Below are 144179 nucleotides of genomic sequence, written 5' to 3' on the forward strand. Positions count from 1 at the left end.
CTCATGCCATTGTGTTTGTTGATCCATATCAGAACACTGGCAAGGCTCCACACTTTGCTGGAATTTAGATTAATACCTTGATATGCCTTTAGTTATTCTCTTGATTTATGACATTTCATTTGGTTTTTGTACAACTTTTAAATTTCATTATCTAGTTGTCTAATCATCATTAACTTTTTTCTTGCAGTCTTTCTTGGCCATGTTTATTGTCCTAATTTAATTTTTTAAAAATTAACCTACACTCAATATTTTTAGGTCTTAATTTTTACTCTCATTCTACAATCCAAACTATTTGTATGTTTATAACATTCTGTGAGATGTTTTATTTTTATACATTATAAACTTTTTATCTTCCAGCATTCTTTATATTGTATTAATCTATTTCTATTTTTTACAAATAAATTTTTATTTTTTGATTCCAGTTCTTTCATTTTTAAATCACATATTACTTCTTTAAATACGCTTTTATTATTTGTACCTATTTCTCAGTTTTCATCCCTTTTTACTATCTGCTTTCCATTTGTTAATTTACTTCAACTTTCCATATTTATTTTTTCTCCCAATGTTTTAAATAAATTGTTTTATGATAGTCACAGTGATTATGGCCATGCGTTAGGCATATGGATAAAGTCCACACCACAAGTCAGGGAACTGGGAAGCCTCCTCAGACTCAGCTGTCCATGCAGCTACTGCTCTAAATCTCTAAACGGATATCCTATCCTTTCAAGGAATGGTTTCCACAAGTCCTTGTAATAACCAGCCCTTAACAATAACAGGCTTTTTCTCATAGAGAAAATTATTCCCTCGACGTAGATGTTTTATCATTGGATGCTATACATCTATTTCCTTATATAATGAGCTTTTGTTTTTATTTGTTTAATGTCTGTTCTATGACATACATAAATATTAGACTTGGAGAAATGTGTTAACAGCCTGTTTTGATTAAGACACTGATGTCTGGATACAGAGGGATCAGGTGGCACTGATCCTCCTAGTAGATGTTCATGGCAGGAAGCACAGGAAAGTGCTACCATTTCAACATTTGCTACCTGCTAATGTATTTATTAGCAAGTTGGTCCTCCTTTTTCTTGGGTCCATGGGAAAATTTTCTTGGTGCGTGACTCATCTCCCTCCCTTCATTTTGATGGTCTAGGGGAACCTGGATAGACAGGAGGTTATCCTGATAAGCATTTCTATAGGTCATTGGTGTACCTATTCAGTGGCTTCCATAACTTTTCAGAAACTTTCTGTGGGCCTAGACCAATGGAGAAAGATAGAATCTAAGAAAAGGGGAAATATTTGATTCATTCTGTATATTGCCTGAAATAGGGAGACACAGATGGACCTCTCCCTGTTTTTTTTTAATTATTATTATTTTTGCTTTTTCTCTATAGGTAAAGAATAAGGTACTTTCGAAATTGAAAATATGGTTACTCTGAGAATAAATTAGAAAGATTCAACATGTAAAAAGTAGGTTTAGCCTTTTCAAGAGATGACATAAGAATTCAATAAAACTAATCCTGAGTATAAGCTCAAGGATGCAAGACTGAAAAGTGATTGTAAATGAAGAAGCTCTTATCGTGGTCAATTTTTTTCTCTGTCTGAATTAAGAAATGTGCTCATGAAAGGAAATTTTTCTAAAAAGCATCTACAAAAAAGAGAAAAGAGAAAACCGGCATGATATTGCCAGCATCTTTTCAGGGGTGCCTTGTCCCATAGACATTCTACATGGCATATATATATATATATATATATATATATATATATATATATATATATATATATGGTGAAAGTGTACCATTGGGTATCATGGTTTAATGAAGCATTAACAGCATCCAAGTTTAATGAAACATTAACAGCATCCAGTGAAACCCCGGTATTCTCATTATTTACAGGCCTGTGGTCAATTTCATCATTTGTGAAATGGGAAAAATAACAGTATCTAATGTATACTGTGAGGTTTAAATAATGTAATGTAAGTATGTCTCCTACAACATAATAAGTGCTCAATAAATAGAAGGTATCTTTAGTATTATATACTATCAAACTTAGGATTTGTAACTGCTGTTACAAGTATTACAAGATTCTTGTAGACATACATAAAGTAAGTGTAGTATTTTAGAGCCTTTGTTAAATAAGCAGTGACATTATAAAATATTTTTTTGTCTTATAATTCTAAGAAAATGTGTTGATTTTTGCCTGAGGCTATTGTCCAATTAAATACAATTCATAAGTAATCAGTTTGTTTTAAAATCTGGGGTGCAGCTTGTTCAATATGCCAGGAGCCCTTCTATCAAAGCACATTAATTACAAACTGCTGTGTTAGTCAGCTTGGGCTACCTAAAGAAAATGTAGACTGAGTACCTTAAACAGACATTTATTTTCTCAGAGTTAAAGACACTGGAAAGTCCAAAATCAAGGTCTGACAGTGTTCAGCTTCTGGTGACAACTGTCTTTCTGGCTTGCAGACAGCTGCCTTCTAAGGCCACAGTCCTATCAGATCAATACCTCACTCTTATGACCTCGTTTAACCTTAATTATGTCCTAAAGACCCTATCTTTAATACAGTCACATTACGTGTTAGGGCTTTAACATATAAATTTTGCAGGGACAGTTCATAGCAACTGTCTAGTCCAATTTAAAAGAATTGTCATCATACTTTGAAGAATATGCAGCATGCTTTCAGAGTACTCAAGTGAGCAGAAGTCCAGGAATAATACATAAGGCAATTTTTTTTCCTTAATGAAAATAGTTAGATCCTTATATTAACATGAGAACACATTCAGTTCCATAGACCAAGATCTTTGTTTTCCAACTATGAAAAGAAACAGATTAGTGGAGAAGGGCTATCTGCTATGTTGGGATGTTTACTATTAGGTATCTACTTAAGACATTTATTAGGAAAGTTTCTTCATTTTTAAATAATAGTTGTAGTAAGCCCAATTTGCTTACATATATTATCCCCCAAGGCAGGCAACCAGGAAGATGAGTTAAATATATTTCATCATAGAAGGATGATGATAATCCTTTATTAAGTAATCTTATCTCCATTTTAGTTGGGAGCTTTATGCCTAAAATGAGATGTGTGCATTGAAGTTAGGTTTTCATTTGGTCACTGAATATGCAAAACTGCATGTTAAATTCCTTGGTTTTTTGCTGATCAATGTTAGTCACCACAGGTAACCTCTTATGTGGTAATCCTTACGTATCTACAGAGAAGCCAATATAAATTTTTGCCTCACCTATAATGTAGTCATTTCACGTTCATGGAGCAATCTATCAAGTCATAAAATCAAATATACAGTCAATATGAGATACTCTGTAAGAAAATGTACATAACATATATAAAACATGTATGAAATCTGTGGACAAAAAGTAAGAAGAAATCCTTGTAAGAAATCCAGGCCTTTCTAGTATTACTGTCTATGTAAGAGAAGGTTTTGTATTAATAGAAAAGAGGAAGGGTTTAATAATAAAACAGAATTTCCATAGAATTAGAGAACAATCATGCTCATGTTACCTGTAAATTCTGAGGTTTCTAAGAAAAAAACATTAATGTTCCAAATAGTTAGGATCAGTATTTTCATAGGATGAGAGATGAGTTGTTACCACAAGTAAGGAATGACACTTCAGATCAGCTAAATACATTATCAAAGTGAAGCACTAATCACACAGGAAATACCTTTTCCTTCAGGTCTGAGCAGCAGTGCTGGGTTTTGACCTTCTATCTGACGGTCCCTAGATTGTTATAAAGATTAGCTCAAAGGCTAACCGATATTTTTAGTTTCACATACACAGACACTTAAAAATAAAACTTGTAAAAGAACAATCATTTTTTCTGGGACCGTCGTTCATTGTTATCACGTGATTTATGTTTTTCCTTTATATATTCTTACTTCAATCATACTGTATTTATAATACTTTGCTCTTATTTTTTTAAACATTTGGAAAAGAGTTCATAATAATAATTTTTCTTAAATAATGACCAAGGTTATGATCATTTGTGGAATTTTATAGATCGGTCCACATCTTATTTACACTCTATGCATCAAGGGATGGCTGACCATGAGAGTAAAATAACGTAATTTTGCACTGGGTGTTATTTTTGGTTACAGTTACACAGCCATTTTTTAAAAATATTAAAAACTTAACTCTTTTAGAACACAATACTAACTTACTTTTTTTAATAAGTGGAAAATAAGCAAAACTGACACACTATTTAGATCTCGATTTAGAAGCAGTTTTGGTGACTTGAAAAGTAATTTGCCAAGCTACAGATGTCTAGTACAATTGGATCTTTATATATTAAAAAGCATATAAAGCTATATACCCCACCAGTTTTTCTGGAAGTCAGTAGAATATCCCAGAGTCAATCATATAGCACAGCTTGAACTAATAATGGACACTTAGGATTATCAGACTAAGCAACTCATTTGGGACTGAAACAAGCAGTTCCTAACTCTAGTCTCCTGGGCCGTCATTCAAATATATTATTATTCAAATAACTAATGAGACAGGAAGAACTCGAACCATAATTGACTTGCATCCTCTTGGGAAGTCAGCTCTGAGAGTAGATCTAAATAAATTCCCCAAGTGTACTGTAGAAAGAAAATAATGTAATTAATTGGCTAGTCATGCGCAAAGCACTGTGGCTGAAACAACTGCCCAATTCCTCCTTTATCAACTGCTAGATTCCAACCTCTCTAGAAAACATTAAAACCTACCTCCACATATTCTGTAATAAATATGTGATTTAAAACATGAAATGTGATTTAGAGAAATATGTACATTATATTTTTCCAAAGAATATGGTGCAAAGAAAACAAAAGCACCTATAGATGGTACAGTACAGTTCTAGATGTCACAGAAGTTCCATTATATTAAATATATATTTATATTACTATAAACAATCATTACTACTATATAACGTGCTCTGTTCTAAAATCTAATTTATTTATTTTTTTAATTGTAAAATTTTAAACATGGCTAAAACTATTTATTGCCAAATGCTAATAAAATAAGAATAAAAATATTTTATATATATATATATATATATAACACAACTATCAGAAAGAGGGAAGAAACGGCAACAATAGAGATGAGAAATTTCAACACATCTTGGAAGATTGAAAGCATGCAGATAAGTGGGAAACTGACATTTTAGAGCAGAGATAGCTAAAACCTGGGCCCCTTTAGAGGAACGTCCTGGCAAAAAGGGTGTAATTTTTTCATAGATCCTAGCAGTGCATATTGAAAAAGGTAATGTGAGATATGGAGTAGATAAAAGGAGATTTACTGAAATTCTACATTAATGTAGTCTCCAGATCTGGTCTTCAAATGACTACATTCCTCCAATGACCCCCAAAGACCCAAAGGTTCCATTGTACAGAATAATTGAATCAGAGTTTCTCGACTAGTGTAGGAGAAATAGGAGAGTAACAAGAGGTAAGAGGCTAAAATTAGGGGAACTAATTCAATGGTGAAACCGTTAAGGGCCCCATTCCTAGACCATTTCTAGTATGAGCTCCAGCAAAGTGGACACTACCTGAAACTGTTCTATAGGCAGGAGGTCATAGATTCTTCTCTAGGAAAATGGAATGGCCCCAGAAAATGTGATATATGAATATAGGGATTAGGTGGTACCCAAATAAAAACATTATCTAACTGGAAGCCCAGAAGTCAGCAAACACTACTATGCGCATGTAGCTTCAAATTCACTCAAATATAAACAGACAGCCAAGGGTCAGCAGGACAATGAAGTATGCTTCCAACCTGGGGGAAAAAAAAAAAAAAAAAGGACCAAACTGAAAAAGCAGAAGAAAAGAAATTGAGGAAGCCAGACAGGATATAAAAATTCCAAAATTAATATCCTCAGAAAAGGAACATAGAATAATATACGAAGGCAAAAAAATGAAGACATAGTAAAAAGGCAGAAAAGAACAGGAAAAAGCTGTTGCAAATTAGTAAGATAGCAGATATTTTAAAAATTCAACAAAAAGTTCTGACAAATATAGGGAAAATCTCCCTATACACAAGCACACAGATGGAAAACCACCACCACCACCAAAAAAAAAAAAAGACAAAGCAACATATCATTGGAGAAAAACTGGTAAGAAAATTAGAGGATCATTCCAGGTGGGCCAACGTCCAACTAAAAAGAGTTTCAGAAAGAGAGAAGGGAAGAAATTATTATTCTCCAGAATTGAAAGATTTATGTTCTGGATACTATTGCCAACAAAATACCCTAGCATTTAGCTGCTTTAAATAACCGTTTAATCATGCTCATAGCTTCAGGGATTATGAGTTTCGACAGGAACAGGGAGAATGGCCTGTCTCTTTTCCACAGTTCCTGGACCCTCTCCTGGGGAACACCTGATGGCTTGGGGTGACTGAACGGTGGTGTGCTGGAATCATTTGGAGCCACTTTCATGCATATATCTGGCGACTGGTGCTGGCTTAACACCTGTGACCTCAGCTGAGTCCATATGAACTACATCTGGCCTCTCCAGGTGGAGAGGCCTCACACACAATGGAAGTAACAAGGTAATGAGATTTCTTACCTGGTGGCTTAAGCCACCAGTCTGAGTGCTTCAGCATGAAATACAGAAGATCCATCACCTTTTGTGGCATAACCTTGGAAGGTCACACATCATTTCCAATGCAGCTATTGGTTATAAACAAGTGACTAAACCTAGCCCATATTCACGCAGATGAGACACAGAGCCCTACCTCTCTCCCGGAGGTGTGTCAAAGATTTGCAGATAAAACTGCCCCATGCTTGAATGTCAGAATAAAGGCCTTGCATAAGGAATATAAAATTTCCTACACCAAAGCACTGATAGTAAAATTTCAAAACATTTAATATTTATATATATTTCAGAAGTTTCTGCAAGGGGAAAAATAACCAAATATAAAAGTGGCGTGGGAATTCTCAAGGTTTATACTAGAATCTACAATAATATATCAATGCCTCCAAATTTCTAAAGACTCAATTTTTGACAAAGAAGAGAAGAATATTAAATAAGGAAAAATAATCTTTTCAACAAAAGGCGGCAGGACAATGAAATACCCACAACCAAAAGAATAAAGGGGTCTCTCTCCTTCACATCATATGTAAAAAATTAACTTAAAAAGGGTCAAATGTCCAAATATAAGAATGCTTCTTGCATCTTCAAAACTCTTAGAAGAAAACATAGGTATAAAGCTTTGTGAATTTGGACTCCCTCTTGTGAGAGCACTGGAATCACAACTAACTGCTGAACAATAATCAACAGCAAGACACTGAAACTCAGCAAAAAAGATACCCCACATTCAAAAACAAAGCAAACACCACAGTGAGATGGTAGGAGGAGTGCAATAACAATAAAATCAAATCCCGTAACTACTGGGTGGGTGACTCACAAACTGGAGAACACTTATACCACAGAAGTCCACCCACTGGAGTAAAGGTTCTGAGCTCCACGTCAGGTTTCCCAACCTGGAGGTCAGGCAACAGGAGGAGGAATTCCTAGAGAATCAAACTTTAAAGGCTAGCAGTATTCGATTCCAGGACTTGGAGAGGACTGGGGTAAACAGAGACTCCACTCTTGGAGGACACACACAAAGTGGTATGCACACTGGGACCCAGGGGAAGGAACAGTGACCCAATAGGAGACTGAACCAGACCTACATGCTAGTGTTGGAGGATCTCCTGCAAAGACAGAGGGTGGCTGTGGCTCACCATGAGGACAAGGACACTGGCAGCAGAAGTTCTGGAAAGTAGTCCTTGGCCTGAGCCCTCTCAGAGTCTGCCATTAGCCCCAGCAAAGAGCCGGGTAGGCTCCAGTGTTGTGTCGCCTTAAGCCAAACAACCAACAGGGAGGGAACCCAGCCCCAACCATAAGCAGACAAGCAGAATAAGTTTTATTGAGCTCTGCCCACCAGAGCAACACCCAGATCTACCTACCACCAGTCCCTCCCATCAGGAAACTAGCACAAGCCTCTTAGATAGCATCTTCAACCAGAGGGCAGACAGCAGAAGCAAGAAGAACTACAATCTTGCAGCCTGTGGACAAAAACCACATTCCCAGAAAGATAGACAAGATGAAGAGGCAGAGGGCTATGTACCAGAGGAAGGAACAAGATAGAAGCCCAGAAAAACAACTAGATGAAGTGGAGATAGGCAAGCTTCAGAAAAAAAAAATTCAGAATAATGATAGTGAAGATGATCCAGGACCTTGGAAAAAGAATGGAGGCAAATATTGAGAAGATGCAAGAAATGTTTAACAAAGTCCTAGAAGAATTAAAAAACACCTAGAAGAATTAAAGAACAAACAAACAGATGAACAATACAACACCTGAAATGAAAAAGACACTAGAAGGAATCAATAGCAGAATAACTGAGGTAGAAGAAAGGGTAAGTGACCTGGAAGACAGAAAGGTGGAATTCACTGCCATGGAACAGCATGAAGAAAAAAGAATGACAAGAAATGAAGACAGCCTAAGAGATCTCTGGGACAACATTAAACACAAGAACATTCACATTACAGGGGTCCTAGAAGGAGAAGAGAGAGAGAAAGGACCCAAGAAAATATTTCCCTTGTTAGTGAAGTCAAAAACTTCCCTAACATGGGAAAGGAAACAGCCACCCAAGTCCAGGAAGCAAAGAGAGTCCCAGGCAGGATAAACCCAAGGAGACACATGCTGACACACATAGCAATCAAACTAACAAAAATTAAAGACAAAGAAAAATTATTGAAAGCAGCAAGGGAAAAACATCAAATAACACAGAAGGGACTCCCATAAAGTTAACAGCTGATTTCTCAGCTGAAACTGCACGCCAGAAGGGAGTGGCATGATATATTTATGATGAAAGGGAAGATGAAAGGGAAGAACCTACAACCAAGATTACTCTACCTGGCAAGGATCTCATTCAGATGTGATGGAGAAATCAAAAGCTTTACAGACAAGCAAAAGCTAAGACAAATCAGCACCACCAAACCACCTCTACAACAAATGCTAAAGGAAGCTCTCTACACAGGAAACACAAGAGAAGAAAAGAACCTACAAAAACAAACCCAAAACAATTAAGAAAATGGTCATAGGAACATACATATCAATAATTACCTTAAACGTGAATGGATTAAATGTTCCAACCAAAAGACACAGACTCGCTGAATAGTTACAAAAACAAGACCCATATATATGCTGTCTACAAGAGACCCACTTCAGACCTAAGGACACATACAGACTGAAAGTGAGGTAATGGAAAAAGATGTTCCATGCAAATGGACACAGAAAGAAAGCTGGAGTACCAATACTCATATCAGATAAAATAGACTTTAAAATAAAGAATGTTACAAGAGACAAGGAAGGATAATGATACATAATGATCAAGGGATCAATCTAAGTAGAAGATATAACAATTATAAATATATATGCACCCAACAAAGGAGCACCTCAATACATAAGGCAACTGCTAACAGCGGTTATAAGAGAGGAAATCGAGAGTAACACAGTAATAGTGGAGGACTCTAACACCTCACTTACACCAATGGACAGATCATCCAAAGAGAAAATTAATAGGGAAACACAAGCTTTAAATGACACAATAGACCAGATAGACAACTGATATTTATAGGACATTCCATCCAAAAATAGCAGATTACACTTTCTTCGCAAGTGCACACGGAACATTCTCCAGGGTAGATCACATCTTGGGTCACAAATCAAGCCTCAGTAAATTTAAGAAAATTGAAATCATATCAAGTATCTTTTCTGACCACAACGCTATGAGATTAGAAATCAATTACAGGGAGAAAAACGTAAAAAAAAACACATGGTGGCTAAACAATATGTTACTGAATAACCAAGAGATAACTTAAGAAATCAAAGAGGAAATCAAAAACCACCTAGGGACAAATTGCAATGAAAACACAATGATCCAAAACCTATGGGATGCAGCAAAAGCAGTTCTAAGAGGGAAGTTTATAGCAATACAAGCCTACCTCAAGAAACAAGAAACATCTCAAACAATCTAACCTTACACCTAAAGAACTAGAGAAAGAAGAACAAACAAAACCCAAAGTTAGCAGAAGGAAAAAAATCATAAAGATCAGAGCAGAAATAAATGAAAGAGAAACAAAGAAAACAACAGCAAAGATCAATAAAAGTAAAAGCTAGTTCTTTGAGAAGATAAACAAAATTGATAAACTTTTAGCCAGACTCACCAAGGAAAAGAGGCAGAGGACTCAAATCAGTAAAATTAGAAATGAAAAAGAGAAGGTACAACAGACACGGCAGAAATACAAAGCGTCCTAAGAGACTACTACAAGCAACCCTATGCCAATAAAATGGACAACCTGGAAGAAATGGACAAATCCTTAGAAAGGTATAATCTTCCAAGACTGAACCAGGAAGAAATAGAAAATATGAACAGACCACTCACAAGTAATGAAATTCAAACTGTGATTAAAAAATCTTCCAACAAACAGAAGTCCGGGACCAGAGGCTTCACAGGTGAATTCCATCAAACATTTAGAGAAGAGCTAATACCCATCCTTTTCAAACTCTTCCAAAAATTGCAGAGGAAGGAACACTCCCAAACTCATTCTATGAGGCCACCATCACCCTGATTCCAAAACCAGACAAAGATAGTACAAAAAAATGAAAATTACAAACCAATATCACTGATGACTATAGATGTAAAAAATCCTCAACAAAATACTAGCAAAGGCAGAAACAAACAACACATGAAAAGGATCATACGCCATGATCAACTGGGATTTATCCCAGGGATGCAAGCATTGTTCAATATATTCAAATCAATCAACATGATACACCATATTAACAAACTGAAGAATAAAAACCACATGACCATCTCAATAGTTGCAGAAAAAGCTTTTGACACAATTCAACACCCATTTATGATAAAAAGTCTCCAGAAAGTGGGCATAGAGGGAAGCTACCTCAACATAATAAAGGCCATATATGACAAACCCACAGCAAACATCACTCTCAATGGTGAAAAACTGAAAGCATTTCCTCTAAGATCAAGAAAAAGACAAGGATGTCCAGTCTCACCACTATTATTCAACATAATTTTGGAAGTCCTAGCCATGGCAATCAGAGAAGAAAAAGAAATAAAAGGAATACAAATTGGAGAAGAAATAAAACTGTCACTGTTTGCAGATGACATGATACTATACATAGAGAATCCTAAAGATCCCAGAAAAGTACTATAGGTAATCAATGAATTTGGTAAAGTTGCAGGATACAAAATTAATAAACAGAAATCTCTTGCATTTCTATATACTAATGATGAAAAATCTGAAAGAAATTAAGGAAACACTCGCATTTACCACTGCAACACAAAGAATAAAATACCTAGGAATAAACCTACCTAGGGAGACAAAAGACCTGTATGAAGAAAACTATAAGACACTGATCAAAGAAATTAATGATGATACAAACAGATGGTGAGATATACCATGTTCTTGGATTCAAAGAATCAACACTGTGAAAATAACTATACTACACAAAGCAATCTACATTCAATGCAATCCCTATCAAATTACCAGTGGCTTTTTTTTTTTTTTTTTTTTACAGAACTAGAAGTAAGAATCTTAAAATTTGTATGGAGACACAAAAGACTCCGAATAGCCAAAGAAGTCATGAAGGAAAAAAACAGAGCTCAAGGAATCAGACTCCCTGACTTCAGACTATACTACAAAGCTACAATAATCAAGACAATATGGTATTGGCAGAAAAGCAGTAACATAGGTCAATGGAAAAGGATAGAAAGCCCAAAGGTAAACCCACACACCTATGGTCAACTAATCTATGACAAAGGAGGCAAGGATATCCAGTGGAGAAAAGACAGTCTCTTCAATAAGTGGTGCTGGGAAAATTGGACAGCTACTTGTAAAAGAATGATATTAAAACATTCCCTAACACCATACACAAAAATAAACTCAAAATGGATTCGAGACCTAAATGTAAGACTGGACACTTTAAAACTCTTAGAGGAAAACATAGGAAGAACACTCTTTGACATAAATCACAGCAAGATCTTTTTTGATCCACCTCCTAGAGTAATGGGAATAAAAACAAAAATAAACAAATGGGACCTAATGAAACTTAAAAGCTTTTGCAAAGCAAACTACAAACAATACAAAAAGACAACCTCGGAATGGGAGAAAATATTTGCAAACGAATCAACAGCCAAAGGATTAATCTCCAAAATATATAAACAGCTCATGCAGCTCAATATTAAAACAAAAAACCCAATCCAAAAATGGCAGAAGACCTAAATAGACGTTTCTCCAAAGAAGACATACAGATGGCCAAGAAGCATATGAAAAGCTGCTCACCATCACTAATTATTAGAGAAATGCAAATCAAAACTACAATGAGGTATCACCTCACACCAGTTAGAATGGGCATCATCAGAAAATCTACAAACAACAAATGCTGGAGAGGGTGTGGAGAAAAGGAAACCCTCTTGCACTGTTGCTGGGAATGAAAATTGATACAGCCACTATGGAGAACAGTATGGAGGTTCCTTAAAAAACTAAAAATAGAATTACCATATGACCCAGCAATCCCACTAATGGGCATACACCCAGAGAAAACCGTAATTCAAAAAGACACATGCACCCCAATGTTCACTGAAGCCCTATTTACAATAGCCAGGGCATGGAAGCAACCTAAATGACCACTGACTGACGAATGGATAAAGAAGATGTGGTACATATATACAATGGAATATTACTCAGCCATAAAAAGGAACGAATTTGGGTCATTTGTAGAGATGTGGATGGATCTAGAGACTGTCATACAGAGTGAAAGTAAGTCAGAAAGAGAAAAACAAATATCATATATTAACACATATATGTGGAAGGAACCTAGAAAAATGGTACAGATGAACCGGTTTGCAAGGCAGAAATAGTGACACAGATGTAGGGAGCAAGCGTATGGGCACCAACGTGGGAAAGTGGCAGGGGTGTGTGTGTGTGTGATGAATTGGGAGACTGGGATTGACATATATATACTAATATGTATAAAATGGTTAACTAACAAGAACCTGCTGTATAAAAAAATAAATAAAATTTCAAAAAACATCTTTGTGCACTTGGATTAGGCAGTGCTTTCTTAAAATGGCACCTACAGCACAAGCAACAAAATAAGAAGTAAAATGTACTTCATCAAAATTGAACACTTTTGTGCATCAAAAGAAACTATCAAGAAAGTCAAAAGACAAATCAGAAAATGAAAGAAAATATCCGTACATCACATATATGACATGGGTCTCGTATCAAGTATATATAAAGTTCTTATAACCCAACAAGACAAATAATTTAATTTTTAAATAAGCAAAGGAATTGAATAGCTATCTATTTGAAGAAGATCTAGAAATAGTCAATACACACACACACAAAGTTATCATTGTCATTATAGAAACACAAATCAAAATTACATTAAGATTCCACTTTTCATACAATAGTATGGATATAATCAAAACAACAGATAATAACATGCATTAGCAATGATGTGGAGAAACAGGAACCCTTATACACTGTTGATAGGAATGTAATATAGTGCAGTCATTGTGAAAAACAGCTTTGTGATTCCTTAAAAAGTTCAACATAGATTTCCATATGACCCAGCAGTGCCATTCCCAAGAGAACTGAAAATATATTCTCACGCAGAAACTTCAACATGAATGTTCATAGCACCATTTTTTCATAATAGCCATAAAGTATACAGAAACAACTCAGATTTCATCAACTGTTGAACAGGTAAACAATGTGTGGTATATTCATACAGTGGAATGATACTTAGCTCTAAAAAGGAATGAAGTATTGATACAGGTGACAACGTGGATGAACCTCTAAAACATGCTAAGCTAAAGAAGCCAGACTCAAAACGTTACATATTGCATGATTCCATTTTTATGTAATATCTAGAATAGGGAAATCCACAGAGACAGAAAGTGGATGAGCGGTTGCCAGGGGCTGGGGATTGCAGGGGTTAACTGCTTAATGAGTATGGGATGGGGGGGTGGGTGGGTAATGCAAATGTCCTGAAATTAGATAATGGTGATGGTTTCATCTTGTGATAGATTGTGAATAGACTAGAACCCCCAGATTGTACACTTTAAATTGGTGAATTTTGTGGTATGTGAATTATATCTTAATATGTACATGTGTTTTAAGATTAAACTTTTTATTTTATCTCCACCTGTATCATCTCATTAGTTGCCTCAAGAAAATGATACTTGATGGTGAGGACCAGGGCAGGGCTATTGTTCATTATAAGCTTTTGAGTGTTATGAATTTTAAAATTATATACATACTTGTTATTTTAACTTTCATGAAATTTTTCACTATAATTGTTTTTCATTATAATCATTATGATTTTAAAACTAAATGGTTGTTTGATTTTTTTACATAATCTTTTGATATATAGTCCAAAATATTACTAATTTTGCAAAGTACATCATTTTATTTAATACGAGCAATTAGAGAGTTCTCCAGTCTGTGTAAACAACATTTCAATGAGCCTGAAATTTAGCTATGAAGTATTTTCTATACAAGTTTTATTATTTTGTAGTTCCAATGATATATCTAAGTATATACTGATTTACCATGTAGAGGACGAAACCATTAGTTGTGGGCACTCAGAATGCCTGAATGTACCATCTACTGTCCATTTAAACCAGCAATGAACAGATTTTTTTTTTCCTGAGGCCATGCAAGAGCTCTACCCTAATCCAAGAATTTCTTATAGACACTAAGAAGTAGATCCTTTCAAATGTTCAACAACCCTAGCTCTGATTACTGTGCTTCATTCCATCTGATATAATAGAATTATCAAGGAAAACATCTGTACTTTATATATCCAAAGAATTGTTGGTATAGCAAGGAAGCAAGTAAACTGGATAATCACAGAAACCCAACTGTGAAACCCAAAGTAACTGCTTTCCAGGGGACAGAGATAATATTGACTATAGAATCTTACAGATCATTTGTTGGCATGCCTCACTTGTATTTAGTTGTTCAACAGTCATATTACTTTGTTAACTAACATCAGTAATTTTATATTTGCTTTCAGCCCATTTACTACCTGTTTGGTTTTGTCATCATGACTGGTGTTTTTTTCAGGACAAAACTTGGCTTCAGGCTAAGATAACATGCATCTGGCTTTTTTCTTATTTCAGCTTTAGTGAACTCTCTCACAAAGAATCTCACAGAATCCATCTGTTCATCTATAGAGGCTAGACACTGACCCTAGTGCCTAACTTGAGACCAAGTGTACGTGTTCACATCCAGGACTTTTAGACAATACACGGTATGATAGAAAAGGAATAAAAATGGTATACATACACAGCAATATGAACAATAGGAAAGGGGGATTCAGCAGATGAGAGTTTACAACAAAGATACAGAGGAAAAGGTGTTAGCCTGATGAAGCAGAGGAGGAAACCTCCACCTAAAACGCTCTAAGTGGAATCTGCAATTGGAGAGAGGCTGTAAAGTGGAGCTCCAGAGAAACCCAGAACCCAAAGCGTAAGTTGAAGAAGGGCCAGAGTGAGGGCTAGGGCATTAAAAATTGAACTAACTGGAATCTCTAAGGAAGCCCCTTTCCTCCAATAATATTCAATACATTACCTACAGTCACATGTTTTAGGTCTAAATAAAAAGCAACAGGAATCTCTCTTTAAAAAAAGAAGTGTCTGGGAAGAACCAAGGAAACTTAAGTGGAGGTTAGCACTGTAGGGTGAAACTCCTGATGGTGCATTTAGTGATACACCATCAGAACTTCTGGCTCTGTGCCATTCACTCCAAAGTGAAGTTGTTAGTAATCCCCAAGTACTTTCCAGAGCTCCCAGCCACACTTTTCATTGTCAGATATGGCTAACAACCAAAGGTTATATGACATTTGAAAAAAAGCTTTGATATGAAAGAGTAGACAAACAGGAAAAGCAGGAAAAATGATTTTTGAGGAACCATATAATTTAAAAATAAAAGGATTAAATATTCTGATAACATCCTCGTATGTGTGTGAATATATTACATTCATCAGCTACAAATAAAAATCTACGACAACTAGAATAATAGTGAGGTTTTGTAACTTAAATATATATTTGTAGAAATTTTTTTAAAGACAGGACAAACCAATGAAGAGAATCTTTCAGAACACAGAATGAAAAAGCAGAGAGAAAAAACGAAATACAAGAAGGAGCAGAAAACAAATCCAACAAGACTAGGAACAAATTAGTGAAAATTCAAACAACTGGGAATGGCAGATATGGAAGGAAAGAAATTACCAAAGAAATAATTCAATAAAAATTTCTAGTACTGAAGAGAGCCATGGGTCTTCAGTAAGAAAGGGTCCATGAGTGCTGAATGAATAATGACCCACATCTACGTATATAAGTTAGAAATTTTATAACAGAAGGAACCAAGTCTTTATCCCATGTCTCTTAATTTTTTGATAGTACTCCAACTTTGCACATTTTCTTAAAAACTGCTTCTGTACCATGAATCAGTTTATGAGCTTATATGGCAGACTCTGAGCTCTTTCATGTCAGGACCTTGGTCTACGATCTGTCCCTGGACTCCCCTGAGGTCATGTTCCAAGTGTGTCACATGTCAGGTCGCTCCAGTCACTCCAGCCTCCATCCCGCCTAACTGAACACTGATATGTGCATACTGCCCATTAGTGAATTTTCCTCCTTGCTCCACTTACGATTCCCTATCTCTTCTTATGACTTTTTCCAAGATAGCCTTAGATTACCTATTGAGTGGAAAGAGAAAATATTTTTGTGTTTCTAGAGAGTTGGGGCCTTTTGCATGTATTTTGCTAAAACTTGGGATCCTGAGCTAAGAGTAAGACTTGGGAAGTTAGTTGACAACTGTAGAGATGCTGAGAGAACTCCAGAGATACTGATCTAACTCTAAGGGTACATATTTGCATTTCAATGGAAAATGAGGCCTAGAACCTTGGAGACATCTTTAGTCATAAAATCCAGAGTCACTGGATCTTATCTGGCCTTCAGAGAGATGTATTTACATTCCAAAAGATTAGAGTGAGAACACAGAATCCTTTTCATCCATCTCCAAGAAGCAAAAAAATTTTTTTCTCCTTTTGGGAGGGTATGAGGAGGCAGTTGCCTCTTTCTCCTGTACATAAAGAGAGAAAATTCATTTTTCTCTGTTTCTCTCCTATGATACAAATTTTTAAATTTCACTTATAGGACATAATACCTAACTTTTATCTCGTTGCCTATGGATAAAAATTAGAGTGTGGAGAACTACACAATCATTATTTTTAAGTGAACAATGATAACTTATCTTTGATCCAGAAGATATCATGTGCACATTTAGAATTAATAAAGATGAATATTTAAAAACCCAACGTTTATCCTGCCCTTACTCACGCCTCACCATCAGTCCTCACAACAGTCCCCGAGGTCAAAAATCAAAACTCTCAAATGTTAGCTTTTGAAGGAGCGAAATGGATACCATTTTTCTATTTATGATTAGAGCACAAAACATTTAATAATAACGTGAAATAATAAAGTAATGAATTTTTCCCTCACTTAACAAAAGGTAGATAATATTAACCTATTTAGAGTAATTTATTTATAAATAGCATTGAATTAAACATAAAGGAATGGCTACAACTAGATAATAACATTTCCAGCTGGATTTAGGCTACATTCAAGACTGAAATAAGCTGAATATTTTAAAGGATATTTTCTATCACACTTATCTGCCTCTCTAAGAATTATCTACCATGGAGAAATAAAATATAAATATCATTTTCTATCTTGAACCAAGACTTACTTTAGCTTTTGTATTGGGGCTGGGTGATTAGGATTTAGACTCTGTACTTTTTAATAAAGTTTCATTTTAATTTCATTAAGCTTTATATCCCTATTGTGAACATGTATATGATGGAATTCTTCCTACATTATTACTCTACATCAACCATATATATACACCAGCAAAAGTTTTGAATGATTGATGTCATTTTGAGCTTGATATTTTTCCATTCCCTTTGGTCTGTGTTTATAGAAAACAAATATTTACAGTTGAAGTCTCTGAGATCAAATCAGTACTGATGTTAAGTTTTTCACAGGGGTAAACCTATACCAGAAAATTTCCTGAATCAATCTTTAGTTTGGCGTCCCAATACTTGTAGATTCATTCAAATTGTTCCAAGGACCTCACTTCTCCAGTTCAACAGTAATTCCTTGGTCTCTTTGTCTTTCCACCACAACTATCCTGATAATCCCATCTCTGGAGGAATCTAACCATCTCCTCCTCCACTCCAAATATCAGGCTGCCAGGGAGAATCAGATGCAACAAAGCATCATTACCAATAAATATCTTTTTTTTGAATCAGTCCATAAACTGTCCAGAATTCTATTTTTTGACTCTAAGTCACCCCAAATCCCTTTTTCTGAAAGCAGTTATTCACCATTTTGAGTACTATCTGCAAGTCTTTTTTCCTTACTCCAAAAACCTTCATCTAATAGTTGATTTTACAAGATAATCTTTCAAAAAAACTTTCCCCCTTCTCTCATACTTTTTATATTCAGCCATCCCTATTTTTCCACCTTCAAATTTTAATGGGAGAGGTGCCTCCTATTTTCCAAGGTTAGCTCTTTCATTTGTGATCTTGATTCACCTCTTCCACCTCCTCAGGATTTGCTCCAAGTATCTTCTTTGCCTTTTGCAACTACATACAACTCTCCTTTTAAGACAAAAAGTATTTGCTGCTCTTGTATCCTAAATCTACCCTAGGTCCCTATCAAATAATTTCTATCTTTCTCTTGAACTTCTTTGAAGACTAGCAACTTTCCCATGTAGTGTTAAATGCACAGCAATCTGTCTTTGTAGGCCAAAGGCAAGGTCAATAGTAACATCCCAATTGCCTAAATAATAGCTAAACGTCTGTTTAATCCTCTTTGACGTTTTACGTTTTAGGTCAATCCATTCTTCACTCATGACTACCAAGGAACTATTTCCTTCCGGTGCTCATGCTGCCCATATGGCTTCTGGTTTCTTCTAAGTACCCTTCACCTATTACATTTCTGGTCCTTCCCATGTTTTCCTTGAATAATTGCATCAAACTCAGCTCTAATAGCACCTGCGAATCAATATTCCTCAACTCGTTATCTCCATCTCTCTCCTTGGCTCACGTTTTAGTAGAGATGGAGTAACTTCTCTGTAGAAACTCACCCTTCTTAGAGATTTAACTTCCACAAGAAATCAATTCTACAATATATAACTGTTTGCCGCAACCTATGACTGCTCTTAGCTGGCAACTAGAAAAGTAGCAGTACCCTAAGTACTAACCAGGGACAAAAAAAATATATACCACCGTTTAATATTTTTTCAATATTAAATATTTGCTCAGTTGAGCAAAACAATATTTATAGGGTATTTCCCAAAGGATGTGTGGTATTCCTATAGATGCTCAAAAATGTAACCTCGGATTATGTCAGACCATTAAGGATTCTGACAGATTCCTGAATTGTTTGTTATTGACCCTCTTCCCAAAGTTACATTTAGGGAGCCATCTTTGGCATAATCGGTTGGTCTGTATTGAGAGATAGTGTAAGAAACAGTTCCAAGATTCTTATCGCAGTATTTACTAAAAAAAAATGTTGAGAAAGAGAAATATATGGTTTTAAGAATTGGGACAGAGTGATGTCAGCATCATGGTGGTGTGAGTTGTTCCTTTTTGCTCACTCCTTTGACTTACTGTGCAATCAGTTGGGCATCCATAACCAGAAACAAAAAAAAGTACCTCTGCGCAACATACACCAGGACACCTGAGCAATACATCCATCTGTGCACTTGAAACTGGTGGATTGGACCTCAGAGGTCACTGTGAAATGAGGGGAGTGGTGGTAGGTCTAGCAGTGGGCCGCCACAACCCTCTGGCAGAAGTGAAGGGTGAAACAGGTGAGTGGGTGTTGACCAGCTCCTAGTGCTACAGCTGGAAAGGCCCGTTGTTTTTTTTTTTGTGGAGAGAATGGCAGTGACTGGGGGAGGGAAAGGAAAGGGAAGAAGGCAGACAAATATCTGAAGGAAAGCATTTCCTGATGTCTGCCCTGGGATTCTGGCAAAAGAACCACCCACAAACCTCTGAGACCCCCCATCTCAAGGATTCCACTACCAGGCCATGATACACCCCAAACCCCAAGTGCTAAGCACACACCTCCCCCACTCTGCTGCCACTCTTTTCCTCTATTTTTTCTTTTTTCCCTCTACCAGTTTCTTTGTTTTGTTTTGTTTTGTTTTAAATGCACAAGTTCCCAAGCTTAGTAACCAGTCAGCTCCAGTAAGAGAAACCAAAGACTTGGTGCTATAGTGCCACCTTCTGGGAAGAAAGGACGGCTCCTAATTATCAATCTGTTGAATTGTTAGAATCAAAGCCTTACCTAAACAAGGTATTTGCTACTTCAAATGTGGCAACAGAGGTGCTTTCCATCAAACACTATGAAAAAACATTGTAATACAGTATCACAAAAAGGAAATGACAATTTTTCAGCAACTGAACCCAAAGACATGGAATATTGCTATCTACCTGATAAGGAATTCAAAATAGCTGTTATGAAGAAATTTAATGAGTTACAAGAAAACCCAGAAAGGCGATATCATAATTTCGGGAATAAAATTAACAAACAGAAAGAGTGCTTTACCAAAGAGATTGAAATCTAAAACAGAACCAGACAAATTCTGGAGCTGAAGAACTCAAATGACATGAAGAATGCATTCAAAAACACTGCAGAGTGAGCAGGTCCGATGGAAGAGAGAATAAGTGAGCTCAATACAAATACAGAATACAAATACAGAAACGACTCAAGTGGAAGAGGAGAGAGAACTAAGATTTTTAAAAAGTGAAGAAACCCTACAAGAACCATCAGACTGCATTAGGAAAGCCAAGATTAATGGATAAAACAGAAGGAGAAGAGAGCAGGAAGTGTATTTAAAGAAATACTAGCTGAGAACTTCCCAAACCTGGGATAAGAACTAGATACACAAGTCCATGAAGCTAATAGAGCACCTTATTATCTCAACAGAAAAAGAACTTCTCCAAGACACATTATATTAAAAGTGTCAGAAGTCAAAGGTAAATGTAAAGGCAACCAGAGAAAAAAAGACAATATGCTACAAAGGAACCTCAATTAGGCTAGTAGATTTTTCAGCAGAAACTCTATAGGTCAAGAGAGAATAGAATGACATATTCAAAATATTGACAGATAAAAACTTCCAGCCAAGAAGACCATCCAGCAAAGTTATCCTTCAGATATAAAGAAGAAATAAAGGCTTTTCTAGAGAAACAAAAGCTGAGAGAGTTCACCACCACTAAACCTGCTCACAAGAAACGTTGAGAGGAGCTCTTCAAGCTGAAAGGAAAAGACAAAAGTACACAAAACTCTGATTAAGGTGATAAATAGACAGAATTAGAAAACTGACCCTTTTCTGAATAGTATATTAAACCCTTCATTATAGCATAAATATTAAAGAAAAAGAGCACTAAAAATAACTAGAGCTACTACAACTTGGTAATGAAATCACAGCATAAAAAGATAATTGGTGACATCAAAAATATAAAAGGGGAAGAGTAAAAGGATAAAACCTTTATAGGTGAGTGAAGATGAATTGCTATCATCATGAAAAGGACTATTTACCTGTGAAATGTTTTATGTAAGCCTCATGGTAACCATAAAGCAAACAATGTAGAATAGAGACATGAAACATAAAAAATGGGAGGTCGTGCAAATCACCATAGAAAATCACCAACTTATACAAAGATAGAGGGAAGGAGAAAGAAACAATGGAGAGAAAATTAACCTCAAGGCAGAAGATAAAATGGCAGTAGTAAATCCTTACATATCAGTAATCACCCTAAATGTAAATGGGTTGAACTCATTAATTGAAAGTTACAGAGAGGCTGGAGGAATAAAAAAAAGAAGACTCAACTACATGCTGTCTACAGAAGACTCATTTCATCTCTAAAGACACACACAGGCTCCAAGTGAAAGGATGGAAGATGATATTCTAAGCAAATAGAAAACAAAAGAAGGTAGGTATGGCCATTTTTATAACAGACAAAATATATTTCATGCCAATAAGAGTAACAAGAGACAGAGAAGATCATTATATAATGATAAAAGGGTCCATACATTAAGAAGATATAACAATTTTAAATACATATGCTCCCAACACCCAAGCACCAAAATATATTAAGCAAATACTAAATAATCTTAAAGAAATAGACAACAATAATAGTAGAGAATTTCAATACCCTACTATCAGCAGTAAATAGATCATCTAGACAGAAAATCAATAAGGAAAAATTGGAATTGAACCACACTTTAGAACAAATGAACTTAGATATATACAGAACATTCCACCCAACAGCAGCAGAACACACATTCTTCTCAAGTGCACATGGAACTTTCTCCAGGACAGATCATATATTAGGCCACAAAACAAGTCTTATATTTAAGAAGACTGAAAACATATCAAGCATCTTTTTTCTGACCACAATGGTGTGAAACTAGAAATCAATTAAAAGAAGAAAACTAGAAAAATCACAACTATGTGGATATTCGACAACATGCTACTGAACACCAAATAGATCAACAAAGAAATTAAAAGAGAAATTTAAAAATACCCTGTGACAAATGAAAATGGAAATACAACATACAGAAATCAGTTACATTCCTTTACACTAAGGGTGAAACATCTGAAAAAGAATTAAAGAAAACTATCCCATTCACAATAGCATCAAAAACAATAAAATACTTAGGAATAAATTTAACCAAGGAAGTGAAAGATCTGTACAATGAAAAATACAAGACTTTGCTGAATGAAACCAAAAAACATACAAACAAATGGAAAGGCTTTCTGTGTTCATGGATCAAGAAATTAATATTCTTAAAATGGTTTTGATTTTTAAAAAATGGCTTTGGGTAGTATGGCCATCTACAGATTCAACACAATCCCCATCAAAATATTAAAGGCTTCCATCACAGAAACAGAAGAAACAATCCTAATATTAGTGAGGAACCACAAAAGACCCCAAATAGTCAAAGCAATCCTGAGGAGAAAAACAAAAGCCAGAGATATCACACTTATGGATTTCAAACTATGCTATAAAGCCGTAGTAATAAAAACAGTACAGTACTGGCACTAAAATAAACACACCGATTAATAACAGACTTAGATCCCAGAATTAGATTCTGGCATACATATTCAACTAATATTTGAAAAAGGGAACCAAGAACACCCAATGGGGAAAAAGACAGTCTCTTCAACAAATCGTGCTGGGAAAACTGGAGAAACACATGTGGAACAATGAAATTGGACCCCCATCTCACACCATTCACAAAAATTAATTCAAAATGGATCCAAGACTTAAACATAAGACCTGATACCATTAAACTTTTGGAATAAAAATAGGGAAGAAGCTCTTTGATATTGTCTTGGCAAAGATTATTTTTTTTTCCAAACATCTTTATTGGAGTATAATTGCTTTACAATGGTGTGTTAGTTTCTTCTTTATAACAAAGTGAGTCAGCTATACGTATACATATATCCCCCTATCTCCTCCCTCTTGCCTCTCCCTCCCACCCTCCCTATCCCACCCCTCTAGGTGGACACAAAGCACCAAGCTGATCTCCCTGTACTATGTAGCTGCTTCCCACTAGCTATCTATTTTACATTTGGTAGTGTATATATGTCCATTTGGCAATGATTTTTTGGACATAGCACCAGAAGCACAAACAACAAAAACAAAATTCAACCAATGGGACTACATCAAACTCAAATGTTTCTGCACAGCAAAGGAAACCATCAACAAAATGAAAATACAACCTACAGAATGGGAGAAAATCTTTGCAAACCATATATTGGAAAAGGAGTTTATATCCACAATATAGAAAGGACTTACTCAACTTAACAACCACCACCACCGAAAAACAATCTGATTAAACAATGGGCAGAAAAACTAAAAAGACACTTTTCCAAAGAGGAGATCAAAATGGCCAACAGGCACATGAAAAGATGTTGAACATCAATAATTATCAGGTAAAAGCAAATAAGAACCACAAGAAGATATCACCTCACACCTGTTAGGTCGGCTATCACCAAGAAGAGAAGAGCTAACAGTTGTTGGCAAGGATGTGATGAAAGGGAACCTGTATATATTGTTGGTAGGAATATAAATTGGTCCAACTGCTATAGAAAATTAGATGAGGGTTCTTCAAAAAATTATAACCAGATCTACTATACAATCCAGCAATTTGACTTCTAGGTATGTACCCAAAGGAAGAGAAAACAGGATTTTGACAAGATATATGTGCTTCCATGTTTATTGCAGCATTATTCTAAACAGTCAAGATATGAAAACAACCCAAACACACATCAATGGATGAATGGGTAAAAAAGATGTGGTACATATACACAAGGGAATATTATTCAGCCATGAGGAAAGATATCCTGCCCTTTGCAACAAGAGTAGGTGGACCTTAAGCAAAATGCTTAGCAAAATAAGTCAGACAAAGACAAGTACTACATGCTATCACTTATATGTGCAAGCTAAAAAAGTTAAACCTGTGGAAAAAAGAGTAAAATGGTGATTACCAGGGGACGGGAGGTGGAGTAAGACTGATGGTGTTTAAGGGTACAAAGTTATAGTAAGTAGTAAATAAACCATAGAGATCTAATGCACAGTATAATGTATAAAGGCAAAATTGTACTATAATTATGTAATGCAATAAATATAGCTACATCATATTTTAAAATATATAAATGTATTAACACATAGTACACCTTAATCTTTTACATTTTATATCAAATTTATTCAATAAAAAAGGAAAAATGTAAAATACCTCATTAATAATTTTATATTGATTACATGTTGATTTTTGATTGAATAAACATTTCAAAAAGAATGGGGAAAAATTATATCATCACAGATTACACAAACTACTAAGAAAAATTTATGATTTTTTCATAAACCTCAGAAGTCTAGTCTATATAATATAGTTACCAAGTTTACATTTTTCATCTAAATTTCCCATTAAACATATTCTCCACTCAGTGTCTCTGGTTAATGTACAAAATTAATATCTAAAGAATTATGAATATAGTTTTAAACATTCTATCATATGAGCTTATTAAATCACTTATGTTTCTATCACAGAGGAAATCTGTAAATTCACTCAGCATATCAGTAAACAGTAGAGACTGTTAAAACATTATGCTCCATCAAAATGATCCAAAGCAGAGCAGGTTTCATCAGGATTCCTTTTTCATTTAATGAATACATTTGCATTCAGATTTGTAATGTCTTCATTAGAAGACTGGAAATAAATTACTAATAAAATATTTTCAAGCAAACATGAAAAATGCAGAATGACTGGAGGCAATGTTACAGAGTAGAAAGCACACTGCCATGGAAGTTACTAAACATGAATGGAATCTAGTCTTAATTTTGCTACTGATTAGCTGGAAAAGTTGTTTCACCCAAGTTTTAGAGTTTTAATTTATCTGTAAAAAAGACTTTAAAGGCAAAAAGATTATCTCTAAGGTGCAACTAACATTTCATAATTTGGCCTAGTTTTATCATTCTCAATCATTGCCTACCTTTGCAGCCAAATCCAAATGTAACTGCTTTGGTTATTAAGCCCACTTTATTAGAAAATGATGCCACTCTTGAAAGGACTACCAAGAGCAATGGGCATGTCTTCTTTACAAAACATACATCGAAAGTACAACCTTATGATTCACTAGACAACTAGGGGAAATACAATGGTTACATTTTTGAGCTATCAGAATGAGTGAGTGAATGAATGAGATGTCTCTTTTCTGACTTTCTCTGACTTTTAATGCTCATTAATAACTCCTATTAATGTTCATTCCATGAATATCTGATGTAAGAAAGACAGAAACTTTCAATTATCCCAGTTGGTAAATTTAGTACCAACTTCATGTCATTTTTATCAAAAAATTATGGTATTATGATAATATTAGTTAGTACATATTAATTATAAAAGTTTCAGCCAATATATGAAAAAAGAAGAAAAGTTAAGATCACAACTGCCTATCAAGAGATTACAACCACTAATATTTTAGTGACTTGCCAGAAAGGTAGTTTTGGGTAGTGGTTAACAGCACCTCCTTAGAGCCAAGTTGTTTGCTGAATCCCAACTCTAAAAAAATGCTATTTCAGCCTCTTTCTTTTGTGATTTAGTGTCTGCGATATATAATATTTATATATTTATACATGTATTTTTACAAATTTCAGAATGACATCATTATTACACTTCATATTTAATGCTGAGACTTTCCCCCGAAACTATTAAAATCAGTCATTTAATCACAGTTTTTAAAAAAATATACATATATTATGAAACATTCTCCATTCAATGTCTTCAGTTAAAGGGTTTAAATACTGTATAGTATTTGTAACTTATGTATTAACAATTCCACTATTGAGTATTTAGGTTGGCTTTAGTATTTTACAATCACAAGTAATTCTTTTATTAATAGAATAGACTTGCTTCAGTCCTTTATGAATTAAGATTTATAACTATTTGCTACTCAGTATAATCTGGAAAATATTTGTTGATCATATTCTCCATATTTATCTATATAAAAAATTCTAAAAAATACTCAAAATTTTGAAACACTAAAACATTCACAAGTTCCCATGCAAGCAATATCAAATTTTATAATGACATAGTTTGAGGAGAGAAGATTCATAGATTCTCAAATGTCTCCTTAGCATTTAATCACATTCTTGCATATGCATTACCATTTATAATTCACTGATGCTTTAAAAAATTGGATCCCAACTAGATAGGTAAAATGTTTAATGCTTCCTTTTTTACACTAGTTAATCCTGATCATAGTTATTACTTCAGCGAGGGAAGAAAGAAACCTATGTGGGTCATTAGACCTATCATGTCATGTTAGTCAATTTTTTATTCTTCTGTAATCTTTTATTTAAATATTAGTTTATGTTATATACAGTTCTCACATATGTCAACCCCTTTATCCAGAATACCATTTCTTATCCACATCTCTACCCACCATATTTAATTAGTAAAATGTCTATTGCCTTCATTCAAGATTCAGCTCCTTTTTTTTGTCCTATTCTGTACAGCCTTTCTTCATCCTTATTCTCAAGAATTTGTCATTCTTTCTGATTGCACCTTGCCTTTCAAATATCTGTCATATTGTTCTTTTCATGCTGCATAAACTCTCTCACACTCTTCTGTAATATCTGAGCTCCTATAAAGGCAGGATTCATTTTGAATCATTACCTGTATTGTCCAAAGACTTAGTACCTTATCATCTTTGTATACTTAGCACTAAGCCAGAAGTTGTGCTGGGTGCTAACCATGAAAGAACAAATCAACAGATATTCTGAAGGCATTTAATTAAGGAGCATATTTAAAATGTCTTGTGTCCTTTTAATTTCAAGTTCTAAAGGAAAAAGTTACTACACAGAATATTATTTAAGATGTAGTTGTTTCCTTTTCTATTTTACAGGCATAGTTCTCAAAAATACATTAAGAAAGGAACATAAAATGATGATTGGTAAACTTGCAAGAATGGTATTTTTATAAATTCATCCTTGGCACAGAGAAAATTGTGATCACAACCTGTCACCATCCTAAACATCATCTTTACGGTTGTGAACAAAATATATTTGGTGCGGAATAATTTTAGAAAGAAAAAACCACCCTGATTTCTCAAAAGGGAATGGAAAATTCCCTGTGCTATCACCAACATATCAAGGTTATCCATAGAAATGTTCTAAGATGTATTGTACGTGCTAGAGCTATTTTTATTTGTAAGTTACCACAGTAATAACTACACACAGTATAAATTCAAAAAGACCTTCTAAACACAAATTCAAACTTAGAAGAAGCCTAAAAAATACCAAAGGAGGGCTTCCCTGGTGGCGCAGTGGTTGAGAGTCTGCCTGCCGATGCGGGGGACACTGGTTCGTGCCCCGGTCCGGGAGGATCCCACATGCCGCGGAGCGGCTGGGCCCATGAGCCATGGACGCTGAGCCTGCGCGTCCGGAGCGTGTGCTTCGCAATGGGAGAGGCCACAGCAGTGATAGGCTCACGTACCGCAAAAAAAAAAAAAAAAAAAATACTAAAGGAAAACAAACTTGATTAACTTGAATATTTATATCCCTGGTGAATACTTCTTTTAATTATACTTTAGTAATGCCACGTACTTAAAAAGAAACAAAAAATGGTCATGCAAAAGTCCATAGGAAGGTAAAGGTAAATGTGGAGGAGATGGTGTCCCTTCTCATTCTACCCACATACATTGCTTGGCCTCTGCCCAGCAGATTTCTCCTCCGTTTCTGTCAAGATTCTTTTGATAATTAATAATGCTGGACCCCTGTATAATGTCTTCTCTTTGGTAGGGACTTTTGGAAGAGGTGTCATCAAGATCTAAAAGAACTGCATCTTTTTTTTTTTTTTTTCTGGTACGCGGGTCTCTCACTGTTGTGGCCTCTCCCGTTGCGGAGCACAGGCTCCGGACGCGCAGGCTCAGCGGCCATGGCGGATCTTCCCGGACGGGGGCACGAACCCGTGTCCCCCGCATCGGCAGGCAGACTCTCAACCACTGCGCCACCAGGGAAGCCCAGAACTGCAGCTTTAATGGCAAAATTTCAATGTGAGTTTGGCAGTAGTAGGTGGTGAGAGCTATCAGAGAGGGCCTCATTCTTACCTTCAGTCACATTCTGCGGCTCCCTATACACTTAGACTACATCATAAATTGACTCTTTGTGGAAAAATTGCTCTCTCTCAAACAATATTCTCTTTCTGCTGAATACTATTTCCTTCTCTTTTTTGAGCTGGCTGGAACCAGGGATAGAAAGAAGCAAGTAGCATGGGGGAAATGTAACAATATTATAGTTTTGTACTGGTATATTTTTATGAATTCTTTAATTAACAATATATTTATTGATCAACAAAATAACTTCTAGTGCAAGCGGAGTATGTGTTGTTATCATCCCAATTTTCAAGTAAATCTATTGATTCACTAAAATCATTCAGTGAAATCAATTAACAGAACTAGGCCTGGAATCCCAATAGTTTGTTTTGTAATTCTACAACCTTATTCTAACAAAAGAGAAAAAACTCAGAGCCTTCAAAAAGAACAGCAAATAAAACTTCAGTTAATACTGAAAATGTTCTTATCTATGATGAAAAAGCCCTCTTACACACACAGCTGCAAAGGCTTAAAAAATAAGCCACATAGGATGAACCCCAGTCTAAGAGGAAGAACTTCCCAGTGTTAAAGTCCTCTTTGATAGGCACGAGACAGTAGTGGTTCCTGATAACCAGTCATGTTTTAATGATAGTCCTGAACCCAGAGTCAAGGTCTTAAAAGAGGTTAACAAGTAGGTTTGACCCTGAACCTAGGGAGAAGCGACCTTTTGTTTAACTACATAGCCTGGGGATTATCTTACATTATTTCCACTGTAACACTATAACAATGTCAATGTATGTTCTTTCCCATCCCCCTTTCCCCTGCTACACTCAATTCCTGCTACATGACATTCTTTGCATGATTAGGAAGGCATACTATAAATTGGACTTCGGTTTGTGAGCATTTGGCCCTTCGCTTCTGTAATCTAACAGTTATTTGTCTTCAACTGCACTGATAACTACACCTTGCTTTTACAATTTGCATTCAGTTTTACTTGTCCATTCTTAAACACATTAACCAAAATTAATGTATTCTAAAGCCACCTAGAAATCCCTTCACATTCTAAAAATGTACTAAGTTGAACAGAGGTGAAAAATAACTTAGAGCCTGTTGAAAGAAAAAGCTTCATTCCAAAACAATACCATTTATAGGATTCAACACAATAAGACATTTGTGTATAAATAATTTAATATGTCATAAATTTTGACTGAAGAATTCATTGAAGAATATATACCATTTTTTCCCATGTGTAATGCCCTGAAATGCATGCCAGTTTCAGTAACGGCAAACTGCTCCGTGAGAGGCAATGTATATTCATATGTGTGCATGAAGAATTAATACAGCTTCATAGACAGCAAGAACGTCAGCATTTTCAACCACCAGATGGCAGAAACAAAGCTACAGAACTTCAGAATCTGAAGATTCAGATTATAACCAGAAAAATATAACAGCTGTCCCCATCTTGATTTTTTCAGTTGAATAGAGACACATTGGTGCAAAATTCTGCTGCGTGTTAGGTGGAGAAATTTTGATTAACAACTTTCCATTTGAATGGGCTGCCAACTCGTTACATTTTTCCATCAGTTAGATTATGGAGGCTTTTAAAAGAATCATTTTTAAAGACAAGCTACAACCAGATCTGGACTATAAAAGAATTATCCATTCCATCAGCATCTCCCTCTAGGAGCCATTCTAAATCAATCCCACCTGTTTCCAACCATGCACTCTCCTTGTTCCACTTTCTCAACCACCTGTCCTCATTTTTCCAAAATTGATCAGTTGTCTGTGTATCTGCACTGCTCTGGATGGTTGGGTTTGCTTACGTCATTCGACTACACATGCCAGTATGTTTTCTTGTGATTTCCAATACTGACAATATGGGTTTTAAATTTGATTTGTTGCAGTAATTTTTATGTATTAGGTAGGTGTAATAACCACAAAAATAATAATAAAGAGGAAATGTCACTCTAACGTATATAAACAAACATTCTAAGAATCTGGAATTCTCACTCCAGTGGTATAAATCATGATATTTCAATATTTCCATTACCTTCTACAAGAGATACTATGAAAGAGATACCTAGTTGATCAAATTAAATGGCTTCTATGAGTTCCAATAATTTGTTCTTCCTTAGATTAGCTAGAATTTTAAATATCTTCAATGTAACATTTTATTAACATAAGTTAACAGTAGCAATATGTGTAGTGTTTACTGGGTACTAGAAAGTGTTCCAAGCATCATTTTAGGACACTAAGCCATATATAAGATACATAACTTTCTTCCAATTCCGTAAGTAATGTGTAGCTGAGTCTCGATTTATACCCAAGTAGTCAGATTCTCCAGTTTCTGCCCTTAACCATTGTTCGATTCACCTGAACTACACTATTAAAAATTCAGTGTTTATCTGTACCTTTATTCAAATACTTATTGAATGACAATTTGGTACTAAGGAATGAATGTTCATAGAAAAATTTTAAAATGGACCCCATCATGAAAGATGTACAGCCTGGTGGAGAATTTAGACATATGATTAGTAAGGACAATAAGGCTTTATGGGTGTCATGACAGTTGTATATAAGAACAAAAAAAGAATGGATACATTTTCCATAAGGTACTTTGTCCAGGTGTCTTCTGACAGGGGACGAGAAGGAAGTGTTTTAAGACAAGGGAGAAAAAGCATACACAAGTGCAGAAGTACCAAAGAGTCACACGTGTAAGTAGTTCATTATTCTAGGAACTTACGTTTAAAAACTGTGGACAGTTTTTAGAGGGTCAGGAAGAGGCCTTAGCAGTCGGTTCTGCAGGACAGCCTAAGGAGAACGCATTTTACCACATATACATTGGAGAGCTTCCACAGGAATTTTTTTTTTAATGTCTATAGTCTCATTTATTTTCTTTATTTTTTTAACATCTTTATTGGAGTATAATTGCTTCACAATAGTGTGTTAGTTTCTGCTGTATAACAAAGTGAATCAGCTATACATATACATATATCCCCGTATCTCCTCCCTCTTGCATCTCCCTCCCACCCTCCCTATCCCATCCCTCTAGGTGGTCACGAAGCACGGAGCTGATCTCCCTGTGCTATGCGGCTGCTTCCCACTAGCTATCTATTTTACATTTGGTAGTGTGTATATAAGTCCATGCCACTCTCTCACTTCGTCCCAGCTTACACTTCCCCTTCCCCGTGTCCTCAAGTCCAATCTCTACATCTGCGTCTTTATTCCTGTCCTGCCCCTAGGTTCTTCATCACTTTTTTTTTTTAGATTCCATATATATATGTGTTAGCATACGGTATTTGTTTTTCTCTTTCTGACTTACTTCACTCTGTAGGACAGACTCTAGGTCCACCCGCCTCACTACAAATAACTCAGTTTCGTTTCGTTTTACGGCTGAGTAATATTCGATACAGCCACTACGGAGAACAGTATGGAGGTTCCTTAAAAAACTACAAATAAAACTACCATATGACCCAGCAATCCCACTACTGGGCATATAACCTGAGAAAACCATAATTCAAAACGAGTCATGTACCACAATGTTCACTGCAGCTCTATTTACAATAGCCAGGACATGGAAGCAACCTAAGTGTCCATCGAGAGATGAATGCATAAAGAAGATGTGGCACAGGTATACAATGGAATATTACTCAGCCATAAAAAGAAAGGAAATTGAGTTATTTGTAGTGAGGTGCATGGACCTAGTGTCTGTCATACAGGCTTCCAAAGGATTTTAAGGAAGGGAGTCAGAAGACCAAAAAGTGCTCTAGGAAATCATCCTGGTGGCAGAGTGAGGATAGATTCAAGTGACATAAGGCAGGAGATAATCAGACCACAGAGGAGACTACTGCAATAGTGAATCACAGAATGATGAGGACAGTTGCAAATGAAATAAAGAGTGAAAAACTGAGCTTGAAGCTGTGTGGATATGCCATTTACTAATGGGCCGAAGGGATACAGTCTGGAGCAGAGGAGGTAGGAATCTAGTGCACCAGATATAAACAAGCTTGTCTACCTGGACTAGAGGGAACATGGTGAGGACGGTAACAGGTTATATTTGTTCCTTAGCTGATCACCTCGATTTTCTGTACATAGTGATGTGGGAAGTCACAGGTCATCTCTAAAGAGAGAAGATTATAACCATGCAGGGAGACAAGTTGAGGCAACAGTGAGACTTTTTAACAACTGCTATGGAGAATAAAAACGTGAACGGACCAGAGACATGTAAAATGATGTCCACTTCTGACAGGGAGTTTAGGGATGAAGTAGAGAAAGGCACAGAGGAAACTAAGGGTGAAGAACCAGGGTGAAGAACTATTATAGAAGAAATACAAGTGTAGTGTATCACATTACTCAGCTGTGAATCATCATCAGCCATAACAGATACTAAATCTTGATCTAAAGATTAACTTATTAAATAACTATACCTATATTCACAGGAGAGTAAGGAGATAGACTATAAGTGGGGAGATGGGGATAAGTGAATTATAAAGATAAGTCTTCCTCTGTAAGAAGTTAATAGCAAGTACCTAAAACTGAAGAGTCAAGAAAATATATATATGTATATCTATACATGTTATTTATAAATTTGGGGGCAAATTCTAAAAGAAATAGCTGAGAACTACAAGTGTTGCCTCCAGGGCATGTGATGGGGCTTGGTGTTTTTGGAGACTAGATTTTTCTAATAAGCTTTGCAGAAAAATTTACATTTTTAAAGTTTATCCATATCACTTCAATAAAAACATGAATTAAATTTAAAATATTTCTTTGAAAAGAAATCAAGTAGTAGTTTGGAAGCCATCTTAGGGATTTAGGAGATGCCACCTCTGTTTTGAGACCCTGTGGCACACGGAATATGGGTAGTGTTCTCCACAAGCTGCGCATCTAAGGAGCTGGTGCGATCACGAGAAAAGAGTTTTGCTTAACGTGAGGAGGTATTAAGTGCTTGAGGATGTAGCAAAGAAGTCTGTTCAAAAAAATGTTAGGTTTCCAGAGTGTAAAATGAGAGAAAAATCTGTAAGACTCACACAATATATATAAAATATGATATATATAATCCTCCTAATGAGGATTAAGAACAGTTATAAGAAATAGTAGATTAATAAAAATTAACAGACCAATGGGATTTTTAGGCAAATGAATGATTGATGGGGGGAAAAAAAATCAACATCTTGGCACAGTTGAGAGACTATATTTGATGTTGACCTTTGAAACATTAACTTCTAAGCCTAGTGACTTCCCTACCCATGATTTGAAAGTTAGATGCTGACTAAAGACAAAAGAAGAAAAAATTATTAAATACACACACACACACACACACAAACTGGATTTCTTACCTTAGAAGGTGATGGTGTTAACAGAACAGCCCAGAAGGCTGCTGAACAATTTAGAACAGTTCCTGAACCCTTCTGTCCTAAGGCATACATACAAGTTGACAATTTCACTAATAAAAATCATGCCTTGAAGCCAGAAAAATACATGCAAACATTTCTAGGATCACACTTATCCAGCAAAACAAACAGACAAACAAAACACCTCATAGTAAGCAAGGCAGAGCATAGAGGTGAGGGTCAGGAGTGAAGTGGAATTGCTTTGCCTCTAGGCTATCATTAATTTGCTGGGTTAAGTCAAGCAGAGCGCTCCAATGAAACATACACATTCATTTGTTGGTAGTGGTTTTTTTTCTTCTTCTTCTGACCTTCACATAATTCATTCAAGAAAGAATACCTCAAAAACAGGTCAGCTCCAATCCACAGTTGGGAAGACATAAATATTTAACATTTACTAATGTTTGACTAGGAGATAGAAATAGTAGATAGCATTTTGAAGAATTTACACCTGTTGTAACTGTTGGACTTTAGACTTCACCTTTTCCTTGATCTCACTTTATTTAGGGATTTAAGAATCCTAAGACCGCGCTTCCCCAGTGGCACAGTGGTTGAGAGTCTGCCTGCCGATGCAGGGGACATGGGTTCGTGCCCCGGTCTGAGAAGATCCCACATGTCGTGGAGCAGCTGGGCCCATGAGCCATGGCCGCTGAGCCTGCGCATCCTGAGCCTGTGCTCCGCAACGGGAGAGGCCACAACAGTGAGAGGCCCACGTAATCTACTGAACCATTAGCTGCTGGAAACTTCATGAGAAACAAAATCTGACTTGATAGCTTTAAAAACTTTATGCTGCGGTTTGGAAACTTACAGAAATATTTTCAACTGAGTAAATTCCTTCTCTCTCCTCCATTCTGTGCATTCTAAAGAACTTCTAGTTCCCTAAGTGTGACATGGTGACAAGTCCCATCCTCACCTTGTTCTCCTGGATGAAATCTCCTAATTTTTCCAGACTAAGCTTATCTACTTTGAATTTCCTCTCAGATTAATGATAAATTACCAATCAAAAGTAGTGGCTATCTCAAATTTTCCTCAGCCATGGAAGATAAAATCATTCCCTGTTTCCTCGCATAATTGTAGCCTGAGGTTTTTCATTGATTCATACTTCAGCTACATTGGTTCTCTGAAAGCAGCAGGCTTAAGGATTACCTGGAGGACTGGCTAACACACACAGATCTCTGAGCCCCATGCACAGGGTTCCTGATTCAGTAGATCTGGAGTGGGACCCAAGATTTGGCATTTCTAACATGTTACAGTTAGGGACCACATTGTACATCTCTCATGTTTTAGATCTCTTTCTATTACAGGTCTTCATCCACATGTCTGAAGCACCTTCTAAGTGCAATCATATTTAATGCCCATGTTGCACTTGACAGAGGCTGAGAGATTAAGTAATAAACCCAAGGTCACAGACACATGGGAGGCATAATCCAAATTCAAACTAAATTCAGAAGTTATCCTAGGTAAATAATCTGCTTTTGACAGGCATATCGTTAAATAGCAAGACATTTCTACTTAAAAAAAAAAAAAAAAGGCTGATACAGGAGAAGAGAAAACATTAATGTTTCCTTCTCCACTCCTCTCATCTGTGCTCCTCAGTCCAAGCTACAGATAACTAGCATTGCCTTCTCAGATTAATAAAATTTTATCAGCTCAGAAGTAGCTAAGAAATAATTGTTCAGAAACTTCCAGGAATGTGAAAATACTATGTTTTTTGATCTAAAATTCCTCTTGCAAGGCAGCAAACTGCTTGAAGAAAAAGTGAAAGCAGACAGGAGTTAGTATTTAATTCCAGCTAACAACAGTTTCTACTTCTCTGTATAATTAAGCCAAAGAGGACTTGAAGTCAAGGTTCTTTACAATGAGTCTAATTCACCTGTTGATAGTCAGGAATTAAACATTTCAATTACTGTTTTATAGGCAAGCAAACAAGAAAAAGCAGACTTCCCCAGGAGAGTACAATAGGTCAGGAGCAGGTTAGAAAAACAGTTCTCTGATTTCCCTTACTTGAGCTAGTGAATTAAACATTGTGAGCAGATTGGAGCATTACTGAAGAAAACCTAAAATGCTAATAGTCTACTCTGCCTATTTCTGGAAAAAAAATTCTTGTGTCAGGTAGAAATTCATTCTAAATTCCATTTTACTGTCAAGTATACTGACTGAACTTAATGAACATCTTTCTGGGAAGTTAAGTGGGGCAATGATGACACACACAGAAAAAAACAATAAACACCATCATTTTGAAGAGGGCTTTGAATGTCAAGGTCAGAACTTGAAGGCACCTAGTTGAAGATGTTTTAACAAGATCAAAATGTTGCCAGGCTGTATTGGTAAAAGGCTGATTTTCCAGTATGTAGCTTACATTTGGGATGTCTGTGTAAGTAACAGAAATAAGATTCAAATATGCCTTTCATGTTAATAGAGATATTAGGGATTGAAAAGGAGAAATAGACAGGAAGGCATTGTGTATCTTTCGACTTCTTATCTGAAGGTGATGAGGTGGTCGCTTGTCCGGGAGCTGTCCATTAATGCAGAGCATATGTCTTTTTCATCATTGTATCTTCAGTGTCTAGATGAGTATCTTTATCTACACACTCCTGAACTACGGGTTGTACATGGTGATTTCCCTCCAAAAGTACAGAATGGAAAGGGGGCAAAATAAGGTAACTTTACTGTGGTGGAGTATCTGGATAAATACTACTTCAGCCAAGTTATCAAGGTCAATATCAACAGTCATAAATCATGTAGCTAGTAACTACCCTTTATATGATGTGATAAAACTGATGCTTTACCTCTATGGTCTTCCTTCCTAAAATCCATAATCCCAGTCTAATCATGGGAAAGAACAGACAAATCTCAATTGAGGAATGTTCTATAAAATACTTGTACAGTAAGTAATCCTCCTAACAGTCAAGGTTATCAAAAACAAGAAAGTCTGGAACACATACAGATGGCCAAAAAAGCAAATGAAAAGGTGCTCAACATCACTAATTATTAGAGAAATTCAAATCAAAACTACAATAAGGTATCACCTCACAACAGTCAGAATGGCCATCATCAAAAAATCTACAAACAATAAAGGCTGGAGAGGGTGTGGAGAAAAGGGAACATGCCTACAATGTTGGTGGGAATGTAAATTGGTACAACCACCATGGAGAACAGTAGTGAGGTTGCTTAAAAAACTAGACAGAACTACCATATGACCCAGCAATCCCATTCTTGGGCATATACCCAAAGAAAACCGTAATTCAAAAAGAGTCATGTACCACAATGTTCATTGCAGCACTATTTACAATAGTCAGGACATGGAAGCAACCTAAGTGTCCATCAACAGAGGAATGGATAAAGAAAATGTAGTATATACACAGAATGGAATATTACTCAGCCATAAAAAAGAATGAAATAATGCCTTTTGCAGCAACATGGATGGACCCAGAGATTGTCATACTAAGTAAAGTAAGTCAGACAGAGAAAGAGAAATGTCATATGATACTACTTACATGTGGAATCTAAAAAGCAATGATACAAAGGAACTTATTTAGAAAACAGAAATAGAGTCACGTAGAAAACACACTTATGGTTACCAGGGGATAAGGTGGGAGGGGAGGGGTAAATTGGGAGATTGGGACTGACATATACACACTTCTTTATATAAAATAGATAACTAATAAGAACCTGCTGTATAGCACAGGGAACTCTACTCAGTACTCTTTAATGGCCTATGTGGGAAAAGAATCTAAAAAGAAAAAGAAAAAGAGCAGCTAGATGTATATGTACACCTGAAACAAACACAATATTGTAAATCAACTATACTCTAATTAAAAAAAATTTTAAAAGAAAGTTTGAGAAATTATCACAGCAAAAAAGGAGCCTGAAGAGATAAGATGACTAAATGTAATGTGGTATCCTGCATGGGATCCTGGAACAGAAAAGGACATTAGGTAAAAACTAATGAAATCTGAATTATGGACTTGAGTTAATATTACTGTATCAGTATCAGTTCACTAATTGTAAACATGTGCCACACCAAAATAACATGTTAATAATAAAGGAAATTGTGGAGTTAGGGTGGGGTATATGCAAAGTCTCTGTACTACCTACTGCCTGCTTGATTACTTTTAGAATAGCTTCAGGCTTTGAAAACAAAGTCTATTAATTTAAAAATGTAATTTTTCAAAGATGTTACTTACAATATCATTGAAAACGTAAAGTTCATAGTAAAAATTTAACAAAGATTATCAGATCTTTATAGATACATAATCTACTGGAAGACCTAAATATAGAAAACATACTATGAACAATGAATCAAGAGTCTCAGTATTGTATGGATATCAATTCTTCACAGACTGATCAGTAGTTTGATCAATGTCAGTTAACATTCCAAACTATTATTTTTCTGGAATTTGTAAAGCTAAATGAAAAACATATATGGAAATACCAAGATCCAAGAATACATAAGACACTCTTGAGGAAGACAAAAATGTGGGAAGAATTACCTTACCAAATGTCAAGAAGTATTAGAAAGTTACAGTAATTAAAACAATGTGATATTGGTTACAGGATAAACCAGTTGGACAGCACTCTCATCCCCTTTGCCTACCCCCAACCAAAAGCTCATACATACCTGGAAATTTGATTTATGATAGAATTAAATTTATTATATGTCAGTGGAGAAGGAAAGACTTTAATAAAGGGTACTGGGACTATTGTTTAACGTTATGAAATTATGGCATTGAAATCTCCCTCACATCATATACGAAAAAGTTAGTTGTGTAAAATTTAAAGGTCAAATATAATCTATAAAACTTTTAACAGATAATATAGAAGTTATCTTCATGTCGTCAGTTAGGGAAGCATATCTTAGGACAGAAAGTTACATCCGCAAAAGGAAATGATTAATAAAGTCGTATGGTATCAAAGATACCATAGAGAAAATAAAACACAACCCAGAAACTGGGAGAAGATGGGATAGTAACCAAAATATATAAAGAAATCCTGCAAGTCTATTAAAAACAGACACAACTCAATAGAAAAAGTGGCAAAAAAGGAACGTAAAGGCATGTAACAGAAGATTCATCAGAAACAGCAAATAAACACGAAACTATGCTCAACCTCAAAATTAAATCAGGGAAATAAAAATTAAAACCATGAAATAAATTTTCATACCCACAAAAATGGGCAAATATAAAAGCCTGACCATGTCAAATGTAAGATACGAAACAAATGAAGCATTTATAAAGTGATGACATTGGTGCCAAGTGCTTCAATCATTTTGGGAAAAAAATTGACATTCTGTAACAGAGCTAAACATGTAATCCAATAATTCAGCAAGTGAGTATTTCCCTTAAAGAACTGTAGCAAATGTACACTTGAACAAAAGTACTCATAATAAGACTGAATATCTATGGGAACAATCTAAATGTACATTAGCAAAGGCAATCAATAAATTGTGACATGTTCATGTTACATTGAGACAACAGTAAGCATGACTGTATTACATCCTTAAACAACACTAAGAATGAATTTCTGGAACATAATATCTAATACAATTTAGAGACAAATCATAAAGACAGTTCTGTGCAGTGTAATTCCTATTTCGACCTATGAAAACATTAAACATTTTGTTTTGACATACAAAGATATACAGTAAAAGTCCAAAGAAAAGCAAAGTTAACCACAAAATGTACTATTTAACTTCATCTAAGCAGAGAGAAAAGGGAATGGAATTCAGGACGATTACAAAGCAGATTCCAAAGGGAATGATTACCATTTTTCTTAAACCAAGAGTCGACAGGGTGTGCATTTGGATCATCATTCCTTATACCTTATACATATTGTATATATATTTTTAGTTTACTTCATAATTACAAACATTATCTTAAAGCATAAAGCAATACGTCACAACCCCCCAACAGTTGAAACAGTCATTTCTACATAACAACTATGAAACATCTCAGAGTAACCTTAAGAAATTGGATTATTTCTCTACGTTTGCCCATTTTTCTAGGAACATGATAGGAACACAAGAAGAAAAATACTAAAACTCAACTGTTGAAAATCTGAATGATTTCTGCTGTATTTCTGAGCCCTAGGATGGTAAGCAAGACCAAAGAACTTGGGAGGGTATGAGAGGAGTGTAGAGTAAGGATGAGTTTTAGCAGGCATTTCTGACAAGGTTTGTTGTCACAGACAGTACTCATACACATCGCTTGATCAACTGAAATGCTCTGCAAATTGCTGTTTTGATTGTTTTTCTTACTAGCTAATTAAGATTAAACCTTTATTAATTAGAAAGTCCTCTTTGCTTTTAAAAGAGGTCTAAAGATAGCAGAAGTTGTTGAAACTAGAAATTTAAGATGATCAACAAGGGCCAGTACAGATGTGTCCCAAGCTCTCATGTAGAAACTAATACAGATCTTGGGAGCTCAAATCTCCTTAGTGTTGTTCTATTTTTCTACCTCTCATTTTGCTGTGGTTACACTGAATCTGAATCTGCTCTTCAGGAACAGAGATGGTACTGTCAAAAGCTCCTGCTCACTTGACATGTAAGACCATGACTGGGCCTTATGGTAAAGCTTCAAAGCATATTGTGATGACTGACCAAAGACAGATATGTCTGCCTTTCGGAGGAAAGTGCACTGACTGGTATATCTTGGAAGATATTTTAACAATGGCAAAAATAAAAGGATTGCCTGCTGTATAAAAGGTTAATGGGGGACTTCCCTGGTGGCGCAGTGGTTAAGAATCTGCCTGCCAGTGCAGGGGGCATGGGTTCCAGCCCTGGTCCACGAAGATCCCACATGCTGCGGAGCAACTAAGCCCTTGTGCCACAACTACTGAGCCCATGCGCCACAACTACTAAAGCCCGCGCGCCTAGAGCCCATGCTCCACAACAAGAGAAGCCACCGCAATGAGAAGCCCACGCACCGCAACACAGAGTAGCCCCCGCTCGCTGCAACTAGAGAAAGCCCGCACTCAGCAACAAAGACGCAACGCAGCCAAAAATAAATTTACAAAAAAGGTTAATGGTACTTGCTAGGACCAGTAAATAATGGAAGAGCTATGGCTTCCCAAAAAGAAAGCTGCAATTTCAATTCGGCATGACAGTAAATAATTACTATTGTAAACACATCATTCTTTAAGAGTCTCTCATGCTGTTCTACCGAGAGCACTTAGAGCTGAATGCTGAACTGTATAAATGTTCCAGAGACCTTACTGTCATCAGTGAGGCATAGGGTAAAAGCTGAGGTATATCAACAGGCAGAAACTAGTAAAGATCATTATAGATTTTAGCTTGAGCTTTTATTTTAATGCATGGTTCTTTGGATTTCAAAAGAAATTTAAGGTATTTTATGGGTCCTTTGTCATGATTTATGATTCATGTAATGGTTGCTCTAGTTGAACCTACTGACTTGGCAAGAATTTAGCATTATTATGAGTTTGCAGCAGCCTAAGAAGTGATTGCTCATGTCTTAGAAGTGGTGTATTATGGAACAAGTGAGTGTATTTTTAGAACAAAATGCTGCATTTCAATGTCATTTGAAAATCCAGCTTATAAAACCAAAAAGCTGAAAGTTGAAGGAAAATATCATGTTGAATTTCTTAGAGGAATATGGAAAATAAATTATAAAATTCATATTATTGACAGTAATATGCCTTGTTCTTGTCACAAGTAATACACTTACTAGCATCACCTTAATTTATGACAGCAATCTCAAGCAAACATAATTTACTCAGAATCTGGTCTAACATCTAAGATAGAAGCATAAAAGTTTATTCCTAGTCAACACCCATCACACTGAAATCACCGGAACTCATACAGTTCCCATTCTTTTAAAATAACCCCTGGAGTTCTTTATATAGGAAATTCTCTACTTTTGTTCACAGATATTACTGAGTTGGGAGTTAAGAGTCTCAAAATCTTGTTTCAAATCTGCACCATTTGGGGAAGTCACTTTGCCTCCCTTGGTCTGCTTCAGTTTTCTGATCTGTAAACTGGAAAGAATGAATTTATTCTTCCCAAACTGCCTCACATCAGCACCAGCAGGAACTCAAGAATTTCTTAAACACCCAGATCCTCAGGCTTCAATCAGTGTGAGCTAAGTCCTAGAGATCTGCATTCTTTTTAATTATCTCCCCAGGTGAGATAAACAAGCCTGTAAATTAATAAGCTACATGATTTCAACGGTTCTTTTTGACTCTGGTTCAAAAGATACAGACTTGTTGGTAGAGGTTTCAATTCAGAGTTCACTCATGTTAGAATTGTAAAAGATTTTGACTGCAATTAAATTAACCTTAACTCTGAAGCTATGCAGAAGACAATGCTTTGAGTATCCAGAAATATCCAGTTCTATGAGACGATTCAAGGTTATTAGTATTATGTACTGTAGACATACGCGTAGGGCCAATTAATAGATTGCTTTTTAAAAGATTTAATCCACATGTGAACGAAAAAGAAAACCACGTTTTACATAATTCTTACAGAATCAGTCTCATTTTGTAAAGACAAAATTTTATTGAGATATGGGTTTCTACAATTTTTTTTTAAAACATCAGGTTCTCAATGACCATCTAGTTTTTAATCCAAGTGGCTTTCCCATGCCCCAGCCCACCACAACACCTACAAACTAGCTGCAAAACTTATCTTCAGAGTTTTAAACTGACCAATTTTCTGTATGGAGTTATTTGGCATAAATATACCAATAGAATATCGGAAACTGTCTAAGAAGGCAATTTGAGAGTAACCAGTAAGCCCTTCTTACTGATGAAACTGATGATAATTAGGCCATTGAGCCAACTGTCTATTGAGATGGGTCCTAGTTGCATTATTAAGAGCAACTTTCGAATTCACAATGGCCAGGGCATAGTTATTGAATTCTTCTAAAAGCAGCATCCCATTATTCCCATACAGGCTTACATCAGAGAGATTTCAGGTTTTGTTCCAGACCACTGCAACAAAGTTAATATTCCAAAAAGCAAATATTGCAAGAAAGTGGATATTGCAAGAAAGTGAGTTAGATGAGTATTTTGGTTTCCCAACGTGTATAAAAGTTCTGTTTACACTATACTATCGAGTATTAAGTGTACAATAGTATTGTGTTAAAAAGCAATGTACCTTCCTTAAATACTCTATTGCTAAATAATGCTAACCATCATCTGACCCTTCAGCACATCGTAGTAGTAATAAAGATCACTGGTATCACAGATCACTAACAAATATAGTAATGAAAAAGTGTGAAATATTCCGAGAGTTACCAAAATGTGACATTTAGACACAAAATGAGCAAATGCTGTTGGAAAAATGGCTCCAGTAGACTTGCTCCACATGAGGTTGCCAGAAACCTTCAATTTGTAAAACAAAAACAAACAAACAAAAAACAACAAAACAGTATCTGCAAAGGGCAATACAGTGAAACACAGTAAAATGAGGTATACCTGTACACTTTATAGGAACGTTTGAACATAACTTTCACATCATCAAGATTAGTCTGCCAGGATAGTGTCCGCAAACCCTAGCTCCTACTGGACTTTTAGACGTGGATCACCCATCCGTAATGATGGGAGTCCGCATCAAAGTACTGCCAGAGGCTGGCATCAGCATCTGCACAGGCAGAGGCCAATGGAAACAGCAGAGCTGCATCATTCCTGACTTATTTGTTCACAGGGCAGCAGAGCAGGGGTAATGCTGTATGGGAAGCCTACTTTTTCTTCACATAAAATGTTGTCCTAAGGATCCAGATTTAAAGCTTGTTTAAAAACAAAGAAGCCAGCAAGATTTGAAATAACAGTAAATCTTTACCTTTGTTATTTACCTTGCTGATTTTTTGTTCTCCGTAAAACTTTAATAAATACGCTTTGTAACTTTATTTAGACTTAAACACTCCTTGTATAGTGTATAAAAGGGAATGGATCTTATCTGGGACCACAATCTAATTGAGAAGTGGTATCTCCAGGACATAACATGTTGGTGGCAGTAGTGACTCTGAGACACCCTGAAGGGAGGGTGAAACTGTAGAAGCATCAGACTGGATGCCTTTCTGGAGATCCTCAGTATGGTACTAAGACCTTGGAAATTCTGTGTGTTGCTTTAACAAGAAACATAATTATTTAAGAAATAATTATTTTAAGAAGTGAGAGAAACTACCCAAGAGCTTTAGCAGAAAAGTTAAAAACAAAGGAAATACAAAAGGAAACAGAATGATACAGTGGATTTGAATTTTAGGAAGATGACCCTGGAGGCAGTGTGAAGAATGAACTGGAGAAAGGTGAAAATTGAAGGCTGGAGACTGTGATGAAATTTACTCTTTCACTAAACCAGTGATGGTAGGGGTGGAAGGAATAAACTGGCGGGATTTTAAAGGACTTCACAGTCATTGCTAAACCAAATATATCTGGGACACAGAAGAGTCTTTTCTAAGCTTCTAGTTTCGGGAAATGAATACACGGTGGTGCAACTGACTAGTAGAAAAATGCTGAAGGAACAGAAAGGGATTTTGGTGAGATTATCAGTTTGTATTAAAGGAAAGTTTGAATTGCCTATAGCACATCCCGATGGAAACATTTAACCGTCAGTTACACATGTGGTCAGTTTTACATGTGGTATCTCTTTACCAGAGAGATCTGGGGTGGAAACAGATTTGGGAGTCATAAGCCTATGTTGACCACTAAATTTACCTATTTAACTAAGAAAAACATGGACTGTAAAGAGTCTGCTAGAATTGACAACGGTAATTATTGACAATGATGACCGGAGACCTTGGTAAAAGATATACCCACTTAACAGTTGGGGGAATATTGAGTCTTAGGCTGGAGAGTAAATTTCAAGTGAGGAATCAAACAGAGGGCATCCTTTTAGAAAACTGGATTGAAAAAGTGACAGAAAGACAGGATCAAACGGGGTTGATATAAGGATCATATATATATTAATAGGCTGAAGCGAAAGAGTAGAGAAAGCATGTTTTAAGACAGAAAAGGAGTGAAATATGAAACAATATCTAAGATGAGTTAGGAAGGAAGGGCATTCAAACTCTGAAGAATACATTAGTCTTGGACAGGAGGAGAGAGATCTTTTTCAGTGAAAAGACAAGAATAGAAACAGATGCCAGCAAATTCATTTGAAGATGCGGAGACAAAAGGTTTGAAATAGTACATGATTCTTTTAAAATAAAATTATAATTTGGATTATCAAAATAATACATATCATTGTGAGATACTAAACATTTGAAAAGAAAATATTAAGAATTCTTATGCACATAAAAATCAACGCTTCCCCTTCTCTCCTCCTGTAAGTAGGTCCACGTTGCTACCTTCTATCATAATTCATGCACTGAGAAAGTTCACAAATATTAATTACGCTTTAGGTCTCAGCTCAGTCCTTTCTTCCTTTAATCCTGATCCCTTTACTCTAACTCTCCCATGTTTTTCAGATAGTCATCATCTTCACTGATTTTTTACATTTTCCCAAACACGGTCAAAAATATCTCTTTCTTTCACCACACTTAAGTTACATGAAACAAAAGGCACATTCCACTCATCTTCAGAATTCCGCAACACAAATACAGAGCTTTAAACGTTGTAAATCAGCACGGCCCAACAGAACATTCTGTCATGATGGAAATGTTTATTTCTCTGCACTATCTAATATAGTAACCACTTGCTACTGTGGCTATGAAGTACTTGAAATGGGAAACTATAGAATTGGATTCTTAATTTTAATTGAATATGGATAGGGGCTACTTACTTAATAGCACACTGCAGGCAATTATTATAGTGGTTAAATGATTTTTTTTTTTAGCTGTCTTATTGTGTGGTTGATTTTTATTCTTTTTCTTTCTTGAAAAAAAAAAAAAAAAGATTCCCCAAGGCTGAAAGTAGATTAGAGGGAACAAATTGGAGGAGAGATGACTAGGAATGAGAACAAGTTTAATCACAAAAAGAACTGAAAAAAGCCTCAGCTTTAAAGAGTATGTGGTCAAATAATCCTCATCTCTCAACTGATGTTCACTATAACGATCCCGAATCATCCAAGCAATGCATGTGCCAGGATCCTTGTATAAGCTCGATCAAACTTAATGTTCAGAATTTCAGGAGATATAACATTATCCTTATATCTCAATTTTAAAAGTTTCAAAAACTTAAGCAACTTAAAAAAAAGCTACTAAGTGATAAAACTAGAATTCTAACTCCAGTCAACTTCAAAGCTCATGAGCTTTAATATGATGTCTATTGCCTAAATTGTCTTCATCACACTCTCTAGTCTTAGGAACTCACACACACACACACACAAAATATGTTAGAAAAAAATTCTCACTAAAGATATTTTAAAACCTAAAGCAACCTAAAGCAAATCACTGTAGTGTATAAAAGGATAAATCTCCAGCTAATTAAAAAATATTTGTTTTCCAATTGACTCATGGTCTAGTGAGTCTGGATAGATACCATATTCACTTTAGTAAGTCAGTACTGATGTGGTAAACTATGCAAACCCTGAATATATGTCATACAAAAAATTTTTGAATATATCTTTTCTCAAATAAATTTACTACCTTTCAGTCTTAAGAAAAAAAATCAATGGATTACAGAGATAAGAAATTCTTTTCCATTACCTCCAAAGAATAAACTTATAAAACTTACTCTTACCTTTTTGTTTGTTGTAGATGTGTGGTATACTCCTATTCTCCTTCACGACAAACTTCTCTAAAATTCCTTCAGTTGTTTAGGTCCAAGTGATATTATATATATTTTATATGTATATTTTCACAGCATTCTTAATCTTTAAAGAAATGCATTGAAACTCTACTTTCAATGTCTCCTAAAACTCAAAGAAACATGACGTCTTTAAGACGTGGTGCCTATGGTCAAAAGGATACACTTACTGCATCCCAATGTCTATAAATAAACTATGGTTTCTTAAAAGGCCCACAAAATAAGAACTAATAACCAATGACATTTCTTAATTAAAGGTTATATTTGTTAGGAATGGAAGCTAACTATTTACTGATTTAAGTAATTTTCAAATATATTACCTTATAATTTATTTTATACTAGAATTCTTAGTTGCCTTTCTTATTCTTCTTACTTTCATTCCATATTTCCTTCTAAATTATAATCATGTATTCTATTCTGGATGAAATACTCTCATTTTCGTCTAAAATGCAGCTGGTAAACAAAAGCATGTAAGACTACACCTAAGAGGGAAGCCACATCTCTTTCATCTGTGACTTTTCTTTTCAAGTTATCCTTGGCTTACTAAACTGTGGGCTGTTGTGGCTGTTACTGTCTCAGCTAAACATAGACCCTAATTTAGGTAATCATAGGATAAAACCCAAACTGATGTACGGTTTCAAATAAAATACTGATACCCCTTCATATAGACCAGGGTGGCAGAGACACACTGTATTTAACATTCAACTAGGCGTCTTCAGTGGTGGACTCTGTTATTTCAGATGTCAGTGTAATCATAGCCAGAGAGAAGCAAAACAGGAGGAGAACAACAAAAACTTCTGCTTTTGCATTCCCTTCAGCAAAAATGCCTTATTAGGGGGAACAAAGAGAAAAAAAACCCTTTTACTAAATGCATCAATATGATCAAGAATGTGTGACAAGTATTTCATCTAAGAGAATGTTGCAGAATTTAGCATTCTTTATCTCAACCCAACAGGTTTGATTCAATTCAGTTACTGAATCTTTTCTTCGGATAAAAGGTTTGTGTAAATGACTATCATAAAGTACGTTGTATATAGGCCTCATTCTTGCCTCAGTGACAGAGAAGCAAAGAAAATAGCAAAAGAATCTCACACACCATGAGCTTGAAGCAATTGTTTTCAGATGGAAAAATCCCTAGATGATTGCCCACATTTCCTGATAACTCCACACTGCCAAACCACACGATAATTAGGAGTAAATGTCAGATAAAAATAGAGTTTACACAGGCTTTATCGTTGCAATTATAAATGCAGTATTTTCATAGTAAGTTTACACTAAAGGACTGAACATTAAGGCATTGGGTGTAATTCCAAATAAGTCACTAACCAATCAGTCAAAAACTAACATTTATCTCTACAAAATAGGCTCTTCTGGCTCACTAGCTCTTGAGCCTCCAGGTAATCTTATACTGAATCATTAGCAATCACTACGTGCTCATAATGGCCCTGAGGAATACACAAATGTGAAATCAAGGAAACTCAGCACAGCATTAGGAACCGTAGGTGCTCTAAAACACAAATGCGCGGAGGATGGTGGAGGGGTCCCGTCCAGAAGCCCTTTGCCTGCTGGTGCACCAATCTCTCAGCTGCTCTGAGAATTGGCTGTCAACGCCTCACAGCTGCCACTTCCTTGGAAAACAGCCCTCCATCAAAGACGGACTGGCACAGGGTAAAAAAGCCCGCCCCCTTGCTTCAAGGATGAACTAACTATGGTGCAGCTTGTGCTCTTGAGAGTCTCCCTGCAATCACAGTGCAGTAAGACTCCAGGGGCGAGCCCATCCTTGCTCAGCCTTTTTCCTTTGCTCTTCCTTGCTTTTCTCACTCCTGTGGACTTGAGATTACTTTCCAAATAAATCACATTAACTAAATCCCCATCTCATGCTCTGCTTCCAAGAAACGCTCACTTAGGATACACAGGTACCATTAAAACTTTAAATTAGCCATGTTTTTTAAAAGAGCAGCAAATAGAAGAGATGGAATAAAGAATGGAAAAAGAATTCTATTACCAAGATTTCTGAGTGAAGCTACAACACTGAGCAGAAACCGCAATTTCAACTCAGCACTTATTTTCTATGTGTTTGACAATCTGTTTCTTTATCTTTAAAATAGAAATTATATCTCACTATCCAACATATAGCTGCAGTGTTGTATTTAGATAGTGGAAGAGTTGGAAAAAAATATTATTTCCCCTTTCCTCTCTGAGTTTTCTAACAGAAAAAACAAACCATACAAACAAAAAGACCTTTCTAAACAGGTCTACCAATTTGTTGAAATTTCTTTTCCTTTTCTTTTTCCTTCTTCTCAGCATTGAAATATAAAAAATTCATTTTTTAAAAATATAAATGAATCTCAAAAATATAACTGCCAGTGTTTTAAACCAATAGTATACTCAAAACACTTTTATTGGGCCATTCCATGATTGTCTGTGTTTAAATTGAACATTCAAAGTCAGGGACCTTTGTTTCCTAGTGTCCTTCTCAGTGACTGGCACATGGTCAGCATAAACTAAGTATCTGCTGGTTCAATGGAGAGTTTACTTAAAGCATCAGAACCATATAGGAGAGGCAATATTCATAACAGTTAAGGCTCTAGTCCCTGAAGTGTGACAGAAGCTTAAATCTTACATCTCTTAATAGCTATGTAAACTTGTTGCCTAATTTCTTGAAATCTCATTTAACTAATCTTTAAAAATCAATGTAATATTATTCATCTCATAGGCTCTACAGGAATCCAATGAGAGTACGTATTTAGCAAGGTAAATGCTAATATATGTTAGCTAGTTAGTAGAAAGAGTGGTATTATAGTATGAAATTTAGACCCTGTTTATAAATCTATGGGCAAGTGTTATTAATAAAGTCATGGTCAATTAACACATTTTAAATAGCATACGTATTATTGTTACTGTTTCTATTATTATAATAGTTATGGGTTGAGACAGAAAATTTTCCTAAGAATTTCCCAAGAACAGTCCATGGTAAATTGTTAGTCAATAAAAGGATAGCCGAGAGCCAGTATTAATAAAATCTCGTCTGATTATCAAAGAAACATAAAGAAGATCCAGTATTAAGAAAAAAACCAGTTCCTAAGTGAAGAACTTGACCGAAGGACAGATCATACATTTGACCGATATAGGAAGAAATATCTGTCGCTTTTAAACATTGTGCTCTGTGCAGGTGTTTAACCATACTACCGTGTTCTTTTCAATGGAGAATTTACCTCATGTCTTTCGTTCAAATGAAAAATTGTTATTATTACAAAGCAACCTTTTTTAAATGACAATTTCTTAAATATCTCTAAAGAGAACTGACACGGGAAAGACAAGTTTCACACTTGGATATAAAAAAACTGATCATTCATGTTTTAAAGTATAAGGTGTATGGTTGAGGCTGAAATACAGCACTGGCAAATAATAATGATAAAAATTGTAGTGAACTAATGAAATGAAGTAAGCAGGACAAAGAACCAAACCAGCCCCTGCCAACTCCCCACCCCCTCCTCCACACACAAAACACCAGTACCTGGAAAGGTAGGCCGGACCACTGAAAATAGAAGCAGCTATTACCATTGCAAGATCATCAGGTATAATTTAGGCGTTCTTCATAAAATTTCTTGGCCATTTTAAAATGGATGTTACATGTCTACCCCTTTGGATTTCCTATTTCCGTCTTGTACATACTTATTTAACCCAAAAGCTACAATTATACTCACCTTAACTACCTATATAAAGATCTTCATTTAGACCTATTTTAATGTCATAGTTTATTAGAGTGGAAATCTTAAGAAATGAACAAATGTTCTGTATCTTATGTAAAAAATCATTGTTAAATTTCTCAATGAAATTCAATTTTCTTCATAAAATAATTTCCTTTTAGATATTATTAGCCACAAACTATCTTATTCTCCTGATGAATTAAATGTTCCCTTTTATCGAAGAACACACTACATAACCCATCACACCAAAAAAAGTACTATGATAAAAGGGAAAAAGTTTTGGCTTTGTAATGAGATAGCTTCATATTCTGATACATATAGCAATGTGACCTCTCTGAATCTCAGTTTCCTAAAAGTTCAAGTGGGCAAACTCTATAAGGTTTCAAGGTCTATGAATAATCCTCTGTAGCCCATGGACATTCTGGGCCTGAGGTTCTGAAAAGAACTGAAAGAAGATGAATACAAAAATCAATGTAGGCTGTTGGACTCCCAAGATTCTACAGGCAGAAAACAGGCTGATAAAAGTAGTCAGCAGCAAACATGTTTGAAAGAATAAACTATATTTGAGGCTGCAACATAGCAATGACAAAAAAAAAATAGATACTACAGTGGACAATTACTCAGCTAAATGAAAGAATGAAATACCTATACAACATCAGTGAATCTCTAGCACATTGTCAGACAGGCTGCTTTAAAACCCCCAAACCCACAGCTTCCCCTGGATACAGCCCTGCCCACTCAATAGCCCAAGACCAGGCCCTACACACAAGTGTACAGGCACTAGATCTGGGACACCCAGGGCCCTGCAGCCAGAGACCATGGGACCCAGCTCCATCCATAAGTGAGTAGGGACCATCCCCAGAATACCTGGCCCCACCTACCACTGAGCGATTTGTAGCCTCAGGACCAGCCTCACCCACAAGTGGGCAGTTAGCAGCCCCAGAGAAACCATAGCCTTGCAGCCTGCAGACCCAGCCCGTCCACCAGCAGGCTAGCACTAGCCTTGGTATCAGCTGGGCCCCAGCCACGCCCACTACCATGGCTGGCACTCGCCTCAGGACTTGGTTTCATCCAACAATAGGCAGACACTAGCCCCGGGATATCCTGGACCCCAAGTCTACTTGCCAGTGACCAAAAACTAGCCCTGGGTGGCCCCCTGGGGTTCTGCTGCCAGGCATCACATAGCCTGGCCACACCAAGAAGAGGCCAGCAGCCTCTGCACAAGGCAGGGCCAGGCAGACCAGTGTACAGGCACTAGATCTGGGACGAGCCAAGCCTACCAGACCACCCACAGTAGTCAGCCTACCACAACAAAAGGACCCAAGCAGTCCACATAGGGAGCATTCCTAAAATGCATAGTTCTAGTGACCAAAGAGAAATGGATGCACAGGACATCTCCTGCATAAGGCCATTTCTCCAAGGTCAAAAAATGTAGACTATGTACCAGATACATAGAAGTAAAAAGAGCAATTAGGCAAAATGAGGAGACAGAGAAACATGTTCCAGATGAAAGAACAAGATAAAACTCCAGAAGAATTAAGTGAAGTGGAGATAGCCAATCAAGTTCAAGGTAATGACTGTACGATGATCAAAGTGTTCAGGAGAATAGACGAACAGAGCAAGAAGTTAGAAATTTTTCACAAAGAGACAGAAAACAAAGAAAAACGCAACAGATGAGGAATACAAGAGCTGAAATGAAAAAATACTCTAGAAGGCATCAACAGTAGACTAGATGATACAGAGGAACACATCAGTGAACTGGAAGACAGAGTAGTAGAAATCACTGAAGGTGAACATAAGAAAAAAGAAAAAAAAGGAATGAAGACAATTTAAGGGACCTCCGGGACAATGTCAAATGTACAAACATTCACATTATACGGGTCCCAGAAGGAAGAAAAAGAAAGAAAAAGGGGCAGAGAATATATATGAAGATGTAATAGCTGAAAACTTCCATAACCTGTGAAAGGAAACAGACATCCAAGTCCAAGAAGCATAGAGTCCCAAACATGATCAACCCAAAGAGGACCACACAGAGACATATTGTAATTGAAATGACAAGCATTAAAGATAAAGAGAGACTATTATAAACAGCAAGGAAAAAGCAACAAGTTTCATACAAGGCAATACCCATAAGGCTAATCAGGTGACTTTACAGCAAAAATTCTGCAGTCATCTATGATGACTATGAAAATTCTGAATCACTATGTTGTACACTTGAAACTAATATTATAAATCAATGATACCTCAATTTATAAAACTGTAATAGGAAGGTCAACTCCTCACAATTTTTTTTTCTGGGGCGTGTAAGGAGCATGATGAAATGCAGCAGTAATTCAAGGATCAGGGCCTCTTCCAGCTTAAAGTTCCATTTTCCTTTAGGACACTCAGAAGATGCACAGAAGCAAATCATGGAAAATTTCCTACCTTCTTTAATAATCTTGCCCAGGAAATGGCACATATACACATATACCTTCTATTGCATTTATTGGATGAGGTGGTCAAAGTAGCCTCATCTAGAAGCAAGGGAGCTGGGAGATTTAGTCTAGTTCTCTGCCAGATAATGGTGAACATTAAAATTTCCTAACTATAGAAACCTAAAGTGTAGCAGATATATCCAGTAAAGAAAAGACTTGAGAAATTACAGGAGAGACAGAGACAAACAGATGAAAAGACAGAGCAAGAGAGAAAGAGAGACATCATTTATAGAGCATTACATAGAGGACATGGGTTGAAGTGAGAGCAAGTGTAAAAATGGGGAACGCTCCACTTAGATAAGTCTACCCAAAGTAATAATATAATTTTCAAGAATATTCTTTACATCACTCCTGGGTAGATGGTTGATGAGGGGAAACGGTTTTGTTTATCTTTCTGGTTTGTTTTTTGTGGAATGTTGGAAAATTTAATCATCCTGCCTCATGATTTGAGATGAAAATAAACTGCTTGTAAGGCAGGGGCCAGTGGAAACCACAGACCCATATCCCTGTAGCCTTTTGACATTTTTCCCTCAACAACATGTTCTCTTCTATCAAGTTATAAGATTTATAAGAACAAGGACAAGACAGTTATGCTTAAAATACAGAAGAAAAAATTCATATTCAAACTGCTGCTGTCCTGTCCCACCAGAAGTTATTTATACCAATTATTTATACTAACTGATATGAACAACAGAGTAAACAAGCTATTAGAAAGAGCAATCTCTGCAGATTTCCTTTAGCATCTCAGAAACATGAGAATTTACGGGGTCCTTCTGGACCACATCAAATTGTTGTTTTTTTAGGTACAAAGGTCAAGTATCATTCCTTTCATATGATGCAAAAGAAGAACTACATAGAGTAAGTTGCTTATGCACACGAAACGCTAATAAAACAGAATGGACCCTGGAAAAGTGTGGCTGGCATGTACATCTCCCTAAGACTTTTCTGTGCTAGTTTATCCTATGATCAAAGCTAAACCAAGGTTGAATGGACAGCTGCACATCAATCTAACAAGAACAAGCACATAATGGATGGTCTCTTTATATCCCTGAAGACTTTTGGGTGAGCTAGAGTAGGATTTTACCCTCATCTAGTCCCTTGGAAAGTATTTTTGTACAAATATTAAGTTCATCATAATTCAAATTCGCTTCTTTTAAAAGTATTCCCTTAGTCAATCTGAACTAACTTTAACACTATAACTGTAGTGAGGAAATTGGTTTAATATTTATAAAAATGTTTATTTATTTCATCAGAATCCCTTTTCATGATTATTTACTTGCCTTCCTAACGCAGTCAAGTCTACTATTTACCCTTGGCCTATATCCTGCAAAGTCATTCTTTCCTAAGTCATATGGCCAAATGACGTATTTTAAGATATTTATAATAGTTGTATTAAATTTTAAAATGCTCTTTTGAGTCAGAGTACCACAAGAAACCAATATTACTAGCATCTGGTGAAATTTAACACATTGCTCTCACTTGGTCTTGTATTATTCTGTTTCTGCTCCCTTCACTTGGCTTAAAAACATTCAAATACATTTTAGAATAACAGGACCTACATTTCAGGGCAAAATGACATATAATTAACTCTTATGTTCTGTTCCCTTTCCCAGAGCACGTAACAGTGATCTGAACTGGGGAATCAGAATAAAAGGAAGGACTTGAGAGTGGGGTTCTAATAGAAAGCTTTCAGAAAAAAATTCAAGCCATTAAATGGAATTTTTTTTAAATGGCTTCTTTCTTGCCATCACAGGGTGGCTTTACAGTTCTCCCAAGCCTCAAAGCCTACCAAGATTTACTCTATTCCAATTCAAGTAGCACTCATTCTTTATCAAAAAAAAAGCGAAGAGAAGCACAAAAATGCTTAGCAAACTTGCATGCGATCTGTTTGCTGCTCTGAAAGGAAAGTAAATATTTGTAGCATTATAAAGCATGCTACAGAATCCTGTAACCAAAACAAGAGTCTGAATGGCATCTTTTTTCCAACTACATAAACAGCTGGCTCTTAGATGGAAGTTTGGCTGAAATACTTTACCTTCCTAGACACCATGTTTACTTTGACTGATGCAAGGAATTTTTACAGTATGCAATAACATCTGCTACCAAGCTATGTGGAATGCATCTACTCCAATCGCTCTTCCAATAAGGGAACAGGGTACTTTTTAAAAAACAGTAGAAAAACACAATTTTGAAAAATTATACGATTTTTGGACATAATGGTATCCTTCATAAGAAGAGCAGAACAGGCTAGTGAACTAATTATTGACATATAGTTGTTGGTTAGAAAGCTAAGAGTTAGTGACTTAGTTAAAAGAGTTTCTGGATATCAAGAACAAAGATGGAAATACTTTAAGTCAAAATTGGTTCATAATTTTTGTCTTATTAACATTTATTAATGTCAATGCTATAAAATGTTTGCTTTAGTGAGCCTGAACGAAGCAAGGCTTCGTTCTTTATGCTTCTTCAGTCCCACATGGGTATTTAATGAGATTTGACCTCAAATTGCAATTACTTCATGAAGAGTTTGTCTTCTTTTTCCAGTAGCCTTCTCTCTTTTTTTGGCCATGTGTTTAATGCTTTTATGTTCTGTAGGTGCTCCCTGGACCTACAGCTGCAGTGCTGAGGGTTCCATTCCTGCCCATCATATCCCAATAATTTCTGAACTCATTCTGATTTCTCAAACATGGTTCTTAGCCTTCCATTCAACAACTGTATCTGACCAATAAATTTATATGCTTTAACCAAGTCCAGGATTGGAAGTTGAGAGAGAAAGTAACTAGAAAACATGGCTGGAGATAGAGAATTTGAGGGCTTATAATCATACTAGCAGTGAGAAAGAAGGAGGAGGAAAAGGTAAGATGAAGGAGATTATGGAGAAATTGGACAGGATCTCGTTATGGACAAAATTATCTGTATCAAAGAAAACTGAATGAAATTATTATTTCCTTTACACAAATAATTCCCAAAGGACTAGGAAACTAATGTCCTAAAAGAAAAAGTTGAGCAAGTCTTTGTCAGTTTGTTTGTATACAGATCCAAATTTGAATATTTTTCTAATTACAAAAATTATTAAATAAAATCTGTGCCCTTACAAGGAAATTTGAGCTCAAAGATATGACTTTAGGTCATATTCCAGTATACTTTCTCTTCAGTTGGGTCAAATATACTGTTAAACCCATGCATTGATTTCTTAGTCTCATCCTCACATTCTTTAGTTCTTGAATTTTCATTTGGTTCTTTAATAGAATCAAATAAATACGGCAACTTAGTTTTATTACATTTGGTAACTATTTCACAGCATTTACACAGGTCAAACTTTTACTGTGACTTTCATGCCTTCATAGGGTTCACTAAAAGCTCTGGAACTCGGGGAATGTAGGGTCAGTAGAAACCCAGAGGAGGCTCCCTCAGGGGTGAAAAGTACTGGGCAGTTGTAGTTTGGGAATCAAAGAGGCCGCAAGTTTGATAATGAAGAGAGTAATCAAAAAGTCCAAGTATCATTGTAGACCACCTGTCACTAGGAAAAATTGGGGCGCGTTTGTAGGCAGAGGGTAAAGAGGCTGAAAAGTCGACATTGGTGCCCCTTAAAAGACGCTCAGGTTGAAGATAGGTCAATCTACCATGGAAATCCAGACGTTATGAAAGGATGTGAAAGAAAGCAATCCAAAATTGATAATTGAGTGGAATGATGCCAGAACAACCGGATCTTCATGTTGTGCTTCCTTTTCTGAACACCCTGAGAGAGTTCTCTTACATGTCCCCAAAGCAGGTGATCTGAGATCTCCAAGACATCTCATTAATGAGGACCAGACCATCATATGTTAATCACTGGATAAAAACATAGAATTGAGCACTGGTTTTCACCCTCTGGTTTCTGGTAAATTCTATACAAGTCACGTACCCACTTTATGTTCAAGTGTTATCTCTTACAAGGACACAAGGATAATAAAGGCAAAGCACTTTGAAAAAAAGAAGTCAACATTGGCAAAGCCAGCTAAAAATTTCAAGTCCAAATATCTTCATAAATTGCCCCACGGAGTTAAGTCCAGTGAGTATGAAACAGAATCAAGGATTCCAAAGTACTATCCCTATCGTAAGCATATTACAATTTTGGTCATTTATCACATGCTAATTGAGACACCAGCATTTTTCTCCGTGACTTCAGCATGTTACAGTTTATCGTCCATAAAGAAAAAGATCCTTTTAGAAGTAAATAATATCATGTGGCATCTTGGCTCAAAAGCATTAACTTCCCATCACAAGTATAATGAAATCTGAACACTTCATTAGAGCCTACAGTGATCCTCCGTAGCATCGCTCTTGCCTGCTTCCACAACGTGGCATCTCATTCAATCTGCTCTCTCTCTCCATGAGCATCTATTTCTGTCTTAGAACCTGGGTCCTGTTGGTCTTTCAGCCTCAAAAGCTTTCCCCCAGATGGAGATGTGGTTTGATCCTTCAGGAGAGGCCTTCTCTGACCACCTCATTTAAAATAACTTCCATCCCTACCCTTGCTCCCACAGTCACTCTCTAAACCTTTACCCTGATTTTATTTTTCTTCATAGTACTTATCTCCACCAGAACTTGTGTTTTATCTGTGGATTTCTTTCTTCCCTACTAAGATCTGTATGAGCAGGAAAGTTGTTGCATCTACTGCCTTCTCCTAGAGGCATAAAAGACTGATTAAAAAATGAAAGTATTCTATATTCTCTATATATGTATGTAAATATTTGGTGAATTAGTAAATAAATGAGAAAATGAGATACATGAACTTGATCCAGTTCAAGGAAGGAGAGCTGGAGGACCCTGGCCAGATACTACCGACTCTATACGAGCTAAATTCAGTGCACTGAAGGGAAGCAAGAGTGAAAGCAAGCCCCACAGTTGTCACCGAGCCATAGAATCATGACTTCATTCCAATTCCTAGAGAGGTGTTGGAGCCAAGGTTACAGACACACTTGCTTTGTGAGTCAAGCTTCTTAAGGCCCAGGGGCAGGCTTGGGCCTCCAGGCCATCAGGGTGAGCTGGGCGTTAGGGTAGTGGGAAATATTAATAAATTTAGCTGTGAGGAAATGCTGACAGTGGAAGCAGATGCGCAAGGAGAAGCCTTTGTTAAAGAAGCAGATTCTTGCTGATTTTCCCAGCATTATCCTTTCCCTTCTCATCAGTATTCTAGAGGTTTTCAGAATTTCCTTAATGAGAAAGAAGCCCTTCCAATAGTTCTGTCATTCCTGGAGAGCAGCACACATCCGAAGGAGAATAGACTATTGTGTTCCGGAAATAGTTGTGCTACACAAGAAACTGGTGAAACCACAGGCTGGGGCTGCATAGTGAATCCAATCAGTTGAAGGGAAGCATAGTCTCTTTATTCACATTAACAGGGGAAATGGTTGAAAAATCCTATTATTCAAAACATACACATAATTAATGTTTCAGCCTACATTTATCTCCAGTTTTTATTTTATTTTTTTTCTAGTCTCAAGAGGTGAGAATGGTTATGTATCATACAAGGGTACAATTTCTGTCTTTAAGAAATCACATTAGTTGTACAACTGCTGGAAATGATCCACAGTAAGAAGACACTATCATATGCAAAGCCAGCTTTACAAAAAAAGTTAGATACCTGCTTACAAATCATATCCAACTCCAAGCTGTGTCGTAAAACTAGTCGAGCCTAACTCACTAAAGTGCACACCCATTAATGAACGCAGTGAACTTTAAGATGCTTTTTCTTCACCCTTTGTCAAAATCATGATTTATAATCTGATTCTGTCCAAAATGTTGACAAAAAAGCGTTTTACTCCTTGCTCTAGATGTTATTTTTATACAGCAAAGAACACAAGAAGTATGTCTCACGGTAACAAGAAAAATTGCCCACCATAAATAACAAAATTAAAACACAAATACAGGCAGCTTTTTAAAAAGAGGTGAGGGAGGGTTAAAGGGAACAAGGGAGACCAAACAGGTGTAATATTATGGGCTAAGCAAATGCTATAAGCTCTGCCATCTTTCTTTTCTAAGAACATTTTCAGAAACGTAAAATGCCTGGGAATTTCTCATAGCTTAGAAACACAGGTTCAGAAAATAGATGTGAGGAAATGGTAGGAAAAGTAGAACTAGGAAACAGTGGATGGGCTGAGCACTAGGTGGAATGTACAGATCTAGTTTTACTTTTCCCCAACTTCCCCTACATTACTTCATAAAGCTTTTCAAAGATTAGTTTTGTTTCACTTCTCTATTTTGGGTTACTCTCTGTTTTCTATTTTTGTTATATGATTTATTATTTTTATTATTTCCTTCTAACTTCTAAACTCTGGTGAACTTTTTCCAGCTTCTTGTATTGAATTCTTGGTTTACTTGTTTACAAAAAAAATGCTTAAAACTAAAAAGTTCCCTCTAAGCACTACTTTAGCTTTGTCTCTCAAATTTTGACAAGCAGTGGCTTACCTATGAAGTTAAATAATTTTGTGGTAACTCAAGCTTTTAATTGGAAAGATTCCCAGCATCTCCACTTAAAATTTTGTCTATTTTATCTATCCCTTTCTGAGAAGTATATGTTGATAGCTTCAACCTTGTTAGTTTATACTTATCTCTTGGCAATTCTGTCAGTTGCTTTACATAATTTGTTGAATGCATGTATGTTCAGTGTTTATATATCCTGGTTCATTTTTTTTCTCTTTAGCATTGTATCACACCTTTTTGGAGGAGGGGTGTGGAATAAGAACAGTATACAAATAAAACCATGACCTTTAAAGCCAGACACCGGAGTTAAATCCTGGTTCTGTAACCATCTTTTAATCAACATATTTTTATGAGAGTAATTGGTTTTTTCTGCCCACAGTTAATCTGAATAATTTTTCATTTATCAAGTTGCTTTGTGAACTTGGCAACTTGTTTAACTTCTGGATTTCTATGTTCTTTACCTATAACATGGAACGTGAATGTTGCAAAAAAATACATGAGGTATCAAAGATACAAGCTTTTACTATGGTGGTTATTCAGTAACACTATTTCTATTCACCTTATCTATTCACCTGAAACACCTTAACCTATTGTATGACTTACAGCTCATTTTCCAAACTCATCTGGAGGGAAACTTCTCTCCTCCAGGATAACTGGCCACTCTTTCCTTTGAAATATATAACTTGAACATGCTTTAGTAATAATTCTGTGACTGTATTTATGTGCCTGCTGTCCTTAAGAGACTAAAAGATCTACAAGGAAAATCCCATTTCTTCCTCATATAAATTTTTATCTCTAAAGCCTAGCAAAATATTTGCAGAAAATTCTCTAGGAAGGGGGCATACAATTTTTAATATGAATAAATAGTATGATTAATCTAGAACAGCATTACCCAAAAACTTTCTGCAATAGTGGAAATATTGTATTCTGTGCTGCCCAAAATCATAGTCGATAGCCTCCTCTGCCTAAAGACAGATTCTCCAAAACAAGCTCAGCTGTCAGAGATCCCCTCCCTGAGAGTTTCATCAACAACGAAGATTGACTGTTATCACAGGAGAGGAGGCTAGAAGCGAACACCAAACACAAACTTCGTCCCAAACCATCATACCTCCCCTCTGTTCTTCTAAGGGCCCATTCATCTTTCTGAAAAATCATTTACTCTCCCCTAAAAGGCCTACATCCCTCCTCCCCTTTCCTTATGAAGATGATATTTAAACCTGAATTATAAGCCACCTCAGGGAGTTACTCATTTTCTCCTGGGTATTGACCATGTAATACATGAGGTATACATATTAATAAAAGTCTGTTTTTCTCTTGCTAATCTGTCTTTTATTACAGGGGTCTCAACAAAGAAATCAGAAAGGTAGACAGAAAATTATTTTTTCTCCTCTGTATTACACACACACACACACACACATATATATGTGTATCTCCAAAAGATGTGGCTTTTTATTCAGGTTGCTCTTCAGTACCTACATCTCTAGGTATACCTGTTGGGCTCCTTTTCAATATCTATTCCCTCTTAGAAGTTACTGTGGCTTTAAATTACATGCACCTGTGCTCAGTGACCTCTTTAAAAAAATCACTTCTGATCCACTGGGTCCGTGAGTCACTGAGAAGGAACAATCCCTAGCTGTATCATTTCCCCAGGCTGTTTGCAAAGTAAGCAGTCACGTATTAATTTCTACCTATGCTACACCAAATTACCACAAACGTAGTGGCTTAACCAATGCAAATTTATTACTCGTTCTGGAGACCAGAAGTCCAACTTGCTTTGGTGTAAGACACCTTAAGATACCTTAGACCGAGGTGTCTGCAGGACTAGGTTCCTTTCTTGAGATTCTAGGGGAGAAGCCATTTCCTCACCTTTTCCAGCTTCTAGAGGCCCACGTACCTTGGCTCATGACTGTCTTTTTCCAACTGCAAAGCCAGCAACGATGGTCCGAGTCCTCCGCCTGCCGCCAAGTCTCTACTTCTCTCTACCCCGCCTCCCTCTTCCATTTTTAAGGGCTCTGGTGATTAGATTGGGCTCACCTGATAATCCTCAAGGTCAGCTGATTAGCAACCTTATTTTCTTCTGTAATTCCCCTTTTCTTCTTAAATTCCCTTTGCCATGTAGTCTAAATACTGACCGGCTCTGGACGGTAGCACATGGACATTTTGGGGGGTGGCTATTTTGCCTACCACAGCACAGGCCAAACTTAGAGTCCTAATAGAAATGCCAACATCCTTATTTCCAGTGTATGTTTCTTCTAAAGCTGGATTTGATTGCTTGTAATTCTAAGACTATCTAAGGGCTGCTGGTTATGGAAAGGGGAGGGAGGAGGAGGAGAAGAAGAAGTGTCCAAAGAGGAATAAGCAGGAAAATGCAGAAGTAGAGAAACCAACAGGAGAGAGAATGAGATAAGCAGAGAAAACAAAGATAGATACGGGGGAATACTGTTCACCTGGAGGAGGAAGAGAACAAAAGAGACCTGAGAAATCTCTATTGAAAAAGCTCAACCGAAACAGAAGGGGAATTCACGCTCTCTGTTCTCAATTTTTCCTTTAAAGCAAGTTCAATTAGTGACCCAGGACCGCATTTACTGAATTCAAATAAATTCTTAGCAAAGAAAAATAATTTCAACTTCTTTTTTCTTTCTTTCATGTTCTTCCTTTGCTCCTTCCCTCAGAAATGGTTCTATTTGAACATTTTGTAATTATATATAGGAAGAAAACCTGCGCTAGGCTGAGTTGTTCAGGGAGATCTCCTACTTCCATGACTGAATTGCTTACTATATGTCACCCCAGGGGCTGCTTTCCTGAGGGCAGACACTGAATTTTATCAACCATTATAAACCAGCAGCTGACATGGTTCCTGTCATTGTAAACACCTCAAAATATTAATTAATAAAATCAATAAAGTAATCAGTTGCCTTCCTCAAATTTTCCAGCCTCTTATCTAAACTTCCAAACACATCAGTCAAACTAAACAACAGCACAACTCCATTCAGAATGTGGAAAAAAAGGAGAGGGGCATGGATGAGGATGATATAAGGCATGATACCTCCCGTTTCCCATGGGGTTTAAGATGCTGTTTTATTTTAGTACACAATTTGCTACAGGAAAAGCAGAAATTTTCTTTTTTCTTTCTGAATATTTCAGCTTGGAAATGTGATCTTTTTAAGCTGTATATTTACTTAACAAAATCACACTGCAGTAAAATGGCTTGGGCACTCTACAGTTTATAATGAGGGGATTTTACATGCCAATGGTGAATAGACATGTTGCTCAGAACATCGTTCCCTTCTGTTTCTACATAACATTTGAAGGAACTGTCCTTTTGCCAGCTCTAACGCTCTTTGCTCTTGGGATCCGACATCCCTCTTGATAAGGTCTTCTTGGCAAGATTAGCCTAAAGCAAGACTGTGACATAGAGAGACTAAGGGCTCCTCCACTTCAACCCTGGGCTTTCTCATCCCCTTGGGGCCCCTGGGGCCCCGTGCTATCCCAGAAGGCACCCCTGGGTGCTAAGGCCCCTCCTGCCACTCCTGATACAGCATTCCCCTTCTTGCCTTCCCACATGAATACACATGCACACAAACATACACACACATGCACAGGCACAGGTGTGAGACTCTGAGGGTAATCTTTTTTTTTTTTTTTTTTTTGTGGTACGCGGGCTTCTCACTGCTGTGGCCTCTCCCGTTACAGAGCACAGGCTCCAGACGCGCAGGCCCAGCGGCCATGGCCCACGGGCCCAGCCGCTCCGCGGCATGTGGGATCCTCCTGGACCAGGACACGAACCCGTGTCCCCTGCATCGGCAGGCGGACTCCCAACCACTGCGCCACCAGGGAAGCCCCTGAGGGTAATCTTAATGGCTAAATCTTTTCCAGAGTTAATTTACACCTTTTTTTAACCAAAGTATACATGCAGATGGTTAAAAGTCAAGTAATTTAGAGGAATTTATAATGAAAATCATCAGTTTCCTATTTGAATTTCTCTTTTCTAAAAAAAAAGTTCCTCTTTTTAGAAGCCGACTTTTAAATTTTTCTGGCTTTTGGCTGCTTATACTGTGATTTCTTTTCCGTTTTTAAATTATTTCTACACATTATCAATTTATTTTATGTTTCAGTCTCTAAAAATTTATCTTATACTACTTCTTACCACTCTCCTTCCTCTCCCCAATAAAGTTCTATCATATCTCTAGCTCGTCTATAATTTAAATTACATCATACATTATAAAAGTAGAAGGCTCAAAGTATTCTATAGCTATGATGATGATGTAGTCATGAAAAGTCATGTTCTGAAGACGAATTAATGGCATGGGGAAAGAGTCACCACTTAGGGACTTCCCTAGTGGTCCAGTGGTTAAGAATCCACCTTCCACTACAGGGGACATGGGGTCGATCCCTAGTCGGGGAATTAAGATCCCACATGCCATGGCACAACTAAGCCTGCACGCTGCAACTACTGAGCCTGTGCACTCTGGAACCCACGCACCACAACTAGAGGGAAGCCCACGGGCCACAAGGGAAGAACCCGCATACCGCAACAAGGGAAGAACCCACATACCGCAACTACTGAGCCTGTGCACTCTGGAACCCACGCACCACAACTAGAGGGAAGCCCACGGGCCACAAGGGAAGAACCCGCATACCGCAACAAAGATCTCACGTGCTGCAACTGAGACCCGATTCAGTGGAAATAAATAAAATAAAATTAAATTTTTAAAAAAATTTTAAAAAAGAGTCACCACTTAAAATTAAATGAAAACTAAAAACTACATATTTATTAATATGCTTTGATTCAACTTCTGTAGATATAGACTATATAAGAAAATTATAGAAACAAAATATACAATAGAATTAATAATGTTTATTTCAAAGCAAAAGGATTATGGAAGATATTTATTTTCTTTTTTCTATTTTTCTAAAATCTCTATAATAAATACATATACTTTTATAGTAAAAAATATTCAGAGGAAAAAAATTCCCTTTTAAGTAAAAGGAATGAGTACAAAATAGCAGAATCTTAGGCCAGTGGAACAACTAATTTTAGGCCTTGCCCTTCAATTATATGAACTTTGGAATGCTTATCCCACCCAAATCCTCCTTTCTCACTTAAAATATGCAAACTGGTGGCCTTTCAGAGATCTAAATCATTATAAAAATGCAGGGCATCATCAGAACTTTTAAAAATAAAAATCCAACAGTTTTAATTAAGTGCATAATACATATGTATGAGTGTATTGTCTTTTGTAATAGAAGACAGCTGCTTGCTATGAGTTTGAAAATCCTGTTTAAAATTTTTTAATCCTATGCTAATTATCTAAAGAGAAAAGGAAGTGGCAGACAATAACATTTTACTTTAAGTGTTCTCAATGCTAGCAGAGTCCTCAGTATTTCAGTATTAATTAAAAACATTTTCTCTTACAGTAGCATATTCGCTTGCGGCAGTGACTCCCATCTCTAAAACTCCCATCTCCCATCTCCAAATTACTTTTAATGAGGAACTCTTTGTACATCTCTGAATTTAAAAAATTCTGTCTTCCTCAATACTCAAGATTATATAATCCAATGAACACAGTTGGGAATATTTTGCACAAAGTAGAGAGAGAGTGGGACTGGCTGAGTTATGTTCACTCCAGCCCCCAGGAAATTACAGCTGACCCCACCACACGCTGTTCTGCCCACAAGTGCCTCGTCCTCCGCCTGGGCATAGACAGCTTAAACAGGATTTCTCAGATCTCCTTCCACCAGCCTAAATCCTTCTATTTACCTTCTGGCAGTCTAGCTAACTGCCCCAGGGTCAGCCTGGTTCTTTCCTGCTCACAGTAAGCAGACTGATGGGGCTTCCCTGGTGGCGCAGTGGTTGAGAGTCCGCCTGCCGATGCAGCGGACACGGGTTCGTGCCCCGGTCCGGGAAGATCCCCCATGCCGCGGAGCGGCTGGGCCCGTGAGCCATGGCCGCTGAGCCTGTGCGTCCGGAGCCTGTGCTCCGCAACGGGAGAAGCCACGACAGTGAGAAGCCCGCGTACCGCAAAAAAAAAGGAAAGCAGACTGATGGTAAAGTTCTCTGCCAGTATCTGCTTGAGACCCCTAAGTCTCCCTAAGAGTTGACATCTGCTTCTCAGAATGAGGAAGTTGTGACTTCCTCCTTATTTTGCCTGTCACCATGTGCTCCCCCTGCTTCTCTGCTCACCAGCCAGAGAAGACAGGAGGGGCTCTCTGTCTATTTTTCTTTCTCTACCTGATCAGCTTTAGGTCACAGAGAAAGCTCTCCTTCCCAGGCCCTCATTAGCGGCTCCTACTCTCCAGGTTTCTGCTAACGCTATCCCCTCATCCCTCCACTAAAGTCAGAGGCAATATGCAAATATCGACTAATCCACTATTACAATCTATATTAGCAGCTCTACTGCCTGGGTTCAAATCATTTTAGCTTTATGGCCTTAATCAAGGAACTTAACAGTTCTGTGCCTCAGTTTCCTTATCTATAAAGCAAATAATAATTGTACCTAAACCATGGTTACAGTAAGGATTAAATCAGACCATATATATAAAGGGCTAAAAGCAGTGCCTTGTACACAGTAAGCTCACTATAAATGTAGCTATTGTTATTGCTACAGAAGGCACACACAAATTTCTCTCTCTCACACACACACCAACGCACACCACACACACAAAATATACTTTCAAAAATCCTGGTCCAATTCAGACAGGAGACAGGAAGACTTATTTAATAGGAAAGCAAGCCTTAGCAAGGGGGAACTGCTCCTTAGGTAACTGTCCTCAAGCCCCCGCAGACCTCAGAGACAAGCAACGTGTTGCTAAATAACAGCAACTATATGAAGATGCATCTCCCAACTCATTCTGAGTCAAAAGGAACTTGAGATCAGTAACTGCTAGACTGGCTTAGCACTAGAAACACTTAGCTGCAAAATCAAATCGGCACCTAAGGAGAAGAGTTAGAGACTCTTCAGGACCTGTCTGCATGTGCGAGGATGCCCAGGACCACAGAGATGCCAACAAAATTCCCGGATTGACTCAGAACAAAAACTGCATTAGGTGATTTGCTCCTTTGGCAGAAAACCTTTATCTCTCGGGCTTCAGGTCAGCCCACAGGCAAGGGTCTGGCTCAAACAAGGTGCATTTGGAAAGTAATAGCTAGCTTGTGTCTTAGATGAACACTTGATGATTCATTAGACTTCATCCATTCCTCTGACTCAATTCTGAATAAGTGTACTAGCAGGTGGTGATACAGCTACTGGAAATGGCGAGGGTCTTGGTTATATTCCAATAGCAGTACTATAATTTCATGCCTACAGCAAACCTTTCTCCAAATTACACCCACACTATAATCAGCTGCAGAGGCCTTTTGTGACTATTTATAAAGGGCACCCTTTAATTCACCCTTATAATTTAGTTGGTAGCATTTGTTGGAAATTTTAACAGCTATGCAGTGCCAATCCACTTCTACAAAGTGCACGGTCTCCTTTCTAAGTGTAGAGCACGCTATGTAGCCATGAAATGGTCATTAATACAGTTGCCACCAAATTCTGGTGTGAAATTATAACATGCTTCACTTTGGGCAATTACAGACTTTTAGAAGTGCCACAGAAGGAGCCTGGAAATGTTGGTCCGTGTCTACCCCAAAACAAACAGCACAGAAAAATTTGCAGCCTGAAAGCTGTACTCAGGGATTCCCCATTGACGAGTCCAACTTCTCATTGAAGATGTACATGAGGTTCATCAAAGGTGCTCTAGAGCAACTTTCACATGTGTGCTAGTGACCTGGAGATCTGTTAAAGTGCAGATTTGCAGTCCGTAGGACTGGAATAGGCCTGAGATTCTGCCTTCTACCAAGCTCCTAAGTCATGTCAGTGCAGATCACACTGTGAGTAGTAACAGTGTTGGTGGCCAGGTTGGGAAGATTGGGGGAGAACTGTGGGTCCAATTGACACATGTGCAAAGATCGTGTCACTGAATCTTTTTGGTGGTTATTAAATCATTTATTGAAATCAGTAAAGCTGGTTCTCATATCGTCAGTCTTTATAGTCTCCTCATTATTTTTACCATCATCATCATTGTCATTCTAAATAGAGTAATAATAACCATAAATAGAGTCTTAAAGTAGATCCATGAGTAAGCAGAGGGTTTGAAGTTGCACAGATGACATCAATGTCTGTATTTTTGGAGCTCATGACTATATTAAGAACCAAAAGGCTACTCTTCACTCACATTTGAAAAAAGGAGATCAACTTTTGGTCTTTGGGAAAATCAAACTTTTATTCCCCAAGTTGCTCATTAACAAAGGAAAAGAATTTAATTAATTGATCCATAGTTTCTTTCTAGTTCTAAAATATTAAGACTCAATAAATGATTTTTTTAATTCATATGTGATACCTGTCACGTTTAAAACTGAATAATACATGTCATACTACATGCAAGATAGTACCTTTTGCCAACCAAAAAAAAACAAAAATTGAAGCAAATAATGATAAATATCTTCTTATCACTCAGTTATAGTAACAACGTCATAAAGTGAGCAATCTCAAATATTTAAATAGGAAAAATGCCTGGAGTCAAAGACAATTCTTTTGTCTACTAATGGAGCTATTGGTTTATTTTGTGTTATTATTTTCAAAATTTCATATGGAAGCTCTATTTTCAAAATACATTTATTGCATATTAATGATAACATATAAATGAAATAATCTTTGACTTTTTGAAAAATTCAAGATCATTTTCATGAACATTTCACCAATTGTTTCAGCAGAAGTATTTCAGTATATTTATGGTAAAACATCAATTTCATGAGCATAACCTCCCAAAATTCAGAGCACCTACCAAACATGTCTTTTTCAGACTGCCTGTGTATAAGATTCTTTTCTAATAGTTTTCTTTGATATGCTAAGACACTCTCTGGCTTAGGGAATGCTATTTGAGAAACAGAAGATAAATTAGCATGAAAGATTCTATGTAGTCAACTTTCAATTATTTAATTCTATCTAACTTACGTATTTTCAAGGATTCTATCTTCACTTATTTTGCCTAACTACCTATTTGTTTCCAAAGTGGGAAAAGGCAGGAAGAAAAGGCAGAAACTGCACCTGAATGTTAACAACTCTTTTGTCTTTATACAGTCTGAGAGCATGTTAGGAATATTAAACGTAAGAACTAAGGATTATTATATTTACTTGCACAAATTTTGCTTATTTTGAGTTTTTTCCTAGTCATATTTTCACTGTGGGAAAGGAGAATATTTTTATAATAGTAATTAGTTATGGAGAAAGATCATAACGAGCAATTATAGGCTTTTTTTTTTTTTTTTTTTTTTTTGCGGTACACAGGCCTCTCACTGTTGTGGCCTCTCCCATTGCGGAGCCTGTGCTCCGGATGCGCAGGCCCAGCGGCCATGGCTCACGGGGCCCAGCCGCTCCGCGGCATGGGGGATCTTCCCGGACCAGGGCACGAACCCGTGTCCCCTGCATCGGCAGGCGAACTCTCAACCACTGCACCACCAGGGAAGCCCTCTAGGCCTTTTTAATTCTCTAAACTACCATTACTTTACAGAACAAAAAAATAAATCCAAAGTGGTTTAGTAACTTGCCCATGACCACACAGCTAATGTGACAAACCTGAGTTACAAAATCTGATCTTCCTGACTCTAAAACCCATAGTTTTTCAATGTTTCATATGCATCCCTCAAACTTTCTGCCCAGATGGTTGGATGGCTTCTCAGAGCATGTATTGATTATACAATGTAAAAGCCCCCAGTTAGTAGAAACGAGGAGGTGGAGAACGCTTAAACCTTAAGTCTATTCTGTGAGGGAAAAGTACAAAACAAGAGCAAAAAAATAAAATTACCTTTCCCATTTATTTAGTTATTCCTTTATTTGTTTTTACTTTTTAAAAAAGAAAAGTATATACTTTAGAAGGGAAGAGAAAGGGACAATGTGAAACTCAATAGGTTGAAAAAAACAAACAAACAAAAACAGCCTGATATTTCCAAGATATCACTCTCGAGGAGATTAAGTTCAAGGACCTTTGAGAAAACAGAGTGAAGCAAGCCCATCTGCGCCCCACGCACACACACTGCTGAATTCCAGGAACTGTTAAGGTGCCTAGAATATAAAAAGGGCTCAAGAAAAATTTATTGTTGATGACAAAAATGCCCATGCTGTGCACACACCAAAATAAGGCTGCTCTCATCTCCATAACGAGGAAATCTCCTGAGTCATCAAATACGATGTGTTTGTGTCAACTCTTTCATCATCAGTGCAATTCAGGAATGTCCACCTCACCAACCCTTTAGGATCCAAAAAGGATGCCTGCAGTTCCTGCTTTTCTCCTCCTTTTTTGTCTGGAAGCTCCAATGGCTGTACCGTCCTTTCCTCTTCACCATATTTGTGCTTCATGGCATTTATTGACACCCAAAGGGCTAGTCAGACATAGTCTTAAACATTCAAGCACCCACTACACTTGCTATAGTTTTGGCAGAGAGTCTGATATTCCTTTCACTGTAAGAACTTCATTCTGAGCTTTTCTCATACTACACATGTGCTACATGTGATTTGGTTAACCAAGCTCTACTAGCAACAAGCTGGCAGTCTACATTGGCCACTTTATGTTACTTTGTTCTCTCAACATTTATTCCATAGCTCACTTCCGTAGTGTCTTAGTGTTGCAATACAAGTCATAGCTCAAACTACTTAAAATTTTATATAGATGAAGACTTCATAGTTAACCCACATGGTACTTTGTTGAAAGCAGAAACAGAAAATACACAGGTCAAATTGTCAGAATCTGAAGCAACAATAAATACACTGTTTGTATAATATAACCTCATGATGTTTACACGACTCACAAATTGTATTTATTTAAATTTCCCACCAAAAGCAGTGTTCATTGATCAACACCGTGGTGTGCAGAGGCAACTACTTCGTTCATATTTTAACAATCTGCCTTAGGAACTAGTTTCTAGGAACACAGTGGATTTCAGGAGAGGGAACTCTTGTGTGTTCTCCACATTAAAATAGCTCTAGTTGTTTAATACATTTTTACCATCTAAGAATCCTCTCTGTAGTTTTGATGGAAATTTTTTTAGCAAATTACACACACACACACACACACACATGCACAGACACATACACACACATACACAATGGAACTACAGTAATACACCTTTCTGAAAAAAGTAAGAGCATCCCCTGATAAACTCACCTAAGAGTCAATAGTTTGGGCTCTTACCTACCATGATATGTTCAAGGGAAACCACTGAATGGCCATATTTTTGGCATCAGAAGTGATAAATAATATAACTGAAAGGACACAATACTGGGGAAATGAGTTTAATATGTTTTCCTACAAATGCCACATGCCATACTCATCCAGTTGAATTGAAATCAAATGTAAAAGGATATATGAAAATATGGATAATCTGGAGACGATTATATCCACATAGGCTATAACCTACATTTTATATAGATTACATATTTATATACAAATTACCCTCATTGCTATAAATACCTGTGGTAATGAATGGTGCTGCCCCGCTGAGCCAATGATTCAGTGAGGCATGAGGTACCCACACCACCTTCGCTACATACTGAACAAGGAGAATGAAATGTACTGTTTTCATTTTCTAATCATAAATGTATATCACTTTTTTCTTTCAGAATGCTCATAAAAGATATACTAATGGAGCTGAATTGCAGTTAAAAACTATGACTACACCCATCTCTGTGATTCATTTCTCACTCTCATGATATATTTGGAAATTGTTCCTTTAGGATTCCCAGAATCTTGTCAACCACTCTGCTCTTAAACTTGCCATTTCTACAAAGTAGTTCTTAGTGGAGTTCTGAAGTGTTGTGTTTTCTCACCACTGTGCTCCTTAAAGAGAGCTGAAACTTACATTTTGAAAGCAAAATGAAACACATACATTAATTGTATTTTAAAATTTGGCAAAGCACATCAAATTATTTTTATTCGAGTAATTAATTGAGTTAGATTTTAAACGCATAGTCATTTGTGTACCTGCAATAATCTTTTTGGCAAGTGAAAATTCTCCACTCATTTCGAAATGATGCATAAGAGTCATTTGTGACAATGGTAACTCAAACATTGTCTTTCTAACCAACAGAGTTTAAATACCAAGAGAGCAGTTCAGCTGTAATCACCAGTGTTCTCTGATTTTTGCTAAAGGTGCTTTGAGATGAAAAATCTCCCAGATTTTCTTCACAGGAAATGCTAATTAGTAAGAGAAGTTTGATATTCTGAACAGAACGCTTGTCATTCTTAACTCCTTCCATTTTTTCACACTCGTACGCCTTAGTCACCAAATCTTTCAAAATATCTATGAATCCATTTACTTCTCTACATTTTTGCTACCACCATCTTAGTCCAGGCCACCAACACGTCTGAAATACTTCCACAAGCGGCCTCCTTGCATGACATCAGCTCTACTTCCAAACCATTCTCCAAACCACAGCACTGTGGTCCCTTTAAAATACGTGTCAGATAAAATTCCAGCGACTCCGTATCGGCCTCAGTATAAAATCCAAGCACCCCAACATAAAGCTTAGCTTCAAAGTCTCATTGTCAGCTACTGACTACCATATACTTACTTTCAAAAAATGACATACCTGGGCTTCCCTGGTGGTGCAGTGGTTGAGAGTCCGCCTGCCGAGGCAGGGCACACGGGTTCATGCCCCGGTCCGGGAAGTTCCCACATGCCGCGGAGTTGCTGGGCCCGTGAGCCCTGGCCACTGAGCCTGCGCGTCCGGAGCCTGTGCTCCGCAACAGGAGAGGCCACAACAGTGAGAGGCCCACGTACCGCAAAAAAAAAAATGGGGCTTCCCTGGTTGCTCAGTGGTTGAGAGTCCGCCTGCCGATGCAGGGCACACGGGTTCGTGCCCCGGTCCGGGAAGATCCCCCATGCCGCGGAGCGGCTGGGCCCGTGAGCCATGGCCGCTGAGCCTGCGCGTCGGGAGCCTGTGCTCCGCAGTGGGAGGGGCCACAACAGTGAGAGGCCCGCGTACCGCCAAAAAAAAAATAAATAACATTCTTCTTGTGGGGCCTGCATGCATCACGGTATCTAGTGTCCTTGTCTGTTCTTACGTTATCGTTCACGTCTAGAAGGCATTGTGTGTGCGCACGCGCACACACACACTTCTTTAGGACTAAAGGTAGATGTCACCAATACCAGGATCTAGCTTTAATTTCTTGAATCACTAGGAATTTTTTTTAAAAGATCTCACTGCCAAGGCCACATTCTACATCAATGAAGTCTGGGTAGGAGCCATGCATCAGTATTTTTTAAAGCTACCCAGGCAATTCCACCATGCAGCCAAGACTGAAAGTCACTGCAATAGGGTTTCAGCTGTTTTTCCTAAGAAGAATCCATCTTCTGAATTCATCCCTCATACTCCACTGCCACATTAATCAGAACTTCTGTTTGTTCTCACCCAAACCATATTACTAAGGGCATTGTCAAGTGCTTTGTTGAAATCCAAGGCCTCAATTATTTGGTCATTATCTTATTAATCTGCTAGATTCTTTCAAAATAACACATGCTAATCCTAAATTATATGAGATTTTTCTACATTCAGCAAAACATCCATAGAAATTAAATATTTTTTCTTTCAATGCAAACTATGTGGATATCTACTAAATGTTAATTGTAGACACAATATAGTCCAACCCAGCCATTAAATGAGTTCTGGAATGAAACCTTAAAGTCAAGTTGTTTTATGTGTAAAGTACGTTCTTTCATACATATGTGAATGTGGGCTAATACATTTTCTACTCCTTTTCATAGAATCCAAATACCCCAGAAGATGACAGTTAACATGAAAGACCCCAAAACAATATCCACATCACATTTTAAATTATTCAGTTCACTTACAAACTCAGTATTTCCCAAACAGGCAGATTTATTTCTCATACTGATTTTTCTTTTTGGATAATAATGAACATATCACACAATAGCAAAACATTTTTCCAAATCTTCCTGTGCGTATGGAGCCTGCTATACAAGGAGTCAGGACCCCTAAGCGTCAGCCCTGCTTCAACACAGCCTGTGATCTTGGGCAACGCTTTGAGTTTCCCAGGCCTCAGTTCCTTAAACACTATGTAAAATGAGGACACGGCTACGGGCTAGAACTCCTCAGAATGTTGTAAAACATCAATGGGAAAGGCATGTGTGCTTCCTGCAGGAGACAGAGGCACAATCGAGAAGAAACTGAGGAGAATTTCATAAAGGTCTATATACAAAGGTGTGTGCAGCAGAAAGAAACCAACAAGGGATGATAAAGCACCCAAGGGCTAACTAAAATAGGAAGGAGTTACTCCCCCTAGCCCTAGGGGAACGATGGTGGGCGGAATAGGAGAGCTGTCTCTAGAACCAGGTGAGAGCTCTGTCTGGGGAAGAAAGGCTCCAGGTGCAGCCGTGGGTGGAGGAACACAGCCATTGACACACCATAACTTAACAGGGAGGAAGCAGGGAATAAACACCCCAATCTCTCCTCTCCTCCTCTGATCATCGATCTGCTGGCAACTTCCCCTGACCAAACCCAACCCAAATTCAGAAGGGAGTCCCAGGGATGCCCAGGGTAGAGGTGTAGAGCAGGATGAAATGAAGGAGTGATATGAAGAAGCAATTGGAGAATAATGGCCACAAAGTAAAAGCTCTTTCAACCTAACAGGTGTTCAGTAAATTGTTTTTAAAATATTAAATGAAAACACAATATCACAGTGAAGCTATCAATCTATATGACACTATAACAGTGGATACGTGTCATTATACATTTGACAAATTCAATGTATAACAATACCAGTGAACCCTAATGTAAACTATCAACTTTCCTTAATAATAATGTATCAGTATTGACTCACCAGTTGTAACAAATGTACCACACTAATGTAAGATGTTAAAAACAGGGGTAACTGGTGGGCAGAAAGGGGCATAGGGGAATTCTCTGTATTTTTTCTCAATAATTTGTAAACCTAGGATGCTCCAAAAAAATTAAGTCTATTAATTTTTTTAAAAGTGTCCTTTTCATTACCTACATCCATTGAAAATGTCCCATGATCTCCACAAATTCCACCATGCCACTGCACCCATGAAAATGAGGTAGAAAAGATATAACCTCCCTGTGACATTGAGTTAGAGAGGTTAATTCCCAAGATTGGAGACGCAGAAATACATCTGGGCAACCCCCAACTGCAAAGAGTTAATGGTGCCTTCCTTTTCTAAAATCTCCATTTGCCTACTCCTTGTTCTGCTAATTCAGAAAGACAAAGTTCTCCTTTGCTTCTCAGTGAAAGCTCTTAATAACGTATTCCATATGATCTTTGTTGTTGTAATGATTAATTTTTCACTTAAAGCTAAGGCTTTGTTTTTATAATAATTTAAATATGAAAGTTCTTTGCCCTTTGAAGAGATTGAAGATACAGTTTGGAAATGTTTTCATAGTGTGATAATTACCATAGATATCTCCTGCTGATAATTCTTCACTAAGGTGAAAGAGAAAATAAAATATGTTTTGGGTCAAAAAAAAAAAAAAAAAACCCTGACACACTGGAATACATTCAATTTGGAACCTGACATCAGATTTTTTTTAATCTAGTTTATTTCAGTATGATTTACCATAGTCTTATAGTAGGGCCTCTGAAATGCATGTAACATACCATAATAATGAAATTCTACACATTATACAATGAATATAAAGGTTCTGGTGTTTTATATTTTTTGATGTATGACAAACAGGACCATAGGTATTTGTGAAATCCTGTTAGCGCTCTCTTAATAAAAGAGAGTTTATAATTTAAGCACAAAATTATAGTTGCTATTTAACAGTAGATTAGAAAAAAATCAAGTAGCAAAAAACTGTTTAAAAAAACAGAACAAAACACTAGCCTCAATGTTCCAAAGTAGATACTAGATAATTGACAACAGAATTTAGAGAACATTCCTGATGCCGCTGGCTATAGGAACAGGTGTGGTCAAAAAGAATACATAGCCGGCTGTCTCTTCTCCAGAGCACAGAGTAGAACTGTCCTTCCCCTCTTCACAATAGTCCCCCAATTAAACCCAAACACCCTGCATCCCTGCCTCAGAGAAGGGCTCAAACCAACAGGGTCTTCCAGTAGGCCTGGCTGTTGTCCTCCAGGGTTATAGGCACTAGAGAGCACAGAATCCCCATTCTTCAAGATGCTGTGGTCTAGCAATGACAGCTGAGCTGCTGGAGTGCCTGAGAGATGAGCCTAAAAATGAGGGCAGTTCATACAGTTTACAACTTTGATGATACGACTAACTTATTAGTCACAGAGCAGCATTTCAAACATCTTTCCCTGCCTCCTTTTTGTTCACTCGTGCATAAATGCAAACTTTGTTAGGATATAAATGCCCATCTTTCTGCTCTTATCTGCACTGTTTGCATGCACACTCCAGCCCTGGGAAGGCTGAGGAACAGACTATCACATCGAAATACAGAGTGCTTTCTGGTTTGCAGACGCAGCTGTTGTTTGCACTGTCTGATGCCTTTCACAAGCTTTTTTCTCATCCATATCTGTGCAGAGACTTTTCTTGAAAAACCTTACCCCAAACACTGAGCTGGTGTGTCTAGCCCTGTGACTTCCCAGAAATCCATAGGATATTAAATCTTCTACAGGATTTTAAAACAGAAAAGCTGCGACTTCAACTATTGAAAAAAAGGAGATGGGGGGCTTTCTTTTCTTGATATAATTAATAATATTTTAAAGAATATTTCAAAAGCTCAATCCAGGATTCACCCCTCTGGCCAAAGGGAGGCTGTAATTACAGTTGAGCCCTCTAAGAATTACTTACAGAGTCCCTTATCATCTAAGGAAGTACAATTTTTTGGCCAGGGATGCATATGTTGTCAAATTAAGATGAACAACATCTTAGTAGGTAATGGGTTCAGCAACTACTTCACAATTTGTTCTTGGCAAGATCACCAAGGGTTCTGAGGCTCTGTAACACCCTGGAAAAACATTTAGGGAAAGAATGCAGGATACAGCAGGAAAACAGATTACAGCTCCCTCAAGTGAAGAGAAGAATGTTTCTTCCCATGTAGCCAATGTTTGTATTTGTTCCTGTAGATCTTGAGAAATAATGAAACGAGTTCCAGTGGCAGTTTTAAAATATATCTATAACTTTATTTTCCCTGGTGAAGGAAGAGAAAAGGAAGGAGGAAAAATTAATCTGTACATAAAACTGTGTACATAAGAAAGTAAGGAAAAAATACATATATCTGCTGCATAATTCCTCTTTGATGTCTTATAACTAAATTATAAGGATAACAACCTGCAAAAACACACACTATTTAAAATAGTAGAATAGGCTAAGAGGGAAAACATAATTGGCTTAATATATACAAATACATGGGCATGTGTGTGCACACACACACAGGTTATCCTCAAAATCTTGGTGAAGTTCTGAGTTTTAGTAACTTGAGAAGTACAAGTGCTACAAACTTAGAAAACAATACCATTTCAAGACAATTTTTTTAACTTTTCATTTTGTATTAGAGTATAGCCAATTAACAATGTTGTGTTAGTTTCAGGTGCACAGCAAAGCGACTCAGCCATCCATACACATGTATCCACTCTCCCCCAAACTCCCCTCCCATCCAGGCTGCCACATAACACTGAGCAGAGTTCCCTGTGCTCTACAGTAGGACCCTGTTGGTCATCTATTTTAAATATGGCAGTGTGTACAAGTCAATTCCAAACTCCCTAACCATCCCTTCCCTGCACCCATCCCTCCGGTAACCATAAGTTCATTCTCTTAGTGTGTTTCTGTTTGGTAAATAAGTTCATTTGTATCATTTCTTTTTAGATTCAGCATATAAGTGATATCATACAATATTTCTCTTTCTCTGTCAGGACAATTTTTTTAACATCTTTATTGGAGTATTACTGTTTTACAATGTTGTGTTAGTTTCTGCTGTATAACAAAGTGAATCAACTATACATATACATCTATCCCCATATCCCCTCCCTCTTGCGTCTCCCTCCTACCCTCCCTATCCCATCCCTCTAGGTGGTCACAAAGCACTGAACTGGTCTCCCTGCGCTATGCGACTGCTTCCCACTAGCTATCTATTTGACATTTGGTAGTGTATATATGTCCATGCCACTCTCTCACTTCGTCCCAGCTTACCCTTCCCCCTCCCTGTGTCCTCAAGTCCATTCTCTACATCTGTGTCTTTAATCCTAGGTTCATCAGAACCATTATTTTTTTTCAGATTTCATATATATGTGTTAGCATAGGTATTTGTTTTTCTCTTTCTGACTTATTTCGCTCTGCAGGACAGACTCTAGGTCCATCCACCTCATTACAAATAACTCAGTTTCGTTTCTTTTTATGGCTGAGTAATATTCCATTGTATATATGTGCCACATCTTCTTTATCCATTCATCTGTCAGTGGACACTTAGGTTGCTTCCATGTCCTGGCTATTGTAAATAGAGCTGCAATGAACATTGTGGTACATGACTCTTTTTGAATTATGGTTTTCTCAGGGTATATGTCCAGTAGTGGGATTGCTGGGTCATGTTGCAGTTCTATTTCTAGGTTTTTAAAGAACTTCCATACTGCTCTCCATACTGGCTGTATCAGTTTACATTCCCACTAACAGTGCAAGAGGGTTTCCTTTTCTCCACACTCTCTCCAGCATTTATTGTTTGTAGATATTTTGATGATGCCCATTCTGACTGGTGTGAGGTGATACCTCATTGTAGTTTTGATTTGCATTTCTCTAATGATTAGTGATGTTGAGCATTCTTTCATGTGTTTGTTGGCAATCTGTATATCTTCTTTGTAGAAATGTCTATTTAGGTCTTCTGTCCATTTTTGGATTGGGTTGTTTTTTTCTTATGGAGCTGCATGAGCTGCTTGTATATTTTGGAGATTAATCCTTTGTCAGTTGCTTCATTTGCAAATATTTTCTCCCATTCTGCGGGTTGTCTTTTCATCTTGTTTGTAGTTTCCTTTGCTTTGCAAAAGTTTTGAAGTTTCATTAGATCCCATTTGTTTATTTTTGGTTTTATTTCCATTTCTTTATGAGGTGAGTCAAAAAGGATCTTGCTGTGATTTATGTCATAGTGTGTTCTGCCTATGTTTTCCTCTAAGAGTTTGATAGTGTCCAGCCTTACATTTAGATCTTTAATCCATTTTGAGTTTATTTTTGTGTATGGTGTTAGGGAGTATTCGAATTTCATTCTTTTACATGTAGCTGTCCAGTTTTCCCAGCACCACTTATTGAAGAGGCTGTCTTTTCTCCATTGTATATTCTTGCCTCCTTTATCAAAGGTAAGGTGAACATACGTGCATGGGTTTATAAGACAATTTTTAAGTTTCTTTTATACTAATTTATCTCTGTGAATGCTGAATAATATATTTTTAATTTTAACTTTTTGTTTCAGTCAGCATGTACCATCATCTGTATATGTAAACAGAGCAAAGATGAGAATACACACAGCAACAAGTCATGAGGCTACAGTCAAGTTTTATAACTTCTTTCTTCTGGTATCCAGTTCTTGTTCCTTGTCTCTCAGCCAACATTTCTGGGCTGGTTTTCTTCTTTACCTGGTTGGGTGACCTAAATATGACTTCTGAATTGTTGGTAGTAGTAAAGCAGCAGTAGCAATAACAGCGGTAATAAAGGGAAGGCCCCAGCATATACAACAGCAAACTCATTTCCCTTTGATAATCAAGACCAATCATCCAGACATTAAACTTCTGCTTTGCCCTTTAGGTCAGGGTTGCGAGGAGTTCAAATTGGTTCAGTGGAATTCTCAGCTTCCACTTGGATAGAACCATTTTTGTGAGAACTAAACTGATAGATCCAGCCAAGATCAAAGTTATAGGAATCGGAAACAAAATTCTTAGTGAATGAATCATTGAGGTAACATGGGAAGAGGCTACCCACACTCCCGCATCCTTAAGCCCATGTCCTGGCTATTGTAGAAACAGAATTATGTATTAGTTGCTGTTGCTGTCAGTTGCTACCAGAATATATACTGCATCTTGTCAGATGACACCTCAGAGTTGCAAGTCCTTATTCACATACTTGCACTTTTTCTTCAATGCATCAGTGTACCATTCCATCAGAACAGTATCTTCTGGATGATGTAGTACACGGTAGGACCAGTAAGTCTCACGGATATGAGTCACTGCTTTTGCTGTAAGATGAGCTCTTTGGTCAGAAGCCACGTTACGTGGGATACCAATATAGGGAATAAGGTATTCAATAAATACACAGGTGGTGATGCTGGCAGAGGCTTTGTGAGGGAGGAAATACAATTCGTAGCCAAAGTCAGTATATTTTTTAAAGAAAAACATTTCTTTCCTTCCAGGCTGGCAGGGGTCCAATATAATCCTTCTGCCACTGAGTGGCTCACTATTCCCACTAGGAAATGATGCTATATTGGGGTATGAGATTTGGTTTGCGCTGTTTGGTGAACCATTCAGCTGTGGCCTTTGTCATATGAGTTTTGTGGGAAAAAAATCTTGTGTTGTTCAGATTCCATCCTAATTCTGGTGATTTTATTCCTGAGTCCAATAACCAAGCGCTGGAATGACTAAGGAAAGAGAGAAACTGATCTCCACAGTGTGGGTTGTATCCAAATATTACTGAGGGCCTTCTCCGGCATGCCCTCAACAGCATTCACATACTCTTTGCCTAGATCTCCATACCACCAAGCCTCCCATCTTGTTCCCTTCAAGTCTGTGATCATCCAGCTTTTCCATTAGTCTTTGCTTGTGTACTGGTATCCATCTGTACCCCTGACCATTATCCCTTGACAGTAAAGTTCAAAACACAGTGCACGTCTTAAAGTTCTGTCGACCGAGAGGGCTTTTTTCCTCACTGTCTTTCTATGACACTCTTAAATAGTGCTGAAAGAGAGTTGCAGTTCATTTCAAACTGGTGGCAGCCTATCATCGAGAACTGTCTCTAAACCAAACCTGAAATTTTTGGACAACTGGTCATAGGGAAATACTGACCATGAGTCCACATGTTACAGTCAAAGGCAATGTGACGATGAAGCAGGGGAACACACTTGTTCTGGGAGCCTGAGTCACCAGCTTACACGTCCTACTTGTGTTCCCATGGCTTGCTGGAATATGATATCTTATACATCACTTCCACTTGATGACAGAGTGACACTGAGCGTGCTCTTCTTTATGGTTGAGATAAGATAACATCCAGTTTGTGATGGGAAACTTGGGTAGCATGATCAGTTTATATCCTATAGTGAGTCATTCTATCACTGTCAGGGTTGAAAAGCAAGCCAGTGACTATTTCTTAAAAAGAGAACAGTTAACTATGAAGGATAGTACTTTTTAAAAAATCCTAGGGATATATGCTATCACATACCTTTCAGGGCTTGCCAGTGGTGCTACATAGTAAACCTGTCTTCCACAGACATCATGGGCGCTCATGGAATTTGCTGGGTCATAAACTCCAAATAGCAAAGCAGCATGTGCTTCAGTCCTAAACAACAGGAGCACTTTCTCTTCTTTTGGCCGCTATTAAAAATTAGCAGCTTTAGGTGTTACTTGTTAAGTGGATTAGAACAACCTGAAAGGTGATATATGTTACCTCCAGAACCAAAGGTTCCACCCACAACTATGACTCTTCTTATGGTGCTAGTAGAAGGCACAGTAACAATTTTAAATTCTGGATGGGATACCTTGACATGCCCATTGGACCCCTAGAAAATCAACCAAGTTCCCTGAATTTCCATGAGGATTTTGTGCACCCTCTGGTACATATGTGTCTTAATAAGGCAATTGGCATGATGTCACTAATATAGTGGACAAACGTAATATCCTGTGTGATATTACACAGGATAATATCACACAGGATATGTGTAATATCCTCTCTATAATGACAGAGAGCAAAAGAATTGATATAGCCCTGAGGTAGGATAATGAAGATGTAACTTCTAAATAGCTGTATACTAGATACTAGGGGCTGAATTGATTTACTCTAATAAAGGTAGTACAGCTGGAACAGCAATTGAAATTAGAGTCACCACCTGATTAATTTTATGAAAATTAACTGGTATTCTGCAAGATCCATATATCTTCTGCATACAACAGATAGGTGAGTTAAATGAGAGTGTGATTTTATACATTTATCTTGTATCTTTCAAGTAGTCAGTGGTGGCAATAAGTTCTGCAATTACCCATGATTTGGCATGAATTTTCACTTTCTGTTTTGGTAAGAGGAGCATTTCCTCAGCTTCTAATTTTCCCATCCTACTATAGTGGTCGTCTTCTACAGGTCAGAAAGCCAATGTGGGGACTCTGTCAGTCGCTATATCTATTCCAAATAATATTCTGGAATAGTAAGCACAGGGTGTCAGAGGACATTGGCTGAAAATCTGTTTATTGCCTGATCACAGTAAGACCAAACTCTGACTGAGGCATTTTGAAGCCTCGTGCATTAGTGGCTGTTCGGGACCAAGGTCCAAAGAGATTTTAGAACTCTGGGCCATCCCCGTTACTCAGTGTACGGTTGCTCCGGCACATGGCCTCAGGTCATTCCATGGAAGACTGAAAGGAATGTTTACAGTATACACTTGTGGCAATTTTGTTGGGACCTTCCTCAAGGGAAACTGCCTCCTCTTTATTCAAAAGCTTCTGGGTCTGTGAAGTGGATCAAATTGGGGATTCGAGTGAGTTATGACTCTTCATTGTAGTGACTCATTTCAGATCTCTGATTACTAAACCTTGAGTTTTTAATCAAACATGCAGATCAAGTAGACATTATAAGAATCAAGTAAAATTTTACTAGGCTGCTCATCTATCAAAACCTAGACTGTCACGGTCAAGTTACACTGCACCACCCTCTACACTTTGCAGTAATGGCGCCTCCGTGTCTCTGGCTTCTGCCATTCACTCTTTAAAACTGGGGAGTACATTTCAGTGGCACCATCTCACACAGTCTTCCCCAGCCTGCAATGAACAGCTACCACCATGCTTTCTGCTGGTGCTACTTTCATCAGCATTGCTCCAAGCTTTGGTGCAGCGAGTATTCTTTAAACTCTCCTCAGGGATACAGTAAGGGCATAGATGTGAGAGTTTCCCATGATTAACATTCTCTGACATTCTTATTTCCTTAAGTTTTTAGATACATTAGTCAACTTTATACTAAGGAAGTCCTGGCACCTCATACTTATCTAATTTAGATCATTGCTATGTTCAGGTTTAAGTCAACAGACTGAGTAAACGGTTGAAGTCACTCCCAGCTGTTTGTGGTAACACAGTTACTCCAGAATGTCTTTTAAGGGCAACCATTCAGTAAACTAGCTTTATGTATTTTTTTAAATTGTTATTGCTTTGTTTTGCCCTGCTATAATTCCTTTAGAATCATTTTTACCAACATTCTTCCCAGTTTTCTGTGAATATAAATTTGGAAATTATTGCTTCTGTTTGTGTGTGTGTGTGTGTGCATCTCCTCCTGGATTAGAATTCGTAATCATCTCCAACATCCTGTGCGCAGCCTCTGATTACACGTCTGGAAGCAATGAGAGGTGTGGGGATAGGTTCTGAACAGAACTGGCATTGCCTTACCAGGGGACGCTTCATCGAGGTAATTTAGAATCAACAGGCAAAGCGAGGCTAACGTCCCCTCATAGGGGAAGATAAGCTGCTTCTGATGGAAAGCAAGGATCAGTGGAAGTAAGCAGTTTAAACTCCTCAAATTCACTGGAATCCATTGGAAAATTCTTATTCCAGTTCTTAGAGTTCTACTCCTTCCTAATCAATACTCCAACTTTTACATAAGAGGCACAGCATTGATAAAAATTCCATTTGCTTGTAAATCTGTAACTCACAAGACCAAATCTTATTTCTGGTTCTGAATTTATAGCTCTGTATCTATTAACTTGCTGAAAAATATATTTTTAAGAGTAGTCATAAAAGGATTTTGCCCCTCTGATTGTGCCATAAGCTTGTCTTTAATAGACACTATTTCCTACTTGCCTTTTCTTTGGACTACCTATTTTTATTTTCCACTGATGTTGAAGTCATAGGGCCTTCTAATGACTAATCCCAGATTCCCATATGTGAGAGTCTGTTTTCTGGATCCATGTTTTTATATACTGTATCAGACTGAGTTTGGTCAGGAAAACAGAAAACACACTAAGTATTACAAGCAGGAAGAGTTTTCATATAGGGAATTAGAAACTTACAAAACATTTGAATATCTGGGTTGGGGAAGATAGCAAAGATCTGTTAGATTCAAGAAATCATGAAGTGAGGAATTGCAAGAAACAACTGTTTATTTCCTCAGCTGCCTTCAGCATTAAAGTGGGTGATCAAACAGAAAACGCTCAGAAAACACTGGAAAAAAATCTCCATCTGTTTTCTTATAAAACTACAAACCTATTTGCTGCTGCTCATTCAGTAATGGTGCTTCCTTCCCCTCTTTCTGTTAGGAGATGATTCTCCGTGGGTTTCTAGCATCTCTGCACATCTGGCAAGTAAAGGCACTGACTGACTTCATTCCAGACTATCTTTTCAGAGAGGTTTATGTAGCAAGTAGCCTTAGAAGACTGAGATAGCGTCTCCCTCCAGGGCGAAGGCCAGATAGGGTTACTGGTCTAAGCTCGCAGTTCCTCTCCTGGAACCCACTCCATTGTGTGTGCAGGTATCACCCAGCCCTCTTTTCTTTGCTCTGTGGGATTTCTGTCTGGCAGAACCAATGCAAGTGCTGATCCTCTGACTTCTGTAGCTCTGAATAATAAAGTCCTTCATCTCTGACCCAGGAGTTTGATGTCCTCTACCAGCTTCTATAAAACAAAGGCAGACTAATTTAACTTGCAAAGAGTATAAAATTTCAAACCTCCCAGCTCTTGACACCAAATTTCATATCTCAGAGGAGGACCTTTGTTTTCTACAAAGCAGAAAAAAAGCACAAAAACAGGCAAAGATAGACAAATGTTGCCCAACACCTCAAAAAAAATCATCCAACAGCTTTTAAAAAAATACGAATATAAAAAATATTTCAGTTTTTGGGTTTTGGTTCATTTTTTACATACCTCATTCATTTTATCTTTTGTCTTTATGAAATCCTTACTTATATATTCTCATTCACAGTGTCTCATTTATATAGTCATGGAACGATCGAACTCTTACTGTCTGCTAGGCTTTGAGTTTAAAATTATGAGCAAAAATATACATTGTCTCTATTCCATTGGCATTTTTCTATATTGTTTATTCCTAACTCCTTAAGTTGAATGTTTCACAAATTTTAAAACTAACTATGGCTTTAGTTACATTTCATATTTATTTGAAGTATTCTTATTTTCATGAATTTCTTAGTTATGTGTCTTCTATAATTTGATTTCTTCTTCTAAGCAACACTTTTTAGAAAAGTGTTTTTGTGATTCTCCTTTTAAATCTTAAGTGTGAAAGGTATTTGCACAAAGTGCTTGTCATGCTAAATGTAAAAGAGTAGAGAGCAGATTCTCTAAAAATAACTGAAAATTTTTTTGAGTTTGAGTAAAAAAGCATTGGTTCAAAGCATAGTACACATCAAAATATACAACGCTTCAAGAATGGATATTTGGGGCTTCCCTGGTGGCGCAGTGGTTGAGAGTCCGCCTGCCGATGCAGGGGACACGGGTTCGTGCCCGGGTCCGGGAAGATCCCACATGCCGCGGAGCAGCTGGGCCCGTGAGTCATGGGATTTTAAATTCATACAAACTTTCTAATGGGCCATTTAGCAGCATAAACAAAAGGTTGAACATTTTCATATTATTTAATTAAGAAATTCTACTTCTAGTACTATACTCTAAAAAAATAATTTTGCAGTTGGCAAAGATATATATTCAGGAGAATGGCCACTGTAGTTATTACTGAAAAATTAAGAACAACACTAAAAATGCCCATTAACAGGTACTTGAGTAAAAGTTGATAAATCTACCTATTGAAATTCTATGTATCATTGAGAATGAAGACAAACATGTATTAACAGGGAATGGTATAGTATTCATGGTAGAGGACTGAGTTATGTGAAAGCAGATTTAGTTCCAATATCCAATTAAAAATATATGCATATATTATAAAGTATACATACGAAGTATGAAGGCTTTACACCAAAATGATATTAATTATTTTTCTGAGTGTTTTGATTATAGGTAATTTTTCCTCTTTTAGTTTATTTTCTATTTTTTTCTAAAGGATATATATTATTTGTGCAATATAAGCAATATTAACAACAAAATTCCTGTTTTTTGCTGTGTTTTCAATGTATATAGGAAGTTTCCAGCTGTTACAGAGGCAGAGGTAGTTGAAAGAGATAGAGTGTATGGATTAGAAATGCTGATAAAAACCTGTAGATGCTTCACTAGATGAAGAATTTATTTTAAAAACAACAACAACACTTGGTCCAAGCAACCCACAAGATCACAGGCAAGATTTTTCATGACCTACTGTCTGTGTTAAGTAATCTGAAATTCCTTGAGGGTGCTAAAGCAATTGTATTAAAGAACACTTTACGTTTAACTTAGTTACTGCTACATTTTAATGACAGGGGTGGAGGGAGTTGGGTCACGGCATTTCTCAGTACCGAGCTTGGGGAGGAGAGTTGCACAATTTCGGAAATAGAATCTGAGTCTTCTCTGCTTTCTTTTATATGAGTTGATTAAGAAAATAATCTGAAAAGGGTTCCATTGCTAAGTGAATGCTGCTAACCTAGGATATAGAGTGTAAAAATGGCATGGACGTTGCTCTTCCTGAAGGGTAGATTTCCTGTTTTCAGAAAACTTAGGAATGAGTCCAAAGTCTCCTTTGTAAATGAGAATGCCTAATTGTCTGGGCTTTTACCTTTGTACTTTCATCTTCCTAAAGCATCATTTCCTTGAATCTTGGTCTTGATTCCTGCTGGGTCAAATTCCCCTGGCATCAGTCCATATATCAGAGACATTATAAACTTTCACATGAATTCAACATTCTCTACATACTTCCTTAATTGGATCATTGTCATTTTCTCTGTATACTTTGGATACTGGCAAACTGCCTTTGATCTTCTTTGTAATTACATGTCCCTCTGCCACCCATTCATATACTAGTTTGTGTTGTAGTTAAATTAATCACAGAACTCTATCACCAAGACTTCTCCCTCAATATCATTACCATCACACAATCTTTTATTGGCTTAGACACTATTCTTGGCTGCTGTTAAAAAAGAAAAAAAAAACCTTAATCTCTTTACATTCTGTTTCTCCTTTATGGAGAGAGTAATTGAGTTAATTTTACAACATAATTTCAGAAATAAAAAGTTACATGGTACATCTCTTTTGCAGCTGAAACGAGTAATCAACCAAATACAAGACAACAGAGTATGTAATAGCAATTATATTTCTTAAAGTCAGAAACTTCTTTTTTCTGAAACAGAAACTAGAGCCTTCCCAGTCTCTCCTACTTAACTTTTCAACAATAAAATGATTTCTTCTAAGAAGTCCTGTGGAATCTCTTTAGCTTTTCTATACAGATGGTTACCTTTGTCAAAGAAAAAACAGTCTGATAGTAAAGTAATTAAAAAAAAAAGATTTTACTCAGGAACAACTGCAGTAGGAGAAAAGAGACCTCATTATAGAACTGGGCTCAATTCTGAATACAAAAAGGAAATGTGGGAATTTATAGCCCAAGAACAGATGGAAGGGTGGGGATGGAAACTTATTAAGAAGAAACAGGAGGGGTAAGGGGATTCTGGTTAAACTCACCTAACAGGATTCTTGCTGAAATCAGCAGGCTAGGGTAATCGAGGGTGATCAGGTACCAAGGGTGGGGGATTTTGGTTAAAATTGGGTCACTGGGCAACATGCCCAAGAATGGGGCTAGTCTGGCTCAGAAGAACCGGACTAAAGTTTGGTAAAGGAGAGAATCCTTGTCAGTCTCTCCTCCCGTTCAAGGAAAGAAGCATGTCTCTTCTAATGTAAGTCCATTTCTCATTTGGTAGCATTTTGTTCATTAAGGACCAACTGAAGCATCTGTTGGAACTTGGTAGTAGAGGATATTTGCTGGATGGTGCTAGCAGTCAGGCATCTAATGAAAGCAATTTCTATGAAAAACAAAGATGAATACTTGGAAACCCGGTTTCTGAGTCCAGAGTAGAGTCAGCCGAGATTTCTAGATGCTGGACTTGAAGACAGCAGTGGCCATCCAATGGATCTCCTGGTTTACAGTTTGAACATCTTTGGTGATGGCGTTGGGTGTTCGGGTGAACTTTCTGAGTTGCCCCCATAGCAGCAGGCGTGAAGGTCACTCATATATGATCTGTGTGATTTATTTGAAGTTTATATCAAGCCCTCCAGTTTCAACTTCCAGATTTCAGGAAAGAAGGCAGGAAAAGGGCAATTTTTGTTCTTGGTGCTGACAAGTAATTACAGTGGATGAAGAACGAGAAACGTTAGTTTGGAGAGTTATCGCCAGATTATCAGAGGAAACTAGGAGAATCGAGAACCCACAGGCAAAGGAAGAAGCTGGTCTAAAAGCTTGAGTGGGAACACTGAGCATGTGTGTGGGGTTTTTGAACTTTAAAGTATGACGGTGTAGATGAACCACAAGTGTTAGAGTCTTTAGTTCTTTCCTTTTGAGCTGGTCAGATTCCCCAGAATGTTCTCTTCCATCTCCTGCTTGGTGGGTAAAGGTCTGGCTGTAAGAATTCTGGGACTTCAGTAGAAAAAGAAGACTGGGGGTTTCAACCCAGCCTACAACATGCATCTGGTCACTGCATCCCCTACTTTCTGTGTGATACCAACATTTTCATTCATGCCACTTGATCCCCATTCCAAAGACCCTCAATCTTACCTTTTCCACATGCATCCTTTGTCTTCTGTCCAGTGAGATAGCAGGGAAGAGGAACTAGAATTCCAACTACTTTGCAGTTTCCCCCAAGTTTCCTCATTTTAGCTTCTCTCCCTTCACTCCTATTTCCAGAGGCACATGGTGTGACCTATTCCTGACTCTCTGCTTTAAATCAGGGGGCTTCTCAGGTCTCAGATCACTGCTGCCTTAGGATTCCTCTTTTTCAGGTCTGCTCAGCCAGTTACCACAGGTCCATCTGTTTTCCAGCTTGCAAAATGCACTGCTGTTAGCTTTGCAAATGTCATGAATTGCTAGGACTGTTAAGTCTTAGTTCCTTTTTCCCAGTTAAACTGCTGAAGATCTGCATATTCCCCTGAGATCCTCTTTCGGTCACTTGAGAACATACTCCTAGGAGTATATCCCTGAGCTACCCAATTTGTATGCAGCACACCATGGGCTGCCACAAAAGAGTTGTGGGTGTGTCACGAAATCCTTTCGGATCACGAAAGCCCTGCTGCATGTTGTATGTCCGAGGTGCGCAAAAGAGCATGGTACGCAGACCAAAGTCAGGGCTAGGATCTAAAACTGTCTTTACATACATTCTGTTCCTCTTGCAATCCAGGTGCATTTTTAGAGGCATCTAAGCTAGCGGCTGTGTCACAGCGCTAGCAACGTATGTATATTCTGCAAATGAAAGATTCACCATTATTTTGAAATTATTGATTTGAAAGAGTTTGAATGGATTTGAAATCTATTACAGTTATTATAAGACATTTTATCATTAAATTATTAATGAAGGAAAGAATATCTTTACTGGCTTTACACATAATTTCAATAGTTTCAAATGTTTAGTTTTAAAATATGTTTAAATGATATTTCATATATCTGTATGAACAAAGGTTTTCCTTGATGGTGACTATCAAGAATTTGAAATGATCATCATTAATAGGTCTTGATCAGGAGCAGTGTATAGCCCTTTCAAGCATAAAGTGAAATTTTTTAAAGTATTTTTTAAACAGACATGAGCTCAAGTTTCTCGTTTAAAGTTTTCAGTGAACGTTATTTGCATGTTTCATATACCTTCAGTATCTAAATTTACCCCCAAATTTTGTACTTCATTTCCTTTCATATAAAAACTGTACTTAAGTAGTAACTGTAAACGGAAAGTAACCTTTAAAAATTGTACAAAATTTAAAAATTGTTTAATTAAAAATAAATAAATAAATGTTTTTTAAAAGAGAGTGAAAAGACCACCCACATAATGAGAGAAAATATCTGCAAATCATACACCTCATGAGGGGCTTTTATCCAAAATATATAAAGAAATCTTACAACTCGATAATAAAAAAATATAGAGAACCCAATTTTAAAATGGGTAAAGAGGGCTTCCCTGGTGGCGCAGTGGTTGAGAGTCCGCCTGCCGATGCAGGGGACACGGGTTCGTGCCCCGGTACGGGAAGATCCCACATGCCGTGGAGCGGCTGGGCCTGTGAGCCATCGCCGCTGAGCCTGCGCGTCCGGAGCCTGCGCGTCTGGAGCCTGTGCTCCGCAATGGGAGAGGCCACGGTGGTGAGAGGCCCGCGTACCGCAAAAATAAATAAATAAATAAATAAAATGGGCAAAAGGTCTGAACAGACATTTCTCCAAAGAAGATATACAAATAGCCAATTAGCACACGAAGAAAAAAAAAACCTGTACTTAATTTTCACCAAGCTACATGGGGAATCACTTAACTCCCTTCAATTTATCTTAGACTGGATCCCTGGAAATATATTTTGAGACAGAGAATTTGAGGCAGATTTACTGGGAAAGGCCTTCCGGAGACACACCTGTAAGGAATTAAGGGCTGAGGCAACACAGGACAGAGGCAGAAGCTGACCGACCTCACAGTTTACAGCTGAGGCCTCAGCTGATCCCACTTGGATATCTGGTATTGTGATGGTCTTTCAGAGTTGTCTCAAATTGATGCAAGGGGCTGGGCCTATACATTCTCACATCAGACATTCATTACACCTGCTCAGAGGGCATATAACGTTGAGTCAGATACACTGTGAGAAGCTGGAATTTCATTTCCTATCAGCTTGGAGATGGGTAAGTCAGCCCTGGGCAGGGCAGTACAGAATTTGCTGCACTGAGTGCTCAGGAAGCACTGCTGAGTTATTGCTGAGTTATCACAGAAACTGACTTTATTTCTTTAACTTCCTTGGGCTTTTACTGAGCAACATTCATTTGGATTATTTACATCGGGCCTACTTTTTCTGAATACTCTGTACCTCCTGAGATTTCATCAGCGTTGCAGATGATAGTAGTAAGTGCTATAAAAGGGGAAGGGGAAGGGGAAGCTAGGACGAAGTGAGAGAGTGGCATGGACTTATATACACTACCAAATGTCAAATAGATAGCTAGTGGGAAGCAGCCGCATAGCCCAGGGAGATCATCTCGGTGCCCTGTGACCACCTAGAGGGTGGGATAGGGAGGGTGGGAGGGAGACGCAAGAGGGAGGAGAAATGGAGATAAATGTATATGTATAGCTGATTCACTTCGTTATATAGCAGAAGCTAACACACCTTTGTAAAGCAATTATACTCCAATAAAGATGTTAAAAATATATATAGTACTATCTAATATTATAAAGTAATTTACATGTTGTCACATCTTTGTTGCTACCATAAAACTTGAGGGGATGTTGACAGCTTCATTCATTATTGTATCACCGGCACCTATAACACTGACTGGAATATAAGCAGGCACTCAGTAAATATTTACTAAATGAGTGATAAAGTAAATGAATGCGTGAAAGGCCTCCTGGACCCAGTTCCAACATGTGTTTTTGGAGGCTTCCATACACCAACAAGCAATTCTCAGATGCCAGCAGGGTGTCGGAGAACTCAAATTCATTCTGACACTGTCTACCCGGAGATGGAGTCAGATTCTACAGGTAAAGGGCTCAGTCCCACAAGACAGCTCTTCACTTCAGATGCCAGTTGCAAGCCCAGGTTTTCACCTGTGCTTCTCAGCTACCGGCTTTCGGTTAGAGGTTTCCACAATCCTCTCCTCAGGTTCAATTAATTTGCTAGAATGGCTCACTCAGGAACTTAGGGAAACCTGTTCACTCACTAGATTACCAATTTACTATAAAAAGATATTAAAGGATACAAATCAACAACCAGATAAGGAGATATATAGGGTGAGGTCCCGAACAAAGGATCTTGTGTCCTTGTGGAACTTGGGGCTCGGCACCATGGCACGTGGAAGTGTTCTGGTTCCCCAGTGTGGAAGGTCTCTGAAAAGGGCCAAAAGGCTGTCCTTCTGGGTTTTATGGAGGCTAATTATACATTACTTATGATTGACTAAATCATTGGCTAATGGTGACTGATTTAACCTCAAGCCTCTCTCCTGTCCCGGGAAATCAGGGGGTGGGACTGAAAGTTCCAACCCTCTACTCACATGGTTGGTTCTCCTGGCAACCAGCCGCCACCCTGGGGTGGGATCCAAAAGTCACCTTCATTAACATAAACCCAATTGTGATGGCAGAAAATCCAAGGGTTGGGAGCTGTGAGGCAAGAACTATGAATGAAGACCAAATATATCTGAGAAATATATTTTGGTCATCTGAATGAGTACCACAATTAATGAATGCACTAACTTCTCTTTCCTCTTCTTCTTGTCCTTCTTCTTGTCCCCCTTCTCCTTCTCCTCCTCCTCCTCCTCCTCCTTATTCTTCTTTTACTTATGTTCTGCTTCTCAATATCTTATTCTGCTATAAAATGTATTTGAATGGCAAAGTCACAGAGTCAATCCCGGTAACTCCCTTGGACATCAAAGTGTTCACACATTCTTGAAAGATCACCTGATGAGATGTCCTGTCCAAGAATTCACTGTCTACATTTTAAGGAACATCATTTTCTTAATTTCAATCTATAATTACCTTAATTTTTAAGTGCTTTTTTGTATTATAATTGATATGTAAGAGCAGAATTGTCAGTTCTATAGAAAATGAAGTTCCATGTCCAAACATTTCTCAACAAGTTGCCACCGTCTTTGAGTAGATTTAGAACTGAGGAACATACACTCAATACTATTTTCCATCTCTTTTCTCTTTCAGGATGTCTTACTCTGATAATTCTCTCTCTTAGAAGAGTTACAAATTTTCCCTCTGGGTGTTGATAACTTATCTGAAAAGGTACGGTGCATTTTATACCTTCTGTGTGGGCTTTTTGCTATTAATCTGTTCAGAAATTATTTCATATACTTCTGTTATCACTAGAAATAAATGGTCACAGCAGTGTTTTGTTTTTGTTTTCTGGTTTTTAATCAGGCCATCAGAGCTAGCTCCTTCGGTTTTAAAATACATTTCAATTTTTTCATTTTTCCATTTCTCTCCCATAATCATTTGATTGGTTATTAAGTTGGGACCTCTTTTTCTTACAGTCCATAGTGCATGTGCCATCGCAAATGTTATGGAACTTGTGACACATTTGGGAGACAACTTTAATAATACAACTCTTACACATTCCCAATACAGAAAAACTTTTCTTCAGATTGACTGAAGATATTTCTGTTGGCAAATGAATTGCCTTGTTTTCTGAATTTTTCTTTAGGTCTTAATGTTCTTGGTTGTATGTCCAAAATTATCACTTCCCTGTACTATTCCTTGTCTCCCTTACAGAGAGTTGATGATCTTTCATATAAACACCTTTTTGTTGCTGTTATTTTTAGGGCCTTTGTTTCAAACAAATGTAATCAGTCACTTTTCCAGTTTCAAACAGTTTAATTCAAACCAAGTTCCAGGTAGTCAAGCACCATTTACAAGAGGTACTACCTTTTATAGGACTCAAAATTTCAATGTTTATCTTCCTATGAATATATCAATAAATTCCTTAGAGAGGATCAGCTAGATTTGTCTCTGTCCTCATTCTATTTAGATCTTCCTTTTCCTGTCTAGGAGCTTTTTTGTATATTTTTATATTCCATGGCAGTGATTTCTTTACTTCCTAGTATCATGGGGAGTTTCTACTCGCTAAAAATTGCTTGTTAATTGCAATATATAATAATTATTAACATTTATTAGTACTATGTTTCAAGTGCTCCTAGTTTGTAAATCATTTCATCATTTCCTTTAATCTTTTTTACATTCCTCACAGAATATTATTTTGACCTATTTTATGAATGAGGAAACTAAAATCAGATTGGTTCAGGAATTGTCCATCATCAAACCACCAGTGCCTAGGGGAATCATGTTTCAAATCTTAGCTTATCTGTGATATTTCACTGCCTTGTATGTATGATCTTCTTTAAAATATTGATTTCTTTCCTCCGTTAGAGCCCCCAAATCATAATTCCATTGGTCTTGTAATTCCTTTGACTCTGTCTAAATTTATGAATAAGAGCATGCAATGCAGTAATTGCTGGAGATATGTCTTTCTTGTAACATTGTTGGGTGCAAATCTTCTATGTGATGTGAGTGTGATTACAAGCAAACTTCCCAGGGTAAAGAAATTTGTTACTCTTGTGGCTGAGAATACTCAAATTGAGTAATATAACTGAACTTACCAGTTAAACATCTCATGTTTTCCCTATATAAGATATTAATTTTCTAGTGCTCTACCTCTAGTGCTACCATCCCTGCTTTAAAAAATCCTATATTCAATGTCCATTTTTCAGGTTGCATGCATTTAGAGCAACTTTTGCAATGTCTTTTTGAACTCCTTCCAAATATTAACTCTTATTCATCCAAGGTGCTCTGTACAAATAAAATTCTACAAACTGAGCTCAATATGAAATATTTCTGGCAAAATAAAGACTCCTTACAAGTTTGAGATAAATGTTAAAAATAAGACAGAACAAATAAAATGAAAAGAAATGAAACAGAAAAGAAAGAGCATTGGAAATTTTGATTGGGGGTGAGGACTTTATTAGTCTTATCTGGAAAAATTAAATGAGAATTGTGAATCATGTTAAGGAGTGAATCATGCTATCAGATTACAAATTTCATTTTAAAAATATAATATTTAATATAGTGTTGTAGTGGCTTAAGAATTGAGGGACAGATAATGGAGTAGCTCTAGAACAAATGTTAGAATCTCAATATAGGATTTAAAATATCACAAATTTGTAATAAAAAGAACTATTTGTAACATTGTGTTGGAAAAATTAACTATTTTGAAAAAAAAGGCCAATTCTCAGTTGGCATTACATCTAAAATATATTGAAGCAATGAACAGTTTAAAGGTAACAACTAAAACTATAAAATGTCAATACATATGGATAGTTAAGATATGGAAGATGAGAACTAAGAATGAAATCATAATATGTATGAAGATAAAATACATTTGCCTATTACATAAAAATTTAAACCTTTAATATATCAAACATTAACATTTTCCATTCTGTTAAAATGTTTACTTCTTTTATATCTAAATAATATAAATCAGTTAGCAAACAGCCAAATTTATGAATAATTATTTTACAGAAGTCATATAATTAATAGATACATAAATATCCAACTCATTATGAATCAGAGAAATGCAAATAAAAGTATGTGTCCTATAATAGCCTATAAATTGACACCAAGAGAAGTATAGTACTGACTGTTATCACTTCAACCAAAGTTGGCATCACAAGGTGGCAAGGAAGACGGTAAAAAATGAGGTTAAATGTGTTTGCCAAAGAGCAGTGAATGTAGGAGAAAGTAAATACTTCTGGTCCATATAATTTGTGGATCTACCTCTCCACTATTTCTTGGGGTAAAAAAACACAGGCAGTTTCAAGAAAATTGAGTCCAACTTAAGACAGAGAGGCCCTGCGTTCAAAACACAGATAACCAGCTTTGGAGTGCAGGTGGTGTCTTAGTCTGTTCAGGCTGCTATAACAATACCGTAGACTGAGTGGCTTATAAACACTAGAAATTTATTTCTCACAGTTCTGGAGGTTGGGAAGTTCAAGATCAAGGTGCCAGCAGATTTTGTGTCTGGTGAGGTCCTGCTTCCTCGTTCACAGGCTACAGTCTTTTCTCTGTGTCCTCACATGGTGGAAGAAACAAGGGATCTTTCTGGGGTCTCTTCTTAAAAGGGCACTAATCCCATTTTCGAAGGCTCCACCTTCATAACCTTATCACCTCCCAAAGGCCCCACCTTCAAATACCACCACATTGGGGATTAGATTAATATATGAATTCTGGGGAACACAAATAGTCAGTCTATAGCAGGTGGTAACTGTTTCTGTAAATATTATATTATTATGTATATTATATGCATATATGTAATATATTTACATTTAATAGTCTGTATAGATCTAAAAGCAATGATCTTTTAAGATTCATTGATGCCTATAAGTGCTCATATTTCATAAATGTATGCAAAGTTTAAAAATTCATAGCTTTGGTCAGAACTCAGACATACTAAATATCTTTATATATTATTTAAAATGAAAAAATTATGCTTAAACTCATGCATGGTTTTCCCTTTCAATTATAATATAAACATGATGCCAGCTGATTAATTTTATTTTTCTTCCATAGCTCCTTTTCACATTTCAGTTGAGCCACAGAAATACTAAATGAATACTATGTATATATTTTTAAATGGAATATTTTTTCCAGGTTGTATTTCTACCAGAATCTTTTGTTCCAAGTCATTGAATGCATTTCATAAGAATGAGTCACTTCAAAATGAGGTTTCTTGGATTATAAGCATAATGTCCATGTGTTTAGAAAGAGAAAAGAGAGAAATATTTAAAAAAAAAAAAAGCAGATGAGTAAGTTAGCATAGCCAAAGGGCAGCAACATCTGATGTGGTGATAGTCTTTGCATGCTTCATGTATTAATGCAGTTTCCATAGCAGCCAACATATCACATGATAGTTCAAAATAATTTATAATTGCCAAGAATTCTTAAAGGGAAACATACCCAACTCTGATATAATTTTTAAAATCAACTAAGTGTTTCTGAATCTAGATCCTTGACTCAGGCCCCAAAATGAAATTTTATGGGAACCACAACCTCCAAATCTCTACCTCCCTATCCATAAAATAATGATAAAAATATACGCCATGCCTGCCTCATAGGATAAGTGATTAATAGTTATGAACATGCTTTGAAGAGTGAAATCTGATGGACAAATACGGGACCGATAATTTGCAGAATCATAGACTATTATAACTGGTAGAAAGGTTAGAGGTCACCCGGTCCCAGCCCCTCACTTCACAAATGTAGTAAAGGCACTAAACTTGTCCACAGGGTCACATTAGGTGAGCAAGAAGGTCGGTCATTTGTTTCCACATCCAGCGCACTTGGCCTTTACACCTCTCTGTCCCTGTGGTCGGTTACCGCTCTACGAGATCCACCACCCCCTGCCTGCCTGAGTCTCCACACTGGTTAGTATGGTCCAGTCTTCAGAGGACACAGTCTGCACAGATCTAGTCATATGGAACTTCAACATTTATATTTTTTCACAGCTGAGAACCTTCCTATTAATCCCACACTGAGCCCTTAGAATACTCTTCTTCTAAGCTCTTTCAATTGTTTTGGTGTTTGAGAATGATCTTTGATACAACAGAGATTTGTAATAGAACTTTCAAGATTCTAACTAAATTTCAAGTACCTAGGCATTATGTAAATCCAACAGGGAAGAGACTGTCTCCTGAAAGAGCTGTTGTCTGAGTAGTCAATTGAAATGATCCATGGCCCATTTTCATTGTGTGTGGTATATTTTAGTTTGGGGGCAATTTCACGTACAGATCTAGTTTTAATCCTTTTAAAAATATTTATTTATTTATTTGGCTGCACCCGGTCTTAGTCGTGGCACATGGGATCTTCACTGAGGCATGCAGGATCAGGGTCTAGTTCCCTGACCAGGGATCGAACCCGGGCCGCTTGCATTGAGAGCACAGAGTCTTAATCACTGGACCACCACGGAAGTTCCTAGTTTAATCCTTAAATAAACTCTCTTTGAGGAAGGTTAACCCGATTTTGCTGTTGGAAAAACCTGATTTTTCAGAGATATAAATTAACCTTTCTATTGTGACAGTAATATTGGAGCGAGGATTTGAACTTAGGTTTTTTGTTTTGCTTTGTTTTTAATCAGATGCTTTTTCTATGACTTAAAAATCAGTAAGTGCTTTTGATCAGTCTTGCCCACTGGCTTGGTGTCATCTGCCTGTGTGCCCTAGATTGAATGAAGCTTGGCACAGTGACCAAATTCTTCAACAGGTTCCGAGATTTCCTAAGCCATTCGAACATGCCTTCTTGGTCCGTTTCTTCTGACTTAGCTGGTAACCTTGCCTGTTCAACTGGAACCATTGTTCTCAACTCTTGGCTGTAACACTGATTACTGATTATGACCATCTCGATTTGATCCTACTGCCCCATGAACAGACTTCACATACCCTGTCCAGGCCTGGTAGATAAAAACCGCTAAGGGTGAATTTGTTAACTGTGATTGGCTAGTGCTTGATCAAAAATAAACTGCTAGGGCTTCCCTGGTGGCACAGTGGTTGAGAGTCCGCCTGCCGATGCAGGGGACATGGCTTCGTGCCCCGGTCCGGGAAGATCCCACATGCCACGGAGTGGCTGGACCTGTGAGCCATGGCCGCTGGGCCTGCGCGTCCAGAGCCTGTGCTCCGCAACGGAAGAGGCCACAACACTGAGAGGCCTGCGTACCGCAAAAGATAAATAAATAAAATAAAATAACCTGCTAGTGGCAGGGACTTAGCAGCTTGACATCCCTAAACTATAATATATTCTAATGACTTTGTTTACTTTGTAAATCACTTTTTCATTATATGTCTGTATCCACAAACTATCACCATTACCCTTCTCAATCTCCCCATACCCCATTCCCTGCACAATATACCTCTTATTTATAAAGCACTTAAATATTAGAAATAGAAGACACTTCTAGAGATCATTAACCCTTACCCCACCATTTTACATATTATGATTCTGGATCACAGAAAATGTAAGGTCATCCGGGTTATTGGTGGCAAAGTCCCTGACAATCAGCTATCAATCTGTCTTCTTTCTAGAATATCAGTTTTTAATTTCTTCATTCTCGTGGTTAGCTTCTCCTCTTTCTACAAAGAATACATCAAGGATACCATGTTGAACAAAGTTTACAGATAAATTTTACCTTATTTAGTTATCCTGATGCCATCTTCCTGCCCAGAGTGTAGTCATTGAGAGAAATCATAACAACTCTACCAATTTACAAGACAGGAATACTTATTCATATAAGTTTGGCATGTCTTGGAAAATTACCCAAACATTAATAATAAGTCCAAGAATGCTTTGGCAAAGAGTGCAGGATTTAAGTCTGCAGCCAGTCAGAATACATTAGCAAAGAACCAATCATCTGATAGTCAAATTCCACGGACTTCAAATGGTCCTAATTAATGGTGCTTCCTGGACTTCATTTTTCATGCTAACAGACAAGCAATATATCCCAAGGGGAAGGTAATAGTATATCCCAAGGGGGAGGTACCCTTCAACACTCTAAACTTCATGAGTGTTCAATAAATGTGAATGATTGACTAATCCATTGAACATGCAAAGTAGTGGTAAAGGGTGTGAGCCCTGGAGTCTAACTACCTGAATCTTATGTCCCTTTTACTTTTTGTAACTTAGACAAGTTACTTGTTCTCTGATCCTCAGTTTCCTTGTCTTTAAAATGGAGCTAATAATACCTCAAAGGATTATTGCAAGCAATAATGAGATATTTCAGGAAAAGTGCTTAGAAATTCTCTGACACAGAGGGAGCCCTTGATAAATGTCAACTATTATGTTTAAAACATTGAAAATTTTCTTTTCCGTAGACATGAAGCAAATGACAGATTCTGTTCTCTTTCAGAAAAAGGAATCCATTGATTTTCAGAAAAAAATGATAGTTTTACAAGCACAGCCTATGTCTGAGTTCCAGCCTCCACCCAATTGTGTGATCTTAGCCAAGTAAGTTAACCTTCCTGCTTCTGTTTTCTCCTATTTAATGTAAGTATCATAGTACTTGCTACCTTGTGACATGTTATGAGGTTTAGATGAGTTACTACACATGAAATACTAAGTTACTAAGTTGGCCTATAGTTAGCACATTGAAAACATTTGCTATTATTCTCCATCTTATGCATAAAGAAGGATACCATCAGAACTACTCCAATCAGCAGACTTACTTGAATGTGAAATAAAAAGTTTTGCCAGCCATTTTCATTATTCTTTGAAACAAAATATTTTATATTCTTATTATGCCCAACAACTATTACTCTATTTGACAGGAAATGGTGTGAGATGAAAACGCCTGTAAATCACAATTTTTTTTTTTTTTTAAGAGTCTGCTGTTGAATTACTGTTTTGGCCTTTCAGGGTTGAGTCAGATTAGTTGAATAACATGCCACCTTCCACCACCACCCAATTCCCACCCAGGTTCTCTGTGGAGTTGTGAGTTTGTAAGTAAAAGAGATTGCTTAAATTACAGAAGAGCACAAACGTCGAGAGTGTTGCTGTGCCAGCAACAGTTCTGCTAGGTGGGATGCATCAGGCCTCCTGGTTCAGGACCCCTTAGCACAAAGATTACAATACTCTGGGCCATGAAAAGGGACAGGAAGCTGTTGCTGTATTGCAGGCTGAATGAGAATGAGAAAGCAACACAACATCACTCATGAGTCTAGTTTTCCCCTCCCCTTAACCTTTTCTTCCAGGACACCTTGACTTTTTTTTTTTTCTAATATTTATTTATTTGGCTGCATTGGGTCTTAGTTGCAGCATACAGGATTTTTAGTTGCGGCATGCGGACTCTTAGCTGCAGAACGTGGTATCTAGGTCCCTGACCAGGGATCGAACCCAGGCCCCTGCATTGGGAGTGCGGAGTCTTAGCCCACTGGATCACCAGGGAAGTCCTGACACCTTGACCTTTGATTTTTAGGCTCTATCAGATACCGTGTGCATATGAATGTGTGTGTGTGTGTATGTGTACAAAGAACAAATAATTATACCTATATCTTAAAGAAAAGTTTAAGAGAAAAAAATATATAGCTCCACCACGCAAGATATTTTTCTATTTGTCTTCCTGTTTGCTTCTGTATACTTTGTTACAGAAGTAAAATTAATATATATATATGTGTATATGATTTTATATCATGATTTTTCCTCTAAAAATATCATATTTTTACATGATATAATTTGACAAATACCAGGAATGCTGTCCCCTGCCTTTGTGTAAAGCATGGCCCTTTCTAGTTATTTTATTAATTTTCTGTCATAACTATTCCTGAGAAGAAGAGTGAGCTATTCTTTTAAATATATTGAGTTCCTAACACCTTGGAGACTATTCAAACCCTTTCATCTAGGAGTGACAGGAAATCTGGGGCCTCATGTTCTGACTGTTTACAGGTAGGCAAGGAAGGAAAAGAAAATTAAAAGGAAGAAAATAAGACTAACAAGCAGGGAATGGGAATTATGAGTATTTCCTGCTTCCATTGGTGCCCAAGCTGTGTTCTACCCAACGTATTTCCCTACAAGTCCAAAGAAATATGAACTTTATTTTCTTTCCAGAGTGGAGACAAAATACTTCCATAGTTTGGAGTAACTAACCATAAATTACACATAGTCTATACTTACCCTACTCCACTGGCTATGCATTTGCCTGTCACGTGGTGACCTAAACACATCGTGTTTTTTTATAACATCTCTCTTTTTTTTAAATCCAGAACAGCATAGCAAAAGAATCATTACTTCTATGACCAATCAAGAAACCATCTCTCTATATAGTATTTCCACAGGCTACTCTTCCAAAAAGAGAGCATCTGCTACAAAGTAGTCATGTATTGGCTCTGTTTGGGAACCCTGTGTTGCCTATGCACAGGGCTGAATTAGTGCTAATGCGAATGAGGTCATGAGTTTAATTCTCACGAGGCTTCTCTTTGTTCCACAGTTGGCCTAACCTTGCCTGGTTTGCTGGCTTGCAAAAATAAAAGGAAACTCACAGGCTCCTCTGTGCCTCCATATTGGGTGGAGAGCTGCTAGACCTAGACTTTTGAGAGTGTCAGGATGGATGGGACTTAGGGCGTCTCCTTGGGATCCCTAATGACACACACATGCCTTGACAAAGGGTTCCCTGTGACTTTAAGGGGTCAGAGCTGCCCAGCCGAGGGACCAGGAAAATTTTCCCAAAGGAAACTACATCTCAGCCACCATCCAAAAGGGACCCTCTAGGTCAGCTTTTCTTTGGAGCTGGAGTTTCACCTTTAGGAGCCCATAAGTCTGCTGCTTCCTCTTCTCTACAGGGAGCGTTTGTGCAGGCTCTGTGGAGACATCAGCTTCTGCTTGTTTCTCGGAGTCAAAGGGGCCTTCTTCAAAGATCTAAGGGTCTTTTCAAGATCCCTTTTCACTTTCTATTTCTTGACCTCAGTTTCAGAATTTGCTGGAGTATGCAGATGGTCCTGTTTTTCCTGTAAAGTGAGATACAAGGAGTCTTTCCTGCAGGAAGGAGAGACCAGAGGCTGCACTGGAGGGAAAGCACCAAATGTGGAGCTCCTCTGAAGAGGATTAGGCAGTGATTTCCTGGCCTTTCCCCTCCAACAGCCTGCACTGTTTGACTCACCTTCTGGGAGCCAGTACAGTGCATGAACACAAAAAGCCCTCTTCCCTCCTTACCATAGGGTTCTACATCTAGATGAAGCCCATTTTGACTATATCATGGTGTGAAATTCTCCCCTCTTCTCCACTGGGAGATGGGAGAACATAAGAGCCATGTACATTTTACTGGATAAAGAATTTAAAACTGATATGAAAAGTAAAAATATAAATGAGGTCCTATACCAACAGTACGAATAACATCATGGGAAAAAGTTATTGTTGATGGTCAGACATATTCTGTGAGAGATTTTCTACTCTGAAAAAAATTACCATACCCAGATTGTATATCCAGTCCTTTCTGAGTAAGGAGAGTAGTGAGTAAAATTGAGGGAAGCCTCAAAAAATGCAAAACCGTAGCAACAAATCATCATGTCATTATCATTGGACATTTTATACTGTGTGATCCAGATACTGCCAAATATTCCGGTATAGGTTTGTGTACTCACACGATCTCGTAAATAGAATGAAACATGCGCATGCTCAGATCAACCCCTTAAGACAATCTGTGATGGAGTCTTGCCTGCCATACTGAGTTAAGCCACATGGTACATCACTGCCTCCTACTTCATACGTGTCCAGGCTGGTCTTTGGGCCACTGTTGCTCAGGAACTGTGTACTATTGTCATCCCTCCCTTGAAGGCTGAGAGCAAACAGTGTGCAAACCTGAAATATGTGCCCATAGACTCCAAATCACCCAACATTTATTACAGCTAAACCAGTGTGAAGAACGAACAGTTAGATGTCCTAACCCTCACAGTTCAAACTCACTGCAGCCTTAGATATAAACAACAATGGCTGAGTATTGAAAGAGAAGATCATGCCATGAGAGGTTTAAAAAGGCCCACCTGATCAACCCACCTCTACCATTCCAAATCGTACCAACTCTTGTACCAACATGTTGAACATGTTGAACAAAAACGTCTCAAAGCCAGGACACGTTGAACAAAATTACTGAGAAACAAATTAAAAGTTTAACTAAGTGGTTAAAAAAGAGAGTAGCCTTGAGTAGAAGATGCTGTTGGTAGAAGTGTGATGGGAACTGATCAAAATTTTCAGGAAAAAGATAAATTGATAAATAAGAGGTTAAAAGTTTAATACAAAAGAGAAATTGATAGAAGGACCATCATCTATCACATTTCTTTAAATTTTCTGGCAATTCCAACCCCTCCAGATAACTTAAGCAAGCCAAAGCCCAAGGAAGTGAAATCATTTGTCCGTGGAAAAACTGTGGGCATAGCTAGGTCTTAAACTCATCTCTTGGACTCTTAGCCCAGTGCTCTTTCCATCATCCTCTACTGACATTAAAGAAAAGCAGTTTATCGTGACTTTTAGGAAGAATCTTATGACGTCTCCTGTGCAGTACCCACAATATATTTCCATATTAGTCTGCCTTGAGGCCTGGATCCTATCACCAACCAGGGTGTGCTTTCTGAGGACTCAAAAAAGTCCCTTCAGAAGATGACACACTTCTGAAGATGATATTATCACAAGACATAAGTAGATTTTCCTCACCAGAATTTTGCAAAAGCCATGACTAAGTGACTCATCTCAACATGCATAAAACTCTCCAGCAAAAAATGGATACATAATTTGCTAGTGAATGTTCCTTGAGGAGGGAAAGGGAAATTGAAAAGAGAATTCGGATAGGTATTTAAGAGAGATAGTTTGATATAAATGTTGTATTTACATCTTTTAGGAATTCTGTTTTCATATTTCTATAAAACATGATTGATAATAAGGAGCATTGTGGTGCCTAGTGAATACAGAGCCTGAAAATAAACACTTGTTTTGTTCAGACTGGATTGGTATCTGTTCTACATCTAATTTGTTCTACCTCTTGAATTGCGGGTGGGGCTAAAGCTGAGTTTCTAAATCTTGGTTCTATTATTAAGCAGGAAACTTTTCAAATAACTTAAGAGGAATGATTTTTATTTCTCATTAAAGAATTCAATGTGAGAGTTATACTGAAAACATATTTTAAATGTTTTTTAGAATAGATTTGCATTACATGTACACTACCCACTTTCCTTCTGCAGAGGGTCATTTCACAGGCTACGAGATGTGGAATTGCAAGAATCCTGGGGTCACTTTCACTCAGGCAACTGTTTACTCGAATTCCCCTGGAGAATGTGAGCCATGACTTGTGGAGATTTAAGGGTCAAGATCAAGAATATATCAAGTTTCAACAGTAAATTCAGAGCTGGAAATGAATTTATTGCTTAGCAAGTGTTTGGGATGAAGTAAAAGGGGAAAAGCAAGATGAGTAGATCAGTTATAATTGCCTCAGCTGGGAGATGTTTTGTCCAACAGCCATCTTTAATGACTAGTGACTCACCATATATAAACAGCTGAGAGTGGCTTAATGGTTCACCACTCCCTTTTTCCGTCTCTCACAACTAGGTTCAGTATTTCCCAGACTTCCCATCAGCAACTTCTGAAAATTTACTACATCTTCTAGTGTTTTCTAGAGTTAGGAAAGTTGCTCTCACACCTTGTGTCTGAATGTCTTTGCATTATGAGTAGTTTGGGCTAGCTGTTTTAGCACACAACATCTGCAAAGTAGGGCTAATAATACCTATTCTGTCCAATTGTTTTGAAGATTAATAAGATAATGTACATACCACTACTATAGGGTTTGGCATCAGGTAAGTGCTCAATAAATGATAGATGCTACTACCAATTACTACCATTTACTTTATTCTGGAACTGAGTCTGTCGTGATTCCCCTCATTCTACATCTTAAGTGCTGACTTTCTCTCTGGGATTTCTGGTAGATGTGGCAAGGGCAAGGATGTAAAGGAGAGATTATGCTCCCCAGGAATAACAGGAATTATCGGAAATCTGATTTCATGGATGTTCACAATCTCTGTGATTTTGAAGGGGTAGAGAAAGTGGTTCCAAGTTATCCAGGGAATATTAAAAACAGTCTTTGTCTGAAAAAATCACACCCAAACCTTCAAAATTTACTCTGTTATTATGCCATCTTATTTCATGCTCACTGCATTCTCTATCAAAAAACTTCAGTACTTCACATGTAGTAGAGATTCAGGAAATATTTGCTAGAGGGTAGACATTCTCAAAGAAAGTAAGTTTTATTTATTAGCAGGCAAAAGCTAAACCACTATAGTAAGCTGCTCTCTACTGTGCTTCCTCTGATGGTGTGTTGGTCTCTGTGACCAAACTGACTCTTAAAATTATCCTTATCCTGTTTGGTTCTATTTTGAATGATGAAGTATAGTTTGCTATTTAAATGCTCCTGGAGTTGTGTAGGTCTGTTCTCAAAACATAGCACCATCACTTCTTAGTTGTCTCTAAACAGCAATATCATTATCAAGAACATGTACACTTCCCTGACCTAATGTATGCACTCAGTGTGTCTTTATTACTAGGAGAAGCAAACATAGGTGCAGAGTAGAGGCATGTATTTAATTAGCCTACCATAGCTTTCATTTGGGGAATTCTCTCATTGGTTCTTATCCTTTCAAATGTGTCTTGACATTTGTTTGAAATTTTGTACAATCCACCATGTCCTTTCAGTACGATCCCATTTATTTTATGTGGTAGTTTGTCTGATAATGCCAAGTATGAAAGTATCTTGGAAAAGTTCGGTGTTGTCACGATCAGAAGTTCACTTAACACAGCCACCTAACATAAGTATCATATTTTCTTTCCTAAGTTATAAACTCTTGAGGCCCGACCTACTTCACTGCTCAGTTCCTATTGTTAAAAAGCAAAATTCAACTGAGTGAATTTTAAAGATCTAATTGGCTTTATTCAGTGATTCATGAATTGAGCGGCATCCCACCTAGCAAACAGAAAGAGCTCCAAAGAGCTATACAAAATGACAGACTTTCATAAGCAGAGGTGGGTGGGACAAGGAAGTTACCAGCAAAGAGCGGGTTGTTTCAGGCAAGGTCACCTTCCTTTGGGAGATAGCTGCGGTCTACCGGGCAGCTTACCTCACTAGTGTTGACCAGGAAATTCCACACTGACTTGTTATGATTACACTCCTGGGAGAGGCTGACACTGCAATGAGGTTAGGTATTAAGTCTGGGTTTGGTGATGTGAGCTTAGCACAAGTGACTCCATTATGGGCCTGTTACCTCTTTTTTAACTTTTAAGGAATATAGTTAAGAAATCATGGCATTTTATTTTTATGTTGTTTATGTATACTGACCAAAGTAATTTATTTGTTATATTTCCCCTGTGATGCCTGACTATCACTATAGTTAAATGTTTCATCGTCAAATTAAGAAAATTGGCAAAGCTATGGGATGTTCATATTATTTGTAGTCATGGTTGCAAGTATGGAATGCCCCACCTCTCCATGAATAATAGCTTGATTTCTCTCCAGTTTTTCTTAAGCGTTGCATAATGTACTAGTAAAATCATGTCCCAAATACCAAGTATATTTCTTCATAAAGATCAAAAGATTCTGAGCCAACATTAATTTTCTAAAGTCAAATTTATTTCAAAGGGAAATAATGTGACCAACATTCTAACAAGAAGCAAATAAGATATATTTATTTTTAGCCAGATACAGAAAGATAATATTGCATGATCTCACTTATATGTGGAATATAAAAAATTTGAATTCATAGTAATAGAGAGTAGAATGGTGGTCACTGGGGGATTGGGGGAGTGGTAAAGGGTAGGGGAAATGGGGAGATGTCAATCAAAGTGTACAAAGTTTCAATTATAGAATAAGTTCTGGAGACCTAATGTACAGCACAGGGACTATGGTTAATGATAATGTGTTGTATACTTGGTATTTGCTAATAGAGAAGATCCCAAGTGTTCTCACCACACACACAAAAAATGGTAACTATGTGGTGTGAGGAGTGTGATAATTATCTTGATGGTGGTAATCATTTCACATTGTATATGTGTATCAAAACAACACATTGTACACCTTAAATAAAATTTTTATTTGTCAATCATACCTTAATTAAGCTGGGGGAAACGATATATTTATTTCTGCTGAAATTATCATATTTTGTTCTTCATAGCGCCCATATAATGAAGAATAATCAAAATATATCTATAGTATAAATTTTATATTAGCAAAGACCGTTTACATAAATTTCTGCATGTTTTGTTATGGCTTATAACAATATCATCTAGTTCAATGATTAGGGTGTGCTATATGTCAAAATGTTGGTTTTAAGACAGTAGAAAAGATTGATCTATTGCATTTAGGTGTCCATCGTGATAAGTATCTCTGAGACACGGCAACAGCTCGGTAATAAACTCCTTGGCAGCAGCTACAAGCTTGACAGTGATGTATGTCTTGGGCACCTTAAGAGGAGCCCGGCTCCATTTACTTCAGGTGATACCTGGTTTCCCTTTTTCTCCAAGGCAAGAATTTAATTGGTTGTATCTGGTAGAGATGGTGGAGTGGAATGATAGAGGAAGGACACAGGAAAGGCGGAAGGATACACAATCATAACTGTTTCAGAAAGTTCCTTCAACAAATCAGGAAAGGAAGGAAGGAAAGGAAGAAGAAAGAAAGGGAGACTCTCACTTGCCACAAGTGAAAAGCCCTTTGCTAGTCTACTTCACACAGATAAGAGCAAGGTAAGAAAAAACTGGTTTTGTTTTTTGGTTTTTATTGTTTGTTTGTTGGTATAAACTGAAGGGCACAGACTCATGGGACCCTATGCCAGTCTTTCAGTAAACCACTTTTTTTTTGCTTAACTTAAGCATAGTACTTGATATGCATAAAAAAGGAAAAGAATTATCATTTGCTCCGAAGGCAACCCACTTGGTTCCTTTTCCTGGGAAAAGCAACAGTTAAGCCCCAGGAAAAGCTCCTGAAACCCAGATGCACTCAAGACTGACTTGTGACTGAAAACTAATTTCATCGTTTAAACGACAAATCCATCATTTTAATGAAAAATTAAACATAGTTGCTCATGCTTCGGTTCCACACAGCCAGTGAAAGGTCCAAATTTCTCCTCAAAATTTGGCTTTCTGTGTTAGCTAGGAATAAAAGCCTCAGTTAGATGCTAATCTCTCTTGGAATACCTGTAACCTAAGCACTTGAATCTACTTACCACATAAATCAGTTCAACATATTCTGTTACAAAGTATCCTCTCTCCCTACCTTTTAAATTGAATGTCCTTTTAATAGTGGTTTGGGCATTGTCTCAACTGAAAGCTTTGATAGTTGTCTCCCTAGCTTTTAGAAGTAGAAAGTCATGGGTCAGATGTTAATTTAATTTTAGAACTAAATATCTTTATATAGCCTTATTAATTTAACAGCCAACACATGTTTAATGAACATCTATTATGGGTAAGAAATTATGTCTGTAAATTATTTTCTCTCTACCAGTAAGAAAGGTAAAAATTCATGTTATTCTAATATTAATCTTGATAAAGTTAATTCATGTATTGAGCTTACAAAATGGAGCCTGCTCCAGGGACCCCATGTTTGGCCCCTTATCACAAATCTAAACCTAAATCAGCCTGCACTGACAGGAAACACCTGTCAAGGAATCCTAACATACATCAATCACCATCCCCCCACTCAGCTAAACTAGCTCACCTTACCCTAGAAAATAGGACCTGATAGGCTTACAAGGAAATGCCTGACCTCTTGACCAATCATGCCCTGTTTCCAGGCTGCCTCTCCTAAGGAGTTCTTCTGTAGAACTCGTTTTCGCCCAAAATCCCCAGGGAAGAGCCTTCCACTGCTCGTGAAGTTCTTTACTCCCCCCATCCATGGGCTGTTTTCCCTTGAATAAAGAACAGCAAACTCGTTACTAAATGTGTTGGTTTTGTCATTTGACAATCCCAAGTATCATAATTAATAAAACAGATAAATTCCCAAATAAATAATCTTCAAGTCAGTTTTTTAAACTGATGTCTCAAGTTTCTACAACTATTTCTCTTGATTTTTCCCTACGGCTGAGTTGCTAGTATTAGAGCCCCTTTTCAGTTAGCTCCCTTTTCAAGTGAAATCCTACCTTCCTACCTTCCTTCCTTTCCTGATTTGTTGAAGGAACTTTCTGAAACAGTTTGCATGATTGTGTATCCCTCCCCCTTTCCTGTGTCCTTCCCCTATCATTCCACTCCACCATCTCTACCAGATACAACCAATTAAATTCTTGCCTTGGAGAAAAAGGGAAACCAGGTATCACCTGAAGTAAATGGAGCCGGGCTCCTCTTAAGGTGCTCGAGACATACATCACTGTCAAGCTTGTAGCTGCTGCCAAGGAGTTTATTACCGAGCTGTTGCCGTGTCTCAGAGATACTTATCACGATGGACACCTAAATGCAATAGATCAATCTTTTCTACTGTCTTAAAACCAACATTTTGGCATATAGCACACCCTAATCATTGAACTAGATGATATTGTTATTGTTTTGTAGAAATTTATGTAAATGATCTATGTCAATATTTTGCTTCTGCATATATTCCATGATAGCAATTTCAAATATGAAATTTTAAACTAAGAAAACGTAGAATCTTGAAACCTGAAATACTTTTGCTTTCAAACATTTCCAAAAAATGAAGTCTTATGTTTTTTAATATTAATGAATATTTTATTGTGATTTTTAAAGTAATACATGCTCATGGTAAACAAAAATAATTGATTAATAATGAGAAAAGTAAAAGGCTTCATCTCCATAATTCCTTTGTCTCTAAGAATATCCAATGTTAACTGTTCCACATGTACCCTTAGGAAAATTTCAATGAGTTGACAAGTACATAAGTATGGGTATTGTAGGAGAGGGTAAAGTTCTCCTCAACAATCTTAGGATATCTGGCTGGGTTTGAAAATTAAACTGACCAAAACAGATTAACAGGAGAAAAGCATACAAATTTATTTAATATAAGTTTTATGTGACATGAGAGCCTTCATGAGGGAAGGAAGACCCAAAGAAACAGACCTGAGTGTTTTATGCCAGGTTTGGTGAAGTGTACAGCAGTGGAGGAATCTGATAGGTTAAGGAGTATGAGGTAATTGCAGTAAACTGGGGGAGACAAGGCCTGTTAGGATTCTTCTCAGCATCCCGTCGTTGTCAGAGATAAGGATGCTCCTTTTCTATGGGTTTAGGGAAAGTGCCTCTCACATGAGTGTTTCTTGGCCTGTTTCAAGGAGGAAGTGTAATGGATGGTTTCTGCTTCTGCCATTTTCTCAAACTCCTTCAGCTAAAGGTATTTAATATGCCAAGGTGTTATATTGTGGGGTAGCTTGTTTGGAGCCTCATCAGTGTATATGTACGTAGGTATATCCATCATGGTCACCTATCCTTGTTAGCACATAGACAACTACATCGTGAACTGATTTCTACAAAAAATAGCTTGACTTAGCCATTCTCCTACAAGTGCACATTTAGTTTGGTTTCATTGTTTTGCTAACACCATCAGTACTGCAGTAAACAGCCTGGTATCTTTGAATACTTGTGCAAATTGCTAGCAGTGGATTTTCTGGGTCAAATTTTATAGGCATTTAAAAATTTGATGAGATTGCTAAATTTCTGTCTAAAAGGGTTGGAACAATTTACATTTCTACTAGGACTGCATGAGCATGCCTGTTTACCCACACTGTTATCAACGCTGGGTATGATCAGGCTAAGTTTTGCCACTGTCGTGGGTTTTTTAAAAAAGGATTCTGCCCTGTTTTGACTTTCTTTTTTCCTTATATGCCACTGTATTTCTTCAGCAAATGTTAAGTAACTAAAATCAACGGTCAAATGCTGGATAAGTAAATTAGAATAGCCCTGATGCTTTCCTTTATTGCTAATCTTTAAGAGAGAGAAGTGAAGGGAGGGGAGAGAAACACCCAAATGCATATGACTGTGCCTGGATCGGAAAATATTCAAGGCACACAGAATGTGGAAACAAGCTCCAAAAACTAAGCTTGTCTTTTGTTCCACAAATGTACTGTAATATGCACTAGTCAAAATAAAATCTGTCTTGCAGAGCATTGAATTTTTCAGCAGCAATAATTATCTCTGTGTATTTCATTTTCTACTTTGGGAAAAGCTTATGATGCATGCAGAGTGTACATCTGAGTTGCACAGATGTGATCTAAATTACTCAGATGCTAAGCCCTTTTATCTGGGCACTGCTGGGTCAATTGCTTAACATAGAAAAGAACACAGTGACATGAAAAAGTTTGAAATTGAATTCAGCTTACAGTCTAGTTTTGCCTTTGAAGACACTATTTAAGGCAGTGAAGCTCTACTCAAAGTAAAAGGGATACTGTTCACTATTTCCTATCCTGTGTCCTAACCAAAGAAAATAAACAGCAAAAATGCTCTGACAGTATACGTATAACTGATTCACTTTGTTATACAGCAGAAATGAACACAACATTGTAAAGCAATTATACTCCAATAAAGATGTTTAAAAAAATGCTCTGTTAAAAAAAAAATGCTCTGACAAACATTAGGCTCAATTAATCAAAGTAATTGACTTATTACTTAAAAAAATAACAAAAGGATGCTACACACACAAAAATATTTGTCCCTACATAACAAGAGAATAGCAACAATAAAAGAAACATGAAAATCATCATTGATGTACAATTCTTGCTGTGTGTGGGTATTCTACCAAAGAATGCTAAGTTACAAGAAACCTTCAGGATTCAAATTCAGATTTTGTTCAAATTTTATTGGTATAGTTGATATATAAATAATTAATTCTATTACTTTGGCCATGTAACTCTTACATTAAGTTGTTTACCAAATGACTACAGACTTCCTCATTTTTGCATTCTAAATTTTTTTCATTTGCATATTTTTAAAAATATCTTTGAGTATAATTGCTTTATAATGCTGTGTTAGTTTCTGCTTTATAACAAAATGAATCAGTTATACATATACATATGTCCCCATATCTCTTCCCTCTTGCATCTCCCTCCCTCCCACTCTCCCTATCCCACCCCTCCAGGCGGTCACAAAGCACCGAGCTGATCTCCCTGTGTTATGCGGCTGCTTCCCACTAGCTATCTATTTTATGTTTGGTAGTGTATATATGTCCATGCCAGTCTCTCACTTTGTCCCAGCTTACCCTTCCCCCTCCCCCCACCATCCTCAAGTCCATTCTCTAGGTCCATCCACCTCACTACAAATAACTCAGTTTCACTCCTTTTTATGGCTGAGTAATATTCCATTGTATATATGTGCCACATCTTCTTTATCCATTCATCTGTTGATGGACACTTAAGTTGTTTCCATGTCCTGGCTATTGTAAATAGAGCTGCAATGAACATTGTGGTACATGACTCTTTTTGAATTACAGTTTTCTCAGGGTATACGCCCAGTAGTGGGATTGCTGGGTCATATGGCAGCTCCATTTTTAGTTTTTTAAGGAACCTCCATACTGTTCTCCATAGTGGTTGTATCAATTTACATTCCCACCAACAGTGCAAGAGGGTTCCCTTTTCTCCACACCCTCTCCATCATTTGCATATTATTCTGATTTTGAAAATACAAAATTATTGGGATAATTTTGGGAAAAATTATTATTATTATTTTGGATAAAATTGGGAAATTCAAGTTGTTTCCACACTCTGGTAAAAGTAAAAGCAGAAACAGAGAAATCTTTTCAAGTGCTTTTGTACAGTTTAACAAAATTCATAGTTAGTTTGGTCAAATTACTGGTTAATTAAAGCAAAATTTGGTTGATTGGTTTTGAAGCCCCTTTTAATAAATATAACTGACTAGTTTGTCCAAGATGAAAAATCAATTTAAATTATACAGTTCTACAGGCTCCTTCCTATGACTTCCTATGACTCCTAACCAAGTCTTACAGTTAGTTGGTTCTTCATTTTATAATGCAATTTTAACCTCTGTTCCATATCATCTCTTCTTCCTGAGGGTGATCCTATTATCTCATGTTTAGACCCCCACAACTTTCTGAAATTATCTCCCTGATTATCTTAGTCTTTTCTTACAAACTGTATACTGCATGCCAATGTAAGATTAATACGTTATTTTTAAAGACTAATTTTTTAGAGCAGTTTTAGGTTTACAACAAAACTGAGAAGGTGTATAGAAATTTCCTGTATACTCCCTGCCCCACACATGCATAACCTCCTCCGTTATCAACATCACTCACAAAAATGGTACGTTTGTTAGCAAGGCTGAACCTGCATTGACACATCATTATCACCCAAAGTCCATTAGGGCTCATTCTTTTTGCTGTACATTCTATGAGTTTGAGCAAATGTCTAATGACATACATCCATCATTATGGATATTATACAGAGTATTTTCATTGCCCTAAAATGCTCTTTGTTTTGCCTAGTCATCCTTCCCCTCCTTTTCCATTCCTGTCAACCACTAACGTTTTTATTGTCTCCACAGTTTTGCCTCTTACAGAATGTCATATAGTTGGAATCATACAGTATGTAGCCTTTTCAGATGGGCTTCCTTCACTTTTCATACTTAAATGTCTTTTCATGGCTTAATAGTTCATTTCTTTAGCACTGAATAATATTCCATTATCTGGGTATAACACAGCTTATTTATCCATTCACCTACTTAAAGATACTTTGGCTCCTTCCAAGTTTTGGCAATTACGAATAAAACTGCTCTGAACATCTGTGTTTAGGTTTTTGTGTGGATGTAAGTATTCAACTCTTTTGAGTAAATACCAAGGAGCATGACTGCTGGATCTTGTGCTGAGTAAGTTTAGTTTTGTAAGAAACTGACAAAATGTCTTCCAAAGTGGCTGAACCATTTTGCATTCCCACCAGCAATGTATGAGAGTTCCTGTTGTTCCACATCCTTGCTAGCATTTGGTATTGTCAGTATCCCAGATTTTGGCCATTCTAATAGGTACATAGAAGCATCTCATTGTTTTAATTTGTATTTTCCTGATGACATAAGATGTGGAGCGTCTTTTCATGTGCTTATTTGCTATCTGGTGAGGTGTTTGTTAAGGTCTTTGGCCCATTTTTTAAATTGGGTTGTTCATTTTCTTTTTGTTGACTTTTAAAAGTTCTCTATATATTAGGGATAACAGTCCTTTATCAGATATGTCTTTTGCAATTTTTTTCTCCTAGTCTGTGGCTTGTCTTCTAATTCTCTTGATATTGTCTTTCATAGAGCAGTTTTTAACTTTAATGAAGTCCAGTTCATTAATTATTTCTTTCATGGATTATGCCTTTGGTGTTTTATCTAAAAAGTCATTTCCATACCCAAGGTCATCTAGGTTTTCTCCTACCTTATGCTGTAGAAGTTGTATAATTTTCCATTTTCTTTTTAGATATATGGCCCATTTTGAGTTAATTTTTGTGAAGGGAATAAGGTCTTTGGCTAGATTTTTTTTTTTTTTTGCATGTAAATATCTAGTTATTCTAGCACCATTTGTTCAAGAGACTGTCTTTGCTCCATTTTATTGCCTTTGCTTCTTTGTCAAGATTAGTTGACTATATTTATGAGGGTCTATTTCTGAGCTCTCTATTCTGTGCTATTAATCTATTGTTTTGTCACTACCACACTGTCTTGAATACTGTAGCTTTATAATAAGTCTTAAAGTTGGGTGTCATCAGTCATCCAACTTGGTTTTTCTCCTTTAATATTGTGTTGGCTATTCTGGGTCTTTTGCCTCTCTATATAAACCCTAGAATCGGTTTTTCAATATCCATAAAATAAATTGCTGGAATGTTTATTGGAATTACAACTTAATCTATAGATCAATTTGGGAAAAACTGACATCTTGACAATATTGGGTCTTCATATCCATCAACATGGAATATCTCTCCAATTATTTAGTTCTTTCCTGATTTCCTTCTCAAAATTTTGCAGTTTTTCTTATATAGATCTTATACATATTTTGTTACATGTATACCTAAGTATTTCGATTTTGGGGTGCTAATGTAAATGGCATTGTAGTTTTAATTTAAAATTCTATTTGTTCATTATTGGTATATAGGAAAGCAATTGACATTTGTATATTAACCTTGTATCCTACAACCTTGCTATAATTGCTCATTAATTTCAGGAGTATTTTTGTAGATTCTTTCAGATTTTTTGAATCAGATGATCATGTAAACAGGGACAGTTTTATGTTTTTCCTCCCACTCTGTATACGTTTTGTTTCCTTTTTTGCCCAACTTAATTAGCAAAGACTTTTAGTACAATGTTGAAAAGTTGAGGTGAGAGGAGACATCCTTGTTTTGTACCTGATCTTAGTGGGAAAGCTTCAAGTGTCTCACCATTAAGTATGATGTTCACTGTAAGATTTTTGTAGATAGTCTTTATCAAGTTGAGAAAGTTCCCCTCTGTCCCTAGTTTGCTGAGGATTTACCATGAATGGGTGTTGAACTTTGTTAAATATTTTTTCTGCATCTATTTAGCATGATCATGTGATTTTTCTTTTTCTGTCTGTTGATGTAATGGATTACATTAAATGATTTTAGAATGATGACTCAACCTTGCATACCTGGGATAAATCCTACTTGGTTATGGTATATAATTATTTTTTAGTTTTTTGGATTGATTTGCTAATATTTTCTTGAGCGTTTTTGCACATATGTTCATGAGAAATATTGGTTTATAATTCCCTTGTACTGTCTTTGTTTGGCTTTTCTATCAGAGGGATGCTTGCCTCATAAAATGAGTTAGGAAGTATTCCCTCTGCTTCTATCCTCTGAAAGAGATTATAGAGAACTGGTATAATTTCTTCCTTAGATGTTCGGTAGAATTCACCAATGATCCCATGGGGCCTGGTGATTTCTGTTTTGGAAGGTAATTAATTATTGATTCAATTTCTTTAATAGATATAGACCTACTGAGATCGTTTATTTCTTCTTGCCTGAGTTTGAGCAGATTCTGCCTATCAAGAAATTGGTCCATTTTATCTAAGTTATTAAATTTGTGGGCATAGAGTTGTTCACAGTATGCCCTTATTATCCTTTTAATTTCTATGGGAACTGTAATGATGTCTTCTCTTTCATTTCTGATATTAGTAATGTGTGTCCGCTTTCTTTTTTTCTTAGGTACCCTGTCTAAAGTCTTATCAATTGTATTGATTTTATCACAGAGTAGATTTTGGTTTTGTTGATTTCTCTTGATTTTATGTTTTCACTTTCATAACTTTCTGCTCTAATGATTTCTTTTCTTCTGCTTTAGATTTAATTTCGTCTTTTTCTCTAGTTCCATAAAATGGAAACAGATTATTGATTTAAAAAATTTTTTTCTAATATATGCATTCAATGCTATAAATTTCCATCCAAGAACTGCTTTTGCTGAATTCAACAAATTTTCATAAGTTGTATTTTCATTTAGTTCAAAATAGTTTTAAATTTCTCCCAAGGTATGTTCTTTCACCCATATGTTATTTAAAACTGTGTTGTTAACCTTTTGTATTTAGGGATTTTCTATTTATCTTTCCGTTATTTTTTTGAACATCTTAATTGGACTATAATTGCTTCACAATGGTGTGTTAGTTTTTGCTTCATAACAAAGTGAATCAGCTAAACATACACATATATCACCATATCCCCTCCCTCTTGCATCTCCCTCGCACCCTCCCTATCCCACCACTCTAGGTGATCACAAAGCACCGAGCTGATCTCCCTGGGCTATGTGGCTGCTTCCCTCTAGCTATTTACTTTACACTGGGTAGTGTATATAAGTACATGCCACTCTCTCACTTCGTCCCAGCTTACCCTTCCCCCTCCCCGTGTCCTAAAGTCCATTCTCTACATCTGTGTCTTTATTCCTATCCTGCCCCTAGGGTCGTCAGAACATCTCTTTTTATTTTAGAATCCATATATATGTGTTAGCATATGGTATTTGTTTTTCTCTTTCTGACTTCACTCTGTATGACAGACTTTAGGTCCATCCACCTCACTACAAATAACTCAATTTCCTTTCTTTTTATGGCTAGGTAATATGCCACTGTATATATGTGCCACATCTTCTTTATCCATTCACCTGTCAGTGCACACTTACGTGGCTTCCATGTCCTGGCTATTGTAAATAGAGCTGCAATGAACATTGTGGTATGTGACTCTTTTTGAATTACGGTTTTCTCAGGGTATATGCCCAGTAGTGGGATTGCTGGGTCGTATGGTAGTTCTACTTTTAGTTTTTTAAGGAAGCTCCATACTATTCTCCATACTGGCTTATCAATTTACATTCCCACAAACAGTGAAAGAGGGTTCCCTTTTCTCCACACCCTCTCCAGAATTTATTGTTTGCAGATTTTTTAATGATGGCCATTGTGACTGGTGTGAGGTGATACCTCATTGTAGTTTTGATTTGAATTTCTCTAATGATTAGTGATGTTGAGCATCCTTTCATGTGCTTGTTGGCAATCTGTATATCTTCTTTGGAGAAATCTCTATTTAGGTCCTCTGCCCATTTTTGGATGGGGTTGTTTGTTTTTTGGATATTGAGCTGCATGAGCTGCTTGTATATTTTGGAGATTAATCCTTTGTCAGTTGCTTCACTTGCAACTATTTTCTCCCATTCTGAGAGTTGTCTTTTCATCTTGTTTATAGTTTCCTTTGTTGTGCAAAAGCTATTAAGTTTCATTAGGTCCCATTTGTTTATTTTTGTTTTTATTTCCATCTCTCTAGGAGGTGGGTCAAAAAGGATCTTACTGTGATTTATGTCACATTGTGTTCTGCCTATGTTTTCCTCTAAGAGTTTTACAGTGTCTGGCCTCACATTTAGGTTTTCAATCCACTTTGAGTTTATTTTTGTGTATCGTGTTAGAGAGTGTTCTAATTTCATTCCTTTCCATATAGCTGTCCAGTTCTCCCAGCTCCACTTATTGAAGAGGCTGTCTTTTCTCCATTGTATATTGTTGCCTCCTTTATCAAAGATAAGGTGACCATATGTGTGTGGGTTTATCTCTGGGCTTTCTATCCTGTTCCATTGATCTACATTTCTGTTTTTGTGCCAGTACCATACTGTCTTGATTACTGCAGCTTTGTAGTATAGTCTGAAGCCCAGGAGCCTGATTCCTCCAGCTCCATTTTTCTTTCTCAAGATTGCTTTGGCTATTCGGGGTCTTTTGTGTTTCCATACAAACTGTGAAATTTTTTGTTCTAGTTCTGTAAAAAACGCCATTGGTATTTTGATAGGGATTGCATTGAATCTGTACATTGCTTTGGGTAGTATAGTCATTTTCACAGTGTTGATTCTTCCAATCCAAGAACATGGTATATCTCTCCATCCATTTGTATCATCTTTAATTTCTTTCGTCAGTGTCTTATAATTTTCTGCATACAGGTCTTTCATCTCCTTAGGTAGGTTTATTCCTAGATATTTTATTCTTTTTGTTGCAATGGTAAATGGGAGTGTTTTCTTGATTTCACTTTCAGATTTTTCATCATTAGTGTATAAGAATGCAAGAGATTTCTGTGCATTAATTTTGTATCCTGCTACTTTACCAAATTCATTGATTAGCTCTAGTAGTTTTCTGGTAGTATCTTTATGGTTCTCTATGTATAGTACCATGTCATCTGCAAACAGTGAGAGCTTTACTTCTTTTCAGATTTGGATTCCTTTTATTTCTTTTTCTTCTCTGATTGCTGTGGCTAAAACTTCCAAAACTAGGTTGAATAATAGTGGTGAGAGTGGACAACCTTGTCTTGTTCCTGATCTTAGAAGAAGTGCTTTCAGGTTTTCATCATTGAGAATGATGTTGGCTGTTGGTTTGTCATATATGGCCTTTATTATGTTGAGGAAAGTTCCCTCTGTGCCTACTTTCTGGAGGGTTTTTACCATAAATGGGTGTTGAATGTTGTCAAAAGCTTTTTCGGCATTTATTGAGAGGATCATATGGTTGTTATCCTTCAATTTTTTAATATGGTGTATCACATTGATTGATTTGCATATATTGAGGAATCCTTGCATTCCTAGGATAAACCCCACTTGATCATGGTGTATGATCCTTTTAATGTGCTGTTGGATTCTGTTTGCTAGTATTTTGTTGAGGATTTTTGCATCTATGTTCATCAGTGATAGTGGCCTGTAGTTTTCTTTCTTTGTGACCTCTTTGTCTGGTTTTGGTATCAGGGTGATGGTGGCCTGGTAGAATGAGTTTGGGAGTGTTCCTCCCTCTGCTATGTTTTGGAATACTTTCAGAAGAATAGGTGTTAGCTCTTCTCTAAATGTTTGATAGAATTTGCCTGTGAAGCCATCTGGTCCTGGGCTTTTGTTTGTTGAAAGATTTTTAATCACAGTCTCAATTTCAGTGCTTGTGATTTGTCTGTTTATGTTTTCTATTTCTTCCTGGTTCAGTCTCGGAAGGTTGTGCTTTTGTAAGAATGTGTCCATTTCTACCAGGTTGTCCATTTTATTGGCATATAGCTGCTTGTAGTAATCTCTCATGATCCTTTGTATTCCTGCAGTGTCAGTTGTTACTTCTCCTTTTTAATTTCTAATTCTATTGATTTGAGTCTTCTCCCATTTTTTCTTGATGAGTCCAGCTAATGCTTTATCAATTTTGTTTATCTTCTCAAAATACCAGCTTTTAGTTTTATTGATTTTTGCTATTGTTTCCTTCATTTCTTTTTCATTTATTTCTGATCTGATCTTTATGATTTCCTTCCCTCTGCTAACTTCGGGGGTTTTTTATTCTTCTTTCTCTAATTGCTTTAGGTGGAAGATTAGGTTGTTTATTTGAGATGTTCCTAGTTTCCTGAGGTAGTATTGTATTGCTATAAACTTCCCTCTTAGAACTGCTTTTGCTGAATCCCATAGGTTTTGGGTCGTCGTGTTTTCACTGTCATTTGTTTCTAGGTATATTTTGATTTCTCTTTGATTTTTTTCAGTGATCTCTTGGTTATTTAGTAGTGTATTGTTTAGCCTCCATGTGTTTGTATTTTTTACAGATTTTTTCCTGTAATTAATATCTAGTCTCATAGCGTGTGGTCAGAAAAGATACTTGATACGATTTCAATTTTCTTAAATTTACCAAGGCTTGATTTCTGACCCAAGATATGATCTGTCCTGGAGAATGTTCCATGAGCACTTGAAAAGAAAGTGTATTCTGTTCTTTTTGGATGGAATGTCCTAGAAACATCAATTAAGTCGATCTTGTTTAATGTATCATTTAAAGCTTGTGTTTCCTTGTTTATTTCCATTTTGGATGATCTGTCCATTGGTAAAGTGGGGTGTTAAAGTCCCCTACTATGATTGTGTTACTGTCGATTTATCCTTTTATGGCTGTTAGCATTTGCCTTATGTATTGAGGTGTTCCTGTGTTGGGTGCATAAATACTTACCATTTTTGTATCTTCTTCTTGGATTGATCCCTTGATCATTGTGTAGTGTCCTTCTTTGTCTCTTGTAATAGTCTATATTTTAAAGTCTATTGTGTCTGATATGAGAATTACTACTCCAACTTTCTTTTGGTTTCCATTTGCATGGAATATCTTCTTCCATCCCCTCACTTTCAGTCTGTATGTGTCCTTAGGTCTGAAGTGGGTCTCTTGTAGATAGCGTATATATGGGTCTTGTTTTTCTATCCATTCAGCCAGTGTATGTCTTTTGTTGGAATATTTAATCCATTTACATTTAAGGTAATTATCAATATGTATGTTCCTATTACCATTTTCTTAATTGTTTTGGTTTTGTTATTGTAGGTCTTTTCCTTCTCTTGTGTTTCCTGCCTAAAGAAGTTCCTTTAGCATTTGTTGTAAAGCTGGTTTGGTGGTGCTGAATTCTCTTAGCTTTTGCTTGTCTGTAAAGATTTTAATTTCTCCAGCAAATCTGAATGAGATCCTTGCTGGGTAGAGTAATCTTGGTTTTAGGTTTTTCCCTTTCATCACTTTAAATATGTCTTGACACTCCCTTCTGGCTTGCAGAGCTTCTGCTGAAAGATCAGCTGTTACCTTATAGGGATTCCCTTGTATCTTATTTGTTATTTTTCCCTTGCTGCTTTTAATAATTTTCTTTGTATTTAATTTTTGGTAGTTTGAATAATATGTGTCTTGGCATGTTTCTCCTTGGATTTATCCTGTATGGGCCTCCTAGACTTGATTAACTATTTCCTTTCCCATGTTAGGGAAGTTTTCAACTATAATCTCTTCAAATATTTTCCCAGACCCTTTCTTTTTCTCTTCTTCTTCTGGGACCCCTATAATTTGAATGTTGGTGTGTTTAATGTTGTCCCAGAGGTCTCTGAGACTGTCCTCACTTCTTTTCATTCTTTTTTTCATTTTTCTGCTCTGCAGTAGTTATTTCCACTGTTTTTCGTTTATTTTTTTGTTTGTTTGCGGTACACGGGCCTCTCACTGTTGTGGCCTCCCCTGTTGTGGAGCACAGGCTCTGGACACGCAGGCTCAGCAGCCATGGCTCACGGACCCAGCCACTCCGTGGCCTGTGGGATCTTCCTGGACTGGGGCACGAACCCGTGTCCCCTGCATCGGCAGGCAGACTCCCAACCACTGCGCCACCAGGGAACCCCTATTTCCCCTGTTTTATCTTCCAGGTCACTTATCCATTCTTCTGCCTCAGTTATTCTGCTATTGATTCCTTCTAGAGAATTTTTAATTTCATTTATTGTTTTGTTCATCTCTGTTTGTTTTCTCTTTAGTTCTTCTAGTTCCTCATTAAACGTTCTTGTATTCTCTCCATTCTGTTTCCAAGATTTTATATCATCTTTACTGTCATTATTCTGAATTCTTTTTCAGGTAGACTGTCTATTTCCTCTTCATTTGTTTGGCCTGCTGGGTTTTTACCTTGCTCCTTCATGTGCTGTGTGTTTCTCTGTCTTCTCATTTTGCTTAACTTACTGTATTTGGGGTCTCCTTTTCGCAGTCTGCAGGTTCACAGTTCCTGTTGTTTTTTGTGTTTACCCCAAGTGGGTGAGGTTTGTTCAGTGGGTTGTGTAGGCTTCCTGGTGGATGGGACTGGTGCCTGTGTCCTGGTGGATGAGGCTGGATCTTGTCTTTCTGGTGGGCAGGACCACATCCGGTGGTGTGTTTTGGGGTGTCTATGACCTTATTCTTAATTTAGGCAGCCTCTCTGCTAATGGGTCGTGTTGTGTTCTTGTCTTGCTAGTTGTTTGGCATAGGGTGTCCTGCATTGTAGCTTGCTGGTCGTTGAGTGGATCTGGGTCTTAACATTGAGATGGAGATCTCTGGGAGAGCTTTTGCTGTTTGATATTACATGGAGCAGGGAGGTCTCTGGTGGACCAGTGTCCTGGACTCGGCTCTCCCACCTCAGAGGCACAGGCCTGACACCCGGCCAGAGCACCAAGACCTTGTCAGCTACACGGCTCAGAAGAAAAGTGAGAAAAAAAAGAAAGAAAAAATAAAATAAAGTTATTAAGATTTAAAAAATTATTTAAAATTAAAAAAATTTTTAAGTAAAAAAAAAAAAAAAATGAAGAGAGCAACCAAACCAAAAAACAAATCCACCAATGATAACAAGCACTAAAAACTATACTAAAAAAAAAAATCAGACAGAACCCTAGGACAAATGGTAAAAGCAAAGCTATACAGACAATATCACACAGAGAAGTATACACATACCCACTCACAAAAAGAGAAAAAGGAAAATATATATATATATATATATCTACATATATAAAAGAAAACAAAGGAAGAGAGCAACCAAATCACTAAACAAATCTACCAATGATAATAAACTCTAAATATGAAACTAAGATGAACAAAAACCCAGGAACAAATTAGATGCAGAAAGCAAACCCCAAGTCTACAGCTGCTCCCAAAGTCCACTGCCTCAATTTTGGGAAGAATCGTTGTCTATTCAGGTATTCCAGAGATGCAGGGTACATCAGGTTGATTGTGAAGATTTAATCTGCTGCTCCTGAGGCTGCTGGGAGAAATTTCCGTTTCTCTTCTCTGTTCGCACAGCTCCTGGGTTTCAGCTTTGGATTTGGTCCCGTCTCTGCATGTAAATCGCCTGAGGGCATCTGTTCTTTGCTTAGACAGGACAGGGTTAAAGTAGCAGCTGATTAGGGGGCTCTGGCTCACTCAGGCTGTGGGGAGGGAGGGGTACAGAATTCAGGGCGAGCCTGCTGCAGCAGAGGTCAGAATGACGTTGCAACAGCCTGAGGCGTGCCGTGCGTTCTCCTGGGGAAGTTGTCCCTGGATCACAGGACCCTGGCAGTGGTGGGCTGCACAGGCTCCTGGGAGAGGAGGTGTGGATAGTGACCTGTGCTTGCACACAGGCTTCTTGGTGGCTGCAGCAGCAGCCTTAGCATTTCATGCCTGTCTCTGGGGTCTGCGCTGATAGCCACAGCTCGTGCCCGTCTCTGGAGCTCGTTTAGGCGGTGCTCTGTATCCCCTCTACTCGCGCACCCATAAACAGTGGCCTCTTGCCTCTTAGGCAGTTCCAGACTTTTTCCCGGACTCCCTCCTGGCTAGCTGTGGTGCACTAGCCCCTTTCAGGCTGTGTTCACGCAGACAACCCCAGTCCTCTCCCTGGGGTCTGACCTGTGAAGCCCGAGCCTCAGCTCCCAGCCCCGCCCGCCCCGGCGAGTGAGCAGAGAAGCCTCTCGGGCTGGTGAGTGCCAGTCGGCACCGGTCCTCTGTGCGGGAATCTCTCCGCTCTGCCCTCTGCACCCCTGTTGCTGCGCTCTCCTCTGTGGCTCCGAAGTCCCTCCCCCCCCCCCCGCCCACTCCCTGTCTCTGCCAGTGAGGGGGTTTCCTAGTGTGCAGAAACTTTTCCTCCTTCACAGCTCCCTCCCAGAGGTGCAGGTCCCGTCCCTATTCTTTTGTCTCTGTTTTTTCTTTTGCCCTGCCCAGGTACGTGGGGAGTTTCTTGCCTCTTGGGAGGTCTGAGGTCTTCTGCCAGCATTCAGTAGGTGTTCTGTAGGAGTTGTTCCACGTGTAGATGTATTTCTGATGTATCTGTGGGGAGGAAGGTGATCTCCACATCTTACTCCTCTGCCATCTTGAAGGTCTCTCCTCTTTCTGTTATTGATTTCTAGTTTAATTCCATTGTGGTCTGAGAACAGACATTGTATGATTTCTATTCTTTTAAATTTGTTAAGGTGTGTTTTATGGCCCAGAATGTGGTCTATCTTGGCAAACATTCCATGTGAGTTTGAGAAAAGTGTGTATTCTTGTTTTAGAATGTAGTAGTCTATAGATGTCCATTATATCCAGTTGATTGATGGTGTTAAGTTCACTATGTCCTTACTAATTTTTTGCTCACTAGATCTGTCCACTTCTGATAGAGGGTATTGACGTCTCCGACCATAATAGTAGATTAAACTCTTTCTCCTTGCAGCTCTATCAGTTTTTGCCTCACAAAGTATGATTCTCTATTGTTAGGTGATACACATTAAGAATTGTTACATCTTCTTGGAGAATTGAGCCCTTTGTCCTTATGCAATGCACTTCTTTATCCCTGATAACTTGTCTTAGTTTGAAGGCTGTTCTGCCTGAAATTAATAAACCTTATGATACTTTATTTTCATCATTGATAGTGTGATATATTTTTCTCTATCTCTTTACCTTTAATCTATATGTGTCTTTATATTTAACGTGAGTTTCTTGTAGACAGCATATGTTAGGGTCTTTTCTTTTTTTTTTATCCACTCTGATAATCTGTCTTTTCATTGGTGCATTTAGACCACTGACATTTGAAGTGATTATTGATATAGTTGGATTAATATCTACCATATTTGTTACTGTTTTCTGTTTGATGCCTTGTTTTTTCATCCTATTTGTCTTCCACTCTTTTTCTGCCCTCTGTCCTTACATACTATCTATGTTATTCATTAGCGCCTTTAGCATATTAATCATAGTTGTTTTAAATTCCCAATCTGATAATTCCAACGTCCCTGCTATGTCTGGATTTGATGCTTGCTTTGTCTCTTCCAACTGTGTTTTTGTCTTTTGGTATGCCTTGTAATTTTTTTGTTGTTGTTGTTAGCCAGGCATGGTGTTCTGGTTAAAAGACCTTTAGTAGGTAAACAGGCCTTTAGTAATGTGAGGGTCGGGTGTAAGGAAAGGGGAAGCATTTTGTGATCTTATGATTAGGCTTCAGTCTTTTAGTGAAACCATGCCTCATCACATTTAGTGAATGTGAACTTAACAAGTGTTTTTCAGTTTTTTTCCCTCCTACCTGTCCTTCAGGTGTGGGACAAGAAGGCTAGAGTGAGTTAGAGTTGGGTAATTTCCTTCTCTAGGTCAGTCAGACTCTGATAATATGCCAGCAGGTTAAGCTCTGGTTATCTGGTTTCTCCTGAGGGCAGGCCTTGTTTAGAAGAACAGAGTGCTTTGGTGTATTTCAAATGGTTATTTTTCCCTCCCCCACTGCAGGAAGCAGGAGGGAATTTTTTCTCAGATATTTGCTGTGGGAATCTGGTTGAGCTCCTGGAGACAAATCTCACAATACTGTGGCAGCCTCCTGTCTGGATCCCCCTGGAGTTATTAGCTCTCAGATTTGTCCATACTGAGCCACCAGCAATTTATCAATCACAGTCCAGGTTTTCCTACTCTGACACTGGTTTATATAGCATTTTCTGCCCTTGAGTCTCTGGTCTGGTAAGCTGTGACTCCCTGTACTCACCTGTCTGCCTCTCTAATCTTGGGGGCAGCAGTTTTCCACATGTTCTCCCCTCTCTTATGGTTCCTAGGAAAACTGATTTTTCACTCTCTTCAGCTTTTTACTTGTTAGGTTGGAGTGGTGACTTCCAAACTCCTTATATGCAGAACAAGATAAAATTAATATTCTTAAAACATTATTTTCTTCATTTCACTACCCCCCCAAAAAAATATTACACTGGATTTGTAGTAGCTATGTCACAATTCCTTAGATTGGCATTCAAGTTCCTTCAAAATCTGAAATCAACCTGTCTTTCAAGTGTTATTTCTCATTTCTTCCTACATATGGCAGAGACTTTGGATAGCTTCCTAATATTTTGTCTAAGCACTTTGTCACCTGGTATAATTACTACATCTCCCAGTCACTTCTGTAACTAGATGTGGCCATGAGACTAAATTCTGTCCAGTGAGTTGTTAGCGGAGAGTGGCGTGGGATGTCTATGACAGGTCTTTAAAGAACAGTTATATAAAGAAATTAGATTCCATTGATAAATGTATCCCTTTTGCACTCTTGCATTTTCTTTTTCTATCCTTCCTTCCTTCATTCTGTTCTAGGCATTGTCCTATATGCTAGAGATAGAAGACAGAGCACAATAGTAAAAACATAGTACTCCCATTCAGCTTATATCCTAGTGCTTTTTAGAATTTAATGCAATGACTGGAGCTCCAGCAGTCATATCACATCAGAAAGTAAATTTTAGGATAGAAATCATGTGTGCAGAGGAGAAAAAAAGAACAGAAATCATGGTCTTTAATGACTTCATGAAACATTAACTTGATCCATAATCCCATGTGTCACAACTTCTAAACTTCTTTCACCTTAGGCCATAAACTCTTCTGTGTTTAAACCTCTTTGAGTCTCTGAAACTAGTAACCAAAACTCATCCTTCTTGATACTCATTTTTCAAAGAGTATCTCACATACCCTTCTGTAGTCTTTGCATTATTAGTTACCTTTTCATGTGTAAATTTTAGTCCTTCAACTATACTATAAATAACCTAAGAATAGGTAAAATGTTTATTCATTCTCGTGATTCCTCAGGGTAAAATGTAGTACCTTGTAATAAATATTTAATAAATGAATGAAAGAAGATATATTTTTATTACCTGTTTACAATTATAGTAGGTGAATACTGAAGTAGGAAGATTTTCCCCTGGGTTTCTGCTTATAATCTACATTAGATGATGTCTAGGTAAGACTGTTCTAAGCTAATAGATGTTCTTTCAATTCATTCAAATAAGATACTAGTGTCTATTTTAGAGCAGGAGGAAATAAAGTAAAATAGTTTCTGCCCTCAACGATCTTACAAATCAAAAGAGGAGACTGATATTTAACAAGGAATTACAATAAAGAATTAAAAGTATTATATTAGATGGAGTAGACGGTTTAGTGGAACAGAGAACTGGGAAACCATATTGTGTCAGGTGAGAAAAGAGCTCCTTGAAGATGTGATGTTTAACTTGAAATCCAATAGTGAGTATTCTTAGTATTTTGATTCAAATCTGATGTGCAGTAATACCAGATGCAACACAGTTCATATGGCTACAGAAATCCAAGAAATACAAGAATGTCTTTGGGCAAAGTTTATGCCGAGAAAAAGAGCAAAAGAAAGAAAGAAGGAAGGAAAGAGAGAGAGAGACTAAGGGAGGTAGGAAGGAAGGGAGGAAGGAAGGAAGGAAGGAAATATCACTAAGGGATATATGAGAGATTCAATTGGAAGTATTTTAGATGAAGAAGGAGAAAGAGGAGGTGGGAGAGGAGAAAAGAAGAGGAGGAAGAGAAAGATAGGAGAAACAGGAGGAGGAGACAGGCAGAAGGAGGAGGAAGAAAAGGAGAAGAAAGGAGAAAGGGTAGAAGGAGGAGACATCTCAAAGATAGCCTTGATACAAATCAATCTGAGAACAGAGTCCTAACATGACAGCCTTTAATCTCTTTCAGATCTTTGACCGTCTAGATGTGTTTATTCACAAAAATATGTTTTTTGTAGGATTAAGAAGCCTATATTTTTAAAAAGCTTTATAAGGGATAGTTGACATAAATACAATAACTTAGACACTTGTAGGTATACAATTTGACGAGTTTTAACCTGTATAATCATCCATGAAGCCATCAACACAACTAAGTTAATGACCATATAAACCCCCCAAAAGTCTTAGTGTCCCACTGTAATAACTTTACCCCTGCCTTTCCCTACATCCCTCACCCTTGTCGCCAGGCAACAAACAATCTGCTTTCTATAGATTCATTTGCATTTTCCAGAATTTTATATAAACAGAATCATACAGTACATACTACTATATGTTTTTCGCTTGAAAAAATTATTCTGAATTGCTATTCAAGTTGTTGCAGGTATCAGTAGTTCATTCCTTTTTATTGCTGAGCAGTAGTCAATTGCATGGATATACTATGATGTGTTTATGCATTCACCTTTGAAGGGTTCTTTAGTTGTTTCCAGTTTAAGACTATCAAAAATAAAGCTGCTATGGCCATTCTTATACAAGTATTTGTATAGATATAAGCTTTCATTTCTCTTGGGTTAAATACCTAGGAATGGAACGACTAGATGATATAATAGGTATATGTTTAATATTTTTAAGAAACTGACAAACTCTTTTGCAAAGTGGTTGTACTGTTTCACATTCCCACCAGCAGTATACGTGAGTTCCACTTCTTCCACACTCTCCCTAACATCTGATCAATCTTTTAAATTTTAAACATGCTAATAGATGTCTACTGATATCTCTTTGTGGTTTTAGTCTCCATTTTCCCAATGGCTAATGATATTGAGCATATTTTCATGTGTTTCTTTGGTGACGTGTGTTTTCAAATCTTTTGACTGTTTCTATTGAGTTTTTTGTTTTCTGATGACTGAGTTTTGAGAGTTCTTTATATATTCCAGATAAAGGTTGTTTATCAGATATGTGATTCTTGGTAGGGTATATTTAAACAAATATTTGCCTGCCTCAAGTGGAAAGAGAAATATTTAGAATATTTTATATTTATTTAAAATAATACAGAATAGAGGAAAAAACAATAAATTCAGAAGTGTTTATTAGAAATAATATATAAATATAAATTTATATATACATACATATATGTATTTGTGTATATGTGTATACAAAGAAACCCAAAGAAAAGTCATTGAGCCAGTAAATTATGTCTACCATTGGAATAAAAAACACATGAAGAAAGAAGTGAGAAGTTGCTGCAGTAAAAGCTGTCTCATCCCCTTGCTTGATCCGGCCTTTCTCTCCTCTTATTCCTATGACTGATCGTGGGTAGTGGCCTACAGTTTACATCATTAGTTATTAATGACTTGGTTAAAATTTCCTGTTGTTCAATCCACACAGCCTTCTAAAGATCCATTTTAAGCTCCTATTAAAGACGACGCAGGAAAAAGGTTTACTATTTATGGAACAACCTTGAGCATACTTTCTGGCCGGCATCTTCAGAGGCAAGAGTTGCATCAGCTGCAGTTCTAAGTTTCAGTGCTCAATCTTACTTACTAGTCTAGACGATAACTCTTCAACAAGCAATTGATAAGCATGATTTGGTGATGGCTAATCTAATCATTTAATGGGAAAACAGGAAAAATGACTGAGATAGTAGTTTGTTCCCTCCCTAGGGGACAAAACAATATGAATAACATAGTTACCAAAGGGCAATATATTAATTCAGATAGTTTTATAAATCATTTCCTTCCTAAGATAAAAATTAAAGGGTCAATAAACATTTTTATTAGAAAAGAAATTCAATTTGGTACCATACTGTACAGCACACTAAGAAGATCAGTAAAATTACATGTCTGTATAATGGAATTTAAAATTTCATAAATTTATCTGAGGAAAATGTGGGCATTGACTAATTAGTCTAGGGTTCCCAGTATTAAAATTAAAATGTTCCAGATCTGAAGTTCATGATATTCTCATTCTAGTTTATATTCCACTTTGCATATTTATGCAAAATAATGAGCATATATCAAAAAACAAATGAAAGAGACATAGACCATTTTACAGTGCTGTTTACTCCTTCCACATAAGTTACTGCTGGTGTTTGGAGTGTATATTTCTATCTGGCATTTCACTAGCCTAGATTCTGTTTTGTAGTCCTCTTTTTAGTTTTGACTATGTAAACCAAAGAAAAATTGATCTACCTCCTGAAGTATCTCTATTTTCTTTTCATTAAAATCTCGTTATCAAAACCTTTTACAATGTCTCTCTAATATTATCATCAGACCAAGTAGATAAGTAAACCAGATGCACACTTCCAGAAAATGTACCAAATGCAGGCTTCTGAAGAATAATATCCATAAAAAACCTGAAATTGCATTCTTAGAGAAAACTCAACAATAGTAATAAATCATAACTACAATAGCACATTCAGTCACTTCCCAATAAGTTTACTTTTCAGAAAAGAGTAATATTTAATTTCACAAAAACACATTTAACATGTTTTTTGTTTTGTTGTTTGAATTAAATAATTTTGTCTCCACTTTGACATCAGAAGTACCATATGTAAAAGCTGGAAGCAAACTTAGAAATAGTTAATCTAGCTATTGAATCCAGAAAGCCAGCATGTGGAGTTCAAACAAGAAATTAAAACCTACAGAAGCTAAAGAATATTGTTCAATATTGCAAAATCTTATTTCATACCTTGGAAAAACTAAAGTGAATATGAATCAGTTTTGAAAGGTAGTACATTAGACTTTAGGCCCAAGCTCTGGTCCTCACCTTTATAAATGAGAGTTCTATGCAAAAAATATCTTTGATTACTTTAATAATTAAGCCTTTCTGTATTGTGGCCCAAGAATAACTGATCTCATACTGAAAGTTATTTTATAGGAATCAGTGTGCTCTAGAAAGAGGTCAGTGTGCTGCCCTTCTTCAACAAAACTATCCTTTTATCTAGCAATTATCTTTGAAGTTAAAAATTGTTACGCATACCTATTTGTGGTATGTATATCCACACATCATAGTCTTACCCTAATACAAAAGTTTTACAAGCGTGTTTTATTAAGGTAAGAAGAGCAAGTTTGCTGTTTATGGTAACACTCTGTAAATAGGCCATAAATATTTGCTGAAAGAATGACTCATTAAGAAAAAAATTCAAGGAACAAGATGAAAATCTAAATTAACCTTTAAGTTATTTGTGCCAGCAACAATAAGCACATACTAGAAATAAGTTTGAATGTACTTTGAAAGCCTAGTCATTGGGTAATACAGAGTGACTTGAAAGAGTGAATATCATCAAACTAAGGTCAGCTTTGAAATAGGAGAGTGTGGGAACAGTGACATGGCACCTGGGACACTGGGTTTCTGGCAAAGGTGTTGGGGGAGTTTGCCCTTGAGTGATCAATTCTTGGCCTACAATGGCTACTCCAAACATCTATAGCTTCCTTATACCACACATCCCTTGCCCTGTCTGCCCAAGAAAATGTATTCATAAACCAATTTTGTTATGCCGATTTCATCATATACATACATAAAAATAGATAACTTACTATATTAAAAGTTGTCCAAATTCATTTAGGCTTTGGCTATAAGTAAGAACTATTTATCTCTATGTTTTGGGTAAGAAAGAACATTCATTTATGGCAAGCCTACTCACTTGGGCCCCAAACCTCTTCCTTCATTTCTGGAAAAAACTGTATTCCTTGTGCTTACTGAACATGAACCTGGAGCTCCCTGGGTTCTGCTTGCAGAATTGCACTGTACTCTCTTTTCCTTTCTCTGACACTATTCTTCAGATTTCCAAAGGTACCTATACTCAGACAGCTTCTTCATGTTATTAACTGCTTTATCTCATAGGTATCCTCATAATTTCTATAAAAGCAGCCAATTACTTTTCCCCAAAATCTTCCTTTCCAGCCTCACTAGTCTTCTTAATTGACCTGAGTCTCACATGGCATTTGTCATTGTTATTACTAGGCAAACCGAATTGTAAATGTTTATGTACTCTGTCTATAAAATGTTTGTACATTGGTTTGAACCTAGCCAAATGTGGTTTACTCCCAAAGCTCACAAAATTCAAGGGGTGGCTTTTTTTAAAACTAAATTGCACCTCTCTGAAGTTCAGACTCTAACCTAACACAGCAGTTCTCCAACTGTAGTCTAGGGACACTTGGCTATCTCTGAGAATTTTAGGGTATCTGCAAGATCAAAATCATGCATAGGTAAAAGATCTATTCAGAGTTCTAGATAGACCAATGGATTTTATGTTGCAAAGTAAGAAATGTTTATTCAAATGGTTTCAAATTCCACATTACAACTAACCTTTAAGGCACTACTGCTTGTTGAGTTTTTTAAACAGATTTATTCACAGATATACTTCACATACTATATATATAATTCAAATATTTAATGGGTATAATTCAATGGCTTTTAGTATATTAACAAATATGGGAAACCATCTCTTTAGTAAATTTTAGAATGCTTTCAGTCACCACAAGAAGAAATCTCACATCTTTCAGCTATTATCCCCCTATTGTTCCATTCACCCCAGCCCTAAACAACCACTAATGTGATTTCTGTCTCAATAGATTTACCTATTGTGGACATTTCATATAAATGGAACCATACAAAATGTGACCTTTTGTGTATGGCTTTTTGTTCACTTAGAACAATGTTTTCAAGGTTAATCCACGTTGTAGCATGTATTAGTACCTCATTCCCTTTTATGGTCAAATAATATTGCATTGTATGGATATGCCACATTTTGCTTATACATTCATACATTGATGGACGTTTGGGTTGTTTCTACCTTATAGCTATTATGAATAATGCTGCTATAAACGTTCATATACAAGTTTTTGTGCAGACATGTTTTCTTTTCTCTTGATTATATCACTAGGAGTGGAACTGCTGGATCATGTGGTAACTCTATGCTTAATTATTTGAGGAATTGCCAGACTGTTTTTCAAAGTGGCTGTATCATTTTAGATTTCCACAAGCAAGATATGAGGGTTCCAATTTCTCTACATTTTGTCAACACTTGTCATTATGTGTCGTTTTGATTACAGCTAGTGGATGTGAAGTAGTATCTCATTGTGATTTTGATTTGCATTTCCCTGATGACTAATAATGTCAAGAATCTCTTCATGTGTTTATAGGCTATTTCTGTTTCTTATTTGGAGACATGTCTGCTCAAATCTTTTGCCCATTTTTTAACTTGAGTCAGTTTTCCTTTTATTATTTAGTTGTAAGAGTTCTTTATATATTCTGAATACAAGGCCTTATCAGATATATGATTTGCAAAAATTTCTCCCATTCTGTGGGTTGCCTTTTCACTTTTTTGATAGTGTCCTTTGAAGCACAAATTTTTAAAATTTTGATGAAATCCTATTTTTTGCAGTTTTTCTTGTGTTACTCGTATTTTGATGTCATATATTCATGGCAAACCCAAAGCCATGAAGATTTACCCCTATTTTTTTCCTAAGAGAGTTTTATAGTTTAGTGCTTCCATTTAGGTCTTTGATACATTTTGAGTTAATTTTCTGTATATGGTATGACAAGTCTAATCTCTTTTATTTTTTTTTTGCATGTGGCTATCCACTTGTCTCAGCACCATTTGTTGAAAAGGTTCTTTCTCTCACTGAATGATCTTGGCCCTCTTGTTAAATGTCAGTTGACCATAGACAAATGGGTTTATTTCTGGATTGTTCATTCTGATCCATTGATTTCTATGTCTATCGCATGCCAGTATCACTCTTTCTTCATTACTGGTGCTTTGTAGTTAAGTATTGAACTCAGGAAGTGTCAGTCTTCCAACTTTGTTTTCAAGATTGTTTTGGCTAGTTTGGGTCCCTTGCAAATCCAAGTGAATTTTAGAATCAGGTTGTCAATTTTAACAAAGAAACTAGCTGTGATTCCTATAGGAATTGAGTGGAATCTGTAGATCAATTTGGGAAGCATTGCCATCTTAAAAATGTTAAGTCCTCCAATTCACTTCTTATTTTTTGGGTGTGTGTGTGTGTGTGTGTGTGTGTGTAGTTGCTTTACAATGTTGCGTTAGTTTCTGCTATACAGCTAAGTGAATCAGCTATATGTATACATATGTCCCCTTTTTTTTGGATATCCTTCCTATTTAGGTCACCATAGAGCATTGAGTAGAGTTCCCTGTGCTATACAATAGGTTCTCATTAGTTATTTATTTTATACATAGTAGTGTGTATATGTCAATCCCAATCTCCCAGTTCATCCCACCTCCCCTTCCCCCCTTGTTGTCCATACATTTGTTCTCTACATCTTTGTCTCTATTTCTACTTTGCAAATAGATATATCTGTACCATTTTTCTAGATTCCACATATATGCGTTAATATACAATAATTTTTTTCTCTTTCTGACTTCACTCTGTATGACAGTCTCTAGGTTCATCCATGTCTCTGCAAATGACACAATTTCATTTCTTTTTATGGCCGAGTAATATTCCATTGTATATATGCACCACATCTTCTTTATCCATTCCTCTGTTGATGGACATTTAGGTTGCTTCCTTGTCCTGGCTGTTGTAAATAGTGCTGCAATGAACATTGGGGTGCATGTATATTTTGGAATTATGGTTTTCTCCTGGTATATGCCCAGGAGTGGGATTGCTGTGTCATATGGTAGTTTCTTAAGGAACCCCCATACTGTTCTCCATAGTGGCTGTATCAATTTACATTCCCACCAGCAGTGTAGAAGGATTCCCTTTTCTCCACACCCTCTCCAGCATTTACTATTTATAGACTTTTTGATGATGGCCATTCTGACTGGTGTGAGGTGATACCTCCTTGTAGTTTTGATTTGCATTTCTCTAATAATTAGCGATGTTGAGCATCTTTTCATGTGCCTCTTGGCCATCTGTATATCTTCTTTGGAGAAATGTCTATTTAAGTCTTCTGTCCATTTTTTTGATTGGGTTGTTCATTTTTTTGATATTGAGCTGCAAGAGCTCTTTGTATATTTTGGAGATTAATCCCGGGACCATTGCTTCATTTGCAAATATTTTCTCCCATTCTAAGGGTCGCCCATTCACTTCTTGAGTTTTTGATATAGTCCCAAAAAAGAATATCCACAATTATCTGGGATAATTGTGAAAAGACTCCTCCCTTTTCCAAATATTTATCTTGTGAGGCTAAATTTTCTCCATTATTTCAGTTAAAATAAAGTAGTGATTGTAGAAACATATATGAGAATCCAGCTGTATTCTGTTAAGCTAGACATTAACGAGATTTGCAAAAATGTAAAACTTACCCTGCTATTTTTTTTTGTTTGGGGAAATATAATTATTTTTCACAAAATATTATTTATGTAATATTAAATGTGTTTCTCATTATTTTCCAATAGATTAATATATTTTTTTAATTCCTAGCTTCAATTCCAGTATGGTAAATATCAAAGATATATAATCCATGTAACCAATAAAGGGATCCTGAGACCAAAATGTGAACTGTTGGTCTAATACATGATGCCCTTCATTGATGGGTCTGGTCAACTTTTCTGTCCATATTCTCCAACACTGATCATCACACAACATTCTTTTCACATTGATCATAAAATATTACTTGCAGTTTTTTCAATGTTTCAAGCTCTTCCAAACCTCTGAGGCTTCTCAACTCTTGATGCTTCGACCTGGAACGAATGCCCCATTGCTTTCCTCCCTCTTCTTGATATGCCAAAACTCCTTTAAAACTTGACTCAAGTCCCAAATGTTCTAGATCTGACCTCTTTCCACGTGACCACTCTGCTCTGTTCTTTTGACTTTTCTTATTTTTTTCTTCTCTCTCTCTAAATATTGTAAACTCCCTGGAGTAGGAAACTCCATTGTGTTCATTTCTATACACATTGTTAGCACATAATAAGTGATCAATTAATATTTGCTAACAAATATATAATCCTACAATACCACAGAAAAATTGTCAAACCTATTAGAAAATAACCCCACACTCCATGTATTGTTGAATATTTTATTTCCTAAAAAGAATAAACACTTTTAAGTATAATTATTTAGAAGTTTTAGAAATACATTTTTCCAAATAAAAAGTACTACATGGAAAATTTATTAGGGGATTTTCCAATTCATGAAATATAATCCTCTGATGTTCTGTTACCTTTGCGGTTTTCAGACCCATTATCATTCACATATAGATGCTAATGGCTTAGATAAATATAGGATAGCTTAACTAAAATAAACTATTTTCCTGAAAAATAGGATTATAAAAGTACCTTAATTAATTTAATGGGTACTGAATCATTTACTTAGGATATGGGGATATAGTGGACTGATAGCCACCTCCCCTTTAACTAAACATATATGAATATTTTGTTATGATTTCCCTGAAAAATCAGTATATTTCTTTTTTTTTCTTTTTTTTTTTTTTTTGCGGTACGTGGACCTCTCACTGTTGTGGCCTCTCCCGTTGCGGAGCCCAGGCTCCGGACGCGCAGGCTCAGCGGCCGTGGCTCACGGGCCCAGCCGCTCCGCAGCATGTGGGATCTTCCCGGACCGGGGCACGAACCCGTGTTCCCTGCATCGGCAGGCAGACTCTCAACCACTGCGCCACCAGGGAAGCCCAGTATATTTCTTTATAGTAATAAATCTTCCTTTTCACATAAAACTTTTCAATTCCCCAATATCCAATTATAATAAAACTCTAAATTAGCTATATGGCTACATTGTATTTTGTGAATAAGTTCAATGAAATCAAATAAATACCAAAGATACTATTTTAATATGATATGATTATATAGATTCAAATATCTTAGATTTGCATCTATGATTGCAAAACCACAGTAGGTAGTGATGTATATTACACTGTAATTAGTTTGTGACATGGGTGTTATCTCTCTCTTTAGCATAATAATGAGACTTGATGTATTTCTCTTTTTATAAATTCCTGAGAAGTCACTAGGTAGAGTACAGTTTGCATTTTGATGGTAAGGAGATAGCTTCAGAAAATAGGCTTTGGAAAGTCAGTCTTCTGAAGGTCTCACCATCATGTAATGGGGAGACAGGGAGGAATAAAGCATTTTGATATGGTTAAAAATTGATATCATGTTTTCAGAAAATAGTAGAAAATGCACATGTGATTATGAGCCCTAGGAAAGGGAAGATTAACAGTAATGAAAACCAGAAGGACTCTCATATTAAAATGGAGGAATGAATAGCAGATCATACTTCGCAAAAAAGAGTAAAAAGAGGGAGAAAAGGAAGAAATCTCAAAGTAAAACAAATAACATGAGATAATATAATAGGAATAAAATCGTAAAGAATTCACACTAAAATATAAAAGGGATGAATTATCTCCCTGAAATACATAGATTGTCATTTTGGATTATCAAACAGCGAACGTGCTTAAAGCAATTGATATATAATGGTTGAAAATACTGGGATGGGCCAAGAGATACTCTGTAATTTCAAACAAAAAGAAAGCAGGAGTGGTAATATTAATGTCAGAAAAGGTAGAATATTAACTTAAAAGAAAAAATAAGAATAAATTGCAGCATATAATAAAGAAATAGTTTGAAGTAAGTTTCATAAACATATTCACCAAACAACATATCAGCTAAATATAAATTATTCAAAATTTATCTAAGCAGTGGAAGAGCTAAAATTCATAGAGGAGATCGAAAAGATAATTAAAGATCTACCATTTTAAAACAAAGCTGGATCAAAGGGGGTCAAAACTTACAAACTTCCAGTTATAAAATAAGTAAGTCCTGGGGATGTAATGTACAACATGGCAACTATAGTTAATAAACTATATTGTATATTTGAAAGATGTTAAGCAAGTAGATCTTAAAAATCTTCATCCCAAGAAAAAAAAATTTTGTAGTTATATATGGTGACAGATGTTAACTAGACTTATTGTGATGATCATTTCAGAATACACACAAGTATCGAATTATTGTGTTGTACACCTGAAACTAATACAATGTTATAGGTCAATTATACCTCAATAAAATAATTAATAATAATAATAAAAGCTGGACCAGCTGTATTCAAAGCTAAGTGAAATATAACTTCTAACAAAAATGTAATTGCAATACCGTTTAAATCAGCCAGATCTTTTAATGAATGGAATGATTGCTAATTTAACTTTATTATAATATCTGAAGATAAGAGCAAACAGGAAAACCTATGGACTAACTTGACTTTTGACTATAGGTGCAAACATTCTAAATTAAATTTTAGTAAATTTAGGGGGAAAATATTCCATTCACAGTAATGACAAAAAGTATGATAATTCATTTCACCTAGGTTGCCAATGACGCACCTGATTTTGGAGATAATAAAATGTGAAAGTCACATTTATGGCATCCTAGAATCAAAGAAATATGATATAAAATGCCTAGAAATAAAGCTTTAGCAAAACATAAATCTTAAATTTTAAAAAAAACCTATAAAATCTCACTGAATACTCAAACACATCCTTAGTTCTATTTACAACAAATTTTATATTTAAAGTTCCCCAATAGATTCCCACATACAGCCAAATTGGAGAACTGTTGGCTTTAAAGGCAGAAATGAAGGGGGTGGGAGGGGATATAGTCAGCTTCTTCTTTATATATTTTTATGTTGAAATATGTCACTTACTAAAATCATTATTATATTGAGTTTGAAATCGAATTTTCTTGTTATTTGCAATATTATATAAAAAGATCAAAACTGGGGTGTATTAGTAATATTGGATCCATAATTGGACACTTAAAATAACAGATAAAGGGAAAAAGCAACAAGACAAATGAAGAATGAAAGTTTAGAGAGGAAAATAGGCTTCTGAGTCTCAGTTCTCACCCACAGAAAGGGCTTCTTCCCTCTATACATTTCTTAATCTTCATGTTAATGAAGAACAATGGTTACTCCAACTTTTCATTTTTAAAAATTGAAAATATAAGAATGGGGTTGCCCAGAGTTTAGGTCCTAACTCTCCATTGATTGGGATAAAATATGAATTATAAGATCCCTCTTCAAAAGAGTAAATTAAGGAAATTATGTTAAAAACTTGGAGGAAAAGGATTCCAGAGGAATAAAGAAGAGAAAGAGAGAAACTTGAGAAAGACGCAATAAAAGAAAACGTACTGTGTTTTATCCTTTAATAATTTTCAGCTTTTAGACTATCAACTTCATAAAGAAGTAATTCTTAAAGGCAAGCTTGGCATTATACTTAAGCAGAATAGAGAATAGTGAGTAGTCTACATGAAATTAGTTTGGGGGTGCTAGGAGATATCCCCTAAAACATTTCCTTCATATACTTCATAATGTCTGAAATGTTTCTAACAGGAAAAAAAACACTCTTCATTTCATAATTAATTAGAGGCACACCCCTTGGGAAAATTAAGTATTGAATACAATTCATACAAGTTATAATCAAATAATATCAGATCTTCTGGTAATTATAGGGAGATGAAAAAGATATATTGTGTGGTGGAGGGGTTTCTGTGATGAAGAATGAACAGAGGGATCACAGCAGAGCCTAATAAGTCCACAGAAACCTCATGATTTGTCCAGGGTAGGCCCTATCCAAAAATCCTCAAGTTCTACAAGATGCCAAGTGCTCCCAAGAAATTAGTCCACAAGAAATAAGTTTCTCTTTTCATTCTCTCATGCTTGATTGGAGTGTTTGAAAAGAATAGAGCAAACGGCAAGCTGAGTAATGAGAATAATGTACTGAGTAAATAATGTGTACTGCACAATATTCTCTGACTCCTAGAACTCACTCCTTGGTGTCTCGCCACAGAACACACACAGCTACCTTAGCAGAGAGCTGAAAAACCACCCAGGACACAGGAAAGGCAAGTCTGTCAGGTTCCTTGTTGCCAGTAATTTTGTATCCAGACCCTCACTAGAGACAGCAGCGGGTGATAATTTTATCACTGGCTTTCAGGAGGGATCCTGCTAGGAAAGGAAAACAAAATAAGCTCTTCGCCTAGTGACAATAACTTGGCAGAACCTTGCTGGCTGAGATATAGGAAGTATGCTTTAAAGCTGTGTTTGTCAATCTTTTTTATTATTACCTTTTTAGCCATTTTTCCTCTAACCTCTTCCCGTGAAATTTTAATACCACAGATATACTGTATATTTAATGATGTACGGTATGCATGTCTCTGATTTACACACAAAAAGTAAGATATGTTTCCTCCCCCAAGAACCATTGAAGGAGATATTGCTCCCATTGAGAATGTTTGTTTTATTTAGTTATTTTTTTTAATTTATTTATTCTTATTTTTTGGTTGCATTGGATCTTTGTTGCTGCACGCGGGCTTTCTCTAGCTGCAGAGAGCGGGGGTTAACTTCGCTGCGGTGCGCGGGCTTCTCACTGCGGTGGCTTCTCTTGTTGCGGAGCACGGGCTCTAGGCGCGTGGGCTTCAGTAGTTGTGGCTCACAGGCTTTAGAGCACAGGCTCAGTAGTTGTGGCGCGCAGGCTTAGTTGCTCCACAGCATGTGGGATCTTCCCAGACCAGGGCTCGAACCCATGTCCCCTGCATTGGCAGGTAGATTCTTAACCACTGCACCACCAGGGAAGCCCTGAGAATGTTTGTTTTAAAGTAATATCATTGAATGTTATTATTACACGCGGCAGCTTATATTCTCTTTTTCCTAATTTGTGAAACTAGAATAGGCCATTAAAATTTGTTTTCATCCTTAAGAAAAAGACTCAACACCATGTTTAGGAAACTACTGTAGCAAAATCATTTAGATTAAGCAATTAAGGAGAATGAGTCAGTTGGAGTTTTTCTGGCATGAAGTCAATTGCTGGGATGCTTTCACATCTTTCCCACTGCTAGAATTTGAAAGAAAATGTCTCATGCCTTTAGAAATCATCTACATATAATTAGTAAGTCATTTGTATTGCAAATACTCCATACTCTCATATAGTTGTTTAGAACAAAGAGTTGGGATTTTACAGAATCAAAGTAAACCAAAGAGGCAATTCTGCCTCCAGGATGGGATCACATGACATTTGCATGTTTAACCAAATTTACTTAAACGTTCTCCATAGTTAGATTTATTCTACTACACATTTTGAAAATAATATCAAGAAAAATACCGTATATGTCTTCTTATTTGAGCACACACACACACAAATGCTCCCTCCTCTCTTAGTAAATTATTTTATTCTTCTCTGAACTAACAGCTCTGCCTTCAGTGCCATGTAATGCGCTATGCCCTTTACAAGGTAGAGGAACAAGTTTTTATCCAGTTTTACTTGGGAAGGGAAGAAGTAAGAACATTGCACCTTCTGTCCAGCACTGCTCACTTTATTTATGAGTGTCTCCCACCTGCTGCAAGGTGAAAGAACACAGCTTTATGCCTTCACCATGTATTCTCTCAGGGTTTTGAAGGCACTAGGAATAAGCTGGGTGAGCAGCACGCATACCAATAGAAAAAAAAAAAGAAAGAAAGCTAAAGTTCCATTAGCTGAAACTTTAAACAAAAGAAATATAAAATGCAAATGAATGATTTCATCAATTTTCAAACTGTCATCTACTGATAGAATCAAAGCAGGTACTCAAAAATGTATGATGGAGCTCGGGGTTCAGGCAAACATGGTTGGAATTCCAGCCCCACCACTCACTATGTGACCTTGTAAAAGTTTGCTTTATTTTCCTAGGCTCTGAGGCTAATTCTATACAACTGGGTTAATAATAGTCCCAACCTTGAGGGTGGTTATGAGGATTGCAGAGCAGAAGTGCCAGGAAAGTGTCCAACGCACTGCAAGCATTCAAAAAGTGCTTGTTGTTGATAGCAATATTACCCTCTTTTTCTTGCCTATTCTTTAATTATCCCCAATATTGCCTTGTACATAAGTACAGAGTAAATACATGAATCAATGAATATAATTATGATACAACTATATATAACACCTAAGAATGGATATACCTAAGTTACATATTTTCTTCCTTCTTCCTATGATTTTAGTCGTTAAAGACAAAGAGTCATGACTGTCACTATATCTAGAAATAGAGGGATTAGATTTCATAATTTTTCCTTTGACTGCAGATTGACTATTCTATATATATTCTATATATATGGTGCTGAAAATCTCAGTTTAGTGGTGATTATCAAGAGTGAAAATTGTCTAAAGCTCAGATGCCAATTCATGTGTTCAATACGTAACATTAAAATCTTGAGATGGGAGTAGAAAAAATTAGCAATAATATGTATTTCTATTATGACATTCTACAATTTTAATTTTTATGAATCTCGTCATCCAGGAAACTGATAAATTAATTGGTTAGTTTTATGTCTCCCTGAAAGTAGACTAGAGGATCTAAAATGATATTTCTCAAACAATAATGGACAGATGAACTACTAGGGGATATTGTTAAAATGTAGATCCTAATTTAGTACATCTGGTCTAAGGCCTGAGATTCTGCAAGCATGTACGCAATGCTGATACTGATGTATGCAAACCACAGTTTGAAGATCTAGCATCTTAATATACTCCACACTGCTTGAGGTAAGGGATAAATAAAATTGTTTTGAGTCACTCAACAGAGATAAGTTATAATTTTTTTAAAAACATAATTTTATCATCCATTTGCTTCACAGGGCAAATTTTAAGCTCTTTCCATAACTATCAATAACTGTAAAAATAAAAACTGATGATACACAAGTGAAGATTATAACAGATAAGTAAAGACAAGCGACAACTAACTGTGACTGGCAGACTTTATTTAGCTTTCACTAACAAGCCTGGCAAAAACCAAGAAGAAAGAGACTACTCAAATGTCAGTTTTTACAGAAAAAAATAAGAAAAACAGGGAGGGGTTGAATATATAAAATCATGATTAATATTAGAAGGCAAATAAAAAAGTGAGAAAATATTTGCATTGTATTTGATGGACAGTAGGTCAGTCTTCCTAACTTATAAAGAGGTCTCAGATATAAAGAGTTCTTAGGTAAAGAGGTCTAGTTTAAAAATGGGCAAATGATTTGAAGTGGCCACCCAGAGAAGAATAAGTTTATGTATATTTCAAAAATATAACCATAGTAGTAAACTAAGAATTGCAAATTTAAAATACGATGCTATTTTTCAACTGTTGAATTGTGAGACTAAAAATTTTCATTCCCAATTTTATCAGAGATACAGTGAAATGGATACTCTTATACAATGTACTGTCATAATGTTTTAAAAATCATTTAGAAATCTGTATCAAGGACCTTAAAATAGTCATACACTAGATGTCCACTCAGGAACATAGAAGATTTGCCATTCAGAAGTAGAGGCTTTCTCTCCTTAGTCCTGCCTAGATATAAAGAGACTAATTCCTAGCCTTGGTATCTGATGTATTCTTCTGTGGTCATGCTCTATTTGATTTTACTGAAAGCAAAATAACATCCCAAACACTAGTGTCCTGATGAGGGTCACAGGATCAGATGATTCACATGCCCTGGTTCATATCCTCTCCGTCCAACTTGTTGCTCTGGCCATTGCTACAGCAACCAGCTACATGCAGACGTAACCCAAAAACACCTTGCCTTCTCTCCACTCTGTCTTCTCTTCTGACCCAGGGTTTCTCTGCCACCACTATGTGGGACACCTGCATGAACCCATTCAGTCTTTCTGATGCCTGTGTGAGCATGGATACATCAGGAAGTTAACCTCCATGGGACAACCCTAGGTTAATGCAAAACAAAGTACAAAATTTCCATTGAAACTGCTGATCTACCCACTCTAACTGTAGAATTCCTGAGCTGCCAGCAGCAGAAACCAATGCCAAGCCTTGCACCACTAGGACCCAGTCTTTCACTTTATGGCAGGTTGATTACATTGGGCCACTTTACCCTGGAAGGGCAGCAATTTTCTCTTCTGAGACTTGAAATTATCTCTGGATACAAGTTTGCCTTTTCTGCCTTGTGCCTCTGCCAGGAGCACAGCTCAAAAGCTTATACCTGATTAAGTTACATAGACTCTTCCATAATATAACCTCAGACCAAGGGGCCATTCTAAGAGAGAAGGTATGACCCTGAGTGCCTGACTCCGGAATTCACTCTTTGGTCCTACCTTACAGGGTGCCATCTTGGAAGCAGCTAGCATAATAGATTTTTGAAGCACCTGTTAAAATGTGTAAAGCATCATCTTTGGGTATCTGCTAAGATGAGACATATGCATTGAACTAATGCCTTATATGCAACGCTATGGCCCCAATCTCTAGACTTACCTGGGACCATGAAATGAGGGGTAGAAGCAGAATTGGCCCACTGCATCACTCCTCACAGTGACCATTTTGCAGAATTTCTACTTCCTGACCCTACAAATTTAGGTTCTGCTGGATTAGCGGACATGAAGCCAAATGGGACTGGGGAAGGGAAGCAACAAGGGGAAGCTTCTTCCTGTGTACACTGTAAGGGTTCCATTAAAGCAGAAGCTGGTCAATGTTCCCTCATACCAGTGGAACAGTAGGCCAGGAAAAGAATTACCATATCGTCGGACATGATCCCAAATACCATAAGGAATGGTTGCTGCAATACAATGTGGGAAGACAGAACTGTATCTAGAACCTAGGAGTTCACTGGAGCATCTCTTGGCATTTTCATGCCTGCTGATGAGTCTAATAGGCAGTTACAATAAACCGAAACTGGCAACCTTAAAGCAACTGAGAACTCCAAACTCTTAAACTCAAACTCCAAACAAGCCATCTAGACTGAAGTTCTAGTCAATGGTAAGAACATTATAAAATTGGTGATAGACAAAGGAGAAAATAAATATTACTTGTACCTTTTGGACTAGCTGCAGCA

Source organism: Globicephala melas, chromosome 9, assembly GCF_963455315.2.
Source record: "Globicephala melas chromosome 9, mGloMel1.2, whole genome shotgun sequence".
Lineage (NCBI taxonomy): Eukaryota > Metazoa > Chordata > Mammalia > Artiodactyla > Delphinidae > Globicephala > Globicephala melas.